Here is a 144,179-nt window from a genome sequence, read left to right on the forward strand (position 1 = left end):
TGGGGTCCAACTGAGAAGCATTTAACTCTTCTAAGATGTGAGTTGTCACAGATGATGCCAGTGTGTCTTCTAAAACTTGAACATCTAGAAATGCATCTACTGCCCTACCACAGATATCAAGATAATGTACACATGACTTAATACTTGATGCTCATTTGCATAGGTGCATTCATCAGCCATGTATGCAAATTTTTTGAATGTGGTGAGAGAGTTCTTCACTTTTTCAACTGTTGAGTCCTTCAATGTTGCATCACATGCTTCTAGCCAGTCAGTTGAGTTTCTTGCAGAAAGATAGTGAGCATTTGCTGGTCTTGTTCAGAACCAGTGTTCAGCTTCAGGATGAACAAGTGACAATGCACTTAACATTGGCCTCCAGTCTGTAGTGTGTGGTATCTCTTGCTTAAATAGAAAGTATGATACCACAGCCATGTTTGTTCGCATGAACTGTGTTATGTCTCCCGCATTTTTAACAGCCTCATTAACACTCACTGGTGTCCTGGGTCAGTGGAGACTCAGAGTTCAGAGGTGCTTTCACATGACTTCACCTCCCAGGTGGGGGGCAAGAAGGCACCTTGCTCATTCCTCCAGCTGCTCACTGTTAGCTCTGGCCACTGTTATTCATTGTGCCACCGTTCACTCCACCACTCTATTGCCAATGGCCCTGCACCATCACTTTCTGCTGCTACCTGCCACTGTGACCTCTGCCAGTTGGTCTCTTGAGGTTCCACCCAGCTCTCAGTGATTTCAGCTGAGCTCTTAGTGGGTGAACCTCGCTGCTAGTGCAGGCTGGGCCATCTCTTCCACAGAAATGCTGTCCCACAGCAGGTCTTAGCACTTTGACCTGATTATCAGTGATTTCAACTGTAGTGGTCACTTAACAAAACAAGAAACTATCCATGGAGCCTAATCAGCTCAGTCTTTAAACAGTGGAGAGGGGCAGGTCAAATAGTACTTGTGACTCAGGCAGACCATCAAGCAAAACACCTGTCCCCACCCTCTCTCTTGATGCACTCAATCAGCAGAGGCTAAGTACAGTTCTACTGCCCTTTACTCAGACAATAAGGTCAACAACATTTAATTACCCTCCCCCCTGCATTCAAGTGATTTGTAACCAAACCCCAGCCAAAATCTATCACCTGGGCAACACAGCTCTGTTTGCTGGACACTTAGGTAGATTAGGTGTGAATGTAAATACAGTTTGGTCCTGAAGCCTTTCCCCCCAGCCCATCACTAGCTATCAGGGAGAGCTCATTTAGACTTTGCTTACAAATCATAATTTGAAAGTATTAGGTTGGCCAACATCACCGAAATGAATGCACTGACATTGTCATAAAAAAACAACAGCTGTATAAGGAAGCTAGTCTATGTTCATACTTCTCAAATGTATTATACTTTTGCAGATACACATATTTTATCATTACATATGGTTCTAAAGTGTGTATTAATGTTTCACAAAAAGAAAAGGAGTACTTGTGGCACAAATGTCCAAACAGCCACTAAATTGGCAACACTGCATGTAACTAGTTCACAAAACGGGGTGGGGGGGTGTTGGGGAAATTCAGGGGGGGGTGTAGGGGGGAGCTTAGGGAAATCCCTGCCATCAGGTGCTCACAGTATGACCTCATCAGGTAAAGAGAGAGGGCAGTTTCTCTGCTGCACTCAGCATCCTCTTGGGACTGCAGCATAAGAGCTAGTTACAGCTTTCTAATCCTGGGACCAGTTATTCACCAGCCCTGATGTCCTTTACAGTGCCTCGGGCTGCTCTAAAATAGGTCAGGCTGGTTCCAGACACACCCCGGGGCTATGGGAGAGCAGTGTAAGAACTACTGCTACTTCAGCTTTTTATCAGCTGGGGACTCCTCCATTTGGGGGAGCTCCAGGAGCTTTCCAGCAATGCAAAGGGGATAGAATCTGGCCCAGCGCTTTCATTGCTTGAACCTCCTTTGGCTCCACTAGCCCCTAAGTCAGAGAAACCAATTGGGACTGAGATGGACTGTTCAGACTTGTACGTCAATACAAAATGTTTTCATGCTCACACTCAAGCCTTTGCTTTTTCTGAATGTCTTTTTCTTTCCAGTGATCAAGTGTTGTGCGCTCTCCCACGATCAGACGGACAAGCTGAATTCCTTCAGAATTTAACCACCAACTTTGAGGTAATTTTTTTCTCTATAAACTCTAGGCCAAATTCTGCTCTCAGGCACACCAATGCCATTCCACTGGGAGGAAGATTTAGATCCCCCTTTCATTCTCTTATGTTATATATTTTTTTAGCTTGTAGAAGCGCAATAGATGCTTTATTTCCATCAATGTAATGTCTACTGATTGAGATGAGCAGATTCCGTTGACTGGTAACATTTTATCATATTATATCAACCACCCGATTTCAGAATTATGTAATTGATTTTGTATATTAGCAGCAACAAAACAAAGATGATAAAGTACTGACATGTGATGGTTGGTAAAATCATTTGTCAGGAAGTCCCAGGAGCATAAGCTGATGCAATTTCTGACTGTATGACTTCTAGGACCCCGACACGCAGGACTGGATTTTACAGTAATTGGTGGTGTTTTGCTAAAGACAGAGTTTAAATAATAAGAATCTCTTCATCTAGAACTCATAATCTCTTAGAACACCAACAGGATTTTGTGATTTCCATCTGCCATTACAGGAAAGAGCATTTAATTAAAATAAGGCATCCAATTTTGTTCTAAAGCACTTCCCCCATTATTTCATCATATTTTCGTTTGAAGTCAGCACCCCATAATGAAAAGCATAACCATTTCCCCAATCAGTGTCGTTACCAGGATCCCTCATGATGTGTCCTGATCATCAGAGCCTTTAACTGCCCCTGTGCCCATAGCCTGTCTCTGTCCAATTTGCTCCCCTGACTCCTGTCGCCCTCCCACCCTTCACCTATCCTTCCCCGCTTCTTATCTCCCTCACCAACTGCTCCTATCCACCTCCTCCACACCAGCTCCCGTTTCCCTCCCCTTTCTGCTGCATCCCACCCTCTAGCTGTGGATCACCCTCCTCTCTCTCCAGCTACTGTGATCCCCTCTTCCCTCACTCTGTATTCCAGTGTGGCTGGGGAGGGGGGGGGGCACGAAAAGCAGAGGAGAGACAATCTCCCTGTACGCAGTTTCAGTCCATGGTGCCACACCCCCTACATGCCAGAAAGAGTAAGTAAAGGGTTTCATGCTGTCTGGAGTGCCTCACAACTGAGAGTGCCAACCTCAGGGCAGACTGTCAAAGACAGGGCAGACACCCCAAACTGGTGGTATGTTCTGTAATTAGATTTCACCTACCCAGTAACGAGTGTGAATTCCTGGATCACTATAACAGTCTTACCATGAAGTCACAGACAGTCCTCTTTGGCTCTCCAGTCTATCTTGCCACTCAGACAAACTGGACTTAGTGATAAATGGTCACTTACACCAAAAACCACAAAATAATCAGGTTGCTTTCAATCCCAAAAGACCAGTCACTTACCACAGATCAATTGGTACCCTAGCTCCTACACCAAAGATAATGCCTGAAGCCAATCTGTCTAAAGGTGTAATAGCTAGGAAGAAAATTGAGAGAGTTATTTATAGATTAAAGCAAGCAAACATACACACAAATGAGTTACCATCTACAGTTCCTAAAGATGACAGAGATATAGTTATCTGTCAATTCAAAATGTCTTTCAGGGCAGACCGAGGGATAACTCCTGGGGATTTCTGCCTTAGTTTAGTGTCTCTGGCCCTGTGAAAATTCAAACAGCAAAGAGATCACCATTTCTTCTTGTGAGCATCTCTATATGACCTTCCCCCAGAGATCAAGCCAATGGGATGAGGGATCCTGCACGTAAATTCTTCCTGGGTGGCTGGGGCAACCAAAAAAGCTTTTTGTCCTTGATGGCTCATTAAGTCTTGATAGTCCTTCTCAATGGGCAAAGGAACTACTCTTCCCGTCTGAGCTCACAAGTTCAGAGCAGGCATTTTACAATTATAAAACAAACTTATATTTTACCTTTTAGCATGGAATGCAGATGTTACAAATGAGATTAATGCATGCAGCAACTTACAAGCATTTCATAGAGTCTAAACACTAAATACATTCTTATAAGACTAATACCTATTTTGAACAAAATTAACATACAGGTGAGCTGGTTTGGTTTCCAGCTATGGGTTTGTCAGTTCTTAGTTAAAGCCTATGGCCTTGGCCAGAGCTGGCATTTGATTTCCAGCATCACAAAGGGAAAGTCTTGCTCAGTTCCTGCAGAACTGGGTTGAAGCATGCTCAGTGAAGGTAGAGCATTCTGTGATTTTCCTGCCAAATTCTAACTAGCCTCTACTGATCATGTGTGAACTGAGAATGTTCAGAGGGTTATAACATGGGCACATTTGGGTGGATTTTCAATGGGGATGCCAAAAGGCACAAAGGTCAAACCCATGCCAAATTTCAAGTCCCTGCTCCAAAGCATGAGGGCACTAAAGCTTCTTAATTAAACAGCTGTAAGAACTTTTTTAACATGGGCAAAACAATGAATTCTTGTTCTCAGAAACAGTGGAGCTATTTTAGCTGAAACTTAAAAAATAAAAATCAGCCTGAGGCTGTCATGTGGCATGAAAATTTTTACCCCAATTTAGTAGGCCAGTTTGGCAAAGTTAAAAGCAAATGCAGTGGAAAACAGGGTCTTATAATGGGAAATATCAGGCAACCTTAAATATAGGTAGTACTGCCTTTAGTAATTAATGGTATATAGAAGATAGAATGACCACTGCCGTTTATCTCCTAATATAAGAACAAAAAATGTCTATTGAAACTGAAAGGTTTCAGAATATGTAACATTTAAGCATAACTGACAAAGGAAATAGTTTTTCACACAATACTCAATTAGCCTGTGGAATTCATTGCCAGAAGATATCACTGGGGTCAAGAGGTTGGCAGGATTCAGCAAAGCATTGTACACTGACAGAGTTATAATAATAAATATCTGAAAATTAACGAGAGTTTTGGAAGGGATATAAACTGTCATGCTTGTGGGCATAAGCTAACCTCTCTCTGGGGGCAAGTTAGCCCATCACTGCCTCCTGCAGAGATTCTTGTGTCTGCCTCTGACATAGTTAGTATTGGCCACTTTGGTGACAGGATACTGGACAAAATGGACCAATGGTCTGAGCCATTCTGACAATTCCTGTGTTACCTGTATTACTTCATTCACCTGCTAGACTCTATGCTAACTTACTTATACCAACTTAGACTTCATTGTACTTCCTTATACTCGGACTTAGTAGGCCAGATTTAGAGAAATATGTACTAGAAGGTTGCATGTTCTTAAAGTGGTTATTGAACAAATACATAAGTTGATGCAATATATATTTTAGTGGGGCTGGAAAGAAAGTGTAAGTTACACCAGTTTACACTCCCTCCAGATTTAGATTCACCTTTGAATACGGCCTTCATACTGGGTATTCAAGACTAGCAGCTTAATTGATTGCATTCAGATTGTGTGATATGTCTCCTTAAAACTAATTTAAACCTCTATTGTCCTGCCTATACTACAGACTGAGGGCTAGATTCACAAAGGTACTTAGGCATTGCAGGCCAGAGGTGCTGATTTTCTAATGTCCCAGGGGAGTGCTTGACTCCCATTCTGCCCCAGACCCCACCCACACTCCACCCCTTCCCCCAAGGCCCTGGCCCCACCCACCCTGCCTCTTCCCACCATGCCTCTTCCCAGCCCTCGCTCTTCCCCCCTATCCCCAGGCGCCTCCTGCACACCATGGAACAGCTGATCACGGCGGGTGGGAGGTGTTGGGAGGGAGGCGAGGAGCCGATTGGCAGGACTGCCGGCGGGCGGGAGGCACTGGGCGTGAAGGGAGAGATGCTGACCTGCAGGGCTGCCAGTGGGTTCTGAGCACCTCTATTTTTTTCCCATGGTTGCTCCAGCCCGAGAGCAACCACGGAGTCAACGCCTATGTTGCAGGCCTTACCCCTAGTCTGCCCCTGAGATAGGCACCCAAGGCTAGATTCATATAGGGGACGTAGGCATTGCAACTCTTAATGTTTTGTGCCTTGACCCTGGTCCATGCCCCTGTGTGGTGTAGTTAAACTGATCTAAGACCCTATGTAGATAGCACTAGATCGGACGGAAGAATTCTTCTGTCAACTTAGTTACCATAGGTATAGGTAGTATCTACATTGAAGCACAGCTGAGCCACTGTCACATTTTAAGTGTAGACAAACCCTAAGAAAGAAGAGTGAGAAGCAGCCTAAGCCAGCCAGAAGGGAGGAAAAGTGAAAGGTTTCAGAACATGTAACATTTAAGGATAACTGATAAAGGAAATAGTTTTTCACACAATACACAGTTAGCCTGTGGAATTCATTGCCAGAAGATAGCAGAGGAAAAGTGTGGGGCTTAGAGCCCAGGTCTTCAAATGTATTTAGGTACCTACCTCCCACTGATCTGGATCTTAGGTGCCTCCCCCTGCCTGGAACCTCTGCATCAGGGCAGCACTTTCTCACAGAAAAATAGAATGACACCCTTATTATTATTTTTTTAAAAGTGTGTGTGCCCCGAATGCCCAGCATTTCCATAGGATGTAAGAAAACCAGCTTTGAGTTCCCACTCAGCCTGATTTAGAGCAGGGACTGTAACCCAGGTTGCTTGAATCCTAGGTTAGTGCCCTCATCACCATGCTATGAGGTATTCTCGGGTAGGTCTCTTGCTCTCTCTCTCTCTCTCAGTCGCCTGCTGAAGCTGTTCCAGTTTAAATGAATAATTAACTATTCACTGAGTCAGAGGGAGACTAACTTTATAGGCCAGAAGTCAGGGCACTTAGCTAGGATGTGGGAGACTCAGGTTCAAGTCCCTTTTACAATAAATATTTAATTATTTTACACAAAGAGGAACAGCTTCTGCAGGAGAGGTTGAGAAAAACCCAGTCCAGTATACCCAATAGCCCCGTGATTAGGGCACTCATCTGAAGTGTAAGCAGAACTGGGTTCAAGTCCCTACTCCAAATTAGGCAGAGTGAGGATTTAAATGTGGTGAGTGCCCTAACTACTAGGTATTCTGAACATGTACTCTCTCTCTGTATGTGTGTGTATATACGTGCATGCAGGGCCCAAGCCTGAAGGTGTGCTGTGCACGTGGCTGTGGGATCAGGTCTGCTGGAAAGACAGGCAAGGAAACACACAGTTTGAGAATCCCACTTGGGGACTGCTAGGACTTTGGCTTGCGCTAGGTCTCCAAGAAGCTATTTAGCTATGGGGTGGCATCAGGACAAAGGCAGTTTTGTGCATGCCCACCAGCAGCAATGTCAGTGCCTATTGGGTTAGGCAGAAGCTAAGCACTAGTTCTGAGAATGTCTCCAGCCTCTAATGGTGGACATAAGCACCTAAAGAGGTGACTAGGTACCCAAGTACCTTTGGGAATCTGGCCCTTCATCTTGTTTAAAATTTAGAATATATTCTCCAGAGGCTTTCTGTACGTTGGTTGTTTCAAAGGCTATAGCTACATTGCACTGCAGCGCAGGCTATGGAGGTATGAATTGCAGAGCACACCAAAATGTTGGGTGCTAACTGTCCCATGTGGATGCTGCTGGTGTGAACTAAAAACTACCTAGTTTGCATTAACATCATAGGCGTCGACTCCATGGGTGCTCTGGGGCTGGAGCACCCATAGGGAAAAAGTGGCAGATGCTAAGCACCCACCGGCAACCCCCCTCAACTCCCCTTTTCCCGCCCCACTGCCTCCTGCCCGTCGGTGGGCCCCGCCGATCAGCACTTCCCCCTCTTTCCCCGCATCTCTTGCCTGTCACGGTCAGCTGTTTCACAGCGTACAGGGGCTCTGGGGAGGAGTGAGGGCACTGCACGCTCCGGGGAGAGAGCGGAATGGGGCGGGAAGAGGCAGGGCAGGGGTGGAGCGGGAAGAGGCGGGGGCTTGGGAGAAGAGGTGGAGTGGGGGCAGGGCCTGGGACAAAGTGGGGGTCAAGCACCCCCCAGCACATTGGAAAGTTGGCACTTGTAATTAACATAGTCCTGTATGGTGCATCAAAATTAATACAATATTCAAAGTGTAGTTGCACCAGATCCAAGGAGAGAAGAGCTATTATTTACCTACTTCATGACACGTTGATGTTGAATATGCAGCAAAAAAATTGCACTGGCCTTTTTTCGCATTATAAATTCATGTCTAATTTGCTGTCCACTACCACCCCTAAGTCTTTTCAACATTATTGCTTCCCAATTTTCAATCTCCCACTGAATAGCTGAGTTTCAGATTATTTTATTTCATTAACTTTCATTTTCCTAACTTGAATTTTACTAAAATGAATTTCATTTTATTTTCTGCCCAATTTTAATCTCTCTAGACCCCTTTATATTGCTGCTTCATCTGGATTTATTTTGAAATCCCTTCTGGCATTTGGTTCAGCTCTAATCAAAGTAATCACTGAATACAATAACTGCAAAAACTAGTCTGAGCTGCATTAATTCCCCAAATACCCTCAGGAAAAATAACCCTCCACTGATTTGAGGATTTGGATTGTAATAATCAGCTAAACAGATATATTAAACTAGTAATATTATATCATGAAAGGTGATGTTCCTGCCTTTGTTCTTGATTTATGAATTTATATTCAGCTGTTATAAATTTTTCTTACCCACACACTTTTCATTTTCAGCAATAGCATGATGTGACAGCACAACACATGAAACTGCTTCCCACACATGACCTACTAGATTGAAAACATGTATTGTGTTTTGATCATGTTCAGAATGTTTACTAAATGGTAAAGTATTTTTTCTTTCCTTGTGAAAAAAATTGTTCTTGGAAACTTCGTAGGTTATTCTCTGGAAACCTGATTCAGCTGAAAACATTATGAAGAACAAAGAAGTCCATTTCTATGTCAATGTGTCCGATATAAATGATGTGAAAGCTGAGCTAAACCGATCCACCATCCGATACAAGTATGATTCTTATTTCTTGCTGTGAAGATATGAAATCAGAAATTCAAGCCAGTTGGCGACACTGCTTAAGAATGATTTATGCTTTTTGTTTGTTGTTCAGAGTTTTGATGGACGATGTTCAAGAAGTTATCAAAAAACAAACTGTCAATGACACAGTCAACCCCCGCAGTTCTGCATCCTATTATGAACAATATCACTCTTTGAATGAAGTAAGATACGTTATATTTTTCTCGTGATCCTTTATGCATTTATTGTTATTTCATTAACAAGGGCTTAAATTTAATTTGATGATGATGGTGATATGGACTGTCTGGTGGAGATATGGACTGTTACATGACACCACTATAGGGGAAACAATTAGATTTGTATTGATTAGCTAATAATAGTTCACTTTAATACAGTACCTTTACTAAAGAAGGATCCAAGCACCTTACAAAACACACTACATAAGAACCACTTTACCCACCAACTGAAATCATATGAGAAATTTAAGGTAGGTGCAATGTAATTACCTAAAATGAAATTTGGTCAAGACATTTTAGATTTCATGTAAATGCTCACCCTATGTCTACAATCATAACTTCAGTTGCTTCTGAAAATATAATTCCAATGGATCATTCTGTAGTTCACCTAAAAAGGCACTCTGCATGGTGCAGTTGTGTATTTCTGCCAAAATTGCCTTAACATGGATTGAATGTTCACTCCAAAGAAGTCTTTAGTAAGAATAATGTGGAAAGCTCATTGAAAGCAAGGTTAGGGAAAATGCAAAGAAAGGAATATGTTTTTCTTTCTTGATTAATATCTTTTCTTCCTTGCTGCTGCAAAAAGTTATGCTAGATGACCTGCTGCGTGTTTTACATCTCTAATCTTCCACCTGTGATTTCATAGAATCATAGAATATTAGGGTTGGAAGAGACCTCAGGAGGTCATCTAGTCCAACCTGCTGCTCAAAGCAGGACCAACACCAACTAAATTATCCCAGCCAGGGCTTTGTCAGGCCAGGCCTTAAAAACCTCTAAGGATGGAGATTCCACCACCTCTCTAGGTGGTGCTTCACCACCTTCCTAGTGAAATAGAGTTTCCTAATATCCAACCTAGACCTCCCCTACTGCAACTTGAGACCATTGCTTCTTGTTCTGTCATCTGCCACCACTGTGAACAGCCTAGCTCCATCCTCTTTGGAACCTCCTTTCAGGTAGTTGAAGGCTGCTATCAGATCCCTCTCACTCTTGTCTTCTGCAGACTAAATAACCCCAGTTCCCTCAGCCTCTCCTCATAAGTCGTGCCCCAGCCCCCTGGTCATTTTCGTTGCCCTCCGGTAGACTCTCTCCAATTTGTCACATGCCTTCTGTAGTGGGGGGGGACCAAAACTGGACACAGTACTCCAGTGGTAGCCTCACCAGTGTCGAATAGAGGGGAATAATCACTTCCCTCGATCTGCTGGCAATGCTCCTACTAATACAGCCCAATATGCCGTTGGTCTTCTTGGCAACAAGGGCACACTGCTGACTCATATCCAGCTTCTTGTCCACTGTAATCCCCAGGTCGTTTTCTGCAGAACTGCTGCTTAGCCAGTCGGTCACCAGCCTGCAGCGGTGCATGGGATTCTTTCTTCCTAAGTGCAGGACTCTGCACCTGTCCTTGTTGAACCTCATCAGATTTCTTTTGGCCCAATCCTCCAATTTGTTTAGGTCACTCTGGACCCTATCCTTACCTTCCAGCGTATCTACCTCTCCCCACAGCTTAGTGTCACCTGCGAACTTGTTCAGGGTGCAATTAATCCCATCATCCAGATAATTAATAAAGATGTTGAACAAAACTGGCCCCAGGACCGATCCCAGGGGCACTCCGCTTGACACTGGCTGCCAACTAGACATCGAGCCATTGATCACTACCTGTTGAGTCTGACAATCTAGCCAGCTTTCTATCCACTTTATAGACTTTTCATTCAATCCATACTTTTTTAATTTGCTGGCAAGAATACTGTGGGAGACCATATCAAAAGCTTTGCTAAACTCAAGCTATATTACATCCACCGCTTTCCCCATAGCCGCAGAGCCAGTTATCTCATCATAGAAGGCAATCAGGTTGGTCAGGCATGACTTGCCCTTGGTGAATCCAGGTTGACTGTTCCTGATCACCTTCCTCTCCTCCAAGTGCTTCAGAATGGATTCCTTGAGGACCTGCTTCATGATTTTGCCAGGGACTGAAGTGAGGCAGACTGGTCTGTAGTTTCCAGGGTTCTCTTTCTTCCCGTTTTAAAATATGGGCACTATATTTGCCTTTTTCCAATCGTCCGGGACCTCCCCCGATCACCACGAATTTTCAAAGATAATGGCCAATGACTCTGTAATCACATCAGCCAACTCCCTCAGCAACCTTGGATGCATTAGATCTGGACTTGTGATCTGGAATGGTGGCCAAAGCATGAAGGGGCATACAAGGATGGAGTTCCAAGGGGTTCCAAAGAGGATGGAGCTAAGCTGTTCTCAGTGGTGGCAGATGACAGAACAAGAAGCAATGGTCTCAAGTTGCAGTAGGGGAGGTCTAGGCTGGATATTAGGAAGCACTATTTCACTAGGAGGGTGGTGAAGCACTTTCAAATATTACACTTTCATGATAAAGAGATTGTACTTGTCTGAGGTGAATTGAAAAATACTATTTCCCTTGTTTTTCATTTTTACAGTGCAAATATTTGTAATAAAAATTATAATATAAAGTGAGCACTGTGCACTCTGTAATGTTGTGTTGTTACAGAACTCAATGTATTTGCAAATGTAGAAAAACATGAAAAATATTTAATAAATTTCAATTAGTATTCTAGTGTGTAACAGTGCGATTAATGATCAATTTTTTAATTGCGATTAGTTTTTTTGAGTTAATCGTGTGAGCTATTTGCGATTAATCAACCGCCCTAGTTTAAAGTATGTTACCAAAATGTTCCCCTTTCTGAAAAATTAGGGTGAGGTTCCCCTGCTTGGCCCACTCTTAAAATGCAGTGACAATTGTCAAGGAGAGATTACACGGGGTTACTTAACACAGGGGGTCATCACATAAAGATGGGATTGAATTGTGTATACTGACTATATTTGGGTGTACATTAGGGTGGTCTCTTAAGACAGGAGGTCACCCAGGGCTTGATCCAGTGCCCACTGAAACCAGTGGAAAAAGCTCCATTTACAGATTCTTAGATTCCAAGGCCAGAAGCGACCACTGCACTCATCTAGTCTGGCCTCCTGTGTAACACAAGCCATACAACGTCCCCAGAATAATTCCTAGACCATCTCTTTTAGAAAAACATCCATTCATGGTTTAAAAATAGTCAGTGATGGAGAATCCACCATGAACCTTTGTGATTAGTTCCACTAGTTAACTACCCTCACTGTTAAAAATTTACACATTATTTCCAGTCTGAATTTGTCTAGCTTCATCTTCCAGCCATTGGATCATGTTATGTCTTTCCCTGCTAGATTGAGAGCCCATTATTAAATATTTCTTCCCCATGTACTCATAGACTGTCATCAAGTCACCCCTTAACCTTCTCTTTGTTAAGCTAAATAGTTTGAGCCCTTAGAGTCTATCAGAATACAGCATGTTTTCTGATCCTTTAATTGTTCTTGTGGCTCTTCTCTGAACTCTCTCCAATTTAACAACATCCTTCTTGAATTGTGAGCATCAGAACTAGACACAATATTCTAGGAGTGGTCACACCAGTGCCAAATGCAGAGGTAAAACAACTTCTCTGCTCCTAATCAAGATTGCCCTTTTATGCATCCAAAGATCGCATTAGCTCTTTTAGCCACAGTATCACATTAGATGCTCATGTTCAACTGATCATCCACCACGACCACCAAATCTTTTTCAGAGTCACTGTTTCCCAGGATAGAGTCCCCCAACCGGTAAGTATGGTCTATATTCTTTGTTCCTTCATGCACACATTTAGAGTTAATCATATTAAAACACATATTGTTTGCTTGCATCCAGTTTACCAAATAATCCAGATCACACTGAATCAGTGACCTGTCCTCTTCATTGTTTACCACTCCCTCAGTTGTTGTGTCATCTGTAAACTTAATCAGTGATGATTTTACTTTTTCTTTCAGGTCACTGATAAAAATGTTAGATCGTGTAGGGCAGGGATCGGCAACCTTTGGCACGTGGTCCATCAGGGAAAGCTGCTGGAGGGCCAGGCCAGTTTGTTTACCTTCAGTGTCTGCAGATTTGGCCGATTGTAGCTCCCACTGCCCACAGTTCGCTGTTCCAGGACAATGAGGGCTGCGGGAACCAGGGCAGGCTAAGGAATGTGCTGGCTGCTGCTTCCCACAGACCCCATTGGCCTGGAGCGGTGAACCGTGGCCAGTGGGAGCTGCAATTGGCCGAACCTGTGGACGCTGCAGGTAAACAAACCGTCCCGGCCCGCCAGTGGATTTCCCTGATGTGCTGTGTCATAAATATAAAGGGAAGGGTAACCACCTTTTCGTATACAGTGCTATAAAATCCCTCCTGGCCAGAGGCAAAGTCCTTTTATTTGTAAAGGGTTAGGAAGCTTAGGTAACTGGCTGGCACCTGACCCAAAATGACCAATGAGGGGACAAGATACTTTCAAATCTGGAGGTTGGGGGAGAAAGGCTTTGGTCTGTCTGTGTGATACCTTTGCCGGGAACAGAGCAAGGATGGAAGCCCTCCAACTCCTGTAAAGTTAGTAAGTAATCTGGCTAGAAAATGTGTTAAGTTTTGGCTTGTGAAATTCGCTGTGCTGGAGGAAATTTGTATTCCTGTTTTTGTGTCTTTTTGTAACTTAAGGTTTTGCCTAGAGGGTTTCTCTATGTTTTGAATCTGACTGCCTGTAAGATTATCTTCCATTCTGATCTTACAGAGTTGTTCTCTTATCTTTTTTTGTTCTTCTAATAAAGTTCTGTTTTTTAAGAATCTGATTGGGTTTTTTTGATCTTAAAAATCCAAAGCTGGTCTGTGCTCATCTTGTTTATTCTCAAGACTCCCCAGGAAAGGGGGTGTAAGAGCTTGGGGGGATATTTTGGGGAAATAGGAACTCCAAGTGGTCCTTTCCCTGTTCTTGGTCTAAATCACTTGGTGGTGGCAGCATTTTATCTAATCCAAGGGCAAAGACTTTGTGCCTTGTGGAAGTTTTAACCTAAGCTGGCAGAAATAAGCTTAGGAGGTCTTTCATGCAGGTCCCCACATCTGTACCCTAGAGTTCAGGGTGGGGAGGGTGTTATACCAATAAAATAAAAACCAGCAGGAGCTTATTAAAGCGGAAAAGGCAAAATGCCACATTTATTATGAATACAGAAAGAATCATAGTAAGCAGTTAGTTATAGCTATAACATTCCATTCAATTTCATATTTATTCACACATTCATTCATACACACACACACACACACACACACACACAGGTTCTGCAAGGTTGTTATCATAGTTACCAGCCTTAGAGTTGCTCATGCCAAGCCACTGGCCAGGTGGGCTGGACATGAGGAGGGAGCAGGGCCTTGTCAGATGCTCAATTGATGCTCCTGGAAGTTGGTTTGCAGAATCAGACCCCAAAGTTCTCACTTTCTAGAGTCCATTTTTATAGGAATTTTTTCCTATGCCAGTCTACAGGAATTGCTTCATCATGCTGTTGCTGAATCAATCAGCAGATGTCACATTCCTGATGGCTCCGTGCTGCCAGATGTTATTTTGTTCTTTGGTTCTCCCATTCTTGAGGCTGTTGGGTGGATTCCAGTCTGCCCTCCGGGGGTCCTCTGTTATTTCCACTTGATGCCTTCTTCGGCTGATGGACACTGGATTCTTAGGCTGGCACCTCCCTGATCATTCAGTTATTATCCACACCAAGCATCCATCCACATAAATCCTCTATCTCTATTTTAATCACAATTGTTAACAAAGCGAGATGAATACAACAAAAGGGCGGGGAGTCTCTGGGTGCTTTTTCTGTTGTTACAGAGTATTGCTTTGAGTCTCTCTCTGTGTGAGTAGTTATTGTTACAAAGAACTGCTTTGAGAACAGAAAGAAAAGGAGTACTTGTGGCACCTTAGAGACTGCACTGAATGCATCCGATGAAGTGAGCTGTAGCTTATGCTTAAATAAATTTGTTAGTCTCTAAGGTTTCACAAGTACTCCTTTCCTTTTCTTTTTGCGAATACAGATTAAAACGGCTGCTACTCTGAAACCTTTGAGAATAGACTCTGTCTTAGAATGTACTAACACAATTAGCAGCTTGCAAGTTTCACACATAGAGGGAGAGAAACAGTACCAAAAACCAAGAGACCTCTTAATTAGTAATACCCTGGAATTTAAACTATGGGGAATCAAACTCATTTGTGATTTTAATACAGAACTTCTTTAATATGATCCAACAAGGGAACCCTGACAGGCTGCATGCCAAGGGTTGCTGATCCTTGGTGTATAGCCAGGAACAGATCCCTGTGGGACCCCACTAGAAACACATCTGCTTGATGATGATTCCCCATTTACAATTACATTTTGAGACCTATCAACTCACCAGTTTTTAATCCATTTAATGTGTGCCATTATAAATGTGAATCTTTATATCACTCTAGTTTTTTATTCAAAATGCTATGTGGTACCAAGTTGAATGCCTTACAGAAGTCTATTACATCAACACTATTACCCTTATCAACCAAACTTGTAATCTCATCTAAAAAAGATACCAAGTTAGTTTGACAGGATCTATTTCCCATAAGGTCATGCTGATTTGCATTAATTACCCTCCTTTAATTCTTTATTAACCAAGATCTGTATCAGCCTCTCCATTATCTCGCCCAGAATCAATGTCAGGCTGGGACTGTAGCTTTTTGGGCACCTAGTAAAGTGTTCGTAAAAGATTCCCAATTACCATTCACATTCTTGTGATTGAATTCTTCCTTCCAGCTGATCAGGATCAAAATTGTTTTAATCTTTGTGAAACTGGCCTTCAATGAATGTTAAATTAGGCTCCTAATAAAGATAATCCTTTGTGCAGGTTATACTGTATATTTATATTCCACACAAAAAACTATGTTAAAAAAACATTATTAAGATTGCAAAGTCAAGCACTCAGAAGTTAGAAAATGCCAGAGTTAAGGTTCCTGTGTACTCTTAATTTGGCCCTTTGTGGATATGCATTAGCACACAGTCTTCAAGTATCTGATCACATACTGTTTATTCAGCACAAGGAGCTATGAGACGCTCGAGCATGCTCAGTGAGGCTGGAATAGTCAGCGATTTTAGCTGGTAAAATCAGAGAAGTCTCTACTGAGTATGTGCAAACTGTGATTTTTCAAAGGCATATAACTTGGCCATATTTGGGTGGATTTTTACAGGGATGGCCAAAGGCACATCCTTGACACAAAGGTCACCCCCTGCCAAACTTCAAGTACCTGTTCTAAGCATGGGGGTGCTAGAATATTACGAAAAAATATTAAAAAGGTAACTAGAATTTTTTAACATGTGCAAAACAACATTTTCCTTGGGCCTTTTTGGCAGTTGTTGTTTTTTTTAAACAGCCTGTGGCTGACATTTGGCATGTAAAATTTCAGCCTAAACTTTTAGAGTTTAACAAAATTATAAGCAATTGAAAATAGGGTCTCATAATGGGAAGTGTTAGGCAAAACCTTAATAAATATCCAGTTCTACTGGCCTCACATACAGTCAGGGACGATTGAAATTTTTTTTCTAAATCATGGAGGAGAAACAGAAGAACAGCTTAAGAAACTGTATTTGTTGTAAAATGTCTTACAAGTCTATGTTACAGGTGTAATGAATTGAGTAAAAATTCAGTTTGAACTAAAGGCTTTGGTCCTAGATAAATTATCCTAGCGTAATCGTATTTTAGCTCCTTTCCTAATTTGATCTTGCAATGTCTTGTTTAGGGTTTCTGTGGTGGAGCTGGGAAAGAACAGATAAATCACAGAGTACTGCATTAATAACTTTATTAACAGTTTACACGTTTTCTAATTAAGCTAAAAAATGAAGGATCAGCAAACTGGAAAAAAAATTGAGAACATAGTATTTCTGCTCCAGCTGATTTTATATCTGTTGACATAACATGTATTCAAGATAGCTGTCAGAAAGTATCCACTTTTCAATCTTCATTTAATTACATGAAAATGCACGCACAAATTACTAGAAGTGTAACTAGCCATTTGCATATACAATTACTTGATGTGTGCATGTAAATTAGATACACAAATATGCCTGTATTTCTCTAAACACCTAATTTTGAACATAAGGCCCAAAACATTTAACTTTTTTCCACATCCAGTTAATATTTCCCCATAAAAACCTTCTTAATGAATATTTTGTTGACATTCTTCCAAGCTTCCATATCGTGTTCAGTACAGCACTTTTAATTCATTCTTTGGTTTTATATATTGCCTTTAAAAAGTCTGAAAAAAATTATCCAAAAGCGTTCTCTGCCTTTTCTCCCCTACTCAGACAGCTTTTAAAGAAACCTATCTTCTCTCTTGAATGTATTATTTCAGGCCACTTTACCTTGAATGGTCCCTAAAAATACATGCTAAATACTTATGCTAAACTATCTGTTGGAACTTGTATTTCATTGTGACACTCTTGGTACCTTAGCTCGACAGCTTGTCTCACTTATAATAGAAGTTGGTCCAATAAAAGATACTACCTTACTCGCCTTGTTCTTCTTTTGTCTCTCAAATTGTATGAGATAGAAGAGCTGGCTATGGATAATTAGCCACTGATTGTGAGTGGGAACTTGTGCAGCTAAGTCATGTAAGCACTTTGGAAAAATCCCTCCTTCCCTTTCTAAAAAGAAGGCACAGCCATGCATTCCTTGCAATGAATGGGAAACCTGCCATTAACTTCAGTGGGAATATTTTCTGTGCATGGAGAGCAGAGTTGGGGCTGAAGACTTTTAAACTGAAACTATATTTGCTAACTGATCCACTCCATCTTTATAGATATATTCTTGGATGGGAGAAATAACACAGATGAATGCTGATCTCCTCCAGAAAATATATATTGGATCCTCGTTTGAGAAACGCCCACTTTATATATTGAAGGTACCGTTACGATTTAATGTGCTCTCTTTTTCTGTAGTAATTTAAACTATAGGTCTAGGTTTTTGTCAGAGAGAATTTTAAAAAATGGTACTAGTAGCTCAATCAAAAATGGTTTTGATAGAAAAATGTGTGAGTTTTTTTTTAAGTTTTGTAATGTTCCACTCCTCCCTTCCCAAAAGTAAACAGGGTGCCACTAAACTTTGGCATACATAGTGGGTCAAATACTGCTCTCCTTTACACTACAGTAAGTCATTTGAGATACTGGGCACATAAACTAGTGTCAATGAGATCAGCATCCAGCCCAGTGTCTCCTTGAGAATGCCATGCAAGAGAGAGGGAAAGAGAGCACTTCCTTTTCTTGTCTCTTTCTTCTTTTTGTTTACTGTTCTATTTCCATTCTCATGTGCCATTTCAACATAAATAAGGCTGTAAGAAAATCGTGGGCCACAATTTTTGTGTGGAAACTGCATCTTTTTATAGTTGCCGCAAATTTGAGTGGTGTTGCGACCCTGTGCACCACATTGCAATGACACTCACTCAAATTTGGCCCAAATGGCCTTCTGCCATGCTTGCCTCTGAGAGCAAAATAGGATACACCATGTGTCCTTTTGTGCTGCTGCCCTGCTTTGGAAGGCTGCATGCCTTGGAAGAAGGTGCTGGAGTTTACATGTGGGTGTGCACCCAGAGCTGCTGCTCCTGTCCGGGTACTCAGAGGGGGTCTTCATTCCTCAGCAGGAAACAGGCTGAGAGGAAGCCTGAGAGACCTCCAAGGGAGTGTCTGCCTAGTGCCATGTTGACACGCTGATTGCACCAAAACCACAACTTTAATAAACAACAACTTTAATGAAACAAACAAACAAACAAAAATCCACAACTTTCTTACAGCCTTAAACATATCATATTCTTTCATTAGCTTTCATCTAATAGAGACAGAACACCAAAAAGTGCTGTATGGATTGACTGTGGTATCCATGCAAGGGAATGGATTTCTCCTGCTTTTTGCCTGTGGTTCATAGGACATGTGAGTAGATTTCATTACAATATTTAAAACAAAACAAAATACCTTGATCCTATTTTCCTTCTCTTGCAAACTGTGCTCTATCTCAACAACTTCCTATTCAATTTAATGCAACAGCACTGAAGAATAAAGTATCTGCATGAGACAGAGATTAAAAAGTTCAGTTTGTATAGCAGATATAAGGGTAAATTTTTCACATCAGCAGTAAGTTAGGCCAAGTCTTTCATATTTATGGAATGGTCAGGAGTGGAGAACACAGGTTATTGTATTTCAAACTAAACCTATGTCTACACTTCAAGCTGGAGGAGACATACCCATGCTAGCTCTGACTAAGCTAGTGAGCTAAAAATAGGAGTGTAGCTGTGATGGTACGAATGGCAGAAGGGCTAACTACCCTGCGTACGTGCCTAATATCTCGGATGGTATCATACTCAGGGCAGCCAGCCCCTCCTGCCACTATAGAACATTATTTTTTGTGCACTAGTTCAATCAGAGCTAGCATGGGTATGTCTCCTCCAGATAGAATTTACACCTCCAGCTTGACAATGCAGACATACCTTAAGAGTGCATTTGAATGGTAAAGTCCAAATGTAGAGTTACCCAACTAGAAGGTGGAATAACAGTTTGACCACTATGAAGTTGAATGGTATATAGAGAGTAAAGGCATCAGAATAAACACAAGGGTCTATCTTCAGCCCTCAGTTACCCCTATAAAACTCCACTGAAATCAGTGTGGATCCAGAATTGGCTGGCAGTATGTGAAGGAGTTTAGATACGAGATTTCAAAGGAGCCTACAGGAGTTAGGTTCCCAAATCTCTTTGAAAGTCCATAGGATTTGGGCACCTAACTCCATCAAGCTCCTTTGAAAAAGGTCAGCCTTAAACACTCCCTTAGGAGCTAATGCTAATTAACCTCTTGTTGTTGGTCTAAATGATGACCAACTGTGCTGCTGTCATGCCACTGAAATGTACCTGTAATATCTGTAAGCAGTTAACAAGTTGAGAGAAAATGTAAACTCCCTATCTCCTTCATCTAATTTACCTGAGCATTTTAAATTCAATCCAAAACTTTATTCCCATGTCACTTTATGAAGGAACACTTTTATTAAAATTGTCACAGACATAGCCATACACGTTCCAGGTAGTAGCTTCTCCTTAATGATGTTTTGAATTGTGTTTATAGGCACAATAAAGACTGCCACTTTATATTCACATCAGAGAAAAACAATTGCCAGGGAATAAAAAGGACAGGAGAAGTTACAATAATAGGACATGCCAAATGCAAGACATACGAGGGGGAAAAAAGATACTATTAAACTTAACTCTTTATATTTAGTAACTCAGCTAAACCTATTAGGGTACAATTTACCCTTATGCAGAGGACAAATAAAAGGCTTAGGTGCCACTTATGTCCCACTTGAGCCCTCAACATAGGTCTTAGGTGGGACGTAAGTAGTGCTAGGTCTTGTGGTGGTCCTTTGCACAAGGATGTATTTCATTTTTAATAATTTTAAAAACCCCAAACAATGCATACTTGCAACAGCCATTTCAAATGCTATTATTAAGCAGTTTTAGTGCATGTGGCAACTTTGGAGACTTACACTATTTATCTGCACAAGCAGCAAAAGTACAAGCTTCCTCACCAATATGCCTCAGTCCTGGCCTAGAGTGACCACCCAGTTGGGTAAGCGGACAGCTGAATCTCCATTTTAATTGAATTCCAAGCCTCTCCCTGCTAACTAAGGTTTTGGTTGTAGTGGTGTCTTCTGTGATGGGGGTATTTTTCCTCCAGGGGCTGGACTGATGCCGCCACCACCATCACATTATTATTTTACATAGGGCCAGCTGAGGACCTGTCAGGTGCCTTTCAAGGATGGTGAGGAAAACATTATAAACATTATGAACAAGTTCTTTTCATGTTCTATAGACAACCTACTTCCGTGAGAAAGATCGGATCATGACAAGACTTCTGCAGCATCTTGATTTCTACGTCATGCCTGTGATGAATGTAGATGGCTATGAATACACATGGACCACTGTAAGTAGGTTTCTAGACAGACCGTGGAATATTCCAGCATGTTATTCACAAGTACTGTGAGGGCTGATATACTGGACAGATTTAAAGGCATACTTTTCAAAGTGCCATGTGGCAGTTTTGAGCCCAAACCTCTTAACTCACACTTGGAATTTCTCTATTCTTTGCCCCTTCACAATAGTTACTGCAAATATGTGTTTTTAACTCATAGAACACAGGCATTTTCCAAATCCCAGGTCAAACCAATGCTCTGGAGTGTCAGAGCATCCACCCTATGATTTTAATTCTTTTGGATGTCAGGTGATAACTATGGTAGGCTCCATCAGCAAGACTGCCAATACTATGACAATCCACCATAAGGGCGCAAAGGCCTGACTGAACAACTCACTTCTCCTTTCTGTGGTCTAAGGCCAGATAGCATAGTTTTCCCAAGACTTGTTGTTTCAAGTAAATGAATGAGAAACAGGTAAGCTCAGACAACATCCCAGTGTCTTATCAGGTATTTTACTTACTCACTATGAGAAGAAAGTTCAACAATCCCAGAGGCTGAATGATTCATTTGCTTTATGAATTTATCTTTTTTCTTAGTTTCCAGATTCCCTTTTTAGGCAGAAACCTGTCTTCTCCATTTCTATAAACTTTGGGCTATGTTTTTAAAAGGGCCGCAATCCAGCCTCTATTTGTGTATGTTCAACTTTATATATACAGTCTTTACAGGCTACCAGTTGCACCCACAATTCATAGACTTTACATCTGATATACCCAATGGATCTCAATGTGTGCATGCAAAAGAGTTTGGTGTATGAAAATTCTATCATTAGCAGTAGTTCACCTCCTAGTTATAATGCATAGTGCCATTGAAATCAATGGAGTGAGATTAAAGTAACAGGAGAATTTGGGTCATGGAGCCACAATCTAAAATACTGACTCAATTTTTACTTTGTCCTTATGTGGGCAAACTCCCATGGACCTCAATGAGAGTTTGACTGAATAGAGACTGGTTAAGAATGTTACGATTTCCCCTTTTGTATGCAAGAATTGTGCAATCTTTATTTTAAACAGCATCTTTTGAAATTCTCTTAATTACCCCCCTCAGAAGACTTTTAACAAACTCTTTCATTAAGCTCAAATGTGGTTTTGATTTGCAGCTGTCAACTTGGGTGTCTGGACAAATCTTTTGAGTCCTCCCCTATTTGTGTAGTCCAAGTTCTAGTCAAATCAGAATCATTATACCAGACACAACCAGGCGTTGTGCTGTACAACTTTTTGTCTTGTTACCTAGCATGTTTAGCATTACTTAATTCCAGTACCTGGAAAGATAACTGGGAGCAAATAATCATGTAATCAATTTGCAAACAGCTAGAAGATAATAAGGTGACAAGTAAGTCAACATGTTTTTCAAGAACAAATTGTGTCAAACCAACCTAATAGCTTTCCTTGACAGGGTAATAAGCCTTGTGGATAGGGAGGAAGAGGTAGATGTGGTATATCTTGACTTTAGTAAGGCTTTTGATACCATCTCACATGACCTTCTCATAAACAAACTAGGGAAATACAACCTAGATGGAGCTACTATAAAGTGAATGCATAAATGGTTGGAAACCATTTCCAGAGAGTAGTTTTCAGTGGTTCACAGTGAAGCTGGAAGGGCATATTGAATGGGGTCCCGAAAGGAGCAGTCCTGGGTTCGGTTCTGTTCAATAGCTTTATAAATGATTTAGATAATGGCATAGAGAGTACACTTATAAAGTTTGTGGACAATATCAAGTTGGGAGGGGTTGCAAGTGCTTTGGAGGATAGTATTAAAATTCAAAATGATCTGGACAAACTGGAGAAATGGTCTGAAGTAAATAGGATGAAATGTAATAAGGACAAATGCCAAGTACTCCACTTAGGAAGGAATAATCAATGGCACACATATAAAATGGGAAATGACTGCCTTGGAAGGAGTACTGCGGAAAGGGATCTGAGCGTCACAGTGGATCACAAGCTAAATATGAGTCAACAGTGTAACACAGTTGCAAAAAAAGCAAATAGCATTCTGGGATGTATTAGCAGGAGTGCTGAAAGCAAGACACGACTTGCTTTCTTCCACTCTGCTCTGCACTGATAAGACCTCAGCTGGAGTACTGTGTCCAGTTCTAGGAGCCACATTTCAGGAAAGATGTGGACAAACTGGAGAAAGTCCAGAGAAGAGCAACAAAAATGATTTAAGGTCTAGAAAATGAGGGAAAGATTGAAAAAAATTGGGTTTGTTTAGTCTGGAGAAGAGAAGACTGAGAGGGGACATGATAACCGTTTTCATGTACATAAAAAGTTGTTACAAGAGGAGGGTGAAAAAATGTTCTCGTTAATTTCAGAGGATAGGACAAGAAGCAATGGGCTTAAATTGCAGCAACGGAGGTTTAGATTGGATATTAGGAAAATCTTCCTAACTGTCATGGTAGTTAAACACCATACAAATTGCCTAGGGAGGTTGTGGAATCTCCGTCATTGGAGGTTTTTAAGAACAAGTTAGACAAACACCTGTCAGGAATGGTCTAGTTATTACATAGTCCTGCCTTGAGTGCAGGGGACTGGATTTGATGTCCTCTGGAGATCCCTTCCAGTCCTTCCCTTCTATGATTCCATGCAGATAACTAGCTTATTGTTTTATAGGCTCCCCAAATCTGCTTTTTTGCTCCACTTCATTGGAGGTTTCTAGCCTCGACATCTAGGCATGTAAAAGTTGCATTTTCACTAGCAAGTGAAATAGTGATAAGCATTTTTCTAAACTTTTATGTAAACCCACATTTTTGTGTCTCTGTCCACAGAATCGGTTGTGGAGGAAGAGCCGCTCAAAGCATGGCAACAACAGGTGCATTGGTACCGACATGAACAGGAATTTTGATGCAGGCTGGTGTGGTACGATGCAATTTTCTTTATATTTTATTACAGACATTTCCGTTTTAACCTTCAAAGTTCTTCACTTTGAAAATATTTTTATTTATCTATTCATAAAGTCATTTCTGATATAACGATAATGTACCTTAGTAATGAACTTAATAAAAATGTTTATAACAAGGTCACGAGTCCAGACAACAATTCCCAGTTTTGCCATATACTTCCTGTATGGTTATCTGCAAGACACTTAAGCTCTATGTGCCTATTTTCCCATCAGTAAAATGGAAATAAGGAAACTTCCCTACCGAGTGTTGTGAGGATAAATTCATTAAAGTTTGTGAGATGCTAAGCTACTATGCTGTTGGGGACCATATAAGATTTAAGAGTAATATCAAACGTAAAATACTTAATCAGTACAGAAGTTGGAGAAATCAGTACGTTTAATAGGAAATGTATATGCTGTGAATATTAATTACAGCAGGGATTCATATAGCACATTTAATTTTCAAAGTACTCAAAATGCTTAGCAACTCCAACATCATCTCTATTTTAAAAGTGAGGAAACAGGCACACTGAGGTTAGAGCATAAGTGGGCAACCTGCGGCCTGCAGGCCACACGTGGCCTACCAGGGTAATCCGCTGGTGGGCCACCAGACATTTTGTTTACATTTGCATGGCCGCCTGCAGCTCCCAGTGGCCACGGTTCGCCGTTCCCAGCCAATGGGAGCTGCAGGAAGCGGTGGCCAGCACATGGCAAAAAAGGGCACCTTTACATGCAACAGACCTACTTTCTGGGTATACTGAGTCATATCAGATGACTTCAGTAACTAAAGTAAGTTTCTATTTTGCGGAACCAATATAGCTACCAGAAAGCAAACAGAATTCTATTCCTTCTTGGACATCCTCAATAGAATTGCTTATTACATTTCAATAATATACACCTTAGCAACCCCATTGAAAGTAATGGGATTGCATAGGTGTAAATCACAACGTAATCTTGGCTGCAGACTCTTCATTATCGATGATGGTTGAGTTTTATAATTCTTTTTAAAATATTTTTTACTTAAACTGAACGCATCTGACACACAATCATCGTGAAACAATAAAGATGGAACTCAACAATTTCAATTTAACAGGTATTTTTCAAAGTAGAACCACTCTTTAAAGGAAGGGCTTCATTTTCAGAGGTGTTGAGCAGGTACAATTACAACTGACTTCAGTTGGCATTATGGACCAGAACACATTAACTTAAAGCAGAACCAGATCCTGCCAGAACAAGATATGCAAAACCTGTCAACATATCTCCACTGCTATGATGATCACCACCCCAACAACACAGCTATTAAGATCCATGGGTCCTACACATGCCTATCACAACGTGTGATGTACCTCATCCAGTGCACTAAATGCCCAATAACAATTATATGGGTGAAACCCTCAAACAGAAAAATGATAAAAGACATAAACACCATATTGCCTGTGTGTGAACAATTTTTTACAAAACAATCACTCTATATGTGACCTCTCAATCCTCATTCTCAAAGGAAATCTGCCCATGATCTTCAAAAGATTAGCTTGGGAGCTTAAATACATAACTTTGCTAGACATTAGAAATCATGGACTGAATAGAGACACTGGATTTATGGCTTATTACAACAATCTGCAACCCACTAACAATGCCCCCACCTCCGCACCCAGCTGCCTTTTGCCCCCATCCCTTCCTTTCCCCTCTCTGACTGGAGGTGTGTTAATGGGCCACTTCTCCTTGAATGGTCCCTTGAAATATGTGTTAATTATTTATGCTGAACAATTTGTTCCACCTTGAATTTAGCTGTGAAACTCTGAGGGCTGTGCCGCTGTAGCACTTAAGTGAAGACGCTCCTCTACTGACAGGAGAGAGCTCTCCCATTGGTGTAGTTAATCCACCTCTCTGAGAGGCAGAAGATCTCCTGTTGACATAGCGTTGTCTAAATGGGAGTCTAAGGTCAGTATAACTACATCATTCAGGGGTATGGATTTTTCACACTCCTGAATGATGTAATTATACCGACGTAAGCCTGTAGTGTAGATCTGGTGTGACCGTGGTGCCTGGAAGGGCTTCACTGAGAATGCTTATTCAGGGCAAACTACAAAGTATAGGGCAGACAATCCCCAAAACTAGTGATTTATTCTGTAATTAGATTTCACCAAGCCAGTAACCAAACATCTATCGGGTTACCAAGAAGCCAAAATACAGTCCCCTTTAAGCAATCCAGCCTTTGGCTCCCACCCACACAGCCAAGTCTAATATATTGAGGACTACTAAAAACCTAATTCACATTATATAAAGTTCTACCAGTGCCAAGAGACTGGACACATTGCTCACCAGGTCAATGAATATATCAGATCTCACCCAAATACACACTTATAGTCAATCTGTATTAACTAAATCTAAGATTTATTAATAAAAAGAAAAAAGAAAGAGAGTTGCTATGGTTAAAAGATCAATATACATAGGGATATGAATAAAGTTCTTAGGTCAGTTTCATAACAGAGATGGTGAGGCTGCTGATTTGTAAAAATCCTTCTGAAATCAATTTAAAAGGTTATAATCCAACAGGCAGTCCATGTGCAGAGTTTGTTCCAATTTTACCACTTCCCCCGGTAGTTTGTTCCAATGGTTAATCACCCTCACTGTTAAAAATGTGTGCCTTATTTCCAATTTGAATTTAGCTAGCTTCAGCTTTCAGCCATTGGTTCTTGTTATGTCCTTCTCTGCTAAATTAAAGAATCCCTTAGTACCCATGTTTTCTCCCCACAAAGGTACTTATACACTGTAATCAAGTCACCTCTCAAACTTCTTTTTGATCAGCTAAACATATTATGCTTTTTAGGTCTCTGAATGTAAAGCATTTTCTCTAGCCCTCAAATAATTTTTGTGGCCCTTTTCTGTATCCTCTCCAATTTTTTTAACATAAGGCAAGGTAGAGGAGAATCAGGCCAAGATGCTTAAATGGTGCAATAATGATACATGCAGTAATGATGCATCCAATGTCTCCCAGATTCTATGCTCACTTGTATAGCATCCTAATGCTTTATTTTGTCACTGAGCCATGAGACAATTCAGTATATATTATAAGAACTCAACAGGTGACATTGTATCCTCTATTTTATTACAGGTAAAGGTGCCTCTCATAATGATTGTCATGAGATATACTGTGGACCCTATCCTGAGTCTGAACCAGAAGTGAAAGCTGTAGCTAATTTTCTCCAAAAACATAAAAATCACATTAAGGCATATATAACTATGCACTCTTACTCACAGATGGTACTGTTTCCATATTCCTACACTACAAATAAAAGTAAAGACCATGATGAGCTGGTAAGTGTTACCACTTATTAAGTTTCGTCTATACCTCCCACCTTCATCACCTTGCAGGAATGGACATTTAATGAGAAATGTGAATGACGCCTTCAGTAGGCTTTGAGTCTGCTCAAGATTTGGGAAAATTGATTTTTTGATGGATAAGAGCATAAGGAAGCTGGTTGTTGGCACAACCGCTATATGATTACAAGAAAGTATTCTAGTTTTGGAGGACACTGATAAGATGAAAGTGTTTATTCTGGATGAATAAGGTAGCCTGACTTTCTGATATTTTTAAGGCATCGCTAAGGGGGCAAAGTAAAGGTAACTTGGGTACCTTAGTACTGCATTTCAATACATTCAAGTGCAGGTTTCTTGTAAGTTTTTCCCTATATCTGAACCTACTGAGTCTGTAACATTTTTTAACTCTGTTGCTCTTGAATAGTGTGCATCCATAACACTGATAGGTGCCTGCAGCCTTTACTGCACCTTCTGTAAATCTTTTTCTATGGGAAATATGTTTAAATGGTCCTAATGGTCTGATGGAGACAAGCCCTTTTTTACAGATCTTGAGGTCCTCAGGAGGACAAGCAGATCATAGGTAGTCCACTGAAGCAGAACACCTCTTTGATTCTGCAGGTCATGAAGTTGTCCGCTAGCCGGGGTCCTGGGGCTAAAGGTCTCCTAAGGCTTATATAAAAGAAGTCTAAGTCCTGTGAAGTTCTGGAGGTCCACACAATCAGGGATCCTCTCTCCTGCAGAGTCTAGGAGTTGCGTAGGATCAGCTCCCGTTCTATTAATCAACAGGATAAACAGGAGAAGCTGGGAAGTGAAGAACACCATTGTTCTTTTTCCTCCACTGGTTAGCCCCCAAGTCTTCAGGTTTATCTAGATTAGGAAAAGAGATCCAGGCTAGGTTGGAGTTAGCCAATATATGCAGGCCAGTTAGGCTACTTGGGTTGCTGAAGAGCCTCACAAGATTTCCTGGGGTAAGGAGTAAAAAGAGAAGCCCCACAGAGTAAAGAATCCTTTCCTTGCTCCCTCTGGCCAATTTCCTAATGCTTTCCGTGCATGGAGGAGTGGGTCAGGGGTTCTTTACTCCAAGTGCCTCCTGCATGGGACCAGGGAAGGAGCAGGAAGTGGCTGACAGAATGGGGAAGGGCTTTTCACTCCATGGGACCTGCTATGTGGAGACACAGGACATCATCAGGGTGGACATAGAATCATAGGGTTAGAAGGGACTGCAAGGGTCATCTAGTCTAACCTCCTTCAAAGATCCAGGATTTGGATTTTCAAAGATCCCCCCCAGCACCTCAATCCTCTGCCCTAGCCCCCTACCACACTCCAAACCCCTTGGTCCCACTCCCATCACACATCACCTCCATATTGGTACACATAACAAAATCATTCCACACATGGATATAAAAAATTGGAGGGAACATTGCTATCCAGCCTCCTTTTGAAATCCTCCAGAGAAGGAGCTTCCATAACTTCCCTGGGCAGTCTCATGACATTCTTTATGCCACAGCATCCCTGGCATGGAGCCAAGCAGCAGCAACAGGTGATGGGTATTTGGGATTGCTCCTCCATGTTGCCTCCAATCTTCCCATTCCATCCGTTCTTTCCCCACACAGATCTTAGGTCTTTAAGGAAGATTTTAAAAATTAGCTGTTACTGTCTCTTTAATGGAAGTTTTTTTTCTTTTTTTAAATTAATGGGCTTTGTACAGTGATACAGTAGGAACATAGACACTGTCATATTTGATCAGACCAGATCTCTATCCAGTCCAGTATGCTGTTTCTAGCAGTGACCAATGCCAGCCTTCACAGGAAGGAGGAAAAAATCTTGTAGCTAACATAAAATAACTTGCCTCTAGGGGAATGTTTATTCCTAAGCCTCCTCAATTAGTGACCATCTTATGGCCTGAAAGTTGAGGGTTTATATCCCTTTTAAATTATTTTTTTATCCTAGCTAATGCATTTGTGAAAGAGGGTAAAGAAAATATAGATTTGTCACATCTTTACCTGTGAAGCAGAGATGTGACATCCTGTAAACTAATTACAGAATAGTTCATTCTAGTCAGTTGTTCAAGGGTAGTGTACAGTTCCATTATTAAATCCTTTTTTGTATGCTTCAACATTAACTTTAACTTAAAATACTTAAAGGTTACTTAAACAACCTTTTGGAATTGGAATTGGAAAATACAGGACAGCTACACAGAATCATGGATTTGGTGATGAGTTTGCTGTCCAATTGCAGCATAGATGCTATTTGTATCATGGACATAACCTAACCATGTTTAGCCACATCTTATAAGCATTCTAAAGCCAACCACATATTCACATTACAAACTGCAATGCAGCCAGGTCTGGGGACAACCATGCTGTAAACAGATCCTCTTTCTTTATTGTACCCATAGTGGATGGTTACAATGCTCTAACACAGTCAGTGTGAAACACTTTTACTAAATTATAAAAGTTAATTAATATTTTATTGATTTCAGCTATCTGTGGCAAATAAAGTAGTTCAATCTATTAGAAAAACAACTCACAAAATATATGAGTCTGGCCCTGGTGCACAAACTATCTGTAAGTATCATTTTTAGTACTATAATCAGTATGACAGAATATCCTCTCTACCACAAGGCAGTGTGTAGGACTGAGACCAAGGTTGCAGATAATAATCTGTTTCCTTTTCATTCTCCTACAGATTTAGCTCCTGGAGGTTCAGATGACTGGGCTTATGATCTTGGCATTAAGTATTCTTTTACCTTTGAACTTCGGGACAGAGGAACACATGGATTTTTGCTTCCTACAAATCTAATTAAACCCACTTGTATGGAAGCACTTAGTGGTATCAAAGCAATAGCTTTACATGTTACCAACAATGTTTAATGTGCTATATTTTAATTTGGCATTTCATTGCTTGAATTGGTAATTTAGGTGACCTGATGGGCAGTGTCATTCATTCGAGTGTGGTTTTTTTTTAGTTCACTCAAATAAAAGGAATTACTTACTGAGTTATTATAATTATTATTTGTTTAGGAGCAACAGGTTGGTGTTTCATTCATTACCTTTCACCTTGACATATATTAAATTGCTTCACAATTTGGCTTAAATGTAGCCATCTGTAGAGTGAGAAGGGTAGTGACAGATAAACTACAACCGTGCAAATGCAACCTCCCAAGCCCAATAATATTCAAAAAAATACATGTTGTCAGTTTTAGTACCTCTTTAGTGTTTGCTTTTGGAGAATTTTTGAATAATCCAGTTCACTCACACCAACAATGGTGAAAAGCAACTTTTAAAACAAATTGTAATATTTGTACCTGAAGTGCTTGTGTAACCCACTGATGACAATGTTACAGGTACCTCCCTGTGCCAGATCCACAGAGGGTATGAATGTCTTACAACCCCAGCTAGAGAGCCATGGCTCTGTAGCCATGATGTAGCCACGTATGTTTTTAGCACTAGAAGTCCCTGGTTTAATCCCTCATGTTTCGGCCAAGATGGTGGCAGTTACCTTTGAGGTGCCTCGCCCTGGAAGTGGGAACAACACCATATGACTGAGCTAGCCATTCACTATTACGCAACACAGCTCAAATGTCCAATATTCCCAATCAGGCCAGCATCTGAACAGACTGAAGAGATATGCCTATGGAAAGTCCAGTCAAAAAGGGGAACTCGCAGTATCCAGTCAGACGTACTGACCAGACACCAAAAGTCTGCTTACTGCGGGGCGGTGGAGGTATCACGTGATTAACCCTCGCCAGTCCCTGCATAGCCAGGGCCGCCTCCTACCTACAGGCAGGCACTTTGTCAGGCTGCAGCAGCTCCTGTCCCAGCCTCGGAGCAAAGGACGGCCAACTGGTGCGGGAGGGAGATGAAGGTGATCCAGTAAGCGATGCGGAGAAGGGGTGAGTGACGAAGGCGAGGCTTTGGGGAGAAGAGGCAGAGGAGGAGCGAAGCCTGGGGGAGCAGCTGGTGAAGGGGGCAGAACCTCAAGGGATAAAGTGGAGCAGGGGTAGAGCCTTGGGGGGAAGAGGCAGGTCAGGGGTGAGGCCTTGAGGGATCCCTTTACCAGCAATTAGAAAGGTGGCAACCCTACTTCTCTACCCCAGGCTAGGCCCCGCCCCTCCCTCATTTCAGGCCCCGCCCCCTTCTCTTCCGCTGACCAGGCTCCTCCCTCATTTCAGGCCCCGCCCCCTTCGTTTTCCCTGACTAGGCCCCACCCTTCCGCATTTCAGCCTCGACGTCTCGTCCCCCGCCTCCCCCGCGGCTCATCGTTGCCCTGCGCGGCCGGAAGTTGCGCTGCTACGCATGATCATGGCGGCCCGGCGGCTTCCGGTGAGCCAAGGCTCCTCCTCCCGACGGCGGCGGCAGCAGCGGCGGCGGCGCTGGGGCCGGCCGGTTCGTTGCGCTGCTTTCCCGGCAGCCCCTGGGCTTGGGAAGCGCCGTTCGGTTGCCGGAGCGGGCCGCGCTCCTTGTCTTCCTCCCCGTGTGGCTCGGCGCTCAGGCCCGGGAGGACGGACTCCCCCCTCGCCCCCTCCCACCCTCTCCGCCCCGGGCGGCGGCGGAGGAGGCGGCGGGGACCGGCCAGGCAGCGGAAGGAGCAGGTGAGTGTGGCGCCCCGGCGGGGAAACCGGGCCTGGGCGGGGCGGGGCTCCCCCCCCCGGCGAATAGGCCCCTCCCCCCACCGCCGCGAGGAGCAGGCCAGCGGGGCCCCGCATCCCCGTGCGGCGGGGGGAGGGGAGCTCGGTGCTGGCGGCGCCTCCCCACCCGCGCCGCCATCCTGCGCCCCGCGGGCCGGCCAGAGCGGCTGCAGAGGCCGGGGGTCCCGGTGGAAGCGCGGGGCTGCGGGGCCGAAGGGTGATGGCAGGTGGCTCCCGGGGAGGGAGTCGGAGAGTAGCTGGTGGGGGGAGCGGGTTGTACCAGGCCATGGGGAGGAAGGGGGAATCGTGATGCAAGGGCAGGCGGGAGCGGATCGGCCCCAGGCTGTGGGGGCGACTCTGCCCTGGCGCTGAGATGGGAATGGTGGGGGGGAAAGGGGGGGTTGGGAGAGAGGAATGGGGGGAAGATTGTGCGGGGTGTGATTTGTGAGAAGAAGCAGGGGTAGAGCTGTGGGTCAGACAAGGCACCGATCAGCCAGAGAGCCTGCAACACTTGAACTGCCAGCTAGACCTGCCATCCTACCATTTCTGTGGTTGATGCTTTACAGAGGGGGAACCCTGTTGTGGGCTCCTCATTGCCTCCCAGATATGTGATCTCTGTCCTCTGTGGGCTTCATGGTACTGGGGTCCCTGTCACAGCTGCTGAGAGTAGTGAAATGTAATCAGCCTTTTTAGCTGAATTTAGAACTTGTCAGCCCTTATGGCATCGATCCTGAACCTTGGTGCTTTTGTCTTTTCTTTAAAGTCTTCTGTCATTGACGACCATCTAGAACTTGTAGTTTAGGCCAGTGGTTTTCAACCTTTTTTCCTTGTGACCCAGTTGAAGAAAATTGTTGATACCCGTGACCTAACATAATGATATCTTTTCACTAGAGTTTTCATGAAATCATAATATTGCAATACATTCCAGCTTAACTCACTTTACATACCTAACACTAGACATTAGTCTTAGTAAGCTATGGTAAGGAGTGTGGGAGGTGGCCCAGAGTAGGGCAGAGGGTGGTGTGTGGGGGAGTGCTCTAGGGTGGAGCTGGGGATGAGTGGTTCAGGGTGCAAGAGGGGGCTCAGGGCTGGGACAGAGAGTTGCGATGCGGGGGTGAGGGCTGTGGGATGGCGCTGGGGTTGAGGCGTTCAGGATGCAGGAGGGGGCTCAGGGCTGGGGCAGAGAGTTGGGATGCAGGAGGGTGAGGGCTCTGGCTGGGGGTGCAGGCTCTGGGGTGGGGCCAGGGATGAGGAGTTTGGGGTGCAAGCAGGCTGCCCAGGGCTGGGGCCAGAAGACTCCCCCCCGTCCTCTCCCTGCCGGCAGCAGCTAGCTCTGGGTGAGGGGCCTTTCTGTGTCTCCCCCGTCTGGCTCTGGGGCTGGGGGAGAGGCCCGCCGTAGCCCTGCAAGCCCCAACTTGCTCCCCTCCCCAATTCCCGCCCACCCCCACCTCTCTCCTCTCCAGGTCCCTGCTGTGCGGCCCTTGAGAGTTGCTGCGCAACAACGATCTTTATAATTTTAATTAGCTAGTCTATTATGTGTCTGACATTCCATGACCCGGTACTGGGTCATGATGCGTACTTTGAAAAACATTGATGTATGCTGATGGCCCACGTCCTCAAAGGCATTTAGGTGCCTGATTCCCATTGAAATCAACAGGAGTCGGGTGCTTACATATCCTTGAGGATATGGGTTTGTGTGACTAGTATTATAGATTCTTCCTTTTGTCTCCAGCATCACACCTGGGGATTTCTACTGGCTCCTCGCTAGACCTAGACCATTGCTTTTTTTTAGATTGGTCTGCTTCAAGACCTTTTGCAGTGTAGATTCTACTGTACAGTAGATTGTGTGCTACTGAATGGGACCTAATGGGAACTGGCCATTGCATTTAAAGACAAAGGACTTATCTTCACTACGGGGGGGAGTTATGCTAGTAGCTGGAATTGATGTAGCTTAGGTCAATTTACCACGGTGTCTTCACTCCACTGCCTCAATGGGAGACTCTCTCTGGTCGACTTGCCTTAATCTTCTTGGGGAGCTGGAATAATAGGGTTGACTGTCGATGTAGCGGGTTTTCACTAGATCGATCCCAGCAGTGTCAATCTCCCCGTAGTGAAGACCAGGCCTTAGTATGGTAAAAGTTGTTTTGGGAAGTGGCTCCCTACCTTTTCAGACAAAATGTGATATACCATGCATATAAGACATCATCCATACTTTTTTTTATTGCTTACCTTTTTCTGTAATCCTAGGGACTGAATTGTTGCATTTTACCAATAGCAGGCTAACCCCAATTCACAAATGTAAACACATTGCTATCAGAAAAGTAGTACTAGTGGCACCTTAGAGACTAACCAATTTATTTGAGCATGAGCTTTCGTGAGCTACAGCTCGCTTCATTGGATGCATACCGTGGAAACTGCAGAAGACATTATATACACACAGAGACCATGAAACAATACCTCCTCCCACCCCACTGTCCTGCTAGTAATAGCTTATCTAAAGTGATCATCAAGTTGGGCCATTTCCAGCACAAATCCAGGTTTTCTTACCCTCCGCGCCCCTCCCCCCCCCACTCTCCTGCTGGTAATAGCCCATCCAAAGTGACCACTCTCCCTACAATGTACAATGTAGGGAGAGTGGTCACTTTGGATGAGCTATTACCAGCAGGAGAGTGAGTTAACCTGGATTTGTGCAGGAAATGGCCCACCTTGATTATCATACACATTGTGAAGAGAGTTGTCACTTTGGATGGGCTATTACCAGCAGGAGAGTGAGTTTGGGGGCAGGGGGGTTGGAGGGTGAGAAAACCTGGATTTGTGCTGGAAACGGCCCAACTTGATGATCACTTTAGATAAGCTATTACCAGCAGGACAGTGGGGTGGGAGGAGGTATTGTTTCATGGTCTCTGTGTGTATATAATGTCTTCTGCAGTTTCCACAGTATGCATCCGATGAAGTGAGCTGTAGCTCACGAAAGCTCATGCTCAAATAAATTGGTTAGTCTCTAAGGTGCCACAAGTACTCCTTTTCTTTTTGCGAATACAGACTAACACGGCTGTTACTCTGAAACATTGCTATCAGTTACTTACCGTTACTGGTCTGTACACTTAAGATGATAAAGATGCTTTGTGTTAAATAAGAGGTGTAGTTTACTTAAAAAAGAAGCCATGTTCATAGCAGAGGGTTGTAAAAACCCAACTCTGAGTAATTATTTGTTGCATGTCAGACACAAATTTTCATGTGTAACTTGAAGACTGGTAATTTGGTTTTAATTTTAAGTTGACATTCCAGTTTTTGTATGTTATGCATCTGAAAATTGGCTTCTCTATATGAACATACAACATTTAACCTTTTTTTAGCACTCTAATGTGTGGAGAAAAGTGTCATTATTTATCTCTTAATGACATTAGTTTGCTATATCCCAGAATACCGTAGCATAATCAGTGTACAGTTAAATTTTTTAAAATATTTTCAATTTAAAAAAAGACTCGTTTTCTAATGGGATATTATTTATAGCCAGAGCTGGCTTAGACTTGCTGGGGCCCAGGGCCAAAGCCCACCCCTGAGAGCTTCAGCCCTGTGTGGTGTGGCTAAGGTTACAGGCCTCCTGCCTGGGGCTGAAGCCCTTGCACCTCGGCTTTGAAGTGGGGCTTGGGCTTTGCCGCTGTACCCACCCCCCCACACCCTCGGTGGTGAGGGTTGGCTTGGCTCAGCTTTGGTCCCCACTCCTGGGGTCCTGTAGTAATTTTTGTTGTCAGAAGGGGGGAGCAGTGGAATGAAATTTGAGAACTCCTGATTTATAGCATTTTAAAGATGGACACTATTCAACATGGCAGAGGATGATAACTTGTACAGTCAGGCAATACACATAAATTGCCTTGCTTGTTAGTGCCACCTTATTATCATTTGTTCTTTTAGTTTTTACATTTCACTTAGACAATGAAAATAGTCTACTCAGTGCCACTTTTGTTTATAATCAGTTTCCATTTACTCTCAATTGCTAGCTTTTCTACTGAAGCAGGATGCTATTATTGCAAGGGAAAGTGTTCGTTTTTTCTGCTTTTTAAAACAAAATCAGTGATAAATCAACAATGTTTCATGTGAACATTTTTGTTAACTTTAGATTTTGTGAAATTGTATTTTTACAAAATCTAAATGTTGGACTACATTTGAATTATAGGTATATCATTACTATTAATTTAAATGTACACTATATTCTATCCTGAATCATGGCATAGTATCATAGTATAGCAGCTGCTGTTACTTAAGTAAACCCAGTGGGTGTAATCTCCTTCAAGTGTGTAATAAAAACCAATGATTTAAAAAAAAATTAAAAAATGATTTGTATTGAAATTGGATTTTTTATTTAAATACCAACTTATTTAAAAAAAACTATTTAAAATGTGAAATTATGACAGTTTTTTAAGGCCTACATTTATTATAATATATTAAAATAATGTAAAGTAAATATTAAGCAGTACACGTTTGCTATAGAAGTCTTAAAGAAAGTCAAACCACTGAACTGGTGGAAATCACTGACTAAGCACCTAGAACCAGAATTTGTTGAAGTACTAGACCAGCTTTTGACAGCAGTAGTTTCTTCTGTAGGTGTAGAGAGAGTGTTTTCTTCATTTTAGAGTGGTAGCCGTGTTAGTCTGTATCGGCAGAAAGAACAAGGAGTACTTGTGGCACCTTAGAGACTAACAAATTTAGTGGGCCCACTTCATCAGATACATGCAGTAGAAAATACAGTAGGAAGATACATATAGATACACACAGAGAACATGAAAAAATGGGGGTTGCCATACCCAACTCTTAACGAGACCAATCGATTAAGGTGGGGCTCTTAGCAGCAGGAGGAAAAAAAACTTGTGTAGTGATGATCAGGATGGCCCATTTCAAACAGTTAACAAGAAGGTGTGAGTAACAGTAGGGGGAAAAACCTATCCTTGCAACAAAGCCCGTTGCCAACTCTGCCCACATATCTATTCAAAGGACACCACCAGAGGGCCTAGTCACATCAGACACACTATCAGAGGTTCGTTCACCTGCACATCTACCAATGTGATATATGCCATCATGTGCCAGCAATGCCCCTGGACACTCAATTACAGACCTAAAAGTTGCAATTATTCAACAAAAACATTTCAAAAACAGACTCCAACGAGAAACAGCAGAACTGGAATTAATTTGCAAACTGGACACCATTAAATTATGCTTGAATAAAGACTGGGAGTGGATGAGTCATTACACTAACTAAAAACTATTTCCCCATGCTAATTATCCCCTTACTGTTACTCACTCCTTCTTGTCAACTGTTTGAAATGGGCCATCCTGATTATCAGTACAAAAGTTTTTTTTCCTCCTGCTGATCATAGCCTACCTTAATCGATTGGTCTCGTTAAGAGTTGGTATGGCAACCCCCATTTTTTCATGTTCTCTGTATATATATCTATATCTGTATTATATATATCTATATCTTCCTACTGTATTTTCCACTGCATGTGTCTGATGAAGTGGGCTTATCCCATGAAAGCTTATGCTCAAATAAATTTGTTAGTCTCTAAGGTGCCACAAGTACTCCTCGTTCTTTCTTTATTTTAGTTTATTCAGCTAGTTCAGTTCCATGACTATCTTGAACGACATGGCGACTAGAAACAATCAATTCAATTCACTAACTACAGATAATACTTGCTTTGTTTAATAAATCAGTTCTAAATGCAAAATGTTTTCCTCCATGGTAGTTTGGAAGAGGCCCTGGAGGTTTTTCACCTTCCTCTGTAGCATGGGGCACGGGTCACTTGCTGGAGAACTCTCTGCTCCTTGAAGTCTTTAAATCATGATTTGAGGACTTCGATAGCTCAGACATAGGTGAGAGGTTTATCGCAGGAGCGGGTGGGTGAGATTCTATGGCCTGCATTGTGCAGGAGGTCAGTCTAGATGATCATAATGGTCCCTTCTGACCTTAATATCTATGAATCTATGTTTTGGTAAACTTTTTTCTCACATACTCAGTACCTATAAGGTAATTTATTAAACTAATACAAAAATTTAAAATGCTCTTTGTGCATTTAATTGAATTTGTTTCCATCCAAATAGTTTGACACAATTCACAAGTAAAAAAAATTAATCTAGTAAACAAGAAATGCATTGTTCACCATTTTCTAACATCATAAAAAGGGAAAAAATAAGATTCCAAATACATGCAAGTTAAATTATATACAGTAAAAGCTGTGTTATTCTGCACTTTGCCAACTGAAAAACTCTAGAAACCAGCTTTTTGGGAGGGCGTGCAGGACACCGTCTCGGGGAGTGAGTTTGAGTGTAGGAGGGGGAAGGGGGTTGGGGTGCGGGGGAAATTTTAGGGTGCCGGATCTGGGCAGTGCTCACCTTGGGCGCCTCCCTACAAGTGGCAGCATGTCCCTGCTGCTGCTGCCCCCAGCCCGCTGGCTCAGCAGCTCCCATTGGCCTAGGACAGTGGCCAAGGGGAGCTGCGGAGGTGGCGCCTGCAGGCGGAGGCAGCGTGCAGAACCGCCAGAGCAACAGGGACATGTCGCCGCTTGCGGGGAGCTTCCCAAGGTGAGCACCGCCTGGATTTGGTGCCCCTGCCCTGAGCCCACTCCCGCTGCCAAACTCCCTCCCTCTTTGTTAACCGGAATTTCTGACTTACCAGCACACACACAGATATCTCCATTCCCATTCTCTCAACATGCCGAATAACAAAACTTGTACTGTAACAGCTTAAATAAGTGTCTGTAGATATAGTGTATCCTTCTGGTTAGCAAAAAGAAGTACCAAATTTTGTGTAAAGGCTGTATTTACTTGGAAATCAACATATTTTAATGGTTACCAGCTAATGAGAATCCGCCTTTCTTTAGGAAAATAATTAAAAAGTACAAATGCAATACAACATTAAAATCCATTATTTAAATTAAGGTTTCCTGCTTTTTGATTTAAATCATGATTAATATTGGTGATTTAAATCACTTTGATTTAAATTGTTCCACCCATTACACATTATCATTAACAGAAGGAAGGAAAGTATTACCCGAACGTTATTATTTGTATTGTTGTGGTGCCTGGGAGCCACCGTCATGGATCAGGACCCCGAACGAAAAGGCAGTCCTTGCTCCAGAGATCTTACTATCTAACTATAAGAAAGAGACAACAAATGGATACAGATGCATTGATGGGGAGTACATGTGAATTCATTTGCAATATAGTAATACAGTTAATTCTGTTCACTAAATGTTATGTGTCATGCACTTGAAAAAGCTTCATTAATAATAAGCCATCTTTTGTACTGCAGAGTGGTATAGAAGTATCTACAAGAGAATAAGGTATAATTGTGTTCATGGTGTATTGCTATTTTTTTATAGTGCCGCCTTTGGATTGTAAATAAATGGGGGGGGGGGAGGGGAAGCAGTATTTTGTTGTTAGACAGTTTAAATAATACAATTAACCCTGTAAATTGATTAAGTATTATAAAATTGATTTCCCTGTCCTATTTTCCTTATTTTTCTATGATATTCATTAATAGTGATAAGATGTCATGGAAGTTGCAAACTTCTAAATGTTCCTAAATGTATTTAGTTACTAAGTTTTGTCATGTCGCTGAAATAAATAGTTAACAGTAATTCCTTCTATTAGGTTAATTTAAAAAAGATATTTCCCAATTTTGTGCATTTAATGTATTTATTGACTGAGTTGGAAACTGTTGAGTGCTTAAGGCTCTATCCTCACTGGGGCTCAAACAAAATTTGTTGAACAAGTTGAAAGAGGAGACACAGAAGCAGATCAGATGGGATCAGGAGTCTGAACTGCATTGGTGATCATTGTAGGACTGTTTTTTTTGGACTGTGGTCAAGCAAGTGTAAAAGCACTTCTTAGAGAAACCTAGGAAGAATTAAAGTAATTTGCTGAATTTTATGGGGACACTACATTTCAATTGCTCTTGGCTATCTGTTAAATTGTTGGCTGAGAGAGTCAGAAATAAAACTTCCCCCTTAAAATTTTGGAATCCCTCCTTCCCTCTGCCTATACAAGAGTGCATATGGAGGAAGGCAAGGGGAATGTTCCTTATTCTTGCCACAACATAGTCAAAAACCAATTTCCCTCACTACTTGCATGTAAAATATCGACTGTATTTTGTGCATTTAATTTCCTTGGTTGTTGAAGAATAAAAAATTAGTGATTCAAATAAATGCATTCTACTTAATTTCATAAATGTGTGTTACAGTATATTTGGTTCTCAGATATGCTTGCCTCTGTCTTCATAACCATGCTTGGGCCCTGATCCTGTAACTGGCTCCAAATGCATGGATCCCCATGGAAGTCAGTGGGCCTTTATTCTAGGGTCTAGGGTCTGACCATGCAGATCTAATTACAGGATTGAGACCCTTATGTGCACTTTGATGGTCCTTGAAAGCAACATGCTGTGCGCTCATAGCATGCTGTTTTCACTTGGAATGGTTTGTCTCACCAATTTTTTTTCGGTTAGCAAAGTACATGATTCTCGTTGACAGCTGGAAACGTGCCAAAATTTAAAAATGGAATTGATCGTATGGTATCTGAACACATGCATACAAAACTCCATTTAAAAAAAAAACTTGGTGAAGTGTGAAAACACTTTTTCCATGTTCACAAAACTCAAATGGCTGAATGGAGTTTAACTAAAAATTCTTTTGGCTCAAAAGAGTATGAAGCAATTATGGTCCAAAGTGTAATTTTTGTGTGAATGTTATAGGTGCCTAATAGCAGGTAGTTAAAATGAAAGTACCTCTTTAGTCATAAGTATGCTGTTATTATCACAATACTATAAAAGATCTATCCTTTTAAAATTGAAAATCATCTTAACTTTTCTGTAGCCATGAATTCTAAAAGTTTATTAGTTGCTGAGTGAAGAGTAAATTAAAAATAACCAGTTCTGTTTGTTGCCTTTGTTTTTTTGAAAATAAAGGGGCATTCTTCTTACAAGGCAAGATGAATGGGAACCCCTTATCAGTGTGTTCCTATTCCATATATCATATGCTTCTACTATGTTCCTGTGACTCCTTTTTGTGCTAAATAATCTCATTTTACTCCCCTTTCATATGTTGACCCTCCCCCCCATCCCATGCCGTCTTTCATACTGTTCTTGTAAACTTTTCTGTTTCAGATGTCTCTTTTAAAATGAAGCCTGTGAAAGTGAATGCAGTATTTGATGTGTGGTCTTACTATTAATATATACAATGCCTTTTTAATATATTCTGTATTCTCTTCCTCCTCCCCCCCATCCAAGGATCTAATTGCATGGTACCTTAAAAATTATCCAGGTGTTTCGTTCAGTCTAAACTGTAGGGAACAACCTTGAACTGGAAGGGAGCTGGGCTAGTCTGGACTTGATGTTTCATTCTCTAACTTCGACAATTTATCTTTAGACTTTTTAACCACTGCTGCACATTGAGCTATCCACAATGACTCCTAATTATTTTTCTCAGAAGACTGGGCTAATTTGAACTCATCATCTATATACAAATTGAAATAATTTCTCCTGGTGTGCATTACATTGCATTTATTTACATTTCATTTGCTGTTATATTGCTCAGTCTTCTAGCTTCAATAGAACTTTCTGGAGTTCCTCAATATTCTCCACAGTTTTTACTAACCTAAATAACTTCTTGTTACTGGCAAGTTTTACTATTTTGCTGTCTGTCTTCACCCTTCAGATCATTAATAAATGTTAACCATTGTTTCTAATCCCTAGTACATCCTACAATTAACTTCTCTCACAGCATGTAGCAACCTTGCGCATACAATAAAAATGTGGTAATGTGAACATTGATTATCTGAAAGAATGTTATGTCCCAAGCAAAGATTTGGATAAATAGTCAGGGGACTGGGAAAGCCTCTTGCAGAGCTCTAAGCTGTCTCCTGCAGTTTATAGAAGGGTTAAAGAGCTTAAGGAGTTCAGTGTCTAGTTTTCTACAGAGAGAGAACATTGCCCTGAAGTCAAAACTCAGAGAAAGAGCCAACATTCAGATAACCATGAGAGTCAGATAACGAAGTCTCAGTGTAGTGAAGAAATCAAGAGACATTGTCAAAGGTGCCAGAAATGTAAAATGTAGGTTACATTAGTAGTATTTTTTTCTTATGTAATGGATTTTTCTTAAAACTGCTTGTGGATTGTTTTCACACAGACTGGCTTTCCCAAGCTGATTTTTCTGTATAAATTGATATCACTTAAACAAATGGAGAATCATTTTGGACTCAGTTCTCCTTCCTTTGTAGCCTCTTTCTCCTGTCTCATATCCTCCTCTCCCCTTATAGCTTCCCTCCTTGGTCCGAGGTAAGACAGATTATGGCTAGGAAGATTTGTCAAACGTAAGGTGTATCTGTTTGCAAAATGTATTCAGTTCTTTTAGTAATCAGAAGTACATCAGCATTCTTTCTTTCAAGCACAGCAGTTGCAAACAGCCATACAATAACAAACCAGCATGAACAATGAGCATGGCTAAAGTATGGCAGGGGAGAGGAGAGGATGGCTGCCAATAAATTGTCATAAACAGTGAGGGGAGAAATGGGAATTCCTTAGAATCGTTAAGTTGCTAAACTGAGTCCTCTTTACCAGTCAAACCCCATCTCTCGAAAGAGTGATTAAATACCATTCAAAGTGCTCTTTACACTTGAAATCAGAGGTAATGGCCAAACACACATGACCAAAGAAAGCAGCTGTTTTGTGTTTGCTGCCTGAATGAGCAGAACAGCATCTGATGTTCTCCCAAAGGGATGTTGGGGAATCCAAAGCAGGTCATAGAATAAAATTTAAAACTTTCCTTGTTGGTGTTCAGTTGACTAGTTTGAACCAATTTTGTTGTTAATCAAAGGCATCCCTTTAATCAGGTACATTCCATTTATTTATGATTCTTCCGTTCCATTATTCGTCACCTCTGCAGAAATTCTCCTGTAATTTATAGCATAATAAATTTTTCTTGTGAATTCAGTGGCAGTAGCTCCAAACTAAAGGATTTTACAGTTTTGCTTTTTTTTTTGGTTGAAGTAGTACAAAATGTCAAAAATTAGAAGGAAGGTCACAGTGGAAAATACCAAGACCATATCCGATAGCACATCCCGAAGACCCAGTGTGTTTGAAAGGCTTGGACCCAGCACTGGAAGTACTGCAGAGGTGAGTTGTAAAAGTGTTTTTCTCTTCCTTCCCACCCCAGCATCTTCTCTTCCAGGACATTAGTGGGGTAGAGTTGTTCATTAGTACTGAATATTCAGTCATTAGTCATGTTAGTAAAGGTAAAGAGAACACATTCACACTTAGATGTTCAAGATATTATTAATCTTTAGATTTTCAAATTACTTGTGGTGTTCCAGCTTCTAGTGAGGAGCGGTAACAATGTACATTTACTAATATTTTTATAAACCTAAATTTTTTATCTGGCAGACTTAATGCTCATTGTTGGTTTTTAATAAAGTAAATTACTGGTGGATGGAAATCTCAGATAAATGGGAGTAAATGTGGACTCATTTGTTTGTTCTGCCACACTCACACCAATGGTATTTCCAGAAATGAGTGTGAAATTCACCTAGTAATGTCTGTCTCTTAGACACAGTGCCGTAACTGGCTGAAGACTGGCAACTGCCTCTATGGGAACACATGTAGATTCGTACATGGCCCTTCACCACGAGGTAAAGGCTATAGCAGCAGTTATAGAAGGTAAATCAAGAACTCACTTTGAATTGTTCACATGCTGTAGGAAAATAGCTTTTTCAAATATGTCTTCTGTAAAAATTTGAAATGCTGTGGTGTGCCTAATGGTATGTTTTATCAGTAACCTTATTGGATTGTGAAGCTGCTGAAAACAAGTAACTTGGCAAGATGCAGTGGGTTTTCCCTGGATTTTCTTGTGTGTGTAACTTTAAAAAATAATTAATAAAGTGCTCTGGATGCAGATTAACTTCTTTTTCATAACAGTGTTTTAACCTACCTTGAAATGGGACATGCAAGTACTTTAATAAATGGATTTTTGTGTTGTGTGTCACTGCAACTTCTGTCTTCCTCTCTTTCTGCTACTAAAATGCTGTTTTGCAACTGTTAAGGCAATACTTTCAAAATCACAGCCCATATCCCTTTGCCTTCACCAGTAACAGTATTTTTGTTGGAGAGTGAGGTGGCTGTTCTTTTTCTCCAGTTGTGAGGAGACATGCTAGGACAGTGGCTCTCAACTTTTCCAGACTACTGTGTCCCATTCAGGAGTCTGATTTGTCTCGTGTACCTCCCAAGTTTCACCTTATTCAAAAACTACTTGCTTACAAAATCAGACAAAAAATATGAAAGTGTCACAGCACACTATTACTGAAAAATTGCTTACTTTCTTATTTTTACCATATAATTATATATAAAATAAACCAATTGAAATGTAAGTATTAGAGCAGTATAAACAAGTCGTATGAAATTTTAGTTTGTACTGACTAAGCAAATATCTAGATGAGCTGGTGTACCCACTGAAAGACCTCTGCTTCGCCCCAGAAATACACATGCCTCTGGGTGAGAACCACTGTGCTAGGATAGGAAAGTGTGGTTTCATGACCACCTCTGCAGACAAATGTCCAGCAGAGAGATTAAAAAAATGTGCCTTTGTTGTTAAGTAAAATGAATGCACTTTATAATGACTTATAATATTATACACAGTGCTATCTTTCAAAAAGGGCACTGTGTCGTAGCATGAGTCCATGCTGCCTAACCAGAACTGTATTCAGTAAGCCTGTATCATTCTTTCTGAAGGGAAAAAAATGATTTAATAATTTTCACTTCAGCACCTTTCATACAAAGATGTCACAAACATTAATAATGCTTCACAATGTCCCTTTGAGGTAGGAACTAGCCTCCACTGTATAGATGGGTAAACTGAGGCACAGAAGTTAAGTGACTTGTTGAAGGTCAAACAATGTTTGGCATGGATGTTATGGTTCTATTCCTAGCTCTGTTTCCCATTTCTATGCCTTAATCTTAAGACCATCCTAACTGTCATTGCTTATAAAGCTGTAGCAACTGGGATACAAAATACAAGTTATCTTTAAGCTTTTTTCTCAGTATGCAAGGGAACATATTGTAATGTTATGTGCTGAATTCTCCAAACAGCAAAGGAAGAGAGGTGCTTCACATGTAAATGATTCTAAACTTACCTTTATGTGCTGAATGTCACTTTCCCTTGCTACAGTATTTGGAGCATTGAGTGTATAGCCCTTCTTGCTCGTTTTTTTTTTTTAAAGATGTTTACTTTTAATGGCTAACAGGTTTTTTTGTTTTTAATTTTTTGCTTCATATAAAGGCATGAAGTTATCACTGGTATTCAGGAATAATGTTGGTTTACATCTTTGTTTATATTAACTCTTTTCTCCTATAAGTTTTATATGAAAGTCAAATTACATAGCTTGCTGCTTACTGACTCGAAACTTTGGATAAGTGAGCAACCAGAGCATTTGGAAGCTTGCTTTAACTCATCTATAGGTCTTAGCAAGGCACAAAAGAGTCTGTTCTACACTAAAGAATTTTGGCATCTTCTGTACCATTTTGTATCAGGGAACATCTGTCAAACACTATGTTCAAAGAACCTGTACAGTTATACTGTCTCCCAGTAAGTCTTGTAAATGCTTCCGTCTGCACTATTTCAGCTCAGACATTGTCAGTTCTACGGTATCTGGGAAGCCCAGGTGTTATGGTTGCACTGGGTCAGTTGATCCTCTCAGCGTAGTCCCATGATTGTCTTGTAAGCAATTTTGGTAGCAGAAAATACTGCCACCTGTCCCTGCCCCTCCGATTCCAGGCCTGCCCGAAAGAAGCCACAGTGATACTTAATGTATCTATCCTGACCATTACACCCTCCACAAACCCTAACCCTAGGGTAGGAAAACAGGACACATATTAGCTTCTTCAAACTTCAGAAACATTAACATAAAACTTTATTTGTACTTTAACATTCCCTGTTCTCTCCCCATGGGCCTTGGTCTGTTAATGACAATCACAACATAAAATAGATCATCAGAGAGACGCATCGGCACATATGCTGCATTCCTCTTGAGAAAATTTAATAACACACCAATAAATTACTATGTTCGTTACTGGGGGACAAGGATGGCATCACGGTAAACAGCTGCCTGAGCCCTATCTTTGAGACATCAGAGTTACTCCACATCCCAAAGTGAATCCTAGTTCTCTATTTACCTGCTAATGGTACCTCAGTAGCCAGTTGTTCATCACTCCTCATATACTACCTGATGTCTGGTACACCTTCTTGAGGGATCATTTCGTGAGGCATGAGGTACAAGATGACTGGCTGGACTTCATTATTTTTCCTGGAGAGATGTCTTTCCTCCGTGTCCTGGATTGTTATAGCAGAATCCAGGCACATAGTGCCATCAGCAGGTGTAGGGAGATCTGGTTGCCTTCTGCAATAGTGTTGTCGTAGAGTTGTTTGAAGGCACAGCCCACGCTCATCGCAAACTATGCAAGCTGTACAAAACCACTTGAAACAATTGTTGGAACAGACCACCGATGAAACCAAATACAGCGTAAAGTTAACAGGTACAAATATGTATATGATGTATTGAGAGGCACGACTAATAAGAGAGAGATGAACTGAAAACTCTGACGCAACCTTAATTACTGCCTCGCGACCACTCAAGCATAATATGTGCACACAGAATATATGCTATATATAAATATACATTGTACATGTCTGTGGTGTAGTTTATATATAAATCGAACTTAAACATTATTTAAAAGAAACAGTTTCCAGTGTACCAGATGAAACATTTGTAGAAAATTCAGTCAGTTCATGGGGGGGTTTTTTCTGTGCCCTAAACCAAAGTACCCAAACCAGCCAATGCCTCCTAAGCAACCACCTGCTAAGGAGTAAACCTATTAACTTAGTTTCACCAAATTACTTATTTTTACTGTCTTTGTTGTTTTGTTATTTGCAGGGGAAAAGGGTTTACCTTCATTTCACCTCAGTGTTTATCTCCCAAAGCAATAAAAGATGACAACCACACAATGCTTTTTTCTGCTTCTAATTTCCTGATGGCCTTCCTCATCTTAAAGTAGTTTTGAATAATGCCTGAATAAATTGAGCTGTTTTGGTTTCCAGCTTTTTCCAACTTAGAAATGTGTATTGAGAGTGGTGGGGTTGGTGGGTTTCCTCACTTATCCTGAAACTTAAGGAGAAAGCCCTACGCATTCTAGTAGCATCAGATTCTTGCTGTTGGAAGGTTCTGTTGCTTCTCTGATTTGCCCACAGAGGGTATTATGAGAACAATGCTTCAACCAGTGTTCTTGTGGCAAAGTATGTCATCCTTAGATTATATATGTAATCTCTCTGCCATGTAAATGAAATTTGGTCAATTCCACAAGTCCTCCCTCATGTAGCAAGTTTGGGATTTTTGATGGAACTGATTTTTAAATAAAATTGACACAAAACATTAAAAAAAACCCCACTTTTTGTAATGCTGAAAGCTATTTGTGGAGGGAACGAGTAGCATAGAGCGTCTTTGAAAAAAATTTGATACAGCTGAAAGGAACTTGTTTTAGAGGATTAAAAAATGAGCTATAATTTACTTAAAACTGTAAATTTAAAATATGGTGCAAGTACACATACTAGGAAGGTGACTTTTAATTATATTTATGTGCAGGGTATTTTGTTGATTAGTACTGCTGGGAAAGAGAGCAGATGGAAAAACCCCTGTTACTGTTGAACCTTTCCCCTGACTTGTGTATACAATTTTGCTGCACGTTAAATATATTTAAAAGCAGGAGGAGGATAAATAGGAGTCACTGGCCTTTTTATTGGATCTTTTTAAGATAGTACCTTATGGCCATATTTAACATTTTAATGATGGAAAATATTGCAGAAGAGAAAATTGAAACATAAATAACAAGGCTTCAAATAAGCAATTTTTAAAAGTAGAAACATTTTATTTTTGTTCTTAAATATCTGCATGTACAGGAAATACTTATTCCCAATCCCTCTAGGAAAAAAACAAATGCTCCGAGAAGTGGTTTTCCACCTTTTTTTCATTTGTGGATCCCTAAAAATTTTCATGTGGTGGTGCAGATCCATTTGGAAATTCAACCTGTGGTCTGTGGTTCTCTGCCACAGAAGTCTTAGACTGAAAACTGGCTGAACAGAATTCAACTGTATATGTTGCACGTGCTTGGCATGGCATTTGATGCAGCTTGAGAAAGGATGCTAACCTTTGGGCTTCTGTGGTAACAATAACACTTCTGGGTTTTGACCTGTAGGTGGGGGTAGTCACATACTTTTTATTGATAAGAAAAATTTCCCTTTTCTGGGATCTGAAACTTTATTTTCATAGTCACCTTTTGCAGATCCCTTAGACATAGTCTGTGGGCCCCCAGGGGTTGAAAACTTCTGTCCTGAAGCAAATGGAAGTTTCATTATTTCAAATATTAGACAGGCTTCCTGGAGCTAGTAGTTGATCAGTATCTTTCAGCGTAGCTATAACAAAATTGGTAAAGATATAAAGCTAATAACCTTACAGAATTATCTGAGATGAGCATCAGCAGTAGGAATTAACAGCCATTGCGGATTCACACAGCTCAGTATTCAGCTAGGTTTATTTAGTGAGAACAATAGATGGCTTTTAACTTAAAAGGCCGTGCATATCATTCACTTCAGCCGTTCTGTTTAAGGACTTGTCTAACCACAAAAGTTGTACTGATTTAATTGTACGGTTATGTTTGGTATAAAGGTGCCTTATTCCAATACAAGGTATTCCCTAAGAGGGGGAATAAGCTATATTGGTATAAGGCACCTCTATACCATAACTACATCTGAACTAGGGGTGTTGTACTGTTGTAACTATTTCAGTTTTTAAAAAAATCATACACCTAATCAGGATAGTTATACGAGCACAAAAATTGCATGTAGTCTTGGCCTTAGGGTGCAGGTTGTTGAAACCTGAATTCAAGTAGGCTTCCTTTTGTTTGCAAAAAGGCCAAGGCAATGTGTGAGTGGCAACTTTGAATGATCTCTGCTCAAAGGCCTGGTCTATGTTCAGAGTTGCACTGGTTTAAATAAAAGTATGGTTTTTCTTTAAATCTAGTGCATCTTTGAATTTATACAGAGCCAGAGATAACTGGAAGGGTTTAGTGGGTCATGAGTGTGAAAACTAGAGCTAGACAATAGTTGGGAAAAGGGAGACATAGTCAGCCTGGCTGGAATTTTGAATACAGTTGTGAAAGTGAAGCTGCATCTGAGTTATAAGCTGCACTCAGCCCTGCATATGTCAGTTTAATTGGACTAGTAATACAATATTGTACCAAGTCATTTTGCTTCCAGTGAGAAAATAACCCATTCCTGAAGTTCAGTCTTTCTTGACTGCTAGGAAGCTGTTACGTGATTTTAATTTCCGAAAGCTGTTCAGTAACACCAAACCCATTAAGATTTAACTAGTTTTCCTCACTTTTGCTGGGTGGGGATCTTAGGCGTCATGACTGAATTACTTAAAATCAAATTTTGTGAACAGATTTTTCTATAAAAATTAGTTACAAAAATCAGTAAAGGAAATTGAGTGTCCTTTTCCTTAAAAGGAAGTGGCTACATCATATGTCTTTCTGCCTTATACAGGTCACCAGAAAGGCCCACTGGGGATCTTCGGGAGAGAATGAAGAACAAGCGTCAGGACGTGGAGACTGAGCCACAGAAACGAAATACAGAGGAATCGTCCTCTCCCGTTAGGGTAAGAATGGAGGGCATGGAATATCCAGCCTCCCTCAATAGCAGTAGGTTAGTGTGTTTCAGAAACATGGTCATTGTGAATTGTTTAATATTAAATAAATAACATAATGTGTTATAAAATATTTAATTTCATATTTTATATTAAATATTTAGTATTTAATATTATCGTGCATCTGTATAGTAATGTCTTGAAAGTTACCAGAATTCCTTACAAATTCCACAAGCTGAAATGCATATTATAAAATTTTGACATTTAGCTACCTCTAGTGTGAAACATGGAAGCTATTTAACAATATAGCAGAACCTTTTGAAATTGTCAGTAAAATGTACCAGCCCCGGCAAACACCTACTAGCTCATTTTTACTTTAAACACTGACATGTATAAAGCACCCACTCTTATTCACATTATAACACATCATTTACTTGTTAGTCACCCCCAACTCCATCTTGCTTATCAGAAAACACCCCCTTCATAAGCCCATGTAGTCACTACTCCATGTATTCATTCCCCTGCTATTTTCCCATCATTCACCCTGGTTCATCAGTTTTTACCTCTGCAACAAATTCACCAATTCTTGTTCTCTGCCATCGTCCAATCCCATTCCCCCAATCAATTTTTTTCTCAGCGAAGTGTATATCACCTTCTCCTCCACTGACATTGCTAATGAAGAGAGACAAAGTTGGTAGAGCTCCTCTGCAATTGGACAACAGCTGGAACATTGGTTTACTTTTAAGTATTTAAATTTTTTTCACAACCAAAAGGGCTAAAACCTTTTTGTTTTTAAATGAATGTTTTGAATTCTGCGAGCATTGTTGGCATTATTTCTCTTCTGGGTCTGTTCCTTGCTGTATGTAAGTGGAAATTTGAAAGACTGCTATAAAGGAATCAACAGGAACTGCTGTCACTAAAGTTACATAATGGTTTCCATTCTAACCTTGTTTTCAGTTGCTGATAACTTGCTGAAATTTTCAGTGCTATCAACTCTATACACTAAGGTGATTTTTTTTTAATTTAGAGCAAAAATGGTTCAGTTCTTGAGTACAACGAGAGTGGGAAAAGTGTATTTTTCCCATGAATAAAAAAAGGTGTTATGACTTAGTTGCTGTGTGCAACCTCAGTGTGGACGTTTTTTGAGCACTTAACTAGGCAGCTATAATATTCTATTCCTGTAGTAACCGAAGACACACACACAAAAAATCCAAGATAATCTTTTAAGTATATCAAAAGCAGGAATCTTGCAAGAGAAGTTGTGGATCTGCTGAACTACCAGTGAGTAAAGGGAGCAATTAAGGAAGATAAAGACTTCGCAGAGAAGCAAAACTAGTCCTTTGCCTGAAGTGAAGATTGATGCAATGTTGGGGAGATAGCTACTCTGGACATACTCTTTTCAGGTATTAAAGATGAAGCAAAGTCACAGAATGAGTTGTCAAAAGAGGTGGTGCTGGAACAAATTGATAAAGGGCAATGGGTCACCAAGACCAGTCAGTAAACAACCAAGAGTTCTGAAGGAAGGATGAAGTGACTGAGTTGTTAACGAACATATACAGTCGTCTTATAACAGCTACTATTCCAAAGGACTGGACGGTCGCAATTGGATCTTAAAAAAAAAAAAAAAAAAAAAAAAAAAGCAAGCACTAGAGGTGAAGTTGAGAATCAAAAACTAGTAAGCTTTATTTTGAAATAAGTAAAGATAGTTACAAAACACTTTTTGGAATATGATATGATAGGGAAAATGAACACCGCTCTTGTAAATTAAAATTGTACTTCTTTATTCTACTAGAATTGAAACTTGTCCACAAAATAGTGACTAAAGGAGAACCGGTTGACATAAATTGGACTTGAGTAGCCTCTCTTGAAACAAAAGCTTTCTGAAAGAACTAAACAGTCAAGGTGTGATTAGAAACTGGCCAATAGACAGAAGACAAAAAGAAAGAAATGGTCAGTTTTCCACAATGGGATGCTTCAAGGAGATTCTGGAGAAAGGGTTGAACAGTAAGAAGACAATTTGCAGAAGATAAAAAAATATATGTAGGTTAGTCAAAACTAGGGACAATTATGAGGAATTTCACAGGAACCTAAAAAGGAAGCCGTTTTGGGTCAGTACAATGGCAGATGTAATTCAGTGTTAACAAATGCAAGGTAATGCACATTAAAGGGAGTAACTTAAAGCACTCATTCACATTACTGGGTTTTAAAGTAATTGCAACCACTCAGGAAAAAGACCTGGGATTATTGTGGATAGCTCAATGAAAACATGGTTCAATGTGCAGTAGTAGTCAAAACAACAAACAAATATTAAGATGTATAATTAATGGAGTAGAAAATAATTCTTAAAAAATGCCATGATGTAAATTAATAGTCCACCCTCATCTGAAACACTGTTTGTTTCTGATCACCCCATCTGAAAGAAGATATAATAGAAGATGATGTCTGGAAGGTGAACAATGAGGTGAGAATGGCACTGTTCGGAGAGGAGCCAAATAAGCGGGGACGTGATAGAGGTATATGATAATGAACGGTAAATAGATTGTAAATTAGGCACTCCTGTTTACACTTTCTCATACTAGAAGAACATGGAGTATTCCAATGAAACTAAAAGACAACAAATGTAAAAATAAGGAAATTTCTTACAGTATGTGTAACTAACCTGGGGAACTCATTGCCATAAGGCACAGTCCAAGAGTTTAGTATGTTTCATAAAAGGACTAGACAGTAACATTAGATAGGGGAAAAAAACTTTTTTTAGACGGGATATAAATCCTCATGCTTCAGCTAATGAATAACTGCCTGAAATTAGGAAGAAACTTCCCATATGAACTGGATATTCCATAATTGTCCATTTTGGGCATTCTTGTATCTTCCTTGGACCTATCTAGCTCCTGGCCACTTTCAGAGAGAGAGTATACTGGACTACGTGGACAACTGCTCTTATCTAGTCTGGCTATTCCTATGTTCCTAGATATTTATATGGAATTATTTTGTATGCAAATGTAAGTAAGTGTATGCAAAATGTTTTATGAATAATGGGACAAGATCACTGTGCTTACAATCTAATTTAGATAAGTATAATACTTAGAGCAGCTCAAACGTGAATATGAGCAGATGCATTCCAATTGGGGGCTTGATACTGGGAAATTTCACAAAACATATGAAGAGTGTGGATGGGTTGGTGCACGTAGTGGGAGGCAGTTCGAAGAGCAGAGGCAGCATGAAGCTGAGAGGGAGAGAAGGTCTTAAAGCATGCAGTTAGGCAAGATTATTGGGAGGAATGTAAGGCGTATGTCTAATCCATGTGCTTATACTCTGTCTATCACTGTGGTATCTGAATGTCTGATGTGAGAACAGATACCAGCATGCAGTAACATGTTTGTGACTGGAATGGAATTACTGACCATGTGAATGAGAGAGACCATTGGAGTCTAATAATGCAGCAAATAAGGGCCTCTTAGAACAAAAACACCTGAATTCTAATCCGTTTTACCACTGGTTTGCTGACATAGGGAAAGTCCTTAATTCTGTTTTCCATTATCTTCTCTAAAAGTGGAGTCAGTACCTTCCTACCTCAGTCGGGAGCTTTGGAGATTAATCAGTATTTGTGCAGTGCTTTGAAGTGTAACATATGTTATGAAAGCTAAATAGTGTTGTGCTTGTCCAAAAGATTCTAGCTACAATCAGTAGAAGCTTAATTGTACTAAACGCCAAACCTTCTGTGGTTTAGAATCTGTGTACATATTTCAGTTTATACTAGTATTGTGTGCACATGTACTGATAGGTTATTACTACACCGGGTAAGCATAAGACATTTAGTATAAAAGAATTGCGGGATACAGGAGAACCATGAACCTTCTCTCAATTAACATTAGTAAGGAAATGAAACTTCTTGGCTTGACATCCTTACCCAGGCAAACTTCATTGACTTTAATAGGAAATTGCTCTAGGTATGGATCAGGCCATAAGAGTCCAATTTTGAGGTGCTGCACACCTTTTTTGAGAGGCAGAGCTCCTACAACTCTGATTTTAATTAGGAGCTCAGTGTACTCCGCATCTCACGGAATTGGTCCCTTAAGATCTGATATTTTTCTAAGTACCAGATCCCTTTAACTTCTGCATCAGGCCATTAATCTGTAAACATACCTCTGGGGAACAGATTCTTTTCCAGTAGCTACATTTTGTGAATGATCCCATTGTGCCTCTGAAGCCAAATGGAGAGGGGGCTACTCAATTATTGTCTATGCTTACAGCATGGTTCCATTAATAAAGTTGTTATAGAAGATAAAAATTTTAAAGTGCTGTGAAAGGCTCTATTCTTGCTCAGTTTTCTGAGCAAGCACTTCCTTTTTCACAATCTGCGGAAAGGGTTGAGTGTTTTACAATGCACCCAAAAGTGTGTTAAATCCTTCCAAATACAGATAAGGCAGAATCTTTGCCCAGAGGTGTTTACCAAATAATGAGGAGCGTACCATCCCTGTAGGGAAGTTTGAAGAAAGGGCAACATTAATAAGGTTGCGGGGTTTCTCAGCAAGTCTGGTGCATACTTTGATGGAACAAAAACAATGTTTTTTGCGTGAAATAAAACTAAAATGAGTAAGTAGAAGACTTGCCACTGGATGTGTTCTAAGTCTCATGGAAGTAGTATGTATCCAGGACCTATTAGGGAAATAATAACTTAGATTTTTTAATTCTGTCCTCTAGAAAAATACATATATTCAACAATAGGAATGTATAAATTGAGTGGTGTTTCTTAAATGCTGTGCTTATTAAGCTCTGATCTCTTTTGATAACTGAAAGGATGAAGTTGTTTAGCATAACTACAGGTGTACTGTGTGTTTCTTAAACTAGAATAATGATCGTAAGTTAGCTTACTCACATAACTGATTGTGTAGCTGTTTTCACTGAATTTATCGGTAATTAAAGGAAGAACTACTTTCACAAACATGCTTGTTCCCCATTATATTATAGAAGGCAGATTGTCCCATCACAACCGCCATTCTGCATTTTGCTATTTAGAGGAAAGAATATAAGCAAACTGTTTTTGAGGCTTAGACTTGGTTGTAGATCTGCAATAATAGTTAACAATGCAATTTGGGCTCCAGTAATACATGAATTAGAGATTTAGGCAAAGTATATCGCATACAGCTTTTAATTTTTGGAGGATAAAACATTCTGTTGTATTAACAAGTTGTGTTGGTCTTCAGGCCTTCTAGCTCATATAAGTGCACCTACTATGCTGACAAGTTATTTTGTATATAGGCTTTGAGAATGTAAAGGTGTATTGGAGTCAATGTGTGGAGGATCTGCCACTATATGTGCAAACTTCAAATTGCTAGTTACATCCACTCTCAGATTTTTACTGAAGCATCAATGTCACATTCCATTAATATTATTGCTTAATTAAGTAGCAGGTAATTAATGGTGAATGTAGGCTGTCAGCATTATAAAAGAGGGTGTTTGCAGACTGGATGGAAAAGAACCTTGGAAAATGAAGAATCTCTAAGGGAAAAAGGCTGCAAATGATGTTCGTTCATAGACTTGCACAGCTAAGAGATTTCTGTAATAGGGCTGTCTGTCTTTTTCAGAAATGTGTATTTTGGCTGAAATGTTCCATACTTGGCCTTAGACCAGGTGCAGTTTTTCTTTGAAAGCTTGATAAGTTATTGTCAGCTGCTCAGCTGACGTGAACGTGGTGTACACCACTTATGTCAATGAAGGTAATGTGATTTGCACCAGTTGAGGATGTGGCCTAGCATTTTTGAGATATCCAACCATGAATAAGGAAAAAATAAAACCAGTTCAAAACCAAGCCCTTCATATAACACATGCTGCTTTTAATTAAATTTCACCTGAGTTCTTAAATAATAATTGCCTTTGACATGTTTGAAACAATTTGTCTGAGGAAAAAATGTGTATAGCATTTGAGAAAGCATTTCACTTAACTTTTGAACAGTGCATCAAAGAGAAACTTCAGATAGCTGTGCACTGAAATAAACATTTGCATATTTATTTCGGAAATGGCAGTGTCAAATAAATTCACAGTATTTTCACGTGGTAGTGCATTTTGTAAAAGAAAATAAATTTTTCTAGAAGATATACTCTAGGAATTATTTTGGGGAAGTTCTATGGCCTGTGCTGGGGAAGTTCTGTGGTCCACAGGAGGTCACGCAACATGATCATAATGGTCCCTTCTGGCCTTGGAAGCTATGGAAATCTTAACTGAGACTACATTTAAAACTATTAATGCAAAAACCAGGAAATAAATTTTGTGCAGTTGGGAGTGATTATGTGATCTCGTTTCCTTACTGTAATTCTAAGATGCTGATTGAGGTCTGAAATCAAACCCAGTTCAAGCTACCAATAGAGAGAAATTAAGTGTCCGAGTTGGTTTCTGGGTAACTTTTTTTCTTGACTGGGCAAGTGTTCTAGAAGTCTGTAATGAAGGCCCATAAAAAGAGGCAGAATAGGCACCGCATTTGTAGGAGGTGGGGGCAGAGAGAAAGTGGTGGATCTGCAGTATACTCCTCCTCCCCCCACTCCCTCCAAAAAGCCCTCTGGGAAGCAGGCATAGAGACAGTGCAGCTCAAGAGCAGCTGTCATTGGCTACTGGGATTGGGTGAGCGGAGAGGAGCAGCATAAGGCTAGCTGTCTTTTTGGTGACTTTATTTCTGTAAGATTGACCTCTGTTTTCCTTGTGGATCCATGGGGTTCTGTGCCCTTACAGTATGTAGAAAGACTTTAACTTGTTTAGGCCAGTAAAATACATAATTGAGATGTAAAGGTGTCAGGAAAATTTTAGCCTATTATATGTTTTTAATTCCCCACCCCACCTCCACACAGGGCTTTTTGGTACTTTCCACAGGCTTTAGCCTCTAAAGGAATAGGCAGTTAGTTATCCATTGTCAGTTCAATCCTCAGGTGCTGAATTGTAAATTGCACATAACCATTCTCATTTAAAATTGTATTACTCTTTTTCTAGCTGTTCTAATACTTCTAAATGTTTACTAAATTTCTCATATAAAAATTTCTGGTCTTTAAAACTGATCTGATCTTCTTTCAGTCTCCATTGTAAATATCACTTTCTTGGCCTACCCTTAAGTCTTTGTTGACTTCACCTGTATGAATGTTTTTCCTCCCGACCCACTGATTACATGAAATTACGTTAGAATATTTTTCCAGTGTAATTTGCTTCTTAGCTGAGAAGATATTTAGACTAATCGAACTAAAGAAAACAATTAGTTTAATTCTTTCTATAAAGCACAAAATACTGTGCAAATTTATTGACTTCTGTAGGCTTCTGTTTTAAAAAATTGTTACTCTAATTCAGCATTTTTTCCCTGTAGAAAGAATCTTCAAGAGGAAGGCATAGAGAGAAGGAAGACATCAAAATTACGAAGGAGAGGACTCCAGAAAGTGAAGAGGAAAATGGAGACTGGGAAACAAATAGAGAAGGTAAATTGAATTCAAGTAAGACTCTCCATTTAATCTATTACAATATTCCAAATACTACAAATTCTCAGGTTGTAGAAAGTTTTGTCCATTCCAATGGACTGATATGTTGACTATTCATGAATTATTGATGAATAAGGATTGTTTCAATTTATCTGTGGACAAGGAATAAATTTAGTGGTTGGGATTGGATCAAGTCATATAATTAGGGTTGGCAGGAATTTGACTTTTTTTTCTCTATACTTTCAATAGATATTGGTTTATATTTAAGCATTTTTTAAGATTTGTAGCTATTTAAATTTTCACAGTTGTGGGAAATTGAGTGCGTCAGACAATTATTTAATGGCAGTAGACATTAATATTAAAAAAATTAAAGCTTTATAACCATTACAATCAGATGATGTCATGATCACATGTCAAAATATACAAAGTAAATATCCTTAAATCAAACTCTGATTTCTCAAGCAGCATTTTTCTTACTTTGCCTATCTATAAATTTTGTTTATCAATAGAAATATTTGTTGGTTTGTGAAATCAACCTTTACTGACATCTGCCATTAAAAATCTAATACTTCCAAGTTAAATATAATACAAAACAAGAGGTTGTTACTGTCTGCCCTCTCTCTCAATCTGTTTTGAAACTGGATGAACAAGACATCAGTCATAGAATTGTTTGATCAGTACATGAGCAAAAAGAAATTGGCCCTCAGCCACTGACTGGCTGGCAGGGCCTTTCATACCTAGGTCACTGGTTCAAATCCAGCTTATGTGGCTGATTAACAGCTGATCAGTGAAATTAGGTGTGTTTACCTCATTTAAAATAAAAAAGGACTCAATTTTGCAACAATTTTTATGTTTGCCCGTCTCACTGAGCACAAAAACTAAATTGTCTTTGCACATAGCCCATATAGGTCATTGTTGAAGCCCATTGTCAGGGTGACAAAAGAAAGCTTACTACTGCTCCTTGTTCTGTTTTCAAAAAGAGGATTTTGGTGTCCAGGATCTCAGTCACAAGCACTCATTTTTTAGCTTTCATTTAACTAAAAAACTGTACCAACTGTTTTTTGGATTGAGACAGAAGTGGTGATCTTCCACCAGAATTGTTCCATTTCCCTTTGTTGCGGGAGATAGTTGACTTGTTCTGACTTACTATGAAGTTATCCTGGTTTCCAGTGAAGCTAAGTGATATCTACATAACTATGAAATACTTCATGCTATTGTGAGTAGTTGAATATTATGATGTGTTTTGCTAGGTTCTGTACAAACATAGGACAAAAAGATGCTGCCTGTCCCAAAGTGCTTATAATCTAAGTATAAGGCCTGGTCTACGTTAGAAAATTAGGTGTGCATAAATAAGTCACTCGGGTGTGATGTTTTTTGAGAAGTATGACTGTTTAAGACCACTTATGTCATATATTGCCTGTCATCTTTTTTAAATAAAGACTCTGATAATGGAGAAGTTAATTATGATTATGACCATGAGCTGTCTTTGGAAATGAAACGTCAAAAGATTCAGAGAGAACTCATGAAGCTGGAACAGGAAAACATGGAGAAGCGAGAGGAAATAGTCATTAAAAAGGAGGTTTGTATCTTGAAAATAGGCATGTGTTCTTATAACTAATCAACAACCATTTTATGTCCTTAGAGTCCTAATTGTTTTCTACATGACTGGAGCCTCTATGTGTTACCACGGGGCAAATGATAAATGACTGTTGGGCATAACTTTACAAATACAGGGCTGTGTTCTGGCTAGCCTTTCTGTGTAGACAGGGAAGGAGGCAGATAGGAGAGGAACTTCGGGGCACAAATCGTTGTACACTCAAACTGGCTGTCCTGAAACCTGTGAAGTACATGTGAGAGAGGTCTTCTCCATGTCTGCCCCCATTGGGGTTTAGGAGCTGTGAATTTATTTCATATGCTTCAGTCTGGACCATTTTATCTAAGCCAATCCCCCATCTGCCCTCAGTCTTCATATTACACTGGATTTTATTAGGCATAATCTTGGTGGGTGGTCCATAATTGGAAAGAATGTCTGTTTGGGGTGGGGGACCTTAAGAGCCAGAATTTTTGGACTGTAGGTAAATCTTACTGGAATGCAATTTTTCAGGCTAACTTTAGTGTAATAATTAGAGCCATTTTATGGATATGAAATGTAATGATCTGTTGGTTGTCGTTTAATTATGTTGTAGGTCATTTGTGAGGCATTTTCTTTAAGATCAGCTTTATTTTAAGATATTTTAATACTAATGTAATTAACTACTTCTGCAGAAATATATGGTTAGTATGTCTGAGGCAGATGGTGTGTCAGTGGTTATTACTATCTAAAGTTTGAATAATATTAGGATCCTTATTCAGGATACATATACAGCACATGAGTATTTGGTTGTAGTTTAAACTTTTTCTTTATCCAAGATTTCTCCAGAGGTGGTTAGATCTAAATTATCACCATCTCCTTCGCCAAGAAAGTCTAAATCTCCAAAACGAAGGTCAAGTCCCAAATCTTCATCTTCAGTTAGTAAGAAAGAGAAGAAGACTCCTACAGTGTCTTCACCGCTCTTGGACCAGCAGAGGTCAGTAGGTAGACATACATTATGGGTGGGGAACAGGATGGTATGTCGATACATTATGAAATGTTTTGTGCTAATCAGTGGATATAGCTACTCATTTTCATTGTCCCTTAAGGTGTGGATTCAATGAACCAGTCTTGAAACTGTAGATTTTTGCAGAGTTCACAAAAATCCCTGGGACAAGGCAGCAAATATATGTCTCCATTGATTTTAATAACTTGTAGATTTTGCATTGAACATTGTTTCTTTAAATGATGTGAACTGCTTAGAGCCTGTGAGATACACTGGAGAAATCTAAATAGAAATCAAATTACATTTGTTCAATGGTGTGGGGTGTTGGTGGTGGTTAAATGCAAGTTAATCTAGGATAGAATTGAAATTTTGAAGTTTGCCGAGTCAGGTGTTCTGTTGACACTACATATTGCTATAAAAGAGATAATACTTGACCTTCTAGGTTAAGGAGTGAGCTGGAGCATTATAGCACTGGAAAAGGGAGACGAGAGGGAATGAAGTAGGCAAAATCACAGGCTGTTACAACTAGGCTTTTTGCCACAAAAAAATCAATCAACTAAAAAAGATCTTGCTGACTCTAGAACCTGGGAATCCATGTTTAGCTCCATTAGCTGTGAGGAAAATTGCAACCCTAATACAAAAACAGGCACCTATATTTGCCAAGCAAATTGCCTTTGAAGCAAGTTATGCTTAAATAAGGGCACAATACTCGTAAATGTTGGTTTTGCTGTAAAAGACTAGTATAAGGGATTGCTTGCTACAGTACTTTAAGATGCAGTGACATCTAGGTACTAATATGTTTGTATCTGTTTGTGACTGACTTATGAAAAATACATATGGGTGTAAGGAAATACCTTTACATTTCCTTGTAATTCATGGTGGAAATAAAATGTTCAATATTTATTCATAAAGCTCCTGAAAATATGGTAGGATGCTTTACATACGAGGAATGAGTGATCCCTACCCCAAACAGCTTAAAATTTGAGGCACTGACCCTGCAGTGCAGTGTATTGTACACAGATGTATTGTATTCAGTTGCAGAATCTAGTGTTAAGCGGACAAGATGCAAAGGATTTTGGTGTTTTGATGCATGCAGTTTTACAAGGGCATTGTAACTTTGGAAGCTGTAATTACACATTTGGGAGCAGTTCCAAATTTTGCAAGCCTGTTTCAGAAATAAGGGTTATAAATTCAAATGGCTATGGGAGACTTCAAAGGAGAGCTTGACATTAATTTTCCTTCGTATTCACCATTCAGTCAAGTACAGCTGTAAGTGCCACTATCTGCTGATGGAATAGAGAAGTCTGCCCCAAAAGCTTCAAAGCGCTTGGCTCTGTAAATTGGTGCTGCTCGTATCTGAGTGATTAACAGATATTTTACTTAGTCTTGTAAACAGCTTTTTCTGGTATTTTGATACATTTAGGAGTTCCAAAAGCACCCAGAGTAAAAAGAAGGGTCCTCGTACACCTAGTCCACCTCCTCCAGTACAAGAGGAGACTCCCCTGGGGAAAAAGCATAAAGAAAAACATAAAGCAAAAGAGCGTTTAGAAGAAAAAACAAGAGAGGGGAAAGAGAGAGGACGTGACTTTGAAAGACATAAGGAGAAAAAAGAGAAACAGAGGTGAGTTCTGTTGCATTATTAGGTTTTTAGAATTAATGTAACCTTGCTTAGGTTGTCTGCATTTCTGTTAAATCTGTAGTTCATATTGCACTAAATAGAGAGGGTTTTACATTTGACTTGCTGCCAACGTTTCTCTGAATTCATTAAATATAATAAATGCATTGTATAGTGGACTAATAAACTACAGCTAATAGTTGTCACTTTAATAAAAATAACTTGTTGAGACGCTCTTCTGAAGTAGCTGTCATGTTCTCCATCAGTGAGTCAGACCTTGACTGGTGGTCCAGTCTGGGGTCCTCCTCATATCTTCATTCTAAAGCCATAATTTTTCCATTATACCTTGAACTTCCCCTTGTAGAAGTATACTACTTCACTTCTTCAGAATATCAGGTCAGTGGACCTATGAAGAGAAAACACTATTATTCCGCAAATTGGCCATTAGGAGGCATTCTCCTGTCCCTAAAGCCTCATTTAGTAAATCTAGTATTTTAGCAATGCTGTTTCTTCAAAAATTGACTCTTAAAAGTCCCTACCTTTTGGGATGCTTACATTCTCTGTATTCACCCTAATACCTGCCCACCTTATCCATCCCTATACCTATATGTCCACCTGGGGAAGGAAGGTCATATTCATTCTCTTTGCCCCTCTCCTCCTCTCCTGCCCCCTTCCCCCCCAATATTCTCTCTCACACAAAAATAAGATGTATAGTGGGCAGTTTGCTATTACTTTGTGAAGACTAAGGAGTTTAGGAAGACCTTTGCATTCTGTCATGAGCTGATAAAGTAAAAAGACTCAGAAAGGTGGTTGGATCTGAGGCAGTGTTATGCCCCTCTCCGTAATTAGTGGCAGAAGGTCACAAGCAGTAGTGGGGAGCACTCAGTGCAGCTGTGATAGAAGCGGGAGTGTATTTGGCAGCCTGTGTGCGTGTGGTACCATGATAGCAGCAGGTACTTCCATGGCAGTGGCTGCAGCCCTGTTATAAAAATGTCAGTGACCTTTGTGTGTGAATTTTTAAGTTACTTAATATTAAAAACAAATACTGGAAATCCTCCTGATCTTTCAGTAAGCCAAATGGCAGTTCAAGATACCAGCAGTCCTTTTCTTCCTTCAGAAGCCATCATTAAGGTCCGAAAATGTGTCTGAACTTTTTAAAAGTAATTTTCTGATTTTACAGAATTCATTAAATTAAAGCAACAAAAACAACAAATTCCCTATTTGTATTGACATCTAGCTGCTTAACAAATTACAGATAATATGAAGGGTTCAGGCTTCACCCTCTTTGTATTAGATTGAAAAATATATTAAATGGGATCTTCTGGAAGAGCACTATATGATGAACATAATTTCATATATGATGAACTGATTATTCTACCAGAAGTAATTCTTGATCCTCTACTATGGGTGTGGTCTTGGAGCTGACTTTAATTGATTGGAGATATACTGATCCCATATTGTGCATGCTGAACAAGCTGCTACTTGTATGTTTCTTAGAGATCCTTCAGAAGGCTCCCATAGACCGAAGCGTTCTCCAAGTCCTGCTGATCATTCTGGCAGTAATTCCTCTCCTTCCAGAGAATATTCACCTCCTGCCTCAAGGAGAAGACAAACCTCCCGAGCTCCAGCCAAGTCAACTACACACAAACATACTTTCTCACCCTCTCGCAGGTGGGAAGTTAATATATAGTTCTTATTTTCCTAAACAATTAAAACTTTCCTGCCACCATATCAAGTCACTTTCTCTTTGGTGAGATCACATGATATCAGTGTTCTTTCCAAACGTGAGCCTTTTGATACAGAATTATTTACCCTAGTAGCAGTGTTAAAGAATAATCTACTTTACTGTTAACATGAGTAGCTGTGAATCCCTGGTCCTTCAAACTCTTTCTCACCCGCATAACTTTAAGCAGATATGTAGTTCTGTTGACTTCAGTGTAGTTATTCAGGTGAATAAAGTTATGTACGTACGTGCATAAGAGTTTGCAGGATTGGGGCCTAAATTGTCAAAAACAGAAATTAAGAAGTCAGTGTTTCTTGCCACAGGGATGCTGTATATAGCTATACTTAGAGTGTGTACCCAAGAAAGAAAATGTATAATTTGTCTGCTGCATGTTACCAGGATTTCTTGAAAGCACCTCATATTTGGTAAAATAGCTATGTTGTTGGGGAAAACTGCATGTTTCATAAGCAACAGAGTTTTTGTCGTTGTGTAATCGAAGGTGCTTTTTTTCCCTGAAATATTTAGGTTTTTTTTCTGGATGACTTGCTCTTGAATATTATCTCAAGATCAAACTAGGAATATAGAGTGGTTATAACAAACTCTTAAAGTATCCTTATTTTTCAGATAACAGTAGATATGCATGGGAGAGAGGAATGCAATTTATATATTTTAGAAATCAGAAGGATTTTATTTTCCAGTTGATGGCTAGAGGGCAGAGAATATAGAAATTATTTTATTTTTTTCAATAGTTTTTTTTTTTTTTTGTATTGAGGGTTTATTATTTATTTTATAGTATCATAAAAAAGTGCATGTGGTGACTATTTTAATGATGTGTCCTACAGGTCTGCTTCCCCACCAGGGCAGCATCACTCTCCCATATCATCAAGACATCACTCCTCTTCATCACAATCAGGCTCCTCTGTTCAAAGACATTCCCCTTCCCCCCGCCGTAAAAGAACTCCTTCTCCAGCCTATCAAAGGACAGCTTCCCCACCTGTGAGGCGTTCCTCCTCTCCCTATCCCCCGCGCTCTTCATCCTCTCCTCAGAGGAAGCGAAGTCCTTCAAGACATCAATCCCCAGGGAGAGAGAAGGGGAGGCATGATCGTGACCGGACTTCACAGTCGCATGATAGACGCCATGAAAGGAGGGATGGTACGAAGAAGAATATGCTTTTCAGAAACGTTTTACATTGCCCCCAAACTGTAGTTAGCTGACAATTTAAAAACCTGATTATTTTAATCGTGTCATCTAATGTGCTCCAAGCAGTGAGACAACACATTGGTTAAAATGCCAGCAGACATCTATGCCAGCACTCCTGTTCCCGCTGTATCAGGGATAGTGCAAAGGGGAGAGACTTTAACAAGAATGATAGTTTAGGCAAGGTCTCTTTCATTGTATTAGGTCTCACCTATATGATATGTGTTTAAGTCCAGAATGGCCTTCATTTTTTCTCTCTAGCATTTAACCCCCTTTCCTGTATATGGCAGTGACTGCACCAATCACAGTAGGATAGTGGTCTTCTGTCAAGATGCCAAATACCTGCCAGTGGACCAGCTGAGAGAAAACTCTAGAGTTGTAAATGACTGTCTCCCCTTTCACCAGGAAGAGCCCAAGTATATCATCCAATCCTCTCTGATGACTCCTTCCGTGGTTTTTAGTTAGCTAAGTGCAAAGGAAGATTATAGCACTCCCTCTGCCACATAGCCTGTCAAGTCTTGATGAACAAAAATACTGTCACCCCCAAACCTATGAAGAGAACATTTGTCAAGATTTATAGACCAGCTATAAGACAATACAATAGAACCCCATTTATCTGACCTTCCATTATCCGTCTCTCCATATTAACTGAACAACCAGCGTGCACAGGTCCAGAAGTGAGCGATCTGTCTGGTAGCCGCTAGATGGTGCTGCAGTCTCACACTTTCCCATTCTGGATTATCTGAATTTTTGATGATCCAGTCTGGCCCCGGTTCCAATTAGATCGGATAAATCGGGTTCTGCTGTGTATATATAATAGGAACATATTGTGAATAAATATTTTAAAAATCAGGTTTCAGTGGTTAGAGATCTTAACAAAGATGATAGCGTAGATACACTCTGAGCACATTGTCAGGTACATAAGGAATTGAAAAGAGAAATTACCACAAGAAAAGCACTTACTCAGCACTCTGTAAAGGAATATGCTCCTGGTCCTAAAATTATTGCAGCAAATTATCGTCCTAACACATTTTGAAGTTACTGAATACGTTTAGTCTCTAAACAATGAAATGTGATACTCACTAGGTCACAGATTCAAATCCATGGGGGAGATTTTTCTAAAGCAACAAGGGTAGTTAAGCACCCAACTCCAATTTGTGCCTTTGTAAATCTCCCCCCATAGGCTTTTATGTAAGAAATCTAATTTGCTTGTATCATTTTATATCCTTTCTACTTTGGATTGTTAAAATCTAGTATTACAGACTTTAATCAAGCTGAATATTACATTTAAATTTTTTGTTTTCCAGAAACTAGAGGAAAAAGGGAGAAAGAGAGGGAAACCAGAGAGGAACGAGATTATGACCAAGAGCAGAGTACCTCCAGGGATCATAGAGATGACCGAGAATCTCGGGATGGAAGGGATCGGAGGGATACCAGGGATAACAGAGACCGCAGGGAGCCAAGGGAATCTAGGGACACTCGAGACTCCAGGGATACAAGGGATTACAGCAGAGATAATAAAGATAGCCGTGATCAGAGAGACTCACGTTCTATACGAGATACCCATGACTACAGAGACAGAGAGAATCGAGATACCCATAAAAAGGAAGACCAGTATCAGGAGGAACCACGCAGTTATGGAAGAACCCATGGTAGAGAAGAGAATTCCCGTGCTGACACAAGGAATGAATCCAGAAATGAGTCAAGAAATGAAACTAGAAGTGACCGGACTGGCAGAAGTCGAGGCAGAGGTCCAGAATTATCTGACAAAGGTACTATATGATTTATTTTTTCAATGTCTGTACTACATTATTTGATGATGAATTTCTGCCAAATAAGCATATGCTGTTAGAGCTATCTTAAGTGGTATTTTCATCAAAACAGAACTGCTATTGCTTAAATGCATAGCACTCCTCTGTTTTCCATTCATTAAAACAGTGTAGCATTGGCATCCTGCCATAGTACTTAAAAATCCTGTGCCACTCTGTTTAATGTATCTGCAACCTTAGCTTCTCCCAAGGGCCATGAAATACAAATAAGAGCCTGAAGTGTAATGAAAGACTAGCAGAGGCAGATTCTCTAACCATATGCATTGCACAACCCCTCTTCCATCTTCTCAAATACGCATGTATACCCAGGTTCAACTTCTCCCATTTTTCTCACATACAAAATATGTAACTTTATCTATGGCTTTCCAAAACCCGTTCCATTGTAATTTGTATTTGAAGAACTGTTAATTCTTCTATATTATCACCATTTGGTCATCTGTATTCATTGTTTTTTGCTTTGGTTTCTTATTTTTAATGTAACAATTTTTTTATTTTCTTTTTTAAAAGCTTCCAATAATTTTAAAATAACCTCCATTATCTCTTGACTGTTTGGTCTGCTCATTTCCTTCTGCACATTGTCTGCAGGCTTATGTTCTTCTAAGGACAAATTTCTGCCACCTCCTTGCTACCTTATTACCAGTCAGAAAGCCCCATACTGTAACTAGAGGAAGTTGATTTCTCCTGAAAATAGAATACAGTATTTGGGCATGGTGTATGTAATTTGCAGCTGCCTAGAACACAAGTGCAGCATCTTAATTCTGGTTTTGGTAGGTTGTCATTTCATTATCCCAAATACGTGTATCAGATTCGTTAACTATAAACTTTTAAATTCATCAGGATGGGGAGTTGAGCATTGAAACAGTTTTCTGTGTCAAATAGAATTTAGACTTTAACTTCTGTTTCAATGGTATAATTAAATGAACTTAGATATTTTAAATCTTATAGTTAATTGTTGTGAAATGTCAAGGGATTTTCTTACACCTGAACTCTTACGGCGGGAGAAACTGTTTTCCATAGGAAGTAGGGCAACCAGAGGATCTCAAGTTGACAGTCATAGCAGTAGTGGCAACTACCATGACAGCTGGGAATCACGGAGTAGCTATCCTGACCGAGACCGCTATGACAATCGAGAGCAAGCAAGGGATTCATCCTTTGAAAGAAGACATGGAGAAAGGGACAGACGTGACAACAGAGAGAGAGGTATGCAAACATGCATGCACTAATTCAGAAACATACAGCTGACCTGATATTGGAGTTTGGCATCAGTCTTGTGCTGAGGCTAATGAAAATTGACACATCTAGTACAAATGGTCATTAACACAGCTATATAATATTTGCTTTTTTTCTCCAGGACTGGCTTATGACATTGCCCCACTGCTGTTTTTATTCATTCATTATGTTTTAAGCAAACAGCTTGGGGTGACTTCAGTGTAAAATGAATAAGTTGAAAAGAACTGCACATTTTTCATTGTTATTTTCTGGAGGATGTTACCTATTTATATACATGAGCATGTGCCTACTGTCGCATTTCAATACAATGTTACTTGTTGATATAGACTCATACAGAATATTTTTTGTCTTAGTATTTAAATATGCTGTTGCGAAGGTTTAGCTAACCTTGACTGGCTACTAAAGTAAGGCACAGTATAATACTGTGATTAATACAGTATGACATTTTATTGACTTGGGAATTTAATATTGATTAATGCTTTGCTGTGGTCAGTGTCATATGGCTAATAAATCTTGATACAGATGCTGGTGAGGATGGGGAGAGTCCAATTTTTTATAAGGGTCTGCCATTTTGGACTTAGCATGAGATACTTCATTTTCATAGCGGAAAGAGTGCTGAAATTGTCCTTGGGAGTTTTGTTCTAACATTCAGTCTGAAGAGTCATCCTAGAGTTGGCTTCTGAAAAAGTTGGCTTGCTGACTTCCTCAGTTAGCAGAACAAGAGAGCTTAATTAAAGCAAACTCAGGGTTGAGGGACAGTGAGGAGAATAAATGTAAACTTACAATGAATTTTTGATCTTCAGGGAGCTTTTGATTGTGTTGGATGTGGCCATTGAATCCCAGATGCTGCCTGTGTTCATTCCTTGGCACTACTCTGTCAAGTTTTCTTCTCTCCACAGAGCAGCACAATATGTCATGTCTTCTGTTCCTGTGAAAAGCTCTGGAAGTTTTTCTAACTGCTGCTCTGCTTTAGTTTTTCTTCTACCTTCAATGAAGGATTTTGTTGAACCTAATCCGCAGCTTCCTTCTTGTCCTTAGCCTATGGATTGCAGTCTGAAAGTGTCCCGGACATTGGCAGTTTCTAATTACTTTTTATCTCTATCTCCTTTGCAGTAACCAGCTGATTAAATTATAGTGCAGTTTGAACTTTCATGTCTTATTGAGTCCTAAGTAAAAATCTTAAACTTAGAAGTAAATATAAAGATACCAGTAAAACAAAGGAAATTTATGGGAGGCAAGCCATTTGTTTTAGAGTGAAGTGCATTTCATTAGGGCAATAAATGTTTGTAAGGAGCTCTAATAGAATTAGTCAGGCTTAAGTATCTTTCCTTAACTCCTATGGTTTTACTTTGCTCTGTTTCTTAAAAAAAAAAAAAAAAAAAAAAAACTGGAGTTTTTCTAACATTAAAATCTTCTCCAAGAGTTAATTTTAAGTACCGATTTACATGATGTTTGAGAAATACTAAGACAGTGCTTTAAAAAGGGAACACATACGAGAAAATTTTACTTCTTCCCAAATGCACTAGGAGTCGTTTTTAATATGGTTTAAAATACAGATTTTCTGGATTAGGTATCGTATATTCAGCTAAAACAGAAATACTTTTAAAGTTAAATCTGATGTTTCGAAACACAAGTATAGTGTTTCAAAGGAGAAAGATGTGAACGTATAGTGCAGTAATTATTAATCCATCCATACAAATGTGTATTTAGCAAATATATACTTCCAGATGTCTGTCGTGTTTCACATTTAAGCATTGTTTGCAGATACTTAATACCACTCCTCATGGCAATACACTGTGAAAAAATAATAGTTTAAACATGAAGAACTTGAATTACAGTGTAGCACTATTGCAATAAGTGGTATTGAAATGATGTGGGCATACCAGCATAAAGAATGTAAATCCTGTATCTGGACCCAAGTTGCCTGAACTAACGATTCATATCCAAAAAATGATTGTTTCGGCCATAGCAGGAAATGTCATTCCTATTTACTTTTAATTTTACCTGGAATCAAGGGAGCATTAAGTCATTATTAATTCACTCGCAGGTGAAAATTGATTAAACTGATGGGAACGTATGTTTTATTGACTCAGTTCTGTTCAAACTCCACATGTATGCCCCTGAAGGATATTCTCCCAATAATGTATGGAGATATGCATTATGTCAGCTTTGCAATAATGGACAAAAAATCAAATCTGCATTTTCCTTTATTCATACAAATGTTTCCTCCACCCCTTTATGTAAAGTCTTTAGCATATGCCGTGGAGGATTTTTCCATTATTCTTTACTAAAATGGAATTAAGATAACAGTATAGTTATTGATGCAAATTAGTTGCAATTTATATCCACTTAAGTGAGATTTAGATGTCTGCAACTATGTATATTTTTTGTTGCTAAGGACCTAGGCATCAGAATTTGTCTTCCTTTCTAGTCTTTCCTCCTCCCCTGCTGCTGCTAATATTCAAGTTAAATAGGGCTTTCCCTGTGATTCTAGACTAGTTATTTCCTATTTACACATGTATTCTTCCCCCATCCATCACCACCAGTTCCTGTGGGCTATACCTATAACAGCTTTGCATGTGAAGCCGCAAGGAATGTTCGAATTATTTCAGTTCTGATGTTTCCAATATTTCCCCTTTGCTTCCTTCTCTTGGTCTGAGTCACCTGAATGATCAGATGATGAGCCACTGGGCCAGTCTGTTTCATATTTTTCTAAGTATTGAAAGTGCTGGCTAGAGGGACCGTAGAACTGAGAATGGATTGAAGTAAAGTAAAATCCTGCATTCTTTAATAGAATGATAAACTTCATTTTAAAATGAGTGTCCGTTTTAAACATCTGTTTAATTGAAATCGTATAGAAAATATCTGATCATGCTCTTGGCAATAGTAGTAGTCAAATGGCAAGCAGATAAAGTTTTGAAATTACTGGGAATAGACTTATACAAAATAAAACCTTTATAGTCATGGTTTGTAGTGACCTTAAGCTTAAGTAGAAAAGACTTAAATTTCTTCATTTTAAAAATATTTCAAGATAGTGCCCTTCCCCTCATGTCATTCAGAACCTTTTCCAGCATTCTGTAAGAAGCTTCTGGTTTGTTTAATGCAGATATATAGATAGTATCCTTGTACTTTAATAAGAATACAGAAGCTTCTATTCTAATTTTAAATGATTAGTGTACTGTGAGAGGCGTATCCATTTAATTAGTCACTGGCAATGATACTTGACTTTCTTTACAGATCAAAGACCAAGCTCACCAGTACGGCACCCAGGAAGGAGCGATGATCTTGAGCGTGATGAAAGGAGAGAAGAACGAAGGGTAGACCGGGTTGATGATAGGAGAGATGAAAGGGCCAGGGAGAGGGAACGAGAGAGGGAGAGAGAACGAGAGAGGGAAAGAGAGAGAGACCGGGAGAGGGAGAGAGAAAAGGAAAGAGAACTAGAACGAGATCGTGCCCGAGAACGAGAGAGAGAGAGAGAGCGGGACAAAGACAGAGAACGCGAACGGGACAGAGACCGAGACCATGACAGAGAGAGGGAGAGAGAGCGAGAAAGGGAGAGAGAGAAAGAAAGAGAGCGAGAGAGGGAGGAACGGGAAAGGGAGAGAGAACGAGAGCGAGAGAGAGAACGAGAGCGAGAGAGAGAACGGGGTCGCGACAGGGATAAGGAACGAGAACGTCCGAGAGACTGGGAGGATAAAGAAAAAGGAAGGGATGACCGCAGAGATAAGAGAGAGGATGTCCGAGAAGAAAGGAATACAAGAGATGTCCATGAGGAGAGAAAATCTAAGTAAGTGATTCTGCATGTGATTTATTTTTTCACCAAAAACGTAAAATACCATGCGATCCTTTAATGTTTCATGGTGTAACTGTTTCTGTTTTCATTGTTGTAAACCAGATATTTGCTACGGCACAAGTAGCGGCACCTGCTAGTAGTAGCTTGTAAAGGTTATGTGTTGACGCCAGAGCCCCTAGCAAATCTCTGAGAGTTCACTTTGTCTCATTCAGATGTTACTGTAGCAGATCCTAGGTTGTGGTTGTGTTGAGATTCTTGCTTAAAGGTGAGATGAAACCTCTGTTATGTGAGAATAAGATAGCGTATCCTCCCTAAACTTACAGCATTTACTCTTTAAATACAGAATTAATTTTCTTTAAAAATCTAATTAGTTTAAATAATTAAAAAGTTTAGAAGGATAATATAAATTTTGCACTTAACTTTTTTCTTGATCTTTCTGGCAAATAAATTCTTGATGCTCCATTGGAGTGATCTCTGTGTATTTCCACTTGTAGGATGCACGTCTGAGTTTTGTGAACTGTCTTTAAAGCAGTGCTCAGTGGGGCTACAAGACTAACCCCAATCAGTTCTTTATGTAGCCAGCTGTGGATGTTGGGATCTTTTCACTGCACTCAAAGCAATTTCTTGGGTTTTATTCAAAGCTCCTTTAATTTCTCATATATTGTTGGTTAGCTAGTTTGTAAAGGAAATAGCTTGCACTGTTTCACTTTTAGGACCAGTTCCTCAGCTGTCCCAGCAATACTTCAGTTTCATGCTCTGGATCAAGCTGCAAATCATCTCCATTCCACTGGCACAATTAAATAGTTTAATGAAAGGGTTAAGTTTATTTGTGCTTTCTTCGGCTATGTCTGTGCTACAAAGGTAAGTCGACCTATGTTAGGTCGACTTAGAGCCACCGCATTAATTATTGCAGTGGCTGATGGCCACACAACCCTCTTTCTGTCAGTGGTGTGTGTCATCACCAGGAGCGCTTCCACTGACTGAAGAGGGGCAATGTGGGGTAGTGAAAGCGAGGGTTCTCAACTCCATGCAGCTCCACACTGCCACCTCAGGCTTCTCACCTCAGCACTCCCAGCCAGGAGCAGGGGGCAGCCGCCTCGGGCTTCTCACTTCTGGCGGGGAGATCCACACCCGTAGTTGGGTCAGCTGCCATGCTCCCAGCAAGCAGCCAATGTAAAGAATGCAGGGTCTTCTACACAGATGCTGCATTGCCCTAACTACACTGACATAAGCCCTACACCTCTTGTTGAGGTGGTTTTATTGTGTCTGCATACCAGGGGAATTACGTCGGCAGGAGAAGCATTTCAGTGTGTTACACCTTCACTGTTTTGTCTACAAAAGTTAAGGCCTCAGTTGCTAGTGCAAAACTGTGGAACTCCCACAGGAACCAAGAATTGCCTCAGACCTTTCCACTTTCCTTTCCAAGTAGAAGGCATGCTTTATAGATAAATGCAAATAAACTAGGGCTCAGTTTAACTGTTAGTCTAAGTTAGAGCAATCTCCAAGCAGCTTATACTATGTGAAGTTGCAATAGCCCTCAAGGGCCCATTCTACATCCAGATGTACAGCTGTATTCAGGCAACCAACCTCTCCTTGACTCTAAATTACCAGTGATTCCAGCGCTCCAGTAGAATCCTGAGCTTTCTGGTCTTTGCAGCCTGAACACCACTTGAGTCATGCAAAGGAGTGGGAACAGGGGCCAGACTCTGGTCCTTTGTTTTTATTTTGGGCCTTCGTCAGATGTGTCTCCAAAGACTTGGACAGGAATGCCAGATTGATTTAAGTGGTATTCATCATGCTGCTCCTTCCTCCTGGAAGTAGTACACACGTCTGTATGTATGTACTTCCTGGGAAAAGCTTTTTTCTCTGGATCATTCTTGGTGTGGAGGGCCGTCACGCTTGGAACCCAGACCAATAGGCAGTGTGGGTTCTATGCCTTTCTTACCAAGGTGATTTTATAAATATGATCCAGGTCACAAGCAAGAACCTGTTGGTGTATTGGTGCAGAAGACACCTTTGGCACCAAATAGATTTGTTCCTGTGGAACAATGTGTGACTACTCCCACAGTGCCAGGATCTTCCTCAGTGCTAAGAAAGTTAGTTCCACACCCAAAGGCCATTGGGTGTGGGCTCCTTGTTGGCACCATTTCTTCTTCAGCCTCAAGCGGGAACTCCTTTTAAGGTCACTTCTGTGTCATTTTTGGTTGTCTTACCAAGGGCAAGAAAAAGGTCCTAAAGGGTTTTTGGTACTGGAATTCTGAGCATCAGCCTAGAAGAAAAGAGGATGAAACATCACTAAGGCTGTGTCTACAGTGCGCACTTTACAGCAGCACTGCTGTGCTACTACAGACGTGCCATTGTAAGGTACGCAATGTAGCTGCTCTTTGTCAACAGGAGAGAGCTCTCCCGGTGACAAAATAAAAGCACCCTCAACAAGGTGAAGTAGCTTTGTTAGTGGGCAAGTGTCTCCTGCCGACATGGTGCTGTCTGTACTGGTGCTTTTAGTTGGTAAAACTTTTGTCGGTCAGGGTGTGGTTTTTTTCACACCTCTGATCAACAAAAGTTTTACTGACGAAAGTGCAGTGTAGACGTAGCCTAGGAGTTTAAGGCTGGTGTGGCTGAACTGCCCACCATGGTGCTGCAGGTTATGACTGCCCCTCTGGCATCGCCTGTGTTGCTGATTCATAGGGTTGTAGGTATCTGTATGGGCTAGTGTGGGACCTTTGTCACAAAAAACATTGATATTAAGATCATCTCAGAAACAATACTTAACAAGGTTGGAAGTTCCCTTTGTCTAAAACAGTGATCATCTTAAATAATGTTTTGTTTAAAAGTTGGGAAGTCTCATCAAGGAAAGTATTTTAAGTATTTGGAGTGCAAACAAAACTGATCTTACTTGAAACTGTATTGCTAATGAAGCTAGAAAATTGTGGGACATCTTTTAGTACCTTGTATTTTGAGAGAGGTGCATAGAGTACAGGTGGTGGTTCTGATATTTACAGAGGTGATAAAGAAATACAGCTGTTTTTTTTTTTAAAAGGAATCTGCATGGAATTTGCATTTATTTTTCCAATATAGGAAGCGTCACAGAAATGAAAGTAGCCCTAGTCCTCGTCCATCACCCAAGCGCCGCCGTGAACATTCTCCTGACAGCGATACCTACAACAGTGGAGATGATAAAAGTAAGTAGAAGTGGGTTGTCTCTGCCACAGTATATAGGCTAACCTGTAACTATGAAGAAGTTCCTTGCAATCTTAAATAGAAAATGAGGGATTAAGCTTTTCAAAGTGTCATCTGCCTGTTTTTTCATTGTAAGGCTGTTTTTCTTGTTGAGTGGTGGGGCTACATGTTTGACATATTGTTTATTCTATATGCTAATTTTGTTATAATATATTGGTATTGTCCTGGGGCAGCAACCTCAACATTTGTCTTTAAGATGCATATCTATTAAAAGTGGAAAAAATCCATTGATACTCCAGATGTTTAAAAGCTTGAAGAATGTAGCTGGAAATAATGGATTGCTTTGATTGACGCTTCCTTTGGTATGTACAGGATGCACAAAATGTGTATTTTCCCCTTCCTGAACAATAAAAATATATATCTTTTTCACTTGTAGATGAGAAGCACAGGCTGTTAAGTCAGGTTGTGCGACCACAAGAATCCCGATCTCTCAGCCCCACGCACCTTACAGAAGACAGGCAGAGTCGAAAGCCAGAGAGAAAGGAAAGTTCAAGACGTTATGAAGAACCAGAGTTCAAAGAGAGGGTGTCTTCAGGAGATAAGCAGAGAGAACAAACAGAAGTCACTGAAAGCTCACGGACCAGGGTTCAAGAGAGCTTAGGACATCACCCTTCTGAAGAACGAGATGCATCTGATAGAATACATGAGGAGAATAAGAAGAAATCTAAAGTGCAGAAAAAGACCACAAAGAAGAAAAAAGATGATGACATCGGGGTGGAACGGTACACTGAGTCAACTGTAGAGGAGGGCCAGGTCTTTTCACCCAAGAAAATTCCAAAAAAGAAGAATGTTGAGAAGAAGCGTAAGAGGTCAAAGGGTGATTCTGAGGTTTCTGATGAAGAAATTGTCCCGCACCATAAAAAGAAAAAAGGCCCAAGAACTCCCCCTGTAACAACAAAAGAGGAGTTGGTTGAAGCAGTAGCTGAGAAAGCTGTGACAGTAGAAGCTGCTCCAAAAAGAGAAGAGACAACATTTAGTGACTGGTCAGATGAAGATGTTCCAGAACGTGGTGAAATCATTGTTCCAGAAAGAAGCACTGAAGAATCCCACAGGAAAAGCCACAGACTGAGGGGAGACAAGGTAGAAACCCCACATGTTACTATAGAAGATGCACCTCATCGCAAACCTGTGGATCAGAAGCGCAGCAGCAGTCTTGGTAGCAATCGAAGTCATACATCAAGCAGACTTCGATCACCCTCCAATGAATCTGCTCATCGCAGTGGAGATGACCAGACAGGTCGGAAAAGGGTCCTGCACAGCAGCTCCAGGGACAGAGAGAAAAAAAGCTTAGAAATCACTGGGGAACGGAAGTCCAGAATTGATCAGTTGAAACGAGGGGAACCCAGCCGCAGCACGTCTTCAGGTAATAAGATACTGTCCTAACGAGACTGATTTATATCATACTGTGTGTAAGTGAATAGACTCCACTTCCAAATCCTTCTAGCATGGCCTTAAGCTCTTGGTTCATTGGATATGAAAGGAAAAGTCTCTTCTGCCTCCATAACAAAATTAGAGGGAATTGAATATTCCTTCAGATTATGATTTAAAACTCTTGGCATCAATGGGGATGAATTATCCCTTTGCTGAGCCTGGAATATTCAACAAGAAATAGCAATTTATGCTGTAAGGGTTAAAACATATCTGTAGAACTAATTAAACTTTTAAATTAGAAAAGCTCTTATGCTAACACAGAGCACAGTAGTAATTTGATTATATAAAATGTACTTTAAAAATTATAAACAAATAGAAATTAAATTTTAATACTGAAATTATGAAATTATATGCATGAAGTTAAATTTTACATGTTTCAGGGAGCTATGTTCAACATGGTTCCTGAGAGAAATTTGTGGTGAAGTCATTAGGTTGCGGCCCTTAATAGTAAGTTTAATACAAATGAAAATCATCTTTGCCCTGAACCAAAATAATCAGTTGGAACTGAATTGCTTAGCTTTATGCCCGTGGAAAGTGAGAAAAACGGGCAAGAAATTATTTAAGATGTTAGGTCCCTTCATTGGAGAGTTACTGGTCTCATGAAACGAACTGGCTGCTTGAGAGCTCCAGCTTTCTTCTTGCTTCCTGTACTAAATCATATGTAACTTAGCAGTACTGAAAATGCTTTTCACCCACTTGGCAGAAGGGGAACAATTAGATGTTTGCCTGATAGAGTTATCAGTGGACGTTCTTCCATATGAAAAGAGAGCAGGGAAGAAGTAAGAGCAGCCTGGATGTTGTCAGGACAAAATTGGCATGCTTCTGTGTCCCAAACTCTGATTTATTTTTTAACCTTTTCAGATGGCAGATAATTTTTGTTGACACATAGCAATCTGAGATTGCTGCTGTGGGGTTGAAAGACTTGACCTGACCCCTGACCAGATAGCATTGTTTTTCAAGTCTCTTCTCCCCCGCCCCGTTTGTTTCAGGTAGGCTGTTATATTGAAAAAATTTTCTTGCTCTAGAGGGATGATCTTCAAACTTAATTGCTAAACCATGAAGAGAGGATTCAACCCTCTAGGACGTTAAAATATGTCCCCATATTATGTATCCTTATTTTATTTACAGATTCCATTTTAAGGTGAAATCTCCATCAGCACCTTCTGTGGTGATGTTTCTGTTGTCCAACTTATTCCCTACAGTCTTCTGATGAAAAAATGTGGCTGTGACTTCCAGTTGTCTCCTCAGGGGTCTGGACAAGCCTCCAGAGTATTCTCCTGCACTTTCTAGTCCAGTTCAGTTCAAATTAGGATAATAATCCTACCAAGCTTCTCCTAAAACGTCTTGATTTAGCATCAAGAAAATACATGGACTTTGTGCCACGCTTTTTAAACCTGATGGGTTCAAATATGTAAAGGTTTGCCATAAACAAAAGGAAGTATTTTTTCACACAACACACAGTAAACCTGTGGAACTCCTTGCCAGAGGATGTTGTGAAGGCAAAGACTATAACAGGGTTCAAAAAAACTAGATAAATTCATGGAGGATAGGGCCATCAATGGCTGTTAGCCAGGATGAGCAGGGATGGTGTTCCTAGCCTCTGTTTGCCAGAAGCTGGGAATGGGCGACAGGGGATGGATCACTTGATGATTACCAGTTCTGTTCATTCCCTCTGGGGCACCTGGTGTTGGCCACTGTCAGAAGACAGGATACTGGGCTAGATGGACCTTTGGTCTGACCCAGTAGGGCCATTCTTATGTTCTTATAGTAAGATACTGTCAAGAACACAAATATACCCATATGAAAACATTTCAAAATAAACAGCATTTATACATACTAATTAAAGTTATGGATCTTTAAATACAATAACAAGCTTTATGTAGGTGATGGTTTCCTTTAAGTGATACTGGACACAGTGGAATATTTGTTTTAAACTTTCAATTGTTTTGCAGAGAATTGGGCAGCGGTTACTTGGTCCTCTGTCTTTATCCTGTACTCTTGTTGCTGGGCAGTGGTTATGTGTGATGGCCTGACAATACTGTCGGCCTTTCTGCTGGGTCTTTAACTTCAGTGGGGGAAGAAAGCTATACTGGTAGCTCTTAGTTAATAAACATGTCAATCTTCATAACTTGCACATGCCTAGGACCTTTCATTTAAAGATTGTTGAGGGCAGGTAAGGAATGTATAGAAAATATTTTCACCCGCTGTGGAAATATGGCCATGTCTGTTTGAACAAAGCTGTTTTAACATTTCATGCAGTGCTACAAAGTACTTCTTGTAAGTGAAGAATAGTCTCTGAATGGAATTGCAAGGAGAAATTAGGCAGAAACCATTGCTTGATTTGAAATGGTTGATGATTACAAGTGATCAGATAATTGGTTTTCCTCTTTTATGGGTTAGAACGCACCCTCCACCAACACACTATTTCCTAAAACCATGCTGAAGAATTGGTTCAGTACTGACTCAAGGGGGAAATGCGAAATTCTTGCCACAGTTTGGTATATCCTGGAGGGCCCCAGTCAAATGTCAATCCACATCTTGATTTAAATTGACATATGATGGCATTACAGAACAAGTTTATTTGCCAACCATGGCTTTACTGGATTTCAGAATGGCAAATTTTCAAAATGTTGACACTTGTTTTCCCTCCTTTTGTTTCACATACAAAATACAGAAATGCCTACAGTTTGATTTTAAAGAAGCAGTTTTTAGCTTTTGAAAAATGTTTCCGGGGGGGAGGGGTTAATTAAGAGAAGTCATGCCCTTGAATAAGGTCAAATACATAGAGGTGATTTTTGTGAAGAAATCTTCATTCTGTGTTGTTCTTGCACTCAAAGGTCTGTTTTGACATCAGAGTTTGTAAAAATGTTGTGTTTGATATTTTTGTCTGTTTTGATACAGATAAATGTGTACTGCATTCATTTGCTACAGTCATGTCTCTTTAATATTTTATTCAGATCGTCAAGATTCAAGAAGCCACAGTTCACGAAGAAGTTCTCCTGAATCAGATCGTCAGGTCCATTCCAGATCTGGGTCCTTTGATAGCCGGGAGAGGCTTCAAGAACGAGATAGACATGATCACGATCGTGAACGAGACAGAGAAAGGAGGGATGTAAGGCAGAGAGAATGGGACCGGGATGTAGATAAAGACTGGCCACGGAATCGTGACAGAATCAGAGAGCGAGAGAGGGAGAAAAGAAGAGACTTGGACAGGGAAAGAGAGAGACAACTTCCTGATACTGCTGAAAGAGACAGAGACAGGGACAGAACTCTTGACATTTCTTCTCAAACAGAGACAAAGCGCAATGAACCAAAACTGGACAGGGATCATGAAAAGGAATCTGATGGGGTTTGCCGGGACACTACAGCTTTGGAGAAGGAAAGGACAGAAAAGGACTTGGGAACTTCACAAGGATTTGAAGATGGAAATGAAGCTGAGAAAGTGGAGAGCTTAGAAGGTGAGATGTTCTGGAACAGAAACTAGTGTGTCAATTTTACTCCTTCCCCTTTTAACATAACATCGAACTACAGCATATCAGAATAATTTTCCACTGAAAGGTCACTCTCTGATATGCAGATTGGCTCCAGCTTTTCCACTGTAGAAACAGGTACCCTGAGACATAATCCCTATGAGTAGCTTTTTTAGCATGTGTTTCGTTAATTGTGTACTTCCAAAGCAGTCTTGAGACAAATAAACATAAATGAGACCTAATTTGCTTAGGCACCTTATTTCTGAATAGTCAGGTGGTTTAAAGAACAAAAATTCCCTTTTCTTCATCACCCCCTTACACTATTAGCCTTTTTGTCAGTGTGGGAGTGGCAGCTAAGGAGGATATTGGTAAGAAGAGTTAAAACGGAAAACTGTAGAGAAATAGAAAGCAGTTTAGGAGAAGAAAATTGAGTCTTATTTTCCTACATTTTTTTAAAAAATGTTGCATCATTAAAGGGTAATACTTGTGATGTCTCAGTCTTGCTATTTTTTCCCACAGAGCCAGTTGCCGGAGAACTGATGATGGTACAATTTTAAGATGTGTATAGTTCTTAGCATATAGATCGATAGGTCTTGTCCAGGAATAACTTCAGAAAAGTAATTTTATTCAACACAAATAAAATTTGCGAGTTTTTCTGGCTCTGAAAAAATATGTGCTTTGGTTTAAGAAACAAGGTAACATAGACATGGGCGAACACTTCAGGCGAAAACTACGTTTAAAACCCACTGAGGAAGAGCTGAACTAAGTCGCTTGAGTCTGGCACTTATCTAAGAGAGATTGAATTGTCTGGTCCATTATGAAGCAGGGAAAAATTCCATAACCTATTTGGAAAATCTAAAAGAACAAGCACAAATTTGTGACTGAATAAGAAACTGTATTCTCAGTGCATGTCTCTGACATTCAATAAATTCTTCCTGCAACGTTTATATTGTCCATACCTTCTCCCAAAGGATCACATACTTTCCTTCCCTAATTATTTTGTCACTCAGTTTTTCCTGATTGTATTGTGTTCTTTTTAGCAGTCTGAAATCTGTTTGTTTATATTTACCTTTTTAATTATAGCACAGTTTTAATTTGTGTGTGTCAAGGAAAAGAGATAAATTAATTCACTTCCAGTAATTCAAAGCAAAATATTTCTTAAAATGGGAGCTAAAACAAAAGGGTGATGCACATTCTTTCTCCTATTCTTTCTACTGATTATTACCTAAGAACTTTGGTGGTTAGGTTTGCATTATGGCTCGTGCACATTTTGTGTGCCACATATGTTGTTTCATAAGGAGGTCATTCGATTTTTGAAAATCAGAAAATATCTGCTCTACTCAAGCATGTAGTTGAGAAAAAATGTGAACGGCTGTGTTCAGTAGTACAGTATTAAGAGCCTCTATTAGAAAATAGAGGATGTATCATGAAAATCTGGAGTTTGTTACATAAGTTTTGACACTGAAAATTATGATGAGATCCAGAGTGAAATTTAGTGTAGATTCTAAAATTTCCCTTTCGAGAGAAAAGAGACTGTGTCTTAATATAACTTTCAACTCTGTTGTTGGTGCAGCACCAGCTGTCTTTTTCTGTTTAGGCTACAGTCATTGTGTATAGGCCTAACATAAAATGTGTGAGGATTTAATTACTTAGTTATGATTTTGTGTTGAACGTTTAATGTGTTTGCGTCAAGTGAAGACTTTAGTGATGCCAGAGATGCTGTACTCCCTGCAAAGCAGTGACAGGTGTTCTGAGTAGTTAATTTACACTCTTACTATTGTCTTTCCTGGAGTTTTCTGCATTGATTTATAATTTTTTAATGTATCAAGGGCAAGCAAACTATACCCTTGGATGTAGCTTCCACACACACAGAGTTTCGCTTCTGGGCGAGGAAGAGAGGTGGCAGTATTTCTGCTACACTCTGCAAGGAGAGGGTATCTGTACATTCCAGCTCTTTCTTGATCAGAGTCCTGCTGGCAGAGGCCGCTCACTCAGTGGATTGAATCAGTACATCTCCTAGGTGCCCAGATCCAGAAAGTCTGCTCCTGCTTGTCGATGCTGTCTTTGAGGTGACTTACGGAGTAGATGACCACCAGTTGGCTGTACACATCCTTATCTGGATTGTGGGTGCCCATCTGGAGTATGGGTTGCATGTGGGCTGTGCTGGTGAATTACTGCTTTGGGTGGGCTTTCAATCTCAGAGGAGGGGCACAGTCCCAGCCATTTCTCCATGGGCTGCAAGATGACATAAGTTATTGTAATTATGACATCAGTGTGGTGTTTCTAATTCAAAGGATAGAATTTAGGGGTGATGTGTAGGGTAGTATAATTTGTTTGCAAATTATCAAACAAGCAAAACAGAGACTAAGAGAACCTGGTGTAACCGTCTTCAAGCTCCTTTCTACACTTCCCAGAAAGGGGCTTGAAAGTGTAAGATACACACACCTACCTTCATGAAACTTGCACCACTTTCTATATTCCTTTTAACCCTATTGACCCTGAGTATGCATGCTGCCTAACATTGCACAAGTAGAAATTCACTTGAGCCAGGTTAAATTCAAGGGTTTATTATCTGTCAGGTGTAAAAAATTATTTGACCACCCGCAGAACTGAACAGCTTCTATCAGTGTTGAATGTGCTTCCACAAGAAAGCTATCAGGTTTATTTGCTCAAGCCTATACATGCAGTAGCCTAGTTATCAGGATGCTGAAATGTTAAAAAATTACTGTTTTTTAAGCTTGCAGTGCATGTCTGTTTCTGTAGGAGGAGAAGATGAGTCCAAGATAGATGATGTGCAATCACTGGGATCTGCTGCTGGAGAATATGAGCCAATCAGTGATGATGAACTAGATGAAATTCTGGCAGATGATGCTGAAAAGAGGGAGGATCAACAGGAGGATGAGAAGATGCCAGGTAAAATATATAGTAAATCCCTTTTTACTAGCAGTTGAATGCAAAAATTGGACCAGCTGACTCAACGATAAGTATCTTTGTATCCCATTCATTATTATTACTAGGGAACTGGTGTGTTTGAAAGGGACATGAAATTTTAGAGATACTGTAATGGTTCCAAGATTCATATTTTTCAATGTATCTTAATGAATTGAATGCCTATCAACCTACCCAATGTAGGAAAGGCATTTCATACTAAATCCTGTGGGATATGTTCATGCTGGCTACAACATACCTGCTATGTTAGACAAAAACACCGCTCCAGTTCTGTCCAGTAAATCACATGTCTCCTTAAAGAGCAGATATGTTTTATTGCCTGCACCAATGCTGCAGCAGAGAATAGCAGCCAAAGGTCTAATCAGTTAATTGGTCTAATACACCAATCAGTTAAATATTTTAAATCAGGTCCATTGTAGTGTGTTCTTAGTTTTATTATGATTTCTATGCCTACTGAAGTGACTATTTCCAGACCCGCAGATTCAGCAGAGCCTAAGCAGTCGCTTCATCAGGAGGTTTCAAGAATATTAAAAACAGAAATTGGGTTTTCTTTTTAAATACAAACAGGAGACCTAGATTTTGGAGGAATCCCTTAATCCAGTTTACCACCACCATCTTGAGTTTGACACCACAATCTTAATTCTGAAATATGAAAGAATTCACATTTTGAGAGGGCTTCTGAACAATATTCGGCTGATTTATACTACCTTCAAGCAGCAAGATGAAGCTAGCCATTCATAATAAGGGATGACTGTGATAGCTCATTCTCCATTGTATCTTTTTGCAGATCCTGTTGATGTCATAGATGTGGATTGGTCCAGTCTTATGCCAAAGCAGCCAAAAGAGCCACGGGAGCCTGGGGCGGCACTCTTAAAATTCACACCATGTGCTGTTATGTTGAGAGTTGGCATTTCCAAACGACTTGCAGGCCCTGAACTCTTCACCAAAATTAAAGAAACCTGCCAGAGAGTTTTAGAAAAACCTAAAGGTAATTCTGTTTCCCTCTGGGATAAAATGCCATTTCAGGATTAGTAAAGTAACAAAGCCCTAGATGGGATGATTTAGTTGGGGTTGGTCCTGCTTTGAGCAGGGGTTTGGACTAGATGACCTCCTGAGGTCTCTTCCAGTCCTAATCTTCTATGAGTCTATAAAGTGTCTTTGAAAAGAATGAACTAGTAAGCATTTTAGTTTCAAGACGCACATAGATATTATGTTGATACTTGCCGGTATAGGTGTATATTTGTATTATTGTAGTGGCTCCATTGATTTAGGTTGATTTGTGTTTACTTTTTCACCTATTCATATCCATGGATCTCTTGCTTCCATCAGTGAATTGAGGTACAAAAGGAAGAAAACCATTTTTGGGATTCTCGTTTGCTTATCCATTTTCTAGCAAGTGCTGGAATTTAATTCTCTAGTCTTTAGTTGTTTCCTCCCCATCTACTATTTACAACTGTTTCTTCTTAGGACCCAGGTCTCAGCTGTGAAACATGCTCTTTGAGCAACAGCATCTGGTACCTTGGCAGACTCCACAGGCTGGTTACAGGCTGGCTTTGAAGTTGCCTGTTGGTCTGTCATTTACTTGAGTTCCTGATTAGCCATCTGGATTGTCTTGGCAACTTCATTATTATTTTCTTTGACCCATCCTTGATTCTGAGTACCTTTTTATTTCTACCTTGTCTGAAAAATGTCCTGCTCAGCTTGGTCAAAAGATCACTCTGTAAGTGGATTAAAAAAATGTATCCTCATGCCCTGTGTGCATTCTGCCTAGATCTCTGCATTAGCCTTCGAACCTTTATCCGTTAGACTTGTCCCAGGTCTCTTGCTTTTTACAGTGCCATATGTGAGGCTTCATGTAAAATGCTCATGCTCTCTGCCAAGCACCAAATAAAACAGTTTTGATATCTAGATGTCACTGAATTGTACCTAAGGCCATGCTTTTTTTCTGTAGTATGTCACATTATACTTTGTAACTCAAGTTTTTTGATCACACTGTTATGCTTTAATATGTTATCCTTTTGTTTTTACATTAATCAGAGGTGAGTTTGGATATGTCCTCTCCTTTTTATTCTTCGATGGATGGCAATGTTATCTGGGTTAGAGGTTGTGACCTGGAAAAGAGTAGAAGGAAGCTCAGGTCCAAATCCACAGTTCTCTGTGATTCCCCCAACAAAAAGCAGTGGCAATGGGGCTGGCCTCCTCTGCTGCAGCTGCCCACTGACACTTCTGGCAGAGATATTCTACAGAATATAGAGGAAGTATTAATGCTTCCATTCCAAATAGCATTAGCAGGATAGTTTTTTGGGGGTGGGAGAGACTCCTAGGAAGAGTGTGGTGGTTAGAATATCTATTTCCTAACTTGTTCTCCATGTTTCCCGGGCACCCTTTTGCAGAGGGAGATGTGGCAACTGCACTAGGGAAAGGGGAAATAATTTTATTAAGGTGATGTTGAAGTAAAAAGAAAACGGTACAGAGTTTAAGCATAGAAGTTTCTGGTTGTCAGGGAATAAGGTACAGATTATCAAGGGGTGTGAAACTCGGTTTAGGAATGGGTGGCGTAAGGAATACATAATCTGCAATCTCCCCAAAAAGTTTAACGGGTCAAAGTACAGACATTGAAATATGAGGATATGTTGTTCATATAATGGCTATGTTCAGATGTGGAGTATAATGAGTGGATACGATGATGAGAATGGATTTAGCATTAACAGGATAGTTTTTTGGGGGTGGGAGAGACTCCTAGGAAGAGTGTGCTGGTTAGAATATCTATTTCCTGACTTGTTCTCTATGGGCACCCTTTTGCAGAGGGAGATGTGGCAACTGCACTAGGGAAAGGGGAAATATTCTACATCTCACATCTGTTTAGCTACATCTGGCCCATTTTGATGGTGATGTCATACACAAAAGGGGAACATAGGACTTTGATTAATGCCAACTTTGAACCCCCTTGTCTTCACACCCACTCATCTGATCATCGAGGAAGCCCATTCTTCCGTTCTAGAGCTGTGCCCAAGTTTTTAACCCTCAGTTATGACTGCCATCATAATCCTTTCTCTACAGTGCTGAAGGTGAAAAGCACACTCATTCTAGACTCTTCTATTTAATGCTGCTCCACCAATCAGTGGAAAGGGTGAAGTGAGGAACTGTTGTTTGTATTCTTCTCAGAGGCCAAGAGTCACCTCGTCTCCTATTTCCTCCAACACTGAATTCAACTTTAGGCAAGAATTTAGAAATAATACATGACCAGGGAGTCTATAAATCACATGTGAGAATTTTTAACGTCACCAAATTCACTCTTCTGTGGGACAAAAATATTTCACAGTCGGCAAAGTTATTCTTATATATGCTGATCATCTCTTTGTAGATGCAGAAAATTTGTTTGAACATGAACTTGGGGCCCTGAACATGGCTGCATTACTGCGAAAAGAAGAGAGAGCAGGTCTTCTTAGTAACCTTGGTCCTTGCTGTAAAGCCCTGTGCTTTAGAAGGGATTCTGCAATTCGCAAGCAGCTAGTGAAAAATGAAAAGGCAAGTGCATGGATTACATAAAGCATACAAAATATAAGAACATGAATTGTCTTTGCCTTCAAAATATTTCTACAATGATATAACTTTTTCTTCTGATATAGTTTACATGTCATTGCTGGTCTATCTTTCTGTTCTCACCCCCTTCCATGCACAAATAATGAGACTTGGGAGAATTTGATTATTTTTTCATAATTTCAGTGGATAATATCAATGTTTGTATTTAAGCATTTTTTCAATTTGTATTGATTTAAATTTTCACAGTTGTGCAAAATTAAGGGAGTGGTCAGGTCAAATTGTATTTGGCAGCAGATGTTGACGTTCACAAAGTTGAAGTTTTATAACCGTTAAAACACAGGTTGTCAACCTCACATGTCAAAACATACTAAACGAATATTCTTAAATCAAAGTGACTTCTCAAGCAGCTTTTTTTCTTACTTTTCCTATTTGTACATTTTGATTATTGATGGAAATATTTTTTTGTCTGTATGTATGTGGTAAAATCAATGTTTACTGACTAAAATGTAATGGAGGACGGGCTTCCATTGGTATTAAGTGGTCATGGGGTTTTTATTTTACTTTAGCCTAAGAGATTAATTTGAGATGTGTGACTATGGGTGGGTGCTCCCTCATATGCTAGATTTGAATTAAATTCCGGGAACACTCTTTTGTAAAGGTAAAATATATAAATTAAAATAATTTAAAGATGTGGTTGCAGGGATGGTTTTTGAATAATCCCTTGATGTCTTTGGATTCTATGAGCTTTTGTACAAATAGTGTTTTTAAAAGTATAGTTTTCTAGTTTAGGAATATTACTGAATATTTGTTCCTGTAAAATATTTTCTCTAAGGATTTGTCAGTTGTCACATGCTGAATTAGGTGTCCTGACTTTGCATGTCAATAGAAAAGGCAAAATTGCTATTAGAATTAATGCCAGGAGGAACCATTTCCAAGAATATATGGTTATTTATTTAATTATTGAGGATATTTGAGTCTAACATCTCAGCTCACTTGTCAAAAAGCCACTAATTTTTCTTTCTTCAATCCAAACAGGGCACAACAAAACAAACTTACACGAATTCCCCAGTAGTAGACAGTGACTTGTTAAGGTTGAGTCTACGATTATTTAAACGCAAGACTGTGTGCCAAGGTCCTGGGCAGGAAAAAACAGAAGATACTAAACTTCCACAGCCAAATATCCAGCAGGAAGTATGTGTGTCTTAAGCCAGTATCCACTTTGGAACTCCTAGTTTATCTCCCATCAGTAATGTTGATATTTATAGCTTTTGAACTTTTTGATTTGGTTGGAAAGCAGCTGTAAGACATGGGACAAAAGACTGTTTTTACAGGTAATTCTATTATGTGTTTGGAGGGAATAACTAATAGCAAAAATACAAAGATCTTTGTTTTCAGGTCATTTCAACTTTTATAACATTGAATCTTACACTGTAACACATACCTGTTTTATGCATCAAGTGTAATAATTTCAAGGTGTCCATTTTTAGAAGTCTATTGCATCACCTGATATTAAAGGAGGAAGAAAACTGTCTGTGTATCTTTTTTTCTCCATTCTGAAATCATTTTTTGTGGGACCAGTAATTTATATATTATTGCAGATACTTAAAAACAATGTGACCATCAACGTGAAATCCAAATTCAGCTTTTTTTAGGTAGCTCTGCATAAAGGCAACCATTTTGTATGCTTTCCTAGTATGCAGGCATCCAGCTCTGTTATGCACACAAAATGCTAATAGTGTACCTTTTAGAGAATCATGTTATTTTTTTAAAGAAAATATGCAGCTTTGTTGTATGCATACATATAGGTATATTTATACCTGTATAGGGTATGCCTTTGCATAAGTTTTACAATATTGGTTTTATGCTCATTAAACTAAAACGTGGCCCATATAAAACTTACGTTCTTTCTATCTCTCTCACGTTAACATTTTTGGAATGGCTTATATTACTTTAATTCTGTTGGGGTCTTCCCTACGTGTTTTATAAGCTATTAATCTCTTTTTGTGATTTAATGTGTATTTTAAACACACACCAGTAGTTTAAACTGAGCAAGAGTTAACGTACCTGTTCTGTCTAGGCGTTAAAAGTGCTCTAGCTTATTTTATAGCAACAAGGCAACCTTTGAGCTGAATGTATTAAATCATAGCTTCCAATTGTGTTAAAGCCTATTTTAATCTCCTTTTCCAAAACACACATGTTTCATTGCTAAAACAGTCTTGTTTAAGACTGCAGTACACAAAATAGATTCACTGTTTGGTCTGTAATTACAATGAACTTTCTTTATTCATCTTCTTTGTAAAACAGTCAGAGTCTATATACACATTGAACGTGTAGAAGAATATATTTCACTTTGCCCTATAAACAATGCAAAATAGAGTAGGTTTGATGGGCTAGTGGTGGAGTGTTTCACTCAGTAGCTGTTTGAATTTAGGGCCAAATGCAGCACTGATATATACCCTCATCTAATGGTATTGCATGAAATCAGCACTGAATTCAACCCTAGTAATCAAGTATGTTCTTTTGCTTCCAGTGTGACAAGAAATGTGAGTGCTGTGGAGAGGCTTTGCTCTGCCTGTGAATGTAGAAGTGCATTACAGTGCTCTGCAGGAAACGTGGATGCTTTGGTAGTAGCAGTAAGGGACTCTGAAAAAAGTTCTTTGCAACGCACTTGCACAGTCATTGCAACAACAGGCTCCAAAAAGTGATTTGAATGTGTTTATAGGTGGGGAAGTCCTCTGGTTTTGGAGAACATAAGAGTTGCCAGGAATCCTGTCTGAGAGAGGCCAATTCAGAATATAAATTATAAAACCCTCATAGTGCATTTAGCTAATTTTACAATAGTTTAGGGAAGGGGAATTTCACTTCTGTCCTACATCCTGAACCATTCCTAATTTATCAGGGATTGCATCAAGAATAGCTTCTCATCTTTCATGAGACTAGCTGTTCCAAGGAACCATTTTTTTATGGCATTACAAACTGTTTTTGCTAATTTGTGTCCTGAAGTGACATTTCTGTAGCTGAAGTGACTCATTGTTATGGTTCAAGCAGTCTCCACAAGTTCTTGCAGTGGAGACTCATTACCATCACTTTCAGTGTGGTGTGATCAGTCATATGCACACACTGCACAGTATTTGTATTCTAACCTGGAATTTCTGTTAATATGTAGTCCACCCTATTGATGATATGCCCAGCAGGTGCTAGGAGGTTTTCAGGCATCTTTTATTTAAAAAAAAACTAAAACAATCCTGGCTCTGAAAAGGCTGTAGTGCAGTAGTTCTCAACCTGCCGCCTGTGGGCCACTTGCGGCCCAAACAGCTCACAGCTGTGGCCCATGTGACATCCTCAGTACCATACAGGTAGTATATATATTGTGTGAATGCAGCCCACGTTATACATAGAGGGCTGCATATGGGGCCCACAACGGTAAATAGGTTGAGAACCACTGCTGCAGTGTATATCAGATATAATGAGTGTGAGCAACAACCAATGAGATAGAAATGTGACAAAATCAGTTCTTCGAGTGATTGCTCATGTGCATTCCACAATAGGTGTGCGTGCTCGCCCCATACACCGGTGCTGGAAGTTTTTTTCCTAGCACTACCCATAGGGCAGCACCCCTAGCGACCCCTGGAGTGGCGCCGCCATGGCATGGTATAAGGGGAGCTGCGCGCTCCCCCCACCTTCAGTTCCTTCTTGCTGCCAGTGAAGGTGCATCGGAACTGCTCTGCTCCAGCTTTGCTGCAACTTCCCTTTTGGACTCTGCTAGTTCATAGTTAGTAGTACATGTAGTTTAGTGCGCCCGGGGTCAGGGCATGCCCCGAGCTTTAAGTCGTGCGACGCTTGCAAGCAGTCGATGCCCGTGAGTGATCTGCCCATGGACGTTCATGCTGTCTGGGGGGAAACCCATCTCAGAGATAGCTGCAAGATTTGCAGATCCTTCAGGCCTCGGACCAAGAAGGAGTGGGACATTCGGCTCTGAGTCATTTTGATGGAGTCGGCCTTGACCCCAACACCGTTGAGCCACTCTGAGTCTGCACTGAGCACCACGGTGTTGGTGCGCAGTGACCCTTCAGTGCCTTCCACCAGCCGGCACTGCTCCCCATCCCTGGGACACTCCAAAAAGGCTAAGAAGAGCTCTTCTCTCCCGAGACACCGGAGCAAGACCAGGGGCGAGACTAGAACCATGTTGGGCAGCTCTCGGTCGCCATCGGCCTCCTGGCCTCCGACTCAAGTTGAGCGGAGTAGCCTGGCCCACCCTTAGCCGACCTCCGGGAACATCCGGGTGCCCTCCATGCCAGAGGCTCTGCAGGCGGCTTGAGATGTTATGTCTCTACCGGTACCGGTAGCACTGCCGTCATCAGCTTCCTGGTCCAGAGGCAAGACACAGCTCAGACCCCCGCAGTTGCCGACTGGACGGTACCACTCAAGGTCAAAGGAAGGATCCCGATGCCATTCCCCACTCAGTGACTGCCCTGTGTGCAGTCCGCGCCTGTCCCCGTCAACCCCCACCAGGTTGTCTGGCTGGGTACCAACTGGCAGGGGTTCCAGGCTCTGCCTCAAGGGACCATAGACCTTGCAAGGAGAGCGTGTGCCGTCAGGGCCGGGACAGACGGCACCGGAGGTCCTTGCCTCCAAGAGGCTACCATAACCCTTCGCGGTACTGGCATCAACGCTGCTCCCGTTCTTCATCTTGCTCAAGGTCCCAGCCACAGCACCATTCCCGCTGTCCCGGGCGTCAATTGCTGGCACCTTGCCATCGCGCATCCGCCTGTCAGAGCCAGTCACGGAGCAGCTGCTACTGGCAGTACTCCCGTTCCTCCATGCCGGGATCACAGTCTTGTGGTCAGTACCGTTCCCGACGCCACCACACGTCCTGGTCTCGGGATAGCGGCAGATCATATGCCAGCCCAGCCTCCCTTTGCAGTCAGTTGATGGGCCAGGCTAGTCAAGCTGAACAGACTGCTCCGCCGGTGCCACAGCAGGTGCAGTGGAACTGGGCTCCTTGACTGGCACCATGGTACCAATGGGCCCAGTGGCCCCCTGTGACGGGTTGGATCATAGAAACCCTCTTGGGGACTGCCATCTGATGTGCCAAGACTACCTCTGAGCCCGTTTTCCCTGGCAGCTTGGGACTTCAGTGCCTTGCTTGGTTTGAGCCAGACACGCTAGCCTGCTACAAACACAGACCCAGATCTGAACTGTGTCCCCCAAAAGCTGCAGGCTTAACTGAAAACAGCTTAAGAAGTGCTCCTGTCTCCAGCACTCAGATACCCAACTCCCAATGGGGTCCAAACCCCAAATAAATCAGTTTTACCCTGTATAAAGCTTATGTAGGGTAAACTCATAAATTGTTCATCCTCTATAACACTGATATTGAGATGCACAGCTGTTTGCCCCCCCCCCCACTATTATTAATTAACCCAGAGTATGTATTAAGTAAACAGTGATTTTATTAAATACAAAAAGAGGATTTAAGTGATTCCAAGTAGTAATAGACAGAACAAAATGAATTACCAAGCAAAATAAAATAAAACACGGAAGTCTAAGCCTAATACACTAAGAAAGTGATTACAGATGAAATCTCAGCCTCAGAGATGCTCCAATAAGTTTCTTTTACAGACTAGCCTCCTTCTAGTCTGGGTCCAGCAATCACTCATACCCCTGTGGTTACTGTCCTTTGTTCCAGTTTCTTTCAGGTATCCTTTGGGGGTGGAGTAACAGCCAATATTCATAACTTCTAATACAAAAATGATACATGCATACAAATAGGATGAATACATGCAGAAGAACATAACCTTTGCAAAGATATGTTACATGGCATATCTAGCACAAAACATATTCCAGTTATGTCATATTTACACTCATAAGCATATTTCCATCAAGCATTATGGGGTGCAATGTCACACCCCCAACGCAGCCCCCAGTGGTGGCTGGAACCTTTCTCAACCTCATAAGAAGGAGTCGATGGAGTGTTTATCCCCAGTTCCGTGCCCGGAAGGGGACCAAGTGGTGGGACCTACAGCACTAGTGGGTATGCAGAGTACCGCACCCCCATCCTCATCCTCCCTGGATGAGGCAATCACAGCCCCTCCTCTGCCTGTTCCACAGGAGGACTAAAACCCACCAGGAACTGTTGAAAAAGGTGGCATCGAGCCTCAACCTTCAAGCCGAGGAGGTGGAGGAACCCTTGGACTCCCTCTTCAATGTCCTCTCGGCTTTGGCACCGGGCAGAGTGGCTCTCCCACTCCATGAAGGGGTGGCAAAGATCTCAAACACTTTGTGGCAAACCCCAGCTTCCTTGCCCCCCATCTGTAAGAGGGCAGAACGGAAGTACTTCGTGCCCACCAAGGGGCATGAGTACCTGTATACCGACCCTGCCCCCAACTCCCTAGTGGTTGAGTCAGTCAACCACAGGGAGAGGCAAGGCCAACCAGCCCCTACTCTTAAGAATAAGGACTCGAGGAGCCTGGATCTATGCGGTAGAAAGGTTTATTAGTCCTCGAGTTTCCAACTGACGGTGGCGAATCATCAAGCCCTCCTGGGGAGATACGAGTTCAATTTGTGGGTCTCTCTTCCCAAATTTGAGGACTCCCTTCAAGAGTGTGACAATAAAAAAGAGTTTAAGGCTCTGGTGGAGGAGGGTACGGCTGCTGCCCGGACGGCCTGTCAGGCAGCCTCAGATGCCGCACGTACAGGTGCAAGGTCTGTGGCCCACGCAGTGTCTGAGGATGGCGTCGTTGCTCCTGCTGTCTGGATTGTCCAGCAAGGCACAGAACTCCTATCTCGATGACTGGCTGGTCAAGGGCAGCTCCAGGTTGCAGGTGCAGGATCATGTGGCACTCCTGTCCACCTGTGCCACTCTGGGCCTGTTGGTAAATGACACCAAGTCCACGTTAGTCCCGGTGTAGCGCATAGTTTATTGGGACAGTTCTGGACGTGATGTCGGCCAGGGCCTCTCTCCCACTAGACACGTTCGAGACCCTAAGGGAGCTCCTCAGCACAATTACAAGGTGCCCCGTGACCAGAACCAGAGCGTGCTTCCAGCTCCTGGGTCGTATGTCGGCGTGCACATATGTGGTTTACCACATCAGATTCAGGATATGGCCCCTCCAGCTCTGGTTGGCCTCAGTGTTCTCCCAGTCCAGAGACCGGATGGACAAAGTCCTCACTGTGCCTGAACCAGTGATCACCTCTCTGTGATGGTGGTCCTCCCCAGGAAACGTACTCCACGGGGTCCTGTTCAGGGGCCAGCCCCCGTCAGTGGAACTGGTGTCCACCGTGTCGGACCTGGGGTGGGGAGTTAATGTGGGGAATGTTCAGACCCAACATCTGTGGTCCACGCAGGACCTTGCCCTGCATATAGATGTCAAGGAGCTCAGGGCGGTCCGTCTGGCATGCGTGGCCTTCCACTTGCACCTGGAGGGCAGAGTGGTTAGGGTTCTCATGGACAATACGGTGTCGATGTTCTACATCAACAGGCATGGAAGACAGGGCCCATTCCTCAGCCCTCTGCCAGGAAGCCCTCAGGCTGTGGGACTTCTGGATAGCTCACGATGTTTGCCTGGAACCCCACCACTTACTGGTTGCCTAGAATTCTCTGGTGGATTGTCTGAGCTGAGACTTTTCTCAGCGTGAGTGGTCACTACACCTGGAGATGGTGCACAGGCTTTTCCAAACATGGGGCATTCCCTAGGTGGACCTGTTCACGACACGGCAGAACTGCTGGTGTCCCCACTTCTGCCCTGATGGGGGGGTGGGCATAGGTGCCATCTTCAATGCCTTCCTCCTGTCCTGGTCAGCCGGTTTCTCTATGCCTTTTCCCCCAATCCTGCTGATTGGCAAGGTCTTGGAAAAGATAAAAGCGGACAGGGCCCAGGTCCTTCTGATCACCCCGCCATGGCCCAAGCAACATTGGTACAGGACTCTCACGAGCCTGGCAGTTGCCCAGCCGTGGCCGCTGCCATCCCGCCCGGACCTGCTATCCCAGGACCAGGGCTGCCTCCTCCACCCCAACCTAGCGGCACTCCACCTCACAGTGTGGCTGCTCAATGGTTAGGCCAGGAGGAGAGGACTTGCTCGGAAGGGGTTCAGCGCGTCCTCCTGGAAAGCAGACAGCCCTCCACGTCGGGCCTACCTGACAAAGTGGTCTCGGTTTTCCTGGGGTGGGCAGCTGATCGGGGCGTTTCACCTGTGGCTGCTCCGATTCAGCTCATTTTAGACTATCTCCTTCACCTTAAAGCCCAAGGCCTAGCGCCCTTGTCCATCAAGGTGCACTTGGTGGCCATATTGGCCTTCCACCCACTGATGCAGGGCCACACAGTGTTCTCCCATGCCATGACTGGCCAATTCTTTAAGGGTTTGGATTGTCTTTTCCCATACGTTAGGCCCCGCAGTGGGACCTGAACTAGATGCTGACCAGGTTTGGACTGCTAGCTACAAGCTCCTGGTCACACCTCTCATGGAAGGTGGCCTTCCTGGGGGCGATCACATACACTAGATGAGTCTCGGAGCTCTGGGCCCACTCGATTAGGGCGTAAGCCTTGTTGGCTGCATTTTTGGCCCATGTCCCCATCCAGGACATTTGTAGGGCTGCCATATGGTCTTCAGTTCACACGTTCACTTCGCATTATGTGATCATCTCCCAAACTAGGGAGGACATCGGGTTTGGCAGGACTGTACTCTGTCCCGAGTGTCTGTGAACTCCTACCCACCTCCAACAGATATAGCTTGGAATCACCAATTGTGGAATGCAGGAGCAATCACTCGAAGAAGAACTGGTGTTCCACATCCCGCCCTCCTTCCCCTCTGTCGGAGTTGTGTGGCAAGAAGGAACTGAGGGTGGGGGGAGCGCGCAGCACCCCTTATACTGCACCATGGTGGTACCACTCCAGGGGGCACGAGGGGCGCTTCCCTATGGGTACTGCTAGGGGAAAACTTCTGACACAGGTGCACGTGGCAAGCATGCACACCTATTGTGGAATGGACATGAGCAACACATCTCGGAGCACACTAGTTACGGAAAAGGTAACGGTCTTTTCTATTTGGTTATTCTTCTGGCCCTTTCCATCCAGAAATTTTTATTTTGGGCATTTATAGAATCCTTATAAGTGGCTGTCTAAATCTTTCATGCTGTGGATCACACTAGAATACAGATTGCTGCAAGGCTACCAACTTCTTTTTCAACGACATATTCACCCACTGATTACTTCTAAAAAAAAGTTCTATAGCCAACCAGGAAAGTCTCCATAGGCTGGAGTTTGAGAGCCATAGCCTACCTCCTGGTACACCCTCTAGCCCTGTGGTTAGCACATTCACGTGAAAGAGCTGGGTTCAAGTCCCCACTCTGTGTGGGTCAGAGCAGGGATTTGAACTTAGGCCTCCCATATTGCAAGTGAGTGCCCTAACCACTAGGATTATTTTGGGGTCCAGCTGTCTCTCTCCCCTGTTGGAGTTGTTCTTCGAGTGCTTGTTCATGTCCATTCCAATCAGGTGTGTGCGTGCCGTATGCACACCAGCCGGAAGATTTTTCCCTTAGCAGCGTCCGTAAGGTTGGCCTGGGCGCTCCCTGGAGTCACGCCTTCATGGTGCCCAGCATAGGGCCCTGCCAACCCCACACCCCTTCACTTCCTTCTTACTGCCAGTGATGGCTAGCTGGACCATCGTTCGCTCTTGAGGTATAGGACTGCTGAGCAACAAGGGACTCGGGGAGGCAAGGAGTAAACCAATCTGTCTAAAGGGAAATGTTCAAGAGGTTGTTCAAACCAAACAGAAATCCTTCAAAATTTGGAAATTTGACACTAGGAGGACACATTATAGCAGGCAAGATGTTAGAAGGGTTAAAATGGAATTCAGAGAACAAATAGCCAAAGGTATAAAAACAAAAAGATCAGAAGAAGGCATCTCACTCTTCCCAACCCTCCAAAAGTTGGTCTGTTGGTTTCCGAGGGGCTAAAAGGAGCACTTAAATAATTTCTTGCATCAGTCTTCACCACAGAGGATGTTGTGAAGATACTGACTCCTGTCCTGCTCTTTTCTGGCAACAAAGGGCTTGTCGTCACTACTGAGTTACATTGGTGCAGCTGCACCCATGTAGTGCATCTGGTGAAGATGCGCTATGTTGATTGGAGAGCACTCTCCTATTGATGTAAGTACTCCACCTCAATGAAAGGCAGAAGCTATGCAGGCGGGAGAGCATCTCCCATCAACATAGCATGGTAGAGACACTGCTTTAAGTCAACGTAACTTACGTTGCTTAGGGAGGTGTTTTTTCACACCCCTGAGTGACGTAAGTTACATCGACTTTAGTGGTAGCGTAGACAAACCCAAAGATGAGGTAATATCAAAGACTGAAGTGTCGGAAGATGGGCTAGAACAAATTGATGATGTAAAAAGCAAGGCATCACTAGACCTAGATGGTAAACATATAAGAATTCTGAAGGAGTTCCACTGTGAAGTGGCTGAGCTGTTGGCAAAAACAATCAATCTCTCATTAAAAACAGCTAGTGTACGAGAGGAGTGTTGGGTAGCAAATGTTGTACCTGTATTGAAAAAAGGCTTTGGCATCATCTGAGTAATTAGACTAGTAAGTCTTACATCTGTACTGGGCAAATTTGTTGAAATGATCATTAAAAATAGAGTAAAACACCTGAAAGTTAAATAGAATAGGGTCTAACCATGGCTTCTGCAAAAGAAAATCTATCCCTTATGTATTAGAATTCTTTGAACATGTCAAAGTAACGGGTACGGGACAACCAGTTCATTTAGTTTGTTTAGGCTTGCAAAAGACCTGTGATGTGGTCCCTCATGAGGCTATTAAAAAAACTAAATAGTCAAGAGGCAAAGTATTGTGGATCAAAAGCTGGCTAGAAGACAGAACACAGAGGATAAATGGTCAGTTTTCTTCATGGCAAAAGGTTAACAGTGGGGGTGCTTCAAGATTCCGTTCCAGGTCCTGTGTTTAATATAATAATGACATGGAAGAGTGGTGGTGAGAGAGGAGCAAGTAGTGAGATAGCAAAAGTTACAGATTATACATTTATTTAGATAAGTTAAAACCAGAGAAAACTGTGAGGAATTTCAGAGACCAAACTAAAGTGAATGGATAACATGCTGGCAAATGAAATTCACTGTTGACAAATGCAAATCAATAAACAGTGAACTATTAGCATGTCTTTCAGGGTTCTAAATTAACTATATCAATCCAGGAAAGGGAGCTGAGTATAACTGCAGATAGTTTAATGAACACCTGTGCTCAATGTACAGCTGCAGTCAAAAAAGCAAACGATGTTAGAATGAATAGGAAATGGGACAGAGCATAATATGGAAAATGTCATTATATATCATCAATAGTGCAGCCTCATCAAGAATACTCTGAAGTATTCATCCCATCTCAAAAAGAATATTGCAGAACTAGAAAAGGTTCAGAGAAAGGGACAAAAATGATTTAGGGACATGGAAAAACTCATCTAAAACGAGATTAAAATGATTGGGTTTGTTTACCTTGGCGAGGAGATGAATGAGAGTACATGATAAAATATATGAAATAATGGTACGGAGAAAGTGGACAGGGAGCTTTTGTTCTTCCTGTCTCATAACACAAGGAGACATTCAATGAAATGGAGAAGTGGCAAATTCAACTGATAAAAGGAAGTATCTTTTCGGGGAATGCTACATATTATTGTATCCACACTGAGCAGCATGTGCTCTGTTCCCCACTGCTAGGCAGTGGTACCTTTCCTTACAAATTTTGTCTAAACATTCACTGACTGTCAGAATCTGAACTCAAAAGTAAACTGGAAATTATAGAATAATAATTTTGAGAAATTCATCCCTTTCATTTTTTAATTGCTGTACTCTAACCCATTCCCCCTTTTTTGGCACACAAATTTGAGTCTGTACAGTACGTTCTAGAATGAGTGAGTGCTTAGCAGAATGATTCATAAACATACATTTTATTGGTTTAGTTCACTGCATACTTCTAGTAAACGTGCTAAAAATTGGAAAGCTATCTGAGGCATCTTAACATAAATTACTGTCTCCTGTGGTCCAGGTGGAAGTGTGAGATCTTGCTAGATCTCCTGAAGACTTAAATATACTGATATTAGCAGTGGTCTTCATCATCTCAAACAAGTGAAAGGCAAAATTGCTACATCCCTTGTGCATTTTTATGGGGATACATGAGTGTTTCAGTGAGAGCACTGGAGCAATGGCCTCTCAGTGGATATGCAAATATCATCAAAGGAAATACTGCATTGCTGCTGTGTTTGTTCATAAGGAAATACTCAAGTTAGGGCAACACTTGAGTACCTTTTTAGGAAAAGCAATTTCACATTGCTCATATACCATGGTAGCATAAAATGGGCCCATTTCACATTAATTTGCTGAAGCCTGTAATAAAATGTACTGGTTAGTTAATGAATTAGGTAGCTGGACAAGGAATTTCATAGTCCAATTTTTTTTTTTTTTCCATTTGGCAAGGGGTCTACATCAGTCCTAGCCTTAAATCAACCACGCACTTCTGGATGAAGAGGAATAATCACCTTTACATATGGGTGATTCAACTCTCATTTTCACTTGTAGAAAAAAGTATGAACTGTGAAAAGAATGACATGACTAAAATGACATACTCCCAAAGTGGATAAATCTAATACCTGGAAAGATGTTTTCCTTCTGTGCTTGCTTTTAAATGGCAGAAATTGGTTTTCAGCACTGTAGTCTTTAAGAATAGTGAAGAAGACTCTCTTTTGTTTTGTTTGTCTTTACAGCAACACAAATATTTCTGACAATGTTCAGAGCAACTAGTCAGTGGTGTATTGATTTGAGTGTCAAAAGAGGAGTAAATGTAACAGGTTAACAGCACCAGCATACTCTTTTGACTGTTGTTGGGCCCTGATTACCCCTGAAATGTATTTTTCTTTGATAGGAGGTACAGTTTTCTGAAGGGGATGTGTTTGAGACCAGCAAATTAAATGGAGAGCAGGCAAAACATCTGTACTGGATTTCTACTCATCTGAATTATTGAATTTCTGTAATCATACAGCATGTCAAGGTTCCTCCCCCACTCTGAACTCTAGGGTACAGATGTGGGGACCTGCATGAAAAACCTCCTAAGCTTATCTTTACCAGCTTAGGTCAAAACTTCCCCAAGGTACAAAATATTCCACCCGTTGTCCTTGGACTGGCCGCTACCACCACCAAACTAATACTGGTTACTGGAGAAGAGCTGTTTGGACGCGTCCTTCCCCCCAAAATACTTCCCAAAACCTTGCACCCCACTTCCTGGACAAGGTTTGGTAAAAAGCCTCACCAATTTGCCTAGGTGACTACAGACCCAGACCCTTGGATCTTAAGAACAATGAACAATCCTCCCAACACTTGCACCCCCCCTTTCCTGGGAAATGTTGGATAAAAAGCCTCACCAATTTGCATAGGTGACCACAGACCCAAACCCTTGGATCTGAGAACAATGAAAAAGCATTCAGTTTTTTACAAGAAGACTTTTAATAAAAAAGAGAAGTAAATAGAAATAAAGAAATCCCCCCTGTAAAATCAGGATGGTAGATATCTTACAGGGTAATTAGATTCAAAAACATAGAGAACCCCTCTAGGCAAAACCTTAAGTTACAAAAAAGATACACAGACAGAAATAGTTATTCTATTCAGCACAATTCTTTTCTCAGCCATTTAAAGAAATCATAATCTAACACATACCTAGCTAGATTACTTACTAAAAGTTCTAAGACTCCATTCCTGGTCTATCCCCGGCAAAGACCCAGCATACAGACAGACACAGACCCTTTGTTTCTCTCCCTCCTCCCAGCTTTTGAAAGTATCTTGTCTCCTCATTGGTCATTTTGGTCAGGTGCCAGCGAGGTTACCTTTAGCTTCTTAACCCTTTACAGGTGAGAGGAGCTTTCCCCTGGCCAGGAGGGATTTCAAAGGGGTTTACCCTTCCCTTTATATTTATGACACAGCAGCAGCAGCAAATAGATTCTGGAGCATTCCCAAGCGTGACACACTGTACTGGATGTGATTTGAGATGTTTTGTGATTGTGGATTTAAATAATAAAAATAAAATAGAGCAGTCTTTGGAAAGAATTAGACACCTGCTATTTGACCCCTCTGCAGTAACACATTCTGGAATGTGGTCCAAAGTACTCCTCATGGCAGCCCGTGGTCTATCTCATCTTTAATCTGAGATGTTGTACATCAGCAGATGATGATCTATCTCGATCAGAGCTGCTTCCCGCAGCATTGAGAGAGCACCACACAGTTCACGCATGGGGGTTGGGCTGAGGGGCTGTAAAATTGCTATGTAAACATTCGGGCTCGGGCTGTAGTCTGAGCTCTGGGACCATACAAGGTAAGAGGGTCCCAGAGCTCAAGCTCCAGCCGGAGCCCAAACATCTACATAGCAATTTTTAGCCCCACTCCTGAGCCCTGTTGGCTGAGACAGCTGACCTGGACCAGCCACAGCTATGCCATGGATTTTTATTTCCGTGTAGAGGTACTCTATGAGATCAGTACCTACGGTCTCCTTAAGTAAAGTCTGTATCCAAGTTGACCACTAGATGTCTTCAGTACTGGGAAGACACCACACAACCACTCAAATTATGCCAAGTTCACCACCTTTATTGAGCAGCTGCCAGCTGAACAGCGTGAACAGTTTCAGGCTATTAACGAGGGCAAACTGTTAGCTAGAACATCACTACAGGCCTTGCTGGATGTGACCAACACTGCTGCTCAATCCATATCTATGACAGTGGTCATGCAGAAGGTGTCCTGGCTCCAGCTGTCCGGATTCCCAAGGGAGGTCCCAAATACAGTTGAGGACTTCCCTCCAATGGTCTCATACTGTTCACTCAATCCAATGATGAGTCCTTGTATATCCTTAAGGATTTCAGAGCCACCTTGAGATCCCTTAGGATGTACACACTTACAAGCAAATGAAACTTTAGCAGATCCCCAAAGATCCCACCACGCTCCATTCTCAAAGTTTCAGAGACCTTCTGAATCACCCTGGAAGAAATCAAGGTTCCAGAGTAGGAGACCATCTACTTCTTCTGTGTCCACTATTGAGCATCCATTATCATCTAAATGACTGTTCTGACAGGCTGGTCGAGGACCCAGAACAACTCCATTAAACTGAGCTGCATCTATACCATTCTACCCACCTCCCTTCCTTTGGAGACAGTCTCTCCCACTTTCAATCCTGATGGGAGCAAATATTGTCAGCCAAATGGGTGCTGGAGGTTATAAAACAGGTACTCCATCCATTTTACCTCCTTCTCCTCTATCTACCTCTGTTCTTCATCTTGCCTCAGAAACACCTCTCACAGGTACCTTTTAAAGCAGGAAGTCAATTCCATTCTGCACATAGGAGCTGTAGAACCATTTCCAGTTCAGCACAGGGGGGAGCGGCTTTTTACTCCAACTATTTTTTGGTCACGAAGAAGAATGGGGGATGGAGACTGATTTTGGCTGTAATACTCCTAAACAACTTTGTGAAATCAGAAAAATTCAGGATGGTGTCTCTCACAGTTATAATTCCATCATTACAACTGCGGGACTGTTTTTCAGCCCTCAATCTTCATGATGCCTATTTTCAGATTGCAATTCATCCATCTCACAAACAATTCCTGAAGTTTTTGATAGGTCAGGATCACTTCCAGTATCATGTAATTCCTTTTGGCCTTTCTTTTGCCCCAAGAGTCTTCTTGAACATATTGGCAGTGGTTGCAGCTTACCTTCAGCACCTGGGGATGAACTGGCTACTCAAGGGCCAATCTTATAATGAAGTTTTTGCTGTCATAAAGATAAGATCCCTGTTGTGTTAGCTAGGTTTGCAGCTCAACATCGAGAAATCCACTTTGAGGCCGGTACAAAGACTAGAATTCATAGGAGCATCCTTAGATGCAATATCACCCCAGACTTATCTTCCCTTGACAGATTCTTGATGTTAACAAATCTCATCTCAAAGATTCAAATCAGCCCACAGACATCAAGAAGAATTTGTCTTTAACTACTCACTCATATGGCAGCTTGCACCTTTGTGACACAACATGCCAGGCTCTGCCTTTGATGTTTTGGGCTGGCTCAGGACTGTTTATACACTCCAAACAAACACAGCCTGAACAAGCTGGTGCTGGTCCCTTGTCAAGCATGAGAGTTTCTCAATTGGTGGAAAGATCCAGATAATGTCTGCATGGGGATTTTATTTGTTCAACTTCCTCCTTCCATCACCATAACAACAGACGCAACCCTGATGAGCTGGGTGGGGCAGGAGCACCTTTAGGGACCTCCACCACTCAGAGCAAATGGTCTGCCTAAGAGGCATGGTGACATATCAGCCTTCTCAAGCTGAGGGCAGTCAGGAATCCTTGTATCCACTTCCTGCTTTTAATCAGAGACAGGTCCATAAAGATCTTGACAGACAGTATAGCCTTGCATGTTTTACATCAGTCAACAAGGAGGGGTCAGATCTCCTTCTCTTTGTGCTGAAGTGATGAAGCTCTGGAACTGGTGCATAGCCAATAGCATTCTAATCTCAGCAATTTACCTCCCAGGGAACAAAACAGGATAGTGAATGACCTCAGATAACACTTCTCCCACAACTATGCTGGGAGTTAGATTCCTGGATTCTCAATCAAATCTTTCTGGCTTGGGGATTTCCAGAAGTAGATCTCTTTTCCACGGTTAACAACAAGAAATGTAAACACTTTTGCTTGAGGGGTGGGGGAGGTGTTAGGCCCTTTTTTATTGGGAAATGCCTTCCTTCTTCAGTGGACAAGAGGCCTTCTATATACATTTCCACAAACACCCTGGATTCTGAAAGTGGTAAAATCAAGCAAGATCATATTAATAGTTTCAATGTGGCCCAGACAGACATGTTTTACCCACCCACTTTTCAGGTAATCAGCCTTCCACCCATGCCTCATGTTCTTTCTCAAGATGCTGGTAGGACTCTTCACCCAAATCTGAAGATTCTTCTTCTCAAAGTTTGGCTTCTCAATGGTTTGTGAGAATAGAATCTACTTGTTCTGAGGAGGTACAACAGGTGTTATTGAACAGTAGAAAAGATTCCACAAGCTATATTTACCATCACAGGTGGAAAAGGTTCAGCCTTCCGTGTGTCCAGAGACATTTTCCATCTGCTCACTCTTCAATACTTCTAGATTACCTCCTAGAGACCAAAAAGACAGAACTATCTATGAGTTCTATCTGGGACCACTTGGTGGCTATGATAGCCTTTCATTCCCTGGTTGAGAGATTCTCAGTTTTCGCTCATCCCACAACTGTAAGGTCGGAGAACCTTTCCCTTCCAGTTAAGGAACCCACTCTGATTTGGAATTTGAATTTAGGATTTTATGGATTCTCCTTTTGAGCCAATGGCAGCTACTTCCCTCATTAATTTACCTCTGAAGATGGCCTAGCTGGTGGCTGTTACCGCTGCCCAAAGGGTTGGAGAAAGAGTCTCTAATGGTTGTGTGCCCTCCATTTACAATATTTTTCAAGGACAAAGTTTTATGTCCACACACAAAATTTTTACCCCAGGTGTAACATCAACCAAGATATCCATCTTGTGGTTTTTCCCCCCCAAAGCTGCATGAGTCCAGAGAGGAGGCTGTTTTGCACACTTTGGATGTTAGGAGGGCATTAGCCTTTCGTTTGGACAGAACTAAGTAATTTAGAAAATCACCAGAATATTTGTGTCCCTTGCTGATATGTCTAAAGGTTTGGCAATTTCCACCTAGAGACTCTCTGGAGGGATTTCTGATTATACTATGTAACTGCAGACATAGAGCTGCCTCCTAGGGTATTGGCCCGTTCTATGAGATCTCTCTTTATATATCTATGGCATTACTCAAGAGGATTCCTATTCTGGACATTTGTAAGGCTGCCACTTGGACCTCCATACATACTTTTCCCAAGCATTCTGCAGTGACCCAGTGGAAATGTTATCTTGTCTTGAGTCTTGAACTTGGTTCCAAAGGCTCCCCTCCTGCACTGGGGGCACTGCTCGGTAGTCACCTGAAGTGGAACACCCTAAGGACACTACTTTAAAAAGGAGAGGTTACTCACCTTGTGCAATAACTGGAGTTCTTCAAGATATGTGTCCATATGGGTGCTTCACCACCTGCACTCCTTCCCCTCTGCTTTGGAGTTACCTCTGGAGACTTTGCGATGGAGAAGGAACTGAGGGCAATTTGCCCATGCAGCCCTATATAGCTTCCGAGTGGGGCGCAGGGATACATAAGGTGCATGCACTGGTCAAACAGAGACTACTACCAAGTACCTCTGATTAAAGTTGCATGGGGTGTGAGCATACCTGAAGTGGAACAACCATAGGGACATATATCTCAAAGAACTCCAGTTGCTGCACAAGGTGAGTGTAACCTCTTCTTTCCAGTGTTCTTACTCACTGTCACTTGAATCTCTATTCTTGTTTTCACTATAAATATATCTAATGCTGTGGTGTTAAGCAAGTGCTGGTCCTGGGTTGAATCTTACAAGCTGGTTAGACGTGTTCCTTTGAGAACAGCAGGCCTGGTAATTCTGTTGAGTGTTCATTGGAAAGGGGGAATGCTCAGTAAACTTGAAGCTCGCTGTGTGCCTATCCCTACCCACACAGGGCCATCAAGGCCTGGATTGTATTGCCTGTGCTGCTAAAGCCTCATAGTTTCAGGGAGCTGATCTAGAGGAGCCAAAAACAAGGGCTTCCTCTTGCTAAAGGCAGGTGTTGGTGAGGTGCCAAGCACCCCTGAGTATCCTCAGGGACGCTACACCCACCCTCTGACTTTCTCTTGAAGTTAGCATCGCTACCCCCTGCTTAGCGAGCGAGGTTCAGTGTAAGGTGACTCCCTCAATTAAGGCATATTAAGTACAGTTCTGCTGTCTACAGTTATGCTAACAATAAGGATCATTAACTTTCACTGCTCCTGCATCCAAGACTAAAATGGATTTTAACCCAAAACACCAAAATCAATCTCTTTGGCAAGGCAGGTCTGTCTGCTGATCACTGAGGCAAAGTAGGTGTGTCTATGCAAATACAGTTGGTTCCTGAGGTCTTTTCCCCCCAGTTCATCAACAGATGGTAGAGGAAAGCTCATTCAGACCCTGGCTTACACTAGATAGATAGATAGATAGATTTTATTTGTTTTAAGCAGATTATAACAATGCAAGGTCTGCAGGTATAAGAGAAGTCCTTTAGCTACAGTCTTCACTGTGTAGTTGAAATTGTCTGCTTCTGGCAGTATCTTGTGAGAGAGCCTATGAGAAGTCAGCATAACTCTTAATAGGGGGTTGTATTTTTATTTTTTTCACTGCAAATCTTTCCAAGGCACAGGTAGTTGGTGAAATTAGTTGGATACTAGTCATCAGCATCTAGCAAGGGCTCTACCAGACTTTACAATAATAAGTTTTAATGTAGCTTTGAGTCTTTATATTTGATAGCCAGGCCTATTTATAGACCTTAGATGTTTCTCACCTGCCCCAGCCTCCACTTCTGCTGTGGTTGTGGCTTTTGTTTGCTTGGTAGTGGAGACATTTATGCTTTCTGGAGTGTAGGTTAAAAGGAAATGATGAAATGTTATTAGATAGCAATAATAAGAAAAATTAAATCAAAATGTTAAACCAAGAAATCTTAGATACATTTGAAAATGTATTAAAAAGAATTACTTGCTATAAATTTTGGCCTTCATTCTAAATGAATTCCAGAACCCCTTTAGTTAAATGACTGACTTTTTCCATCTGTGCTGCCATAACAGCATCTTGTGGATAATTATTTATGAACATTACTCCTGTTACAAATTGTGAAGTAGAATTTAAATCAGCAATAAAAGCTGCAAAAATCATTAAAACAATTAACCAGCTTGCTAGAACATTCACCACTGTGGATCTTGCTTTAGGAAGTTAACTAACAAACCTGTTATTAACCACTGATGAGGAGCCATTTTGAAGAGATTATTGCTTAATTAATCTTTGTATAGAGCTAATAAGAGTGTTAAATGGGTTCCTCGGATTGGATTGTTAGTATAGGATGTAAGTTCCCTGAGGCAAAATCTTAATCAATATGATATTAAAGTTAGCCATTCAACTAAGAGGCTATTTTAGTCATTTAGAATTAAAAAGACGAATAATTTCATTAATAACTTGATAAGATTGAATGGCTCTATTTATGTGAATTATTATGGCCTTCCTGAAGGTCTTCTGCCATCTCCTTTGGAAAGAAAGCTATATTAAAATCCTCATTTAGATTTAATATTTTTTTCATCAGTCCCTTCTGTTGCAGCATAAATGTAACTTGTCACACTTATCTGTAGCAAACAGGCTACAATGGGGAGGAAGTAGCAACTGATGCCAATGCTAATGACATTCATTCATGTAGCCTCAAAAAAATAAAAATAAAATCAGAAGTCTGTTCATATTAGTAAATGGGATGAACATCACAGTTGGGTACAGTGTGATGCTTGGAGTGACAAGGCTGTTCTGGTCTTTCTTACTGTTTTTAGTGGCAAGGGCTCAGGACATAGCAGTATGTCAATATTTACATTATAAACCCCTGTTTTCAAAGGTTTAAGATTCAGTGTGTGGTGAAAGTTATTTAATGTCTTTGTCTTTAACTCCTAGTTACATGTGTTATACATCTTGGGGGAGAGGAGAGCAGAATCCATAAAATGGAAGACTGGAAGGAAATAGTTTGCTGTCCTTGAATAGCTGGTGTCTATAATTCAAAGCTGGCATGATTTAGTACTAATTTACACTGTTATTCCACAATATTGAGTTAGGTCCTTACAAATCTCTACTTTATTTTAGTAACATTTAAAATATTTAATCAGCATATGAATGGTTTTCATTATCTTTAGTATATATGTTCCTCACATGTTTAAATAGTTTATACACTGTAAAATCAGCTCAATTACAGATTTACAAAATACAACTAGAGCTGTAACAGCTTTTTCAGTTAAAAATACAGATTAACCCATGTATCTGCAAATCTGTATTCTCTGAGGTAGGTTTCTACTTTCTCTAAAGTGTTGCAGGTCTGAGGTTTAAAGGAAACCTACAAAGGCCTGGATTATTTACAGATAAGGCTGAAATCTTATTGTTTAGTTGACTCCATTGTAACTACACTTTGCAGCTCAAACTGGTTTATAGTCTTTCCTTGATGCACACATAACTCTGAACAGCATTGATAGGAGTGATGTACTCAGCAAAATAGAACGCCATCATAGAAAGGACCACCCATTCTTTCGTGGCTTTTTGCCTATATTGTCCATATGGAAAAATTAAAAAAATATCCTAGCCTTATCTGCTTGCTTTGCATGGGTTGGAGGTGGCTCCTTCACCTAGTCGTTATCCATTAAACAGAAGTCTAATAGTCACTAATGCATCACACTGTAGCAACATAACAATACCTTCTCAATTAGCATATTCCTTGGAGACTTCTAAATAGTGCCTCAATTCATTACCAGCATCAGATGATCAATATGCCTAACCTGTACCTTGGATATCTCTCTTGAATTATTAAGGTACTTTGTTAGTCCTAAGGGAGTACTGTATATTTCTGAATAGGTTCTAGTCCACCCTGAATTTTATCATGTAGTAATATCATTTATGATTGCAGAGTTCCATAACACTTACTGTTCTTTTAAGGAGCGGCTCTTAGATGACCATCAGAAATAATATTTCTGTGGGTAAAGGATTTATATTCTATGGACAGAAGAGTTGGAATTAATCGGAAAGTCATTGGCTAGCATAACATATTCCTATGCCTTTATACTGACAGCATCATGATTAATAGTAACTGTATGGAAGGAAAGTACAGCTAATTTAGGGAATGGGACTGGAATACTCTGGAGACAATCTCTCAGGAGTACCCACAGCGTATCCCCCAACATCAGAGATGTTATTTTTCACATCTCTCATTTTCTCTCTCCTTCCTGCTGACCTTTCAATGCACTAACTGAAGCTACTCTTATGTGTACAAGCAGCATAATGACTTGACATGTTTGTTACAGATAATTAATACTGCACCAGTTGGACATATTCTCAGTTATGATTTCTTCTGGCTTTATAGATATCAAACTGACAAGCTTCCACCATAGACAGGAGTCTAAGAAGATGTATATAGGGATGCTAAATAGAATAGACCATTTAGTGGGTCTTATAGGCTCTTTATTGCATTTGTGTCTGCTGCTGATTCTGGCTTTCTGAAATAGCCGTCTGCCAGCTGAACTGGTGAAATTGAGAGCAGTCTGGTGCTGTGTTGTGTGTCTCCTAGATCCACCATCCACTAGGTTGGTCATATGTTTCTGTCCTCAGTGAGAACTCCCGGTGAATCTTCCAGAGGCAGCCTTCCTCTACATTTAGAGTTAGGTCCATAGAGAGTCGGAGACTATGCAGTGGTTAAGCAGCAAGGCTATAAGCAACTCAGCCACCTCCTTCTCCAGATATAGTCACTGGGGAAGGCGTCTGTGCTTTTGTTTACTTTCTCTGTAGGAGAGGGGAGTGCTGAAGGGTGGTAGGTAGAGGACACAGGAAACAGGATAGAGGGAATGTGACAGAATGAGCGTCTGGGAAAAAGAGTGAGGGAGAGGGAAAAGGGTGAAGATTAGGGAAGGGAGTGGATGGGGTAAATAGACTGAAGCAGGAGGGAGAGAGGCAGAATAAAAAGAGGAGAAAACATGGCAGAATGGATACCCTTTAATCTCTTCACCAGCTGCCAAAACACTCCCATCTGCCCCTCCTTGAAACTAGACATTCACCAGTTTCCAGCGGTTATTTGGCTAGGAGTTGGGTAACTTCCACAGTTAAATCCCTTTGTGTGTATTGCCTTCTTCCCCCTCTTTCTACAGGTCATGGGCAAAGTCATCGCTGCCAGCTCCCCACATCTAACTGTTTCTATTTTCAGCAGCTGTTCGATATAACGTGATGGTTCCTAATGGAAACTTGCCGCTTGAAGTACCACCCTCCTTCACCCCCGTTGTTTTGAAAGTTCCCACATTTTTAAGTGACCTTCAGATTTGATCAATCAAGTGTCCCCGCAGGATGGTTCTCTCTGACATTGAACCTGCTGCAATGTGGCGCTGTGCAATAAAAAGAGGAATTAACGGGCATTTAAATTCTGAAATTAATGGAGAGAGGGTCTGAGTCGTCTGAACATCTGTTTTCAAGGGGGCCTTCAATTTGCTCTTGGTTTTTAACCATGTGGTCATTATTCTTACTCGTGAGCTAGTAACGTCCTGTGTCTTGGAGCAGACACGAGGTTATGACAAAGCAGCCTAAATCATCTCATGTCTGTGCGTTGGTTTGTTTTGTTTTTGTTTGTGGGCAATAGCAGCAGCAGCATTTGGCAAATAGTTTAACCATTTTGAACCTAGGAGTCTACATACCTGAGCAGACTCCATTCGGCCAGTGGGAGCAATGCTTCAGCAGAGGATAATGCTTTTCCACAATGCATAGGGCAGGTTGTGCCGGGCTCAGGTCTGCAGCTCTCTGAGAGCAAATTCTGAGGAGTGTGAGAAAAGAGTTCTTTTAAAAAAAAAAATCATGTTTTCGCTTCCTTTTTAAATCTTGCCCATGACTTTAATGCTCACGAAAGAGGTCAGCCTACCTGGATTGTGGGTTGGTGGGCAGAGTCCACAAAAAGAATGAAAGGTCCACTCCCTCAGATGTGAGGGGCCACAGAGCCCAGCTTACAGGGGACAAAGAATGAAAAAACAGATGTGGAAGTGCAGGTCACAGAGTCAGAACAAGGAATCCAGAGGGGGACATTAAGCAGAGAAACCCAGAAACTGACCAGTGCTCTGAGAATGAGTCCAAGGAATCAGTGGACAAAGGAACAGAAGCAGCCATCCCTCAACAAAAACAGTAGGGAAGGGGAAGCTACAGAGCTGCTTGGGGGGAGGGGGGGGAGTAGTGAAATGGTGACATCACAAGACCCAGGAGAGTGAAAGTTGAGCAACTTGACAGGGATGGGATTTTTTGTTAGACTACTTAAAATGTATATACTTTTAGTTTTATTTTAAAACTGTTTTTGCTAACACTTACTTGACCTCAGTGATTGACCAACACTTTGAATAAAGGGAACTTTTGTTAAGGTTTTAACACCCTCCCGTCTTCCATTAGGATGCTATCTCTAAGACCTCCCACACATTCTCCAGCAAAACCAGAGAAGAGTAGACTTAATGTTCCTGATATTCCTAAGGGAAAAAACAAGCAGGAAATTTTTTAGAACAAATTAAACAAAATCAGGTTCTCTTTCTACACTATAAAGGAGTGAAAAGGGAGCACAAACCAGTTTCTTAATAACCCTTTGTAGGTCTCCTTTAAATAGAGTGACCATATTTCCCTATACTGAATATGGGACACCTGGTAAAATTACTCATATTCAAATGAGCTCAAGGGCCATCAATTGTACAAACGTTCAAATTAACATCAAGTTGTCTGAGCCCCTGTTAAAAAGAAATACTGTGTAGCTGGATTCTTTTTATTTACCTTTTTATCTTGAAGGCTTTAGGGTTCACACAGGGAGAGGTAACACACATTTTTACCCCCCCCCCCACACACACACACACACTCCTGTACACCTCTCTCACACAAGGAGGGTGACCGACTGACCTGATCTTCCCTGTCTAGCACTCTCCGCCCTCCATGGCTGGCTGAGCCCCCGAGACAGACCCGCCTCTCCTAGTATCTGGCACCGTGTCCTCCCAAGGCAACACGTGGGGGGTCATGCATGGTCACCATGCCTCCTCCCCAGACTTCCTCCAGGGGTCACATCAGAATGTGGCCAGCAGCAGCCTTTCGACACTGTGTGGGAGGGAGGGATGGGAGCTGCTTTCAGCTGCCGGGGAGGAGAAAGGGGAAGGGATGACCTGGCCCCTGTCTTTGCAGAGCTCATCTCTTCCCCTCCCCTCCCCTCCTGTGTGGCTGGAAGCAGCTTGTCCCTTCCTGTCTGCAGTGTTGAAAGGCAGCTAACACCTCCAGGCTGCTGCTGGCCACCACCACCAGCCACCGCCTGTCCCCCAGCTACAGCACGACAAGATGGGGTTAAGCCCTAAGGATGCATTATGCACCAGGGCCCAGGGAACCTCACTGCAGGGGCTTCAGCGAACCCAGCCAGAGAGGCGACTCAGCAGAGGAGGGTGCCTAGGGCATGGAGCAGCCCCGCGCTCCCTAGGGGCAGGATGCAGGGGAGGTGCAGGTGAAGAGGGTGCTAGGCCCCTGCCCTGGGGACTGCTGTGGCGCCTGCAGGTTCAGGGCATGAACAGGCTGGAAATCGCTTTGCCCCCTTTCTGCCCACCGCCACTCCAGAGCTTAGCTGACAGGCAGAGAGGCTTCCCTATGCCAGTGCTATGAGAGGTTTTGGGCTGGAGGGTCTTGGGCTTCCCCAGGGCGCCAGCCCAGCCAGAGGCAGTGGGGGAAGGAAGGAGCCCGCTGGCCAGGCTGTTGGTGAGCTGAGCGCCCTGAGCAGGGACTGGTTCTTACACAGCGCTGGGAGTGGAACATGCCCCGTCAGGGGGGAGGGATATGGAGGAGCAGTGGGGTTGGTGGGGTGAAGGGGCAAAGCAGGAAGAGGACAGCAGGAGAGGGAACATGTAAAGGGCTGACGGGTGGGCAACAGAGGTGACACGTAACTGGTCGCTGCCTGATGCCTGCCCACACTCACCAGCCACTCAGCTTGCACCGTGTAGCCAGTGCTGGCCGGAAAAGGGACTGGGGGTGGGGACCCGCTGGCCAAGAGCCAACACGCAGGGGGGCTGTGCTGATGGACTGGCGGGGGAGTGGCTGGCCCCACACAGTGCATCTTTTCCCCACCTCCAGCCTCGCACCCCCACCCCCATCATCAGCCACTGGTGGGCGGGCGGCTGGCGAGCAGGGATCCAGGAGGAGCAGGACACGCCAGTACTTATGTGAGGGAGACAGAAAATATGGGATAATTTGTCTGTTTTTAATAAAAAGTCAGGACACCTGCAGGAGGGCTTAAATACAGAACTGTCCCTTTAAAAACAGGATGTCTGGTCACCCTACCTTTAGCGTTAGAAGGACTACTGTAAAAATGTGATGGCTGTTAAAAAAAGGCTATATAAAGGAACCAGTTTAATTCCACACAAATAAAGCTAAACCTGAAATATTCTTCATCTTTCCTCATTATGGACAATTTTGTCAACAAGCAGCTGAATACAAGGCAACCCTAAACCCTATTGCTCCTCAGCTGCAGCATGCAAAACTCCTTTGTTTTAATAATAGTTACAGGCTGCAGCAAGGAGAGGGTGTATGAGCTGGAAAACCTCATTAGAATGGAATGAACAAAGGACAACATTTTAGCTTCATCTGTAAATTTCCAGGGTCCTTGCTGTGCCTCCTATAAAAGTTAATTGTCCATAATGACTCCTCTGATTTTAACTCTCATGCAGGGAAGGTTCTGGAAGAGTCTAGTCAAGAACAGTGCACCAAGTGGCTGCAGTAGGATTCTATTATTGCAGCCAGACAGCAGAATCTGGCCTTTTGGGAGTAACGTGTCCGGGGAAATAGATGGACGTACGACTATGTGGATTATTTAAGCCAGCACAAGAACAGAGCTTCTTGCACTTCTCTTTGGGACTTTAAAAGCCTGGTAAGAGGGTAGTTTATTCAGATTCAACACCCATTGCTGAGTTAGTGCCTCTTGCAGTGGCTTCTATCTCTGAAAATCCATTAGTTCACTGGCTTTAATAATCTCATGAAAGGTAATGAAGCATTTTAGGTTTTCTGTCAAGCTGAGTTACATAGCATGGGTAGGGTGGTTATGATGCAAGGGTTTAAGAAAATCTCAGCCAACTTTTCCAAGATTAAACTACTCTTGCAGCAAATCAGGGAAGACATTTAGAAGCAGCTGTGGTTCAAATTATTACTCAATTGAAAACACTCTTTTCCTTCTAGGACCCTGACTCTTTGTGTTCAATTTGACTGCTTTCTTACTAATCACCAGGTGACGTGATTTAAATCAAAGCGATTTAAATCTCCAATTTTAATCATGATTTAAATCAGCAAGCAGGAAACCTTGATTTACATAATCGATTTTAATCATGTTTTGTATATATATTTTATAATTATTTTCCTAAAGAATTCTGTCGTTGGCAACCATTAAAACATGTTGATTTGCAATTAATACACTAAATTTTGGGGTTTCTTTTTTGTTAACTAGGAGGATACATTAAAGCTATACACATTTATTTAAGCAATTATAGAGTTTAACTTTTTACTAATGTATTGATTTTTTACTTGTGACTTACATTTTTAAAAAAATCTGGGTTTTTTTAAACATCAATTTGTATCCACCCTACTAATGAGCATGGACTAGGAAGTAACACTCCCTGAAGGTATTAAGAGGCCAATTTTTCAAGACGGGGTCAACGTGTGTTGCCACCAGCAGATTGTTCAATGCAAAGGTATCTCTGCTTCCAGCTTTTCTCATTTTCAGCCCTTGGGCATGAGCATGAAGAGCTGACCACGTTTCCAATCTCAGATCCAACTCCTTTTCAAACCATTTAGTCCCTGAAGGACTTTCCCAAGGAGTTAGTACAATCAAAGCCTGGACTTTCTAAAATCTTGAACTGAGGTAGCACAAGAAAGCTCAATGTAAATGAAAGAGGGCTTCTGAGCATGGCAGTCTCCTCCCCCTTCAGATGGGCAGTTCTGGATGCACGTTTTATGTTCTCCACAATCAGAATCTAAACATAACAACAGTTTTAGAGGATTTAAAATGCCTGAGGCCAAAAAGGCTGACATTAGGCATCTCTCTGCTACCAGTCATCAAACACTGATTCCTGTGTATACGCTAAATTACAGTTCTGTGACAGCTAGATTCAGCATAAAGTTGTTGGAAACCTTATACAGTTTAGCAAATAATAGGGAGAGACTAAGAAATCAACAAAAGGAAAAGGAGGACTTGTGGCACCTTAGAGACTAACAAATTTATTTGAGCATAATAAATGCTTAGTCTCTAAGGTGCCACAAGTCCTCCTTTTCTTTTTGCGGATACAGACTAACACGGCTGCCACTCTGAAACCGAAGAAATCAACATGTCACACAAATGTCTACTCGTAGTATCACTGATTTAACAGGCTCTGTTGTTTTTTCTTGTTGGGTTAGCATCACCCTTAAAAATGGCTTGTCTGCCAGGCTGCAGCCACTTCCAAATTAATAACAACAAACAAACCACTTCTGTCCCCAGCTCTTCTCAAATCCTTCACTGCCATGGTTTGTTTAACATGGCCACAGCTGTATCCGAAGAGTCCAGGCTTGTGATAAGGATCGGTTTTTCGCTTTTTCCCTTTTAAACAAGCTACCCAAGAAAATGTAATTTACACACAGTGAACTTTGATTGCACTAAGTATTTAAGTCCATCAAGTTCCCAGTGACACTTCCTGTCTGCAAGTTTCAGATAAAGACAGGGAGCTAAAGTAGCTTAATGGATTAAAGCAATTGCCTTTGCCATCTAGACACCTAGGTTAGAATCGGATTTAGGATCACAAGTGAAATTGTTAATTTTCTTTGGGGGATGGAATAAAATGAGTTGTGTGGATTACTACTGCTGCCTTAGCAGCCTGGACTACAACCTTCCTGGCTGAAGGATGAGGTGCAGTTGTCATCTGTGTCTCTGGGTGAGGGTGTACGTAATGACTATGACCTTGTTGAATCACAGCTTCTCACACACTAGGCATGTGGGCTGCTGATGAAAGGGGTCACCATCCTTCACATTTCTAGCCATAAATCTTTCACCTGTCAAGAGCTAAATTCAATCCTTCCCTTTAACAGGGTTAAGAAAGTTACAGCGAAAGAAAGCCAGGTTTTTTATATATAATATGAGCTTCTTATCATGTGGACTATATTCTGACCTGCTTTACACTATGTACACTCCTATTGATGTCTATATTGTAGACCACACATTATATGCTTATTAACTCATCTATATAGCTGGGAGTAAAATACCTTTCCAGCAATGATCTGTAGGTTTAGTGGTGAGGAACAAAAACTAGGGGAACTGCCGTCCCTACTTTCACATCTCAGTGGTGTACAATGCTCCTCTCACAGCCACATAACAGGATTTAGTAGTATTTGTCATGCTGCCTGGAGTGGTTCAAAACTGTGAGTGCCAACTTCAGGACAGGCTGTCAAAAAGCAGGGCAGATGCCCCAAACTGGTGGCATGTTCTATAATTAGATTTCACTGACCCAGTAACAAGTGTGAACTCCTGAAGAACTATAACAGTCTTACCATGGCATCACAGACAGTCCCCTTGGGCTCTCCAGTGTATCATGCCACCCCAGCAAGCTGGACATCGCGATCAATGGTCACTTACACCAAAAAAAATCACAAAATATTCAGCTTGTTCCCAGTCCCAAGAGACCAGTCACTTACCCCAAACCAATTGGTACCTTATATCTCACACCAAAGATAACGCTGGTAGCCAATCTTATAGTAACCTAACTAAGGATTTATTAACTAAGCCCTGGTCTACACTACAGGGTTAGGTCAAATTTAGCCGTTTAAGTCGATTTTATAATGAATGCGTCTACACAACCAACGCCATTCCGTCAACCTAAAGGGCTCTTAAAATCGACTTCTGTACTCCTCCCCGGTGAGGGGAGTAGCGCTAAAATCGACCTTGCTGCGTCGAATTCGGGGTAGTGCCGACACAATTCGACAGTATTGGCCTCTGGGAGCTATACCAGAGTGCTCCAATGTGACTGCTCTGGACAGCACTTTGAACTCCGATGCACTAGCCAGGTACACAGGAAAAGCCCCGGGAACTTTTGAATTTCATTTCCTGGTTGGTCAGTGTGGCGAGCTCAGCAGCACAGGTGACCATGCAGAATCGCAAATGAGCTCCAGCATGGACCAAAAGGGAGACACTGGATCTGATTGCTGTATGGGGAGAAGAACCTGCGGAGGCCAAACTCTGATCAAAAAGCAGAAATGCTCATATATATGCCAAAATCGCACAGGGCATGGTGGAGTGAGGCTACAACAGGGACACACAGCAGTGCTGCGTGAAAGTTAAGGAGCTCAGGCAAGCCTACCAAAAGACAAAGGAGGCAAATGGTCGTTCCGGGTCAGAGCCCAATATATGCCGCTTCTATGATCAGCTTCATGGCATTCTAGGAGGGGACCCTACCACTACCCCACCACTGTCCATGGACACCTGCAAGGGGGGAGTCTCATGCAACAGGGAGGAGGATTTTGTGGATGAGGAAGAGGAGGAGGAGGAGGAGAATGCTCAGCAGGCAAGTGGTGAATCCGTTCTCCCCGGCAGCCAGGACCTTTTCATTACCCTGGAGCCAATACCCTCCCAAGGCGGGATCCCCGACCCTGAAGCCGGAGAAGGCAGCTCTGGTGAGTGCACATTTGTAACTACAGTACAAGATTTAAAAGCAATAGTATTTATGTTTGATTTTCCCTGAAGACTTGGGATGCATTCGTGGCCAGTACAGCTACTGGAAAAGTCTGTTAACGTGTCTGGGGATGGAATGGGAATTCTCCAGGGACATCTCCGTGAAGCTCTCCTGGAGGTACTTTGAAAGCCTTTGCAGAAGGTTTCTGGGGAGGGCTGCCTTATTTCATCCTCCACGGTAGGACACTTTACCACGCCAAGCCAGTATCAAGTAGTCTGGAATCATTGCAGCACAAAGCATGGCAGCGAATGGTCCTGGGTTTTGGTCGCATTTAAGCAACATTCGGTCTTTATCTTTCTGTATTAGCCTCAGGAGAGAGATATCATTCATGGTCACCTGGTTGAAATAGGGAAATTTTTGTAAGGGAACAGTAAAAGGACTCCCTTCATGCTGGGTTGTTTGCACTTGGCTAAAAGGGATCATCCCGGAGAATAGCCATGTGGTGAGGGGAGGGGTGAAGGGATCATCCCAGAGAATAGCCACGCGGTGGAATGGGGGGAGGTGTGTGCTGAACATCCACCCAAAAACCGCAGCCCCTCCTTTTAAATGTGAAACCTGATCGGCATTGCTTGCTATGGGAAAGGATGGCGCTGCAGTTTGAAACCATTCCCACATGTTATGAAGGCGTAAGAAGCCAACCCCGCATACCAAAAGGCTTACCATGGCTGCCTGGAAACCGAATTCTGTTGCCCAGCTGTGTGTGATGTGTCACCATACCGGCAGGCGCTCAATATAAAAGGAAAAATGCGACCTTGTACCTAAAGCACATGTGCTGTCTGCTGTGAATTGCTTGATTCACTGTGAAAGAGTCAGAAATGTTCTCAGAAATGTATCATCTTAAATTTTACTCTCCATTTTTATCTCCCCCCACTTGCAAATGTTTCTATGCTCCCCCTATCATCTCCGTTCCTGAGGTTATTGCAGATTAGAAGGCGAAAAAAACGCACTTGTGATGACATGTTTTCTGAGCTCATGCAGTCCTCCCGCACTGAGAAGGCACAGCTTAATGCATGGAGGCATTCAGTGCTAGAGGCCAGGAAAGCATTAAGTGAGCACGAAGAGCAGAGGCAGGAGTGCAAAGAGCAGAGGCAGGAGGCGATGCCGAGGCTAATGGGGGAGCAAACGGACATGATGAAGCATCTGTTGGAGCTGCAGGAAAACCAACAAGAGCACAGACCCCCACTGCATCCATTGTATAACCGCCTGCCCTCCTCCCCAAGTTCCATATCCTCCTCACCCAAATGCCCAAGAACACGAGGTGGGGGGAGGCTCTGGGCACCCAGCCCCTCCACTCCAGAGGATGGCCCAAGCAACAGAAGGCTGTAATTCAAACAGTTTTGATTTGTAGTGTGGCTACAATAAGCAATGTGGCCTTGTCCTTCCCTCCTGCCACACCCCACTCCACCCGGGCTACCTTGTCAGTTATCTCACTTTTTTTTTAATTAATAAAGAAAGAATGCATGGTTTCAAAACAATAGTTACTTTATTTCCTTTGCCAGCTGTGATTGAAGGGGGAGGGTGGTTGGCTTACAGGGAAATAAAATCAACAAAGGGGGTGGATTTGCAGCAAGGAGAAACACACACAACTGTCACTCCCTAGCCTGGCCAGTCATGAAACTGGTTTTCAAAGCCTCTCTGTTGCGCAGTGCGCCTACCTGTGCTCTTCTAATCACCTTGGTATCTGGCTCCTCAAAATCGGCCACCAGGCAATTTGCCTCAACCTCCCACCCCACCGTAAATGTCTCCCCCTTACTCTCACAGATATTATGGAGCACACAGCAAGCAGCAATAACAATGGGAATGTTGGTTGCACTGAAGTCTAACCTAGTCAGCAAACTGTGCCAGCGAGCTTTTAAATGTCCAAAGGCACATTCTACCACCATTCTGCACTTGCTCAACCTATAAGTGAACTGCTCCTTACTACTGTCCAGGCTACCTGTCTACTTCATGAGCCATCGGAGCAAGGGGTAGGCTGGGTCCCCAAGGATAACTATTGGCATTTCAACATCCCCAATGGTTATTTTCTGGTCTGGGAAGTAAGTCCCTTCTTGCAACTGCTCGAACAGCCTGGAATTCCTAAAGATGCGAGCGTCATGCACCTTTCCCGGCCATCCCACGGTGATGTTGGTGAAACGTCCCTATGATCCACCAGTGCTTGCAGCACCATTGAGAAGTACCCCTTGTGGTTTACGTACTGGTTGGCAAGGTGGTCCGTTGCCAAGATAGGGATATATGTTCCATCTATTGCCCCAGCACAGTTAGGGAACACCACTGCAGCAAAGCCATCCAGTATGACCTGCACATTTCCCAGAGTCACTACCCTTGACAGCAGAACGTCAGTGATTGCATTGGCTATTTGGATCATAGCAGTCCCCACAGTAGACTTGCACACTCCAAACTGATTCCCGACTGACCAGTAGCATTGCTGTCAGGCATTGCAAGTTTCCACAGGGCTATTGCCACTCACTTCTCATCTGTCAGGGCAGCTCTCATCTTGGTATTCCTGCGCTTCAGGGCAGGGGAAAGCAACTCACAAAGTTCAAGGAAAGTGGCCTTATGCATGTGAAAGTTTCGCAGCCAATGTGAATCATCCCATACCTGCAACGCTATGCAGTCCCACCAGCCTGTGTTTGTTTGCCGGGCCCGGAATTGGTCTTCCACTGTATCATCCACCCCACTGCCGCCATGACATCCCAATTTCCACAGCCCGTGCTTTCAGGAACATCTGTGTCCATGGCCTCATCAAAATCCTCCTCATGCTGGTGTCTCAGCCCAGTTCGGCATATAGGCCAGGATAATGTGCGAGGTGTTTATAATGCTCACAACAGCAGTTGTGAGCTGAGCAGGCTCCATGTTTGCCATGGTATGGCGTCTGCATGGGTAACCCAGGAAAAAAAGCGCAAAACAATTGTCTGCCGTTGCTTTCATGGAGGGAGGGGCAACTGACGCCATGTACCCAAAATCACCCGCGACAATGTTTTTGCCCCATCAGGCACTGGGCTTAACCCAGAATTCCAATGGGGCAGCGGAGACTGCGGGAACTGTGGGATAGCTACCCACAGTGTACCACTCGGTAAGTTGATGCTAGCCATAGTATTAAGGACACACTCCGCCGACTTAATGTGCTTAGTGGGGACATACACAATTGACTGTAAAAATTGACTTCTATAAAATCGACCTGATTTCGTAGTGTAGACATATCCTAAAAGAGGTGAGAGAGTTCTCTACAGGTTAAAGCACAAATGAGTTACAATCGATGGTTACCAAAGGTGACAGAAATGTAGTAATCTGTCTAACCCAGGTTGACCCTAGGGATCTCCAGCCCTTATGAGAGTCCAAACAGCAAAGAGATAACTATTTTGTCTTGTGAGCATATTTATATGACCTTTCCCCCGTAATTCAAACCAATGGGATGAGCACTCCTGCACGTAACTTCTTCATGAGTGGATGGGCAATCAACAAAGTTTTTGTCATACAATGGTTCGTTTAGTTGTGATGGTCCTTCTTGATGAGTGGGGGAACCACGCTTCCTGCCTAGTTTCACAAGATCAGAGCAGGCCTTTTCACAATTATAAAGCAAAACTTTCTATCGCAGGATACAAACATTGCAAGTAGGATTAATGCAGGCAGCAACTTACAAGCACTTTATAGAATCTAAAAACTAACCACATCCTTACACGTCTAACACCTATCTCAAACAATACTAATATATAGGTGAGCTGGTCTGGTTTCCAGCTATAAGTTTGTCAGTGCTCAGCTGATTCCTACAGACTTGGTAAGAGCTGGCACCTGGTCTATCAGCATCACAGTATTATTTGTGTTATGGTAGCATCTAGGATCCAAGTCATGTAGGGCACCCTGTTGTACGTGGTGCTGTACAGACATGTGACCAAGACACTCCCTGCCTTAGAGAGAGCTTACAGTCTAGCTGTCAGTCAGGAGGTGACAGGCAGCCAAACCAGACCTACAGATGGGAGGATATTCTCCCTACACATGCAGACCTCCCATTTATGTCACAGGGAGGGAGAGCAAAATATCAGAGTCGAGTCCTACCATAGAGACTGAAGATAATTTTGTCCTCTATTTACTGGCTTCCTAGCCAGAGCCTCTCTGTGTCTGTCCTCGGCTACACACTTTTGCTGAGAAGCTATTGAATGTTTCAAGCCTGGGTACGATTTTGTTTTTTGAGGTGGGTAGTTCAGCTTCTGCCTTACCCTTTTCAACAAAGGTAGAAATATCTTTTATCTTTTAAGAGTTGTGTGTGATAGTCAGTGTCTGTGTGTGTGCACATGTGAAATTATTCATATGAACCTATCTGAACGGTGACATACACTTTGTGGAGCCCCGGGTTAATAAATGAGATTCTACAGGGTGTGAAGGCAGCCAATGTTTGGTCCCCAAAGAATCCCAAAGTACTTTACAAACTCTTTGCGCACCCCCCCTCCCCCCCCATGCACTTCACCCACAGCTAAAAGACAGGCCCTTACAGACTGAAACACAGCAACTTTTTAGCAGTAACTACACTTCTCAACAGTGGAGGTGGAGTGATGAATACAGAATCCTGTTGAAACTGCCAGCGGATTGTGAGTGTGAGTGAATCAGGGTAATGACAATGGGATATGTAGCCTCTAAGAAATCAGGCTGAATGCAACTGCACCAATAGTTGTCACCATCTGACTGTAGTGTTGTAGCCTCTGTGAAATTAAAGAGTTGAAGTCAGTCCAAGTCCCATGGGACAGGTATTCATTAGGTATCCTCCTTTCGCTGTCAGAAGGGGGTAATGCACTGATGGGCAGGTCAACTGAAATATCCTCTCTCCCTAGAAGAAAGCCCATCTGGCTCAGGGTCAAAACACCTTGGTGGGGAAGCTAGCGCTGCTATGGCACATGCCGTAACTGTTCTGCAAAGTTCTCATTCACTTTGAAAAGAGCAGGCAAATTAAAAAAAAAAAAAAGACATTAAACGGGTAAGATTCCCATCAGGTTACAAAACGTCTTTGATTGTGAAAGCACCGATGATTTACTTTCCATTAAGATGCTGAAGCTCTTCAGCTGTGCAAAGGCTGACGGTAACTGTTTTCTAAGCAATGAACCCTTTGTTTGTAAAAATATAGTAGGTAACGGAAAGATTAGGAAAAAAAAAGTCCAGCCATCCCCAATATATAGAGACAATCGATGCCACAGTCACTGCATCTGGATACATGTTACTAGGAACATTCCATAAAGCTCAGGAGAACTTCCAGGAATTGCTGGTGTTGTTTTCACAATTCTTATGTCAGCTTTAACAATGAGGGGGAGAGGGAAATAATAAAAGAGGAAGATGGGGGCAAGTGTGACAATGCTTTAGTGTTCCATAAAGCCTGGGATAGCAAAGATGAAACCTTCGAGGGAACCCTCACTTTCCACTTACAGGCTTAGAACTTTCAGCTCTGTCATCTGCTTTTTTTGGTCCATCCTGGAGAAGTATTATAACTGACAAAATGACCTTATTACATGCATCTGATGAATGGCCTTGCATGTGTTTGAGAATCAAGGCCTTTCACTAGCGTGACCCTCACCCCTGCAGGGGTCTGAAGTACGGGGTAGAATGTATCTACAGGGGCCACTGGCCAACTACTGAAAAGCAGCTACACCCGGGGTGGAGCGCTGCAATCTTTCTGTGACAGCAACAGTATGCAGCACGTTTTTGAAGGGAAATGAAGGATAACTTCTCTGTCTAGGCCAGCAAAATTATCCCTGCTGGGATTTGGCCAAGACAGCACAATTAAGACTCTGCTTTTGCAAATGGATTATTTTTAACGTGAGAGTCAAAAGTGCAGGATTGAAGATAGTAGCAAGGATGTATCCATCCTTTTTTAACCTCTGTAGACAGAGGCTGATCCCATATTCCCAGCTGGAACTGGCATGAAACTTATCCATTCAAGGCCAATGCTTTAAACTAATGTTGCATTCAGTATGTCTGCATTACAGTGGAAATCATACAGAAATACTTGTCACAATCACAGTTAATACCATATTAGTTAAATATGATTTAATAATGAATTGCAACGGCACATAGCCAGGATCATCCCAGGGCTTTAAAATGCTGGGTGCTAAAATATTCAGTCCATCATCATAAGCAAGATGACCATTACACTCTTTTGACATGTTCTTCCTATTGCCATTTCCTGCAGTTCCCTGATTTGTCCTCATTTTCACCCGGGTCTTTCCTGCACAAAAGCTGCTTAAAGTGTGATTGTAATCAAAAAATGGGAGTAAAACTGCCATTGCAGGGGTTCCATCTTTATTCTCTTGCAATGATTTCCATAGCAAATCTAACCAGAGCTACAAACTGCCCCGACATCTGAAAATCAAGCTGTTGTTCTTTCTGCCTCATACTGGTAGAATAAAGATTCTTCTATTAGAAGGTTAATCATTCTTCTGATGGTGCAATGAGGCTAGGGCTGCCAACCCTCCAGGGTTGGTCTGGAGTCAGCATCGATCTCCTGGTGACTATTGAAAGCAATCCTGGAGATTTTAATAGGCTATTTTAAGAAAATGACATTACGTTATGTTGGTGGTGTGATGGGGTGCACTCACCCCGCACTGGACGGGAAGGGGTTAATGCCACATTGTGGGCTGAGGAGGCCATGCACCCATCTCCCTACTGGGCATGCTCCAGCTGTACCAGTATAAAAGAATGCAGCCCAGCTCAGTATGGAGGAGATGCTGGTGGGGAAGGATGTGTGCCAGGAGCTCCTGCTGGGCATGGCCTCCAGCCTGTGCCAGAGGGGAGCGGAGACATAGACCACAGCCTTAGACCCCAGCAGCCCATGGAGCCCCAGGGAGCAGCCACTGCTGATGAACTAAAAGATCTGAATGCCTCCTGGACTGCAACACCTGAGACTACGGTAGGAAGTGACCCGGGGGAGGGGTGTTGGAGTGCTATCTCCCACGGAGGTAAGCTTGGAGTGTTTTGGTGGGACTCCCGGCTGAGCAGGTAGCTGGTTGTACCACTGCAACTAGGGCCCTGGGTCAGGGCCCGGTGGGGTCAGGTGGGTCTGAGCCCCCCTACTGGGGCCCTCCTGACCCTCTGGCCGGCAGCGACCATAGACTCTGGCCATTGGGCTACATTGCCCTGACAGTAGGGGCAAGTTTTATAGACTCCGGCCGGTAGGCTGTACTACCCCAAATGAGCGGGGCATTTTTCATAAATTCTGGCCATTGGGCCACTCTACCCCATTGCTAAGCCCAGACATGTGGACTTGAGCAGAGGGAGATAGGCACGAAGGCTTGTGCGCCAGCCCCTATTCCCTGAGAAAGACAGGTGCACTTCCCTCCCCCTTCCCCCCCCGTGACAGGGTTAAGATGGGTGGATGGGGTCCACCTTAACCCTGTCACGGGGGGGAAGGGGGAATCTCCTGGAATGGCATCAGTCAGAGTTGGCAACTCTAAATGAGGCAGACTGCTCTGTGATGGCTACAAAGGCTCTGCAGTGACTGAAAGCATTTTTTTTCTCAGTGAAGCAAGCAGATACAACTTGAAATCATTCATGGGCCAATGTGTAGAGTAAAAAGGGGCTATTTTAAGATAGTAACTAGAGCTGGCTGGGATAAGATTCCCCTTTTCCCTGCAGAAATGTTGACAAAAATGGAAATTTTTTGTCTTTGTTGAACTTCTTCTGGTTTTCATTGAGAAATTCAAATTTTAGGATTTTGAGAACTGAAAAATCTTTGAGAACAGAATTTCTTTTTTTGTGTGAAAATGTCCACTTACTGAAAAAAACATTTTTCATTGGAAAAATGCTGATGGCTAGTTTTTGACCAGCTCTACTAGTAACTTTTAATAGAGAGGAAGTTCTCTTTTCAAAATGAACACCTCTTTCTTTTTGAGTTATTTATTTTTCTTTTGACTCCTGATAGTGCCCCATCCCCTAATCACAATAAAACCTCAGTTTATCAGTCACACATTAGGCCCAGTGTTATGAAAACAAGGGCTGGGCCAAGTTGCAGCCTTCAGAACCTATCGCTCTTCTGAAGAAAAGCAAAGATCTCATGCTACCCTCACTCAGCAAGCATTCAGTTGCCTTGAGAAAGTCCTGGGGAAACAGAGGAGTGTTGCAGTGTGACCAGAAGGTAAACAAATCCAGGCTGCATTGAACTGATGGGGGAAATGAGAAGTCCTCACTGAGAACACCCTGTCAGCAGCCTCCTCATGATTAAAGGGGACAGGAGCATCAGCTGGTCTCAGCTCCTGTGGGATCACAGAGGAACAGCACCTCATGATTGCTGTGAAAGGCTGGTAATAGACCTAAAAGTATCAGCCGTGGAGACACGGCAAAGGAGGTCCTCAATAAATGCTGCTAGCACCAGCTCTATAATAACCTGATCTGAAGCTTGATTTAGAAGGTGAAGGATAACCAGGAAAGATCAGTTGCTCCTGGATTTGAGTCACTAACAACTTCATGATAAGCTTGCCAAAAAAGGAAAGGTTGGAGTCAGAGTATTAGCTGGAATATTTGGTTGGACTGAGTGATGATTTCCCAAGCACAGGCTGGATTATTGTGTATTTCATGTTTGCTGGTAGCTCTCTTCTCTGAAGTTCTTGGGCAGTGGCAGATCCAGACTTCAACTAATAGGGACATGGATCCCCCTCCATGTATGGTGATGCTGGCTTCTCTCAGGACATTTGGTTGTGAGACTGGACTGAAATCATGTTCATTAACCTCTGCTTGCAGTCTTTTACTGCAGTGCTGGAGAGATTGTCTTAAATAGGGTGAACTTATCCATAAGGTAGGGGGAGACGTCTTTGCAAAAGGAGGTACTGAGGTCTGACACTGATTGAAAGCATTCTGAGTTGATGATTAGTCAGGCCATTTACTGTCTGGACAAATACCACTGGTCAAAGTTTGGTGGACACTATGGTGGAGGAGGAGGATTCCTTGGTCTCTCTCTCGATAACCAATTGTCATCTGGGAGGAACTGCCCAATCAATATGTTCACACAGGCTTACTACAAAAGATGGTCACTCAGAATGGCTGATGGGCATTAAGTGGAAAAGAACAGAGCAGGGAAAGCATGAAGGGTCCACTAATTTTGTAGCTCTGACACTGCAAATCAGTAAATGGAATGACATGCTGTAATCTACTTAACTAAAAGTCCAAGCCGTGGGTGGAAGGTAATTCAATGTTTAGAGACAGGGAGTAGTTCTGCGTGGATAGAATTTCCCTGGCTTCCCATTCATCTTCCAAACATGAACTGTCAGAAATGAATGACAGCATGATCTAGTGAGCAAGGGATGGCTTGGGAAGTTAGGAGATGCAGCTTCTATTCCTGTCTCTGCCACAGGCTTGCTGTGTAAGCTTGGACGAGTCACTTCACCTCTCTGCCCATTTATAAAATGGGGATAACAATGTTTACCTACCTTCTGGGCATTGGAAGACTCAGAATGAAATCCTGCTCTATTGAAGTTATTTGGAGTTTTGCATTGACTTCAGTTGAGCATCCCGGTATTCACAGCCTGCACACTACTGCAATAATCTTTGTACAAAATATACCTTGTGTGGTATCATTTGAAAATGAATAACTCACTGATCATTAATAATCTTCCATGATGTATGTACATGGTGGATATTGAGTTATGGACATATGCTGGACTGAAAACTAGACAGGCGCATAAGGGGAGTTGGTCAACAGGTTGCTTTAGACAAAGGTATGCATATTTGATTCTCCAACCAGTCCAATCTTCAAGCAGTGACAACAAAGGTCCTTATTTGCATAAAAGCAGAAACAGGACCATCAAGACAGCAAGGAGAGGAAGTGGCAAGAAACAGAACAACTTGCATTTCAGCAAACACAAGTAGGGGAAGAAGAGCACAGAGCTTCCTTCACCACCAGACTCCAAGTTGTCTTCCTCATAGCTTAAATAAACTTTACTTTGAGGGGTAACCCCCAGAAGAACCCATTTCAAAGGTTTATTGGTCTATAAAGACAGAGGTGGTGGTTCTGAACCTCCAAGTGAAAAGAAATTGAATTGACTGATTTTATACAATATTATTATAAGTGTATAAAGTGAGGTCTTCACTGAAAGCTAATGCCATACTGGTGATTAATATCATTGTGAAATGTATGTATTAACACTATGTAAGGGGTATTCATTGATATTAGACTGTACAGTGTGCCCAGACAGAAGGGAATGTCACAGGTATCTGCCTCTCTCCTATGTAAATTAAGCATGGTGGAATCAGAAACCATGAAAGCTCTGTTCACATAGAAATCATACAGAGGAAGGGGAAGCCCACAGGAAGAGAAGAACAGCATGAGGTCATCCTGTCTCTTAAAACAAGTTCATAGAACTTTGGAAGATATAAGCAAGGACAGAAGTCATCTTTGGCATCTATCACTAGACAGAAGCAAGAGGCCAGAGCTCTTGCAAGTTGAGAAAGATGGGTCCTTCAACCAAGCGGGGGTTGAAGGCTCTGGAGCTGAATATAGGTGAGAAACCTGCTTAGGCAAAGATCTTTCACCAAGAAAGACAAGGGATGCCAGCACCTTGTGCTTTTGTGGAAGGTGCTGACTGAAGGAAAGTCAGACATACCAGGAAGAATAATGATTGGTGAGAGAACATCTTGAACAAAGCTTGAATCTTGCTAGATTGGGTTTTAGACTTCTAGAAGCATGCTCTGTTCTGTTTTACCTTCTACTTGACCTCACTTAATCCTATGTCTATTTTGTTAATACATTTATTTCTTTTTATCCATAAACCAAATCAGTGCTGTGTTTAAAGGGAAGGGTGTATTTACCCAGTTAAATTTACACAATCAAACCATATATTTCTGTGAACTGTCCAGGGAAAGGCTGGACATGCAAAGCACATGGTTTTCGGGAAATTTTGGAACTGGGAGTGTGTTGGGAGGGATCTCCCTGCAAGTAATAACTAAGGTTGGTGGAAGCCAGAGTGTGGTGGGGCTGGGGTATGAGCTGTACAGCACGCAGACACTCAGGGTGTGACCTGCACGCTGGCAGGCTGGTTGTGAGCGTTCCAGGTTGGGAGCTAGAGCAGCAAAGCATTGTGAGGCACCCAAGGTTACAGGACAGGATGGTGACACAACCCCTCACTGGTCTGGATTGCACCCCACACCCTGACAAGGTGTCACACGAGGATTTTGCCCTTAATTCCTTCTTCATCCTCATAACTGCTCTCTAAATAAGGCTTTGTCTAGACTATAAAATTAGGTCGAATTTATTGAAGTCAGCTTTGTAGAAAGTGTTTTTATACAGTAGATTGTGTGTGCCCACACGAAATGCTCTAAGTGCATGTAGTCGGGGTAGCACGTCTACAGTACCGAGGCAACTGTTGACTTCCAGAGCGTTGCACTGTGGGTAGCTATCCCACAGTTCCTGCAGTCTCCACTGCCCATTTGAATTCTGGGTAGAATCCCAATGCCTGATGGGCCTAAAACACTGTCGCGGGTGGTTCTGGGTACATATCAGGCCCCTCCCTCCCTCCATGACAGCAACGGCAGACAATCATTTCATGCCTCTTTTCCTGGGTTACCTGTGCAGACGCCATACCACGGCAAACATGGAGCCCGCTCAGCTAACCGTCACCCTATGTCTCCTGGGTGCTGGCAGAGGCAATACTGCATTGCTACACAGCAGCAGCTTATTGCCTTTTGGCAGCAGATAGTGCAGTATGACTGGTAGCCGTCATCAACATATTCCAGAGTGCTCTTTTAACTGACCTCGATGAGGTCAGGGCGCCTGGGCAAACAGGGGAGTGACTCAGCCAGGTCATTTCCCTTTTAAGTTTCGTCTCAGGGCAATTCAGTCCTACTGCACCGTCTTCTGCCGAGCACCCAGGAGATGACGATGGCTAGTGGCTGCACTGCACAGTCTGCGGCCAGCAAGATGTATAAAGATAGATGAAGTGGATCAAAACAAGAAATAGACCAGATTTGTTTTGTATTCATTTTCTCCTCCCTCACCTCCATGAAATCAACAGCCTGCTAAACCCAGTTTTGAGTTCTATCCTTGAGGTTTTGAGCCCTATCCTTGAGGGAGCCATTCTGTTTCTCGCAAAGCTACCCCCTTTGTTGATTTTAATTCCCTGTAAGCCATGTTGTTGGTTGCCCCTCCCTCCGTCAGAGCAATGGCAAACAATCGTTTCGTGCCCTTTTCCGTGGATTACCCAAGCTGGAGCGGACGCCATAGCACAGCAAGCATGGAGCCCGTTCAGCTCACCACAGCAGTTATGACCATTACAAACACCTCGTGCATTATCATGCAGTTCATGCAGAACCAGCACCTGAAAAACCAGGCGAGGAGGCGACAGAAGTGCGGTGATGAGGACATGAACACACTTTCCTCTAAAACCGCATTCCCCCACAATTTGGAGATCATGGTGTTAATGGGGCAGGCTCTTGCCGTGGAACACCGATTCTGGGCCTGGGAAACAAGCACAGAGTGGTGGGTCCGCATAGTGTTGCAGGTCTGGGATGATTCCCAGTGGCTCCAAAATTTTTGCATGTGTAAGGGCACTTTCATGGAACTTTGTGACTTGCTTTCCCCTGCCCTGAAGTGCAAGAATACCAAGATGAGAGCAGCCCTCACAGTTCACAAGTGAGTGGCAATAGCCCTGTGGAAGCTTGCAACGCCAGACAGCTACCAGTCAGTCAGTAATCAATTTGGAGTGGGCAAATCTATTGTGGGGGTTGCTGTGATGCAAGTAGCCAACGCAATCATTGAACTGCTTCTATCAAAGATAGTGACTCTGGGAAATATGCAGGTAATCCTAGATGGCTTTGCTGCAATGGGATTCCCTAACTGTGGTGGGGTTATAGATGGAATACATATCCCTATCTTGGGACTGGACCACCAGGGCAGCCAGTACATAAACCGCAAGGGGTACTTTTCAATAGTGCTGCAAGCTCTGGTGGATCACAAGGGACATTTCACCAACATCAACATGGGATGGCCGGGAAAGGTACATGACGCTCGCATCTTCAGGAACTCTGGTCTGTTTCAAAAGCTGCAGGAAGGGACTTTATTGCCAGACCAGAAAATAACTGTTGGGGACGTTGAAATGCCTATATGTATCCTTGGGGACCCAGCCTACCCCTTAATGCCCTGGCTTATGAAGCCACACACAGGCGCCCTGGAGAGTAGTAAGGAGCTGTTCAGCTATAGGCTGAGCAAGTGCAGAATGGTGGTAGAGTGTGCATTTGGACATTTAAAGGGTCGCTGGTGCAGTTTGCTGACTCACTCAGACCTCAGCGAAACCTATATTCCTATTGTTATTGCTGCTTGCTGTGTGCTCCACAATCTCTCTGAGAGTAAGGGGGAGACGTTTATGGCTGGGTGGGACGTTGATGCAAATCACCTGGCCACTGAATAGGCACAGCCAGACACCAGGGCAGTTAGAAGAGCGCATCAGAGAAGCTTTGAAAACCAGTTTCATGACTGGCCAGGGTACTGTGTGACACTTCCGCTTGTTTCTCCTTGATGAAAACCCTCCCGCTTGGTTGCCTCTAAATTCCCTGTAAGCCACCTGCTCTCCCCCCTTCGATCACAGCTTGCTTGCAAAGGAAATAAAGTCACTATCATTTAAAAAATGTATTCTTTATTAATTGATAACTCACAAGGTAGCCTGGGTGGGGTGTGGGAGGAGGGTAGGAGGGAAGGAAAAGGCCACTTTAAAACTTGTTGAATGACAGCCTTCATCAGCCACTGTCCTGTACTCTGCTATTGTCCCTCCACACAGCTTTGTCAGTGCCGGACGACTGCATGAGCTCAGAGAACATTTCACCGCACTTGTGTTTTTTTTTTTTTTTTTTTTTTTTTCACCGCCCTATCTGAGACAGCCTTTGGGACAGAGGAGGGAGGCTTGAAATATTTGCAGCTGCTGGAGGGAAAAAGAGAGTGAAGTATTTAAAAAGATACATTTTACAGAACAATGGCTATAATCTTTCATGATGAACAACACTATTCACATTACAGAGCACATGTGATTTGGTACAAGGTCGCATTTTGCATCTTATATTGAGTGCCTGCGGCTTTGGTGTTCGAGATCACACACGCAGGGCCGGGCAACAGAATTCGACTTGCCGGCAGCCATGGTAAGCCATAGTCCTTTGGCTTCTGCAACCTGCATAACAGCAGCACCCTTCTTTCCCATACCAAGCAAAGCCCATTGAGTTAGCCATTTAGTGCTGCGGTTTTCCTGTTAATGTGCAGCAGCAGAAAGCAAACTAACCCCCTCCCCCCATCCAATTCTCTGGGATGATCACTTTTCCCATCCCCACCACTGCCTGGCTGGTATCAGGGAAGATACCTGCTAGTCAAATGCAAACAGCTCAGCACCAATGCCCCCACCACCACGTGGCTAACTGCGGGGAGGATTTCTTTTCAGCCACAGGCAAACAGCCCAGTAGGAACGGGCACCTCTGAATGTCCCCTTAATTAAATTCCCCTATTTAAACCAGGTTACCATGAATGATATCACTCTCTTGAGGATAACACGGAGATAAAGAACAGATGTTACTTGAATGCCAGCAAACACCGGGACCATACGCTGCCAGGTTTTGTCATGCAACGATACCAGATTACTTGCTACTAGCATGGCGTGGTAAAGTGTCCTACCATGGAGGACGGAATAAGGCTGCTCTCCCCAGAAACCTTCTGCAAAGGCTTTTAGAGTACCTCCAGGAAAGCTTCATGGAGATGTCACTGGAGGATTTCTGCTCCATCCCCAGACACGTTAACAGACTTTTCCAGTAGCAGTACTGGCCATGAATGCATCCCAAGTCCTCAGGGCTACTTAATCATTAAACACTTGCTTTTATAACATGTATTATATTTAAGAACGTACCCTCACCAGAGGTCCCTTCTCTGGCTTTGTTGGGTATTTCAGTCAGGGTGATAAAAAGATCCTGGCTGCCGGTGAGAACAGTGTGCTGTGTGCTCTCCCCAAGCTCGTCCTCCTCCCACTCATCTTTCCCATCCTTGGCAAAATCCTCAGGCATGGCGGAGAGTACCCCATCATCGGAGTCCACAGACAGTGGGGTAGTGGTGGCAGCCCCCCTAGAATTGTATGCAGTTCAGCGTAGAAGCGACATGTCTGGAGCTCTGTCCCAGAGCGTCCGTTTGATTCTTTGGTTTTCTGGTATGCGTGTCTGAGCTCCTTAAGTTTCACGCGGCACTGTGTTGCGTCCCTGATGTAGCCTCTGTCCCTCACAGTCTGAGATTTTTTGAAATGTTTTGGCATTTCGTCTTTTGGAACTTAGTTCTGATAGCATGGATTCCTTTCCCCATACAGCGATCAGATCCAGTACCTCCCATTCGGTCCATGCTGGAGCTCTTTTTTGATTCTGGGACTGCATGGTTACCTGTGCCGATGAGCTCGCCTGGCCAAACAGGAAATGAGATTCAAAAGTTCCTGGGGCTTTTCCTGTATACCTGGCCAGTGCATCCAAGTTCAGAGTGCTGTCCAGAGCAGTCACAAAGGTGCACTGTGGGACAGCTCCTGGAGGCCAATACCTTCAAATTGCGTCCACACTAACCCTAATTCGAAATGTCGATTTCAGTGCTAATCCCCTCGTTGGGGAGGAGTACAGAAATCGGTTTTAAGAGCCCTTTATGTCGAAAAAATGGCTTCGTTGTGTGGACAGGTGCAGGGTTAATTCAGATTTAACACTGCTAAATCTGACATACACTCGTAGTGTAGACCAGGCCTCAGTGTGTGTAAAGTTCATTGAGATCCTTGGACAAAAAGCTGCTATGTAAATATCCCATTAGTATTATTAGATTGCAAATAAATCTCTTACCCCAGTTTCATTCGTTAGGATGTCACTTTCCAGGTGGAAACAGAGTATAGCCATAAATCATCTTATTATTTAGCTAACAAAATGGAAAATGCTGGCAATTAATGGGTTATGAGAGTAAGGGGGACTAAGTATTTATAAATTGATGTGGTACCCTGAGGGCACCACTATTTGTAATAAAGTGTGTCTCATAAACAGATCTGTGCTACAGTCCTGCAAAGCAAAGTGGAGTTGATCTCTCCCAAATTAACCGTAAATGAGACTGACACCCTCTAACACAAATAGAGAGACCCTCAGGGCTGCACTTACGTTAATGATAGAGCACTGGGAAGTGATGTGGAAATGCAAGAATAAAGGATGCTTTCTGATCCACAGTGTATTTTAAAGAGGGACCTACAGACTGAGGGAAACTTTCTTGTACAGGAGAGGAAAACCATAAAACTCTCATTTGCTAATTAGCAATCAATTTGTGTGGAAAGAAGGTTTGCTCCATCCCAGCTCTCTTCCTTTCCTGCAGCAAATTCAAAATTCTGATTTTCCTGACATGCATAGCTTCCAGCGGGAGCCATCATGAAGCGCAGCATTACAACGTCATGTCAGGACCCAGAAAAAAATGAAACTGGGCTGGAAGTGGAAAAAGGGTTTTATCAAAACACATAGTGCCTGTGTTGTATCTAGTGTCTCCTACAGGAGAGCAGGTGCTTGGATCCTCTTGAGATGACTGCATGTTGGTGTTTTGGGGATAGTGGGAAGCCACCAAAGAAAGGCAGAGGATGGTGGAGAGGCAGCAGAAGAAAGTCTTTGGAAGCATAGAGTCACATGATGGAAATGGTGACAGAGAACTGGGATTGTTTAGTATGCAAAGAGAAGAATGAGGGGGGATTTGATAGCTGCTTTCAACTACCTGAAAGGGGGTTCCAAAGAGGATGGATCTAGACTGTTCTCAGTGGTAGCTGATGACAGAACAGGGAGTAATGGTCTCAAGTTGCAGTGTGGGAGCTCTAGGTTGGATATTAGGAAAAACTTTTTCACTAGGAGGGTAGTGAAACACTGGAATGAGTTACCTAGGGAGGTGGTGGAATCTCCTTCCTTACAAGTTTTTAAGGTCAGGCTTGACAAAGCCCTGGCTGGGATGATTTAGTTGGGAATTGGTCCTGCTCTGGGCAGGGGGTTGGACTAGATGGCCTCCTGAGGTCCCTTCCAACTCTGTTATTCTATGATCAGGGTTGGAAGGGACCTCAGGAGGCCATCTAGTCCAACCCCCTGCCCAGAGCAGGACCAATTCCCAACTAAATCATCCCAGCCAGGGCTTTGTCAAGCCTGACCTTAAAAACTTGTAAGGAAGGAGATTCCACCACCTCCCTAGGTAACTCATTCCAGTGTTTCACTACCCTCCTAGTGAAAAAGTTTTTCCTAATATCCAACCTAAACCTCCCCCACTGCAACTTGAGACCATTACTCCTTGTCCTGTCATCTGCTATCTCTGAGAATAGTCTAGATCCATCCTCTTTGGATCCACCTTTCAGGTAGTTAAAAGCAGCTATCAAATCCCCCCTCATTCTTCTCTTCTATAGACTAAACAATCCCAGTTCCCTCAGCCTCTCCTCATAAGTCATGTGTTCCAGTCCCCTAATCATTTTTGTTGCCCTTCGCTGGACTCTCTCCAATTTATCCACATCCTTCTTGTAGTGTGGGGCCCAAAACTGGACACAGTACTCCAGATGAGGCCTCACCAATGTCGAATAGAGGGGAACGATCACGTCCCTCGATCTGCTGGCAATGCCCCTACTTATACACCCCAAAATGCCATTGGCCTTCTTGGCAAAAATGGCACACTGTTGACTCATATCCAGCTTCTCGTCCACTGTCACCCCTAGGTCCTTCTCTGAAGAACTGCTGCCTAGCCATTCGGTCCCTAGTCTGTAGCGGTGCATTGGATTCTTCCGTCCTAAGTGCAGGACTCTGCACTTGTCCTTGTTGAACCTCATCAGATTTCTTTTGGCCCAATCCTCCAATTTGTCTAGGTCCCTCTGTATCCTATCCCTACCCTCCAGCATATCTACCACTCCTCCCAGTTTAGTGTTATCCGCAAACTTGCTGAGAGTGCAATCCACACCATCCTTCAGATCATTTATGAAGATATTGAACAAAACCGGGCCCAGGACCGACCCTTGGGGCACTCCACTTGATACCGGCTGCCAACTAGACATGGAGCCATTGATCACTACCCTTTGAGCCTGACAATCTAGCTAACTTTCTACCCACCTTGTAGTGCATCCATCCAGCCCATACTTCTTTAACTTGCTGACAAGAATACTGTGGGAGACCATGTCAAAAGCTTTGCTAAAGTCGAGGAATAACACGTCCACTGCTTTCCCTTCATCCACAGAACCAGTTATCTCATCATAGAAGGCAATTAGATTAGTCAGGCATGACTTTCCTTTGGTGAATCCATGCTGACTGTTCCTGATCACTTTCTTCTCCTCTAAGTGCTTCAGAATTGATTCCTTGAGGACATGCTCCATGATTTTTCCGGGTACTGAGGTGAGGCTGACCGGCCTGTCATTCTCAGGATCATCCTTCTTCCCTTTTTCAAAGATGGGCACTACATTAGCCTTTTTCCAATCTTCCAGGACTTCTCCCGATTGCCATGAGTTTTCAAAGATAATGGCCAATGGCTCTGCAATCACATCTGCCAATTCCTGTAGCACTCTCAGATGCAAGCATCCGGCCCCATGGACTTGTGCATGTCCAGTTTTTCTAAATAGTCCCGAACCACTTCTTCCTTCATAGAGGGCTGGTCACCTCCTCCCCATGCTGTGCTGCCCAGTGCAGTAGTCCGGGAGCTGACCTTCTTCATGAAGACAGAGGCAAAAAAAGCATTGAGTACATCCTCTGTCACTAGGTTACCTCCCTCATTTCGTAAGGGGCCCACACTTTCCTTGGCTTTCTTCTTATTGCCAACATACCTGAAGAAACCCTTCTTGTTACTCTTAACATCCCTCGCTAGCTGCAACTCCAGGTGTGATTTAGCCTTCCTGATTTCATTCCAACATGCCCGAGCAATATTTATATACTCATCCCTGGTCATTTGTCCAATCTTCCACTTCTTGTAAGCATCTTTTTTGTGTTTTAAGATCAGCAAGGATTTCACTGTTAAGATTTCACTGATATTCTATGATTCTACAATTCTGTGATTCAACCTTCCAAACTTGATGCCTCCTCCCCATCGTGGAATCTCAGAACTGCTTCCCACCAGTACGGCATGGAAAGAGACAATAACTGTCACCTCCCTGTGACCCATCAGCTGCAAGGAAGCAGCAGAGCTGACATTTAAATGCCACTCTTGTTCCAGCTTGCACAGCCCCAAAAGTGTTTTGCATGATTGTTTTCCTCATAAAAATCCTGTTCTGTGATCACGTGCCTGCATAAAAAGCCCGGGAACAGAGTTCAATACATGCTTCATTTTATGACATACAGCCATGAATGCCAGATGTCAAGTGCTGGGGCTCACAGTGAGTTGAGGAAAAAGCCCAGCCTCAGCATCCCATGTGTTCTCCCAACTTTCCCGAACAACAGGGAGCACAAGGCAAGCAGCCATGACTGTAGGGATGTACTCCAAGTCTGTGCCATTTCGCTTCAGTAGGAATTGCCATTTCCCTTCAGTCTCCCAAACACTTGCTGCCTGTGTCACATCACCAAAGTGGTACTAATGACTCTTTGTTGACATCCTCCTGCTGTGACTATGGCTGCATTAGCCAGAGTAGGCTGGTTTGCCAAGAATCACAGCTGGCGCAGATACACCACATATTTCTCTGATGTGTTGGGGGAACAGAATCCCTGGTTGTCTTTTTCCTTCACAGGATGGAATTTTTTAATGTCCTGGCATTATGAACCCTGCCAGGTCAGCCAACGTTTGCATCCATAGAGCACCATCTGTGATCCACCAGAGCAGAGTAAGAATTTTGGTTGTAGAGCTCCATGGCCTAATTGTGAGGGCAAAGAATTGGGAAGGGTGTTCTGCCAATAGCCCCTGCACAGTTTGGGAAATCCCAGCATTGTTCAGAACCCTCCATTATTTCAGGAACATGGCTCACAAGGGTCAGGAGCATTTGCTTCATGTTATGCCCACACCCAATACATCTCTGGATGCTGCTACAATCTCCGCTTTGTTTTTAGACATCACCATCCAGAAAATGGAAGATGCAGCCACCTGAAGGCCCAGTAACGTCTCAGTGATGCAAAATGGCCTCTATGGCCCTTAATCATTGTTATTATTTATTTGACATTCATATTGTGGTAACACCTAGAGACTTCATCCGGGGGAGGAAGGGGGTGGGAGAGGTTGTACAAGTACACAGCAAATGACAGATTTTGCAGGCAGAAGATTATAAATTTTGCCAGAGAAATCCCACTTGAGGAGGGAGATGCAAAAATACCCATAATCCTTTTGTAACACCAACAGACACCGGTCATCAGTAGACGGGATTGAACCTGGGAACCTCTGGAGCTAAATGCATGAGCCTCTACTGCATGAGCTAAAAGCCACATGGCCCTTAGCTAAGACTGTAGCAGGCTCATTAATCTCTCTCTCTAAGTGGCCTCGGTGACACTAGGGAAGACAGAACACCACACCCAGGAGGTATGTGGGTTTCACTTGCATTGGCAGCTGCTGCTGGGCCACAATCGAATATCTGCCCAGCATGTATTCTTAAAAACGTGATTAGCCAAAGAGCCAGGTGTGGATGCAAAAACACATTTATGATGGCATAGAAGCTGGTGTGTTGACACAAATGGAACCCTGTAACTTGTGGCTGTAAAACTGGCCATATTCCTAACTGGTTATAAAAACTTGGCTCTTTCTGTCGTATGACTTGGGATTTATGCCCATATTATAATCACACAAAATCAAAAGGCCTGGCTATGTTTAAAAACCCATGAACAGGATTACCCCGAACTAGCCATTGAACCCTCAGGGGTAAGTCTAGAGACTATTTTCATTTAATTTTGCTTTTGTTCCATGCCGTGGTGTGTGTCTATTTAAGGCTCTTAAACTGCAAACTCAAGCACTGCTGGAAGAATCAATCAGTAGGGCTTTTACAGAGTCTGAAGCAGGCTGCTGGAGTTCTGCTAATAAAACATTCTTGCACTTGTGCCTTTGTGTAGGTGTTTGTGTGTGGATTTACTTCCCACAAGACTATACATTATGTAACTATTCAGCAAAGGAACGCCAGCTGGATGTTTTAATTTACACACAGTACCAACTGTGTTGCCAAATAATATCACCACGTGACCATGACTCTAATAATGCTGAGTGCTTTACTCATTCACTCCCTGTACCAATATTAATTTATCTTCATCTCACCTCTGCTGGGTACTAAACTATTACTATCCTTGTTTTACATTTGGCTACACTAAAGCACCGAGAGGTGCTGCATAACAAGTCAGGGGCAAAACTTGGATTAGAACCGAAAAACTCCTAACTCCAGACCTTGTGCTTTTTCCTCTAAAGCCTGCTGCCTGACATTTCAGATATGCACATATTATTTGAATTTGTTCCTCTCTTTAAATCAAAGTGGGCCTTTATTTTAATGCTTTACTAACCAGCCCATTAAGTTTTTTATTGTTCCTATAACCTACTTTGTATTTTTTCATTACCAACAGTAATGCATTGAATACATCAAATGAAAAACAGCGTCTAGTTATTGGTTTGTTTTTAGTTAAAATCGAATGTGCCATATATATCCTAGGTGTACAGCGTCAAGTATGTATACTATATTTATAAAAGCAATGAAAGGAATAATTAAACTAAATACATCATAGCCACCTTTTCAAACCACTTGAACTGGGATGTTATGCACATAAAATGCTGATAGTCCTTCTGGCAAACTTTTAATACAATCATTTGGTTTGCACTTTAAATGCCTGGCATATTTCAACCCTGGAGGTAAATTAATCTCAGTGGGATTGCTGAGTAATTAAGAAAAAAGTGTCTCTAATGGCCTTGCTTCATGGAGGGGGTGAAATAACACCAGGTTATTCAGCTGATGATTCAACATCCTTGCATTTTTAAAAAAAAAAAAGGTAACCCCCGCCAAGGCATGTCATTGTTATACTACATGGCATGCACTGGATTTCAAATAACTCAGTATTTCAGTGTTACCTGTATCATGATTTTTACATTTTAAATGGAAATTTATAAATAGTATAAATTCTCAGATTGACTTTCTTGCTATCTACAGAGCCCAAGTAGGATGGCTACAGAATGTAGGTCAAATCTCATCTGTTTGATTCGGTTTTTGTGAATTGAGGTCAATAGCTGAATGGGGATATTTCCATGGCAGTGGGTAACAGTGATGAGCTGTTTGTCCTGTAGCCGGTTGCTTCCAATAGATACTGATGGCTTTAATTTTTTTTAACATGGGCCCAGATATTATCATGATGGGCTTGATATAAATTATTGAAGTATTTTATAAAACTGTCTATAAATTCTGGTTTACTGGATACAGGGCGCTCAAATACTCTGGAGATAAGTATGGTATAAAAGCCTAGATAGATAACCAGGAAAAAACAAACAATCCCATATGAATTACTGTATGACTATGTGATGTGGTAATGCTAGTTTCTATGCAGTGTTAAACCTAGTGCTATCTCTTACAAAGGACATTGTAGACTGTGGCTAAGGGCAGGTCTACATTGCAATTAGAGGGTGGAACAGGAGTTCAAGCTGACATCCTCAAGCTAGCTTTAATCTAGCTAACTCGTGTCCCTGAACAGTGAAGCCATGGAAGTGTGAGCTTCACTGCAGGTCCACCTGGAACCCTGGGTAACTACTCACAGGACAAGTCTGTATTGAAGCATGCACAGATGTGGCTTCACTGCTCCGGGACGGGACCCAAACTAGTGAGATTAAAGCTAGCTTGGGTTTGTCATCTGAAGATGCAGTCACACCCTGTGACTGCGGTATAGGCATACACCTCTTTTAGCAGTGAAGATTAGGGTATTTGTACATCAAGATAGCTATCTCAAGTTGACTATCTTGATTTAAAACCCTAGTGAAGACAAGGTAATTTTTACCTCATAGTAGCTAGTGGAGATAAATCCCACATAGGGGGCATAGCATTGACCTTGACTAGCTACATCAAGACCAAAACTACGGTACCTTGTCTCCTTTAGGATTTCAATTCAAGACAGCTATCTTGATGTAAAAATACACCTCTTTTAGCAGTGACAATATCACCTGTAGCAATGTAATGCCACAGCATTGAATAAAGGTCTGAATATTCCAGGACCAACATGGTCATATCACAGAGACAAAATTGGTTACACTTTCAAGAGCAGTCAGTCAGTTTCTGGGACACAGACCTTTGATTAAGAGATTCACAGCAAATTAGAACTATCTTCCCTTTAAATGACTATTTTAAACTACTCCAACTATTGTTGGGTAAGGGATGATTGAAGGAGTGGTTCATTTTTGTATTTAAAAATTGTAGAGAGCTAGAGACAGAAGCTCCTTCTTACTGGTGATGTATCTCAAAGTAAATGAGTTGTATGTCAAAAGAGAGAAGGAAAAGCAATAGGGTGTTTCCAATAGCCCTTCTCCAAATAAAGGCTGTATCATGTCATCCACATTAAACTGACCTCTTCATTGAAATCCAGGCCATAATATGGCCTTTAGTGATTATTCTTGTGATATCACCTGGAACACACTATATTTTTAATGTATTAGGGCTAGCTTGAGCAAGCCTTATATTGGTGAGCAGATACCTGCATGAATAGTTCCAGTGAGGTACGTGCTCAACAAGGTGAGTAAAGATTGTACAGTCTAGCCTTTAGGAAGTAATGCGTGAGTGAAAATGTAAACCCAGGTTTGTAACCCAGGCTTGCAGCATTGAATATACTCTTTGCTACCAATCAAAGAACTGAAAGTATTTGCAGACAGGGCAAAATGGGATCTGTTGTATTAATGCAGATGGGATAAATGGGTCGAAGGTGCTAACATAACCCAGTCAGTGTCCAACGTTAAACAGTTACACAAGGTCTAGGGTTGGTATACAGAGACCTCAGCCTGCTTACCACTGCAAACACACTGTTAAAAATCCTTTTAACCTTTTATTAAAGAGTCAGAAAAGAAAAAAACAAAACTGGCTAACGCGTTTGAAATGTGAAGTATTAAGTAAGGCTTTCGTTTTAACAACGTCCATCGTTCCCTTTCCCTGTGGCTGGAAAGAGTTTTAGAAGGAAAAACCCTCTTGTTTGACAGTCTCTTAGATGGTATCAAAGATGACGCTGACCGTCCTGTTGTTGTTGCTGCTGGTGATAAAGGTCCAATCACATTTCATCTCAGGTGGTGTTTGGGATTCAGCTGGAGCTCGTGGGATGTAGTCATCATCTGGATCCCTCTTTCGGCTTGATCTGGTCAGGACAGCTGCCAGTATTAGGACAAAGACCTATTGTCCCAGGAGATGGTCGGGGTGGCAACCATGACGGTGAAGCTCACTTCAGTAGCCTCCATCTGCTCTTCTGTATTTTCCCCCCAAAGTTTCTTTCTTTAAGGACCCACAAAGGGACTGGTGAGTGGCATAGCCCATCCCCTCATTATTTTGTGCACCAATTAGGCCAAACATCCAACTCATCAATTTTGGTTCATTAATTTCCAGTTCCACTGCTTCTGTTTTTAACTACCATGATTTTAACATAGTCCTTGAGTTACACCAGGAGGCTTTTTTGTTTAGATAATTCAGTTTTTCTGTCTCCCTTTCCTACCTTTTCCCATCAATATTTGTTATTATAGATTACTGTGACATTTTATGAATTTTTATATGCATTTTACAGTTGAGCTCACAGTGAGGGTACATTTGAAGGCCCAGTTTTTACAACAGATCTTATGGATGCCACAGAGAACTGATGAGATGACCTTTGCAGAAATCTTTGATTTCGCTCTCTCCCTTACTTCATACATCCAGACCATAGCCTCACACTTTCTCCTCTATAGCATATCTGAAAGCCAGTCTTTTCCTTCTGCCCACACAGCTAATACTCTCAGTCAGACCCTCCTCATGTCCTCTGTTGACTACTACATCCACCTTCTCCTCTCTGGCATCCCTAATACCTACATCATTCCCACCATTCAAGTCCATACAACACTCAGCTGCTAAGATCAGCTGCTGCTCTGATCATATCTTAAGCATTATTTTTCCACTTAAAATACAAAGACACTATAAACAGATTGGAACAGCAATGCTACTAAAATAACTTTCTGTAGATTGTCCAACCTTGACATTTGTGCAGTAAGTAGGTTGTGGCAAAATATCTAAAAGTGCATCCTAAACATCATGACCTATTTCTAGGACATGAGGAACCTGCTGTTGAGAGACTAGTTTTCATGTGTAGTTAAGAAAGCAGGGTAGCTGCAGGGCATAACCCTGCATAAGCTAGATATCCTTCACTAAAATTGGCTGGCCTATGAGTGCAGTATCAATCAGTTTCCTCCACTAACATCAACATAATTGAAAAAAGAAAAGGAGGACTTGTGGCACCTTAGAGACTAACCAATTTATTTATTAGTAAATGCTCAAATAAATGTGTTAGTCTCTAAGGTGCCACAAGTCCTCCCTTTCTTTTTGCGAATACAGACAAACACGGCTGCTACTCTGAAACCTGTCATAATTGAAAAAGTAGATTAGACTAAAGCATAGCTCATGAATTCATTTCACAATGTACTAGTCATCTCTCGTCTCCTTTCATGACCCTGAACAGGTGAAATAAGTGCATTGGTGTCAAACTCTGGCACCAGAAACCTGCGTTCAAATTCTGCTGACTTAAAGGGACACTGCACACGTGTGTCTGAGAGAACAACCTGGCCCTTTGAGCAATGGGGTCTATTCCATTTTCTGTGTGGAAAAAAGGGCCAGGCCACATGGGTAAGGCAGAAATGCAGCTAGCATCATTACAAATGAGAAGAGATGAGGAACAAGTAATTGAGAAATTTGGGGTAATAATAATACCACCTTGCGCTTAATTAGCCCCAGTCTGATTTAATCTACACCATGTTTATGCCAGTGTAACTTCATTGACTTCAGTGGATTGAGTCCTGATTCTTACTGTATAACTGAGATCAGAATCAGGCTCTGTGTGTTCAAAGTGCCATGGGAACATAAGCTGAGACAGAGGAGCATGAATTTCTTGGAGGAGGAAGGGGATTAGATAGTAAAGTGTGGTTTGATTACAAGTGATTTTTCCTTCCGGACAAGAACCACTTTTGTGTTGTCTCTGGCATAGCTGTGTTTAACCTGAACTTGCTGGAGGATTCATTATCTGAAAAATACCATTGGCAGCCAGGCTGCATTTGGTGCATGTGGATGGGAAGGAGCACAATGCTAGCAAGCAGTCACCTGGTGCAGCTCTGGCAGGCTGGAGGCCTCCGGTAATACAATAAGACATAGTAATTATGATAGCAACACTTGGCACATCAATAATGCCTCCCATCCAAGAGTCTGAGAGCCTAGCGGACATTTATTAATTAAGCTTCAACAACACCCCCATGAAGTAGGTATTATTATGTCCATTTTGCCAATGGGTAAACTGAGACACAGCAAGGTTAAATGATTAAGTCAAGGTCAGTGGCAGAGATTAGAACCTAGGAGTCCTGATTGTAATATAACCTGGAGAGTTCTTCATATGCAGAGGGGTGCAAATTTCACCCTCCAGCACGAGTGGGGCAGCTGGAGTCACATGGGGGATTCACCACCAGGACAGGTCAGGCAGTGTTTGCATCAGTGCCCTTTCCCGGGGATTCAGCCAGGGGAGAATAGCTCCCAAGAAGCCTTTCTGGCAGAGGTTCCCTGGGGTTTGTGTTGCATCCGTGCAAGGGCCACTCTAGCTATCTATGGCCACAGCAGTGCATTCGGCAGCTGTGCTAGCTGGTTGCGGGCTCATTGGCAGAACAGGGGTTGCAGGCACCTCGCAGTGCTGGAATCCCCCAACCACCTGGAATTTCTGCCATGCACTGGGATTCACCCACAGAAACAGGTGTAACTCAGGGGCTAGGGTGGGTCAGGGGTTTTGACCCAAGTAAGCTAAGAACAAGGAGGAATGCAGCTGCAGAACCGTGCCGTCTTTGCTCGGCAATGTCATTGCGTGCACCCTATACAGCATAAAGCTCCTGGGAGGTATTCCTGTCCGATGGGTACTCCCTTCCTACAGCGACTGGGGACATATAATGACCTTCTAACTACTGTCCTCATGTTTGCTTTAATTTTTCTCAGAGAGGTTCAGGCCCCTCGCACACTAGGGAATTTATAGTTCGCACCAGTGGGATAGACACAGACCAATTAATGCTCAGCATATCAGTGTGCTTTAGAAATCACACCCCCGGAATGTGCACTGCGGCTCCCTGTAGACAAGCCCTAACTGGGTGTCTCGTCTTTGTGCTGGAGAAAGGAATGACATGGTCGGGTATAGTCCGTGCTTAATTTGTAATGAAAGAAGTGCTGGGGCTCAAGCAATTTTTTTACATTCATAACTGATGCAGCAAGCCCAGAGGTGCCAGGGCTCAGCCCTGGCATAAATTAAGCACTGGGAATAGTGCTGATTTTCTGAAGCTGCTTATGCTTTGCTATCATAGTGAACATTTTCTCTTTCTAGGACTCTCTCTTTCTTCTTAACGTCATGCATTGACCCTCAAGGGGTTATGGTTCCCCGCCCCTGCATAAACTTGGTAACAAAAACCCTACAGTCAATTTGGGATGGTCTTAATGCTCAGTGAGAGAACCAAAATTCTGACTACAAGTCAGCTCTGGGGATAAGAGCATAGTAACAAAATGATATGGTGACACCAGTGCTGTCTCCAATCTGCGATGCTGGCTGCTGTTTGCTCAGGTTAAGTATAGCACTCAGTACCAAATGCCAGAGCATGAACAAAAGCAGAGGCAGTCTTTCAAAATGAGGCATGCTGTCAATTGAAATAACTCAGCCCCTAAAACCTGTTAAAAATTAGAGGGACGCCTCGTTGCACGAGCTACAGCTCATGCAGAAACTACCTGTTTCTGGGCACTTTCTTTTCCTCTGACACCAGGTGATATGTGCTATTAGGTTACTTTAGCTTTCTGAGCTGATGTAGCCCAATGCAGCATGACTCGCATGTGGGCACTATATTATACTGACAATTTAACCAGGCAGTTACCACAAAGAGGAAATCATGGCAGTTACTTTAC

The 144,179-nt window shown here is 42.0% G+C and overlaps 2 protein-coding genes across 6 annotated transcripts; both read left to right on the forward strand.

Moving 5' to 3' along the window:
- The first annotated feature begins 1,988 nt into the window (after nt 1–1,988).
- CPB2 (carboxypeptidase B2) lies at nt 1,989–30,187 on the forward strand. Its single transcript, XM_077832321.1, has 11 exons — nt 1,989–2,153; nt 8,835–8,959; nt 9,060–9,168; nt 17,913–18,014; nt 18,928–19,035; nt 20,960–21,070; nt 21,593–21,595; nt 23,881–23,971; nt 27,109–27,311; nt 29,797–29,881; nt 30,003–30,187. The coding sequence occupies exons 1-11, from the start codon at nt 1,989–1,991 to the stop codon at nt 30,185–30,187; spliced, it is 1,287 nt and encodes a 428-aa protein (XP_077688447.1).
- A 1,582-nt stretch (nt 30,188–31,769) lies between these two features.
- On the forward strand, nt 31,770–87,255 carry ZC3H13 (zinc finger CCCH-type containing 13). 5 transcript variants are annotated; one of them, XM_077811588.1, is made up of 20 exons: nt 31,770–31,908; nt 42,980–43,105; nt 43,536–43,645; nt 49,575–49,686; nt 57,021–57,129; nt 58,569–58,708; nt 59,539–59,696; nt 61,129–61,326; nt 62,818–62,991; nt 63,886–64,196; nt 65,549–66,013; nt 67,088–67,270; nt 70,538–71,087; nt 74,172–74,275; nt 74,710–75,696; nt 78,722–79,222; nt 81,998–82,147; nt 82,971–83,171; nt 85,548–85,711; nt 86,762–87,255. In XM_077811588.1, the coding sequence occupies exons 2-20, from the start codon at nt 42,989–42,991 to the stop codon at nt 86,930–86,932; spliced, it is 4,905 nt and encodes a 1,634-aa protein (XP_077667714.1). In that variant the 5' UTR covers nt 31,770–31,908; nt 42,980–42,988; the 3' UTR covers nt 86,933–87,255. The 5 variants fall into 5 exon arrangements, with proteins under 5 accessions (XP_077667714.1, XP_077667732.1, XP_077667724.1 ...); XM_077811598.1 differs by having other exon boundaries at nt 31,780–31,908; nt 42,983–43,105; XM_077811606.1 differs by lacking the exon at nt 62,818–62,991.
- Nucleotides 87,256–144,179: the final 56,924 nt, after the last annotated feature.

This window comes from Eretmochelys imbricata, chromosome 1 (genome assembly GCF_965152235.1).
Source record: "Eretmochelys imbricata isolate rEreImb1 chromosome 1, rEreImb1.hap1, whole genome shotgun sequence".
Lineage (NCBI taxonomy): Eukaryota > Metazoa > Chordata > Testudines > Cheloniidae > Eretmochelys > Eretmochelys imbricata.

Coding starts and splice junctions, on each gene's coding strand:
- CPB2 (XM_077832321.1), top strand. CDS start 1,989: ATGGACTGTTCAGACTTGTACGTCAATACAAAATGTTTTCATGCTCAC. Junction 18,015..18,927: donor GCCCACTTTATATATTGAAG/GTACCGTTACGA, acceptor TTCTTTCATTAG/CTTTCATCTAATAGAGACAG. Junction 29,882..30,002: donor CCCTGGTGCACAAACTATCT/GTAAGTATCATT, acceptor ATTCTCCTACAG/ATTTAGCTCCTGGAGGTTCA.
- ZC3H13 (XM_077811588.1), top strand. CDS start 42,989: ATGTCAAAAATTAGAAGGAAGGTCACAGTGGAAAATACCAAGACCATA. Junction 59,697..61,128: donor CCGCTCTTGGACCAGCAGAG/GTCAGTAGGTAG, acceptor TGATACATTTAG/GAGTTCCAAAAGCACCCAGA. Junction 79,223..81,997: donor GAAAGTGGAGAGCTTAGAAG/GTGAGATGTTCT, acceptor CTGTTTCTGTAG/GAGGAGAAGATGAGTCCAAG.